Consider the following 144,179-nt stretch of genomic DNA (forward strand, 5'->3'; position numbering starts at 1 on the left):
TATCATATTACATAATATTTGATATAAACAGAAATATTGATATGCAAGATGGTATTTGAATAAAATGTAGTAAATACATCAAACCTTGAACATTGGGAAGAGAAATGTTCTAGGCAGAGGCACGGAGATAAAAATAAATACTCCTGATTCCTTGTAGATCAGATGAATACAAATTATTTTTGATATTATATTAAACCATTCTTTCACAGATATGATCTCATCTAATAGTCTCATTTACAAATGAGACTGTTATACCTAATTAGTAAAGTGTATGATTGGGGCTTGGCATACTGTCTGCTATATGGTAAAAGCTCAATAAATATTGCAAGTTCTTTTTTTTTCATTATTGTTTTTATTTTGATGATGTGATGATTACTGCATTTCAAGGCCAAGGCTATTTTATTGACTGCAACCTATTAAAATGTAAGAGAGTAATAAAAAAAAGAGAATAATATTAATTAATTCAGACTATATCTCTACATAGAGCTGGAAAAATATTATAAAAAATATATTTTGCAGTTAAATTGAGTATCTTTCATATAGATAAGCTAGATCACATATATTTAATGAAGCAATATAACTAGCATTATTCACTAGTAGTTCTGTTACCAAATACAATCTTAAGTAATTTAATGAATTCCAGTGTCATCAGTCTGGTGACATTTTAAAATTTAAATTCCAATACACTTTGATTACAGAGTCCAAAATTATCTTTGCTACTAAAAAATAACATTTTATATCATAAGAGCACGTCTGTGATAAACATTGAAACGTGTATTATTGAAAAGGAGTTATTCTTAGCATTTTCTCCTACGTGATCTACCCTTTCTTATTTCTTCTCTTTTCTCTTAACATTATTTCCTTTTTAAATTATCGTTAGACTATATTATGTTCTCTCGCATTACTTTTTGCAATTAGTTAAGATAGTTCTATTAATGGCTGTAGATTACAGACTAAATTTATCTAAGTATTTATGAGTGCTTACTAACTATACATGGTTTGTGTTTTATAAATGGTCTCATACCACAATTAGTTTTATGATCCAGTGAGACAAATTGCTAAATATATTTTCTAATTACAAAATAATAATTTATCTCATTCGTTTTTTAAATATTTCACTTTGGAGAAACCCCTTTGAGTTACTAACAAGTGTATATGGTGAAATAAGGTCGTCAACAACAACAACAACAACAACTGCTAAGCTTATTTTTTCCTTTACCCATTAAGTACTTCATAGTTATTATATCTCATAACTTAACCCTTATGATAACATGATTAGCTATTTTATTCCTATTTTGCAGATAAAAATACTGAGGGCATGAAAAAGTAAGTACTTAACTGAGTTACAGTGCTACTAGGTACACTACTTTAGATTTGTATCTGTAGTCCATCTGCAACCCAAGCCCAAGCATTTACACTCAGGTTCACTATCAGTGATATTCATAACTATTCATAAGATATTCATAACTCTTAGGATCAGAAATACTGGCACACAGGCACATACTTTTCCAAGCATTCTAGGAATGATTTACTTTCTAAACTTTTTTCAAAATGGCTTTTTATTTTTATTTTTCCTATGGTGTCTGGTAATTTCTTAAGTATTAATTTATTAAGTGTACTTTAGTGGTATAATGGATGCATCTGCAATGCTAATTGTAGAGAGAATTACTCTTCAAGTAATTACTGCATAACTTTTCCTCTAAGGAAATCAAAATAATATACTTTGGTCTTAGGTTAATTTTTATCTCAAACATCGATTGAGTTAGCTTGACAACACATGTAATTTTATGTTTACGTTTTTAAAATTAGTTAAAATATAAACTAATAAAATGTTCTCTAGCATGGAGAAGATAATAAAACATATTTTGAAATTACTTACATAGATTATATTCAAAATCTTATGTCGTTTATTTATGTTTCTTTCTAATTTAAATTATAAATTGTATGTGAGGACAGCGGCAGCCTGTTTGAAGTGATCACTACCATGATGTCAGCTGCAGTGGGGAACAGGGACAGACCAAGGGTCATCAGGTGCAGATACTGAGGTGGGCAATCCCTGGAGCCCACCCCTGGGAGCATCCCCGGAGTTCGCCACCATGGGAACCCACCCCCGGCAGCCACCATGATGGGGCCAGACCTAGCTGCCTGCGGCAGGACAGCAACATGATCAGGCATGGAGGAGTAGGCAAAGAGGGGCCCTGAGGTTTAGCTGGGCCCAAGGTGGTGCCACACTTGCACACGGAGTGTGGGGACTGGGCCCAAGTTGTGGGCTGTGCTTCAGGGGCCCCTGAAGGAAGGAAGTGGGAAGGAAGTGGGAGCGGCACCCAGAGCAAAACGTACATCACCACAGAGCTGTATGCTACCCCCATAGAGCCAGCCACTACCAGCAGAGCCAGACTCCACATGTTGGAGCAGCTTAGCACTGGGCCCAGGCATGATGTGTTGGACTTAGAGCCCTTGCCCCAGCATATGAGGAGGTGCAGCTGGTGCTGCATGCTCCACAGAACCAGTGGGAGCCAGCAACAAGTAGGAGCCCCACCCTCTCAGAGTTGGCAGGGCGGAAGCTCCCTGGGGAAAGCTGCAGCTGCCCTGCCAGGCTGCGGACCCAGGCATCTCTGCACTCTTGGGGCCCAGGGAAGACCCCCTTGCCCCACAGGTTCAGAAGTGCCTGCTCCTCCTGCTGCCTGGCTTCTCCCCACTGTCAGCTCCCTCTCTGGTCTTGAAACAAGGTTGAAGCCAAGCCCAGGTGCTGTTGCAACCCTGCCAGGTGTGCACATGCTCAGGGAAGCCATGACATGCCAGCTCCCTGCTGCCTCAGGCCCCTGCAGATTTTAGGCACCAAGAAGCACAAGAGGGAGGCCGAGGAGGAGGGACTCAGGGCAGCTTGGTCCTGATCTGCAGGTGCCCCTGGGCACAAACAGCTTGAGTGCCATAAACAGCAGTGGGAGGCAGACAAGATCCTGGACAGAAAGGGGCAGGTCCCCTGTGAAGCTGCGCCTCCAAGCTGGGGAGGGCCTGAAGCCTGGAAGCCAGGCTGGAAGGGAAACTTGTAGTGCTCTTCCCTGGGCCTGCCCATGGCCACCCATGACTGCCAATGGACCAATCAGCATTCACTTCCTCCACTCTGAGGCCCATAAAAGCCCCAGACTCAGCCAGACTTAAAGAGAGGATGGTATGATCAGCTGCAGAAAGGAGTTGCCTTCTCTCATGAGAGCCAAGGAGACAATGGGATAATCAGCTGCCTAGGGGAGCTGCCATTTCTGCTGAGATCTGAATACTCATTGTGGTACCCTGGCTGTGGAGAGGAGGTACCCACTGCAGGCCTCCTCTGAGATGTTTTATCATTCAATAAAGTTCCTATTCATCTTGCAAACACATCCCTTGCTCACCAAGTTGTGGATGACAAGAGGAGAGACGAGAGGAGGAGAAAAAAAGCCACAGCCCTTTCGGAATCCCAGACCTAGGAGCTCCCCTACCCAGGGCTGTGACACTCTCTTTAGGGCTGTACAATTCCTGGCATCACTAAGCTTCCAGGCACCACCACATTCCCTGAAGACAGCCATAGAAGTTGCTTATGGCCCAGTGCAGCCTTGCAGGGAGCCAGTGCCTATGCTGGCACCTAAAGGTGCCTGTCCCACGGCAGCTGGTGTGTCCAGCTGTGCACAGTTGCCAGACCCCATGCTCACTCACAACCCCTCACCACTCTGCCTGGTTCACCCTTGGCAGAGATGGGATGCAGGCTGGTACCTCAAGCCAAGTGTAGCCTCCAGGCTAAGTGTGCTGAACAAGCCCAGTGGGCCAGATCAAAATTAAGGTAAAGGCACCACTGGACACAGAGGTGCTGACACTACACCCCAAGAATCTAGCTGGAGACACTACACACCAAGGATCTTGTAACATTTGTACATTGTTGTAGTTAGACTTCTTGTTTTCAGAGAGCCATTTGTAAACAGTATGTATATGTATTTATTACTTCTGAGTTTGCTCAAATTGAATATATTGTTTTTGTAGTTCAAGTATATTTTTTAAGTGCTTTAAAAGTATTTCTCATCATTTGGGAGAATATATAATATGCCTAAGTAAAGAGGACTAATGGCTTCTTATTCTGAGAATTCGTTAATAATTTTTAAAATGTTTCTTTTGGAGCATACGAAAATTAGGAAATTGAGAAAAGCACAGAGATAACTCCGAAGCACAACTTGGTTCTTGAAGGCAGCCCAATAGTAGACTTCTTACTGAACAGGAAGTAATGCTAGCTTTCCATCCAGATGTGCATTAATTGGGGAGATACGGTAAGTATGGCTTGGTGGAGAAATAAGTAAGTTTCAATGCAATGACTTCTAAACATTTGGTTATTTTGTGATTATCACTCAGGGAAAATGCTCTCTGTAGTTTTTTATGAGAATGCATGTTTAAGCTTTTACTTATCTAACCAGTTTTTGGGGGTTTCTTAAGCATTTTTCAATCAGGTATAATAAAGTTGATTCCCACAAGCAGTTTCAATCTTTGCCCAGAGAATGACTAATATTTTTAGTCTCTATCACTTACCGCATGACTTAGATACAATTATAGCTATCCACTTCAAGAAAAATTATAACCAGATTGGTTTCAACACTGTTCTGGAACTGATTGTATACTATGGATACAGTCCGAACATTGTTAAGTAGTTCAAGCCAAAAGTGTAAATGGGGTACTTTTTTGACTGATGTTTCTACTACTCATAAAGCTAATAAAAGTATTGAAAGAAACTACTAGTGGCCCCAAAACACTGCAAACTCAGAAATAGAGCATAGTATTAAGATAGTAAGATAAAGGAAGATGCATCTTTCTTACTCTTACTGGCTATCACTGGCTCGGACAATCATAACTACAAGGAGTTTTCTACTACAGTTTTTACCAGCCTATCATTAACCACAGCCCTTCACAAACACTGCTCCTGATTCACTCTTAAAACCCATTATCTACATTTATTTAAATATTTCCGTAGCTATTTTTGAAAAGCTACTGGTCCAGAAACATAGATGATAGGAGAAGATATTCCACCCTGGTACTGCAATAATCAAAATCAAGTTTATATAAGTTGCAGTAGACACAGAAAGAATGCTAGTAAGAGTGCACACTCCAATAATAATTTTTATATACTACATAAGTTCAGAAATTTTTAAAACTCAGCTGAGATAATGGAAGAGACTACATAAATATATTTGCAATAAAAAATTATATGAGGATCTGTACACATTGGTCTTCCTTACAGAACAATTATAAAAAAGAGATCTGCCAAAATCTTACTTAGTTGACAGTTATCAAGGACCAAAGCAATCTCTTTGGATAAAAAAAAATTTCTGAATCTTTAATTCAGTCAAGGTATATTAAGTAGAAAAAAATAAACTGAAATGTACATTAGGAAATGTTAATATCAAAAATAAAAGGAATAGTGTCTAGAATATCTGGAAATGATAATACATTTAAAACTAAAGATATAGATAATTATTTTACCAATATATTTAGTATATTCTTTCTCTTTTAAATATACCTTAAGAATTTCCATTGCCCTGCTTTTAGATGTTTTTACAGGTCTTTAAGAATTTTGTTCTGGTATTGAAAGTCATTTTCTCTTCGTACGTATAGGACTTCAGGTTGCTAGTATGCTCTCCGTTGATTGAAAAGAAAATGCAACACTAGTGTGACTCTCTAGTTATTGAAAAGTAGCAATACTTTTTTGAGTTTAATGGGATAGGTTTTGTAGATATTGTATTTTTTCTCTCAGAATAATTATATGATGTTTTCAAAGTGTGTCCTTTGCAAATTTACTATAATGGATGTATAAATAAATATTTTATTACCAAATTTGTTAATTCAATAAATATGAATTGGGTATTTTAATGTGCTATTCTGGGCACTAGGCAAACATTAATAAATAAAAATTACAAAAAGTAATTCATCTTATGTAATTTATATTTAAGGTGGAGCAGTGGGTGCAGACAATTAACAGAATATAAAATGAAAGTCTATTTATGTGAATTTGGAAGTAATAATTACTTTGATATGTGGGAAAAAATGAAGCAACAAAGAAAATGGAATGAGAATTGTCTATTCATGTCCTTGGCCTACTTTTTGATAGGATTGTTTATTTGTTTCTCTTACTAATTTGAGTTCCTTGTAGATTCTGGATATTAGTCCTTTGTTGATTGCATAGATTGTGAAGATTTTCTCCCACTCTGTGGGTTCTCTGTTTAATCTGCTGACTGTTCCTTTTGTTGTGCAGAAGTGCTTTAGTTTAATTAAGTCCCACCCATTCATCTTTGTTTTCATTGCATTTGCTTCTTGGTTCTTAGTCATGAAGTCTTTGCCTAAGCCAATGTCTAGAAGGGTTTTTTCAATTTTATCTTCTAGAATCTTTATGGTTTTAGGTCTTTGATTTAAGTCTTTCATCCATTTTGAGTTGATTTTTTGTATAAGGTGAGAGATGAGGATACAGTTTCATTGTTCTACATGTGGCTTACCAATTATCCCAGGACCATTTGTCGAATAGGGTGCTCTTTCCCCACTTTATGTTTTTGTTTCTTTATCAAAGATCAGTTGGGTGTAAGTATTTGGCTTTATTTCTGGCTTATCTATTCTGTTCCATTGGTCAATGTGCCTATTTTTTATACCTGTACCATGCTGTTTTGGTGACTATGGCCTTATAGTCACTTTGAAGTTGAACAATGTGATGCCTTCAGATTTGTTCTTTTTGCTTAGTCTTGCTTTGACTATGCAGGGTCTTTTCTGATTCCATAGGAATTTTAGAATTGCTTTTTCTAGTTCTGTGGAGAATGATGGAGGTATTTTATTTTTTTCTTTGAGGCGGAGTCTCGCTCTGTCACCCAGGCTGGAGTGCAGTGGCGCAATCTCGACTCACTGCAAGCTCTGCCTCCCAAGTTCACACCATTCTCCTGCCTCAGCATCCTGAGTAGCTGGGACTACAGGTGCCCGCCACCACGCCTGGCTAATTTTTTGTATTTTTAGTAGAGATCGGGTTTCACTGTGTTAGCCAGGATGGTCTCGATCTCTTGATCTCGTGATCCGCCCGCCTCAGCCTCCCAAAGTGCTGGGATTACAGGCGTGAGCCACTGCGCCTGGCCTGATGGTGGTATTTTGATGGGAACTGCATGGAATTTGTAGATTGTTTTTGGCAGTGTGGTCATTTTCACAGTATTGATTCTACCCATCCATAAGAGTGGGATGTGTTTCCATTTGTTTCTGTCATCTATGATTTCTTTTATCAGTGTTTTGTGGTTTTCCTTGCAGAGGTCTTTTATCTCCTTGGTTAGGTATATTCCAAAGCATTTCGTTTTATTTTTTGCATGTATTGCAAAGGGGTTGACTTCTTGATTTGATTCTCAGCTTGGTTGTTCTTGGTGTATAGCAGAGCTACTGATTTGTGTACATTAATTTTGTATCCTGAAATTTTGCTGAATTCATTTATCAGTTCTAGGAGCTTTTTGGAGGGGTCTTTAGCATTTTCTAGGTATATGATAATATCATTAGCAAAGAGCGATACTTTGATTTCCTTTTTACCAATTTGGATGCCCTTTATTTCTTTCTCTTACCTGATTGCTCTGGCTAGGACTTCTAGTACTATGTTGAATACAAGTGGTGAGACAGAGCATCCTTGAGTCATTCCAGTTCTCAGAAAGAATGCTTTCAACTTTTCTCTTTCAGTATTATGTTGGCTGTGGTTTTGTCATAGATGGCCTTTATTACATTGAGGTATGTCCCATGTATGCCGATTTTGCTAAGGGTTTTAATCATAAAATGTTGCTGGATTTTGTCAAATGTTTTTCTGCATCTATTGAAATGATTTTATGATGTTTGCTTTTAATTCTGTTTATGTGGTGTATCACGTTTATTGACTCGCATCTTTTAAACTATCCCTGTATCCTTGGTATGAAACCCATTTGATCATGGTGAATTATCTTTTTGATATGCTGTTGGATTCAGTTAGCTAGTATTTTGTTAAGAATTTTGCATTTATGTTCATGAGGGATATAATGCTCTACATCACTAATGATCAGGCAAATGGAAATCAAAACCACAATGTGATACCATCTTACTCCTGCAACAATGGCCATAATAAAAAAAAAAAAAAAGATGTTGGTGTGGATGTGGTGAAAAGGGAACACTTCTACATTGCTGTGGAAATGTAAACAAGTACAAGCACTATGGAAAACAGTGTGGAGGTTTCTTAAGGAACTAAAACCATTTGATCCAACAATCCCACTACTGGGTGTATACCTAGAAGAAAAGAAGTAATTATATGAAAAAAATATTGGCACACACATGTTTATAGCAGCACAATTTGCAATTGCAAATATATGGAACTAGCCCAACAGCCCATCAATCAACAAGAAGATAAATTTATATATATAAATAAATTTTATAAATTTTATATATATAAATAAGATAAAGAAATATATATGTAATGTATATATATATTTTTTTTCAAATGGAAATCATGAGTATACAATTGCATATAAGTATTTGACATTTGATAGAACTATCTAGCCTGGAGGCATTTATATATATTTATATATATTTATATATATGTATATATGGAATAGTACTCAGCCATAAAAAGAAATGAATTAATGGCCTTTGCAGCAACTTGGATAAAACTGGAGAAAGGTAGAAATAGTGAAAAGTCATAGGATTCTGCACTTTTGAAGGTACAAGTAATGGAATTTCTTGAAGTATTTGATTGTGGGGTGTAAAGGGAAAAGAAAAAATTATGAAGATTTTAAGTTTTTTAGTATAAACAACTGGGAACACTGAATTGCCAACAGCTAAAACAGATGACTTTCAGATACTTTTAGATATTCAAATGGAAATCATGAGTAGTCAGTTGCATATACATATTCGAAGTCTGATAGAAAAAACTATCTAGCCTGGAGACATTTTTAAATCACATATAGACTAAAATTGACACTGGAAAGATGCAGGATTTATATATACTAACACATATTTAGAAGCAATATATGCACCATATTTCTGCCCATTTTTACTCTTCCATATGTTGCTGATTCTCTGTGGTTTTTCTATTATTTCTCTACCAAAGAGGTTTGTCATTGTCTACTTTTATTCTATATATTTTTTTTAATTTGAGAGTACATATTATGGAATAGCAAAGGCTTTACCTCTTATTATCTCTTTACTTTCAGATTCACTTTAACTAGAAATTTTTTTTAAGTCTTTGGTCAGATTCTTGAGGCAGAATACAAATAAGCTTAAAAGAAATTGTTTTCCAGTCAAGCCTTCAGATGAGAATGCAGTCCAGCTGACACTTTAATTTCAGCCTTATCAGAGCCTGAGAAAAGAACTCTATTCAGCCACATTCTGAACGCTGACCCACATAAACTTGGACATAATAAATATGTATATTATAAGCTGTAAAGTCTGTGGTAATTTGTTTTGCAACAATAAATAATTCAAGAGCCATTTTTAATAAAATAATAAAAAACAGAAAACAAAGTTAGATAAAAATAATTCATTACCATTTAATACAAACAATTGGTATTTAGGAGTGGTGTATTTCTATAAAGATACCTGAAAATGAGTTAACAACTTTGTAACTGGGTAACTAGCAGAGAGTGTGGAGGGTTCAGAAGAAGATGAGAAGATGCGAGAGAGTTTGGAACTTCCTAGAGACTTGTTGAATAGTTGTGAACCAAATGATGATAGTGATATGGACAGTGAAGACCAGGCTGAGAAGATCTCAGATGGAGATGAGGAAGTAATTGAGAACTGGAGCAAAGGTCACTTTTTTTTCACCTTGCACGTAGAGCTGGTTGGATAGTGCCCCAGCCCTAGGGATCTGTGGAACTTTGAACTTGAGATTGATGATTTAAGGTATCTGCCTGAAGAAATTTCTAAGCAGTAAAGTCTTCAAAATATTGTCTAGCTGCATCTAACAACATATGCTCATAAGCATGAGCAAAGAAATGATCTGAAACTGGAATGTATATTTAAAAGAGAAGCAGATGTAAATGTTTGGAAAATTTGCAGCCTGGCCATGTGGTAGAAAAGAAAAGCCTATTTTATGGGGAGGAATTAGAGCAGGCTATAGAAATTTGCACAAGTAAAAAAAGAGCAAAATGCTAATAGTCAAGACAATGGGTAAAAGGCCTCAAAGTATTTAGGAGACCTTTGCAGCAGCATTCTTCATGGCAGACTCTTCTCACAGACACAGATGCCTAGGAGGCTAGAATGCTTTCATGAGTTGGGCCCAGGAACCCGCTGCCCTGCACAGCCTCAGGACACTGTTCCCTGCATCTCAACTACTCTGTCCCCAGTTGTGGCTCAAGAACCCCAAACACAGCTTGGGTCTCTGCTTCAGAAGGTGCAAGCTATGAGCCTTGGCAGCCTCCATGTGTTGTTAAGCCTGCTGGTACACAATGTGCAAGAATTGAGGTTTAGGAACCTCCACCCATTTCAGAGATGTATGAAAAAGCCTCAATGTCCAGGCGGAAGCCTGCTGCAGAGACAGAGCCCTTTTGGAGAACCACTACAAGGGCAGTGCAGAGAAGAAATGTAGAGTTGGAGCCCCCACACTGAGTCGCCACTGGGATACTGCCTAGTAAAGCTGTGAGAAGAGGGTCACTGTCCTCCAGATCCCAGGATGTAGATCCACCAACAGCTTGCACCATGTCCCTGGAAAAGCCACAGGCACTCAGCACAAGCCCTTGAAACAGCCTGAGGAGCTGAACCCTGCAAAACCACAGTGGTGGAGCTGCCAAGGCCTTGGGAGCCGAGCCCTCACACCAGTTTTCCCTGGATATGAGACATGGAATCAAAAGAGATTATTTCAGAGCTTTAATGTTTAATGACCGCCCATCTGGGTTTTGAATTTTCACGTGGCCTATTGCCTCATTCTTTTAGCTGATTTCTCCCTTTTGGAGTGGGAGTATTTACCAATGCTTTTCTACCAATTGTATCTTGGTAGTAACTAACTTATATTTGATTTTAAAGACTCATAGGTAGAAGGGACTTGCCTTTGACTCAAATGAGACTTTGGACTTGAGTTAATGCTAGAATGAGTTAAGATGCTGGGGGACTGTTGGGAAGGTTGTATTTTGCAATGTGAGAAAAACATAAAATTTGGGAGTGGCCAGGGGTGAAATGATATAGTTTGGATCTATTTCCCCCCTAAATTTTATGTTCAATTGTATCCCTAATGTTGGAGGCAGGACCTAGTGGAAGGTAATTGGATCATGGGGGCAGTTTCTCATGGTTCCACACCATCCTCCTTGGTGCTGTCATACAGTGAGTTCTCGTGAGATTTGGTTGTTTAAAGGTGTGTGGCACTTCCTCTCTCTTCCTCCTGCTTTGGCCCTGTGAGGTGCTCACTCCCCCTTTGCCTTTCGCCATGATCATAAGTTTTCTAAGGCCTCCTGAGGGGCCAAGGAGATGCTAGCATCATGCTTCCTGTATACCCTGTGGAACTATGAACCAATTAAATCTCTTTTCTTTGTAAATTACCCAGTATCAGGTATTTCATTATAGCAATGCAAGAATATACTAATACATTGATAAAGTCAATGAACATTTAAATAAAATAAGTAAAACATGGAGCAAACTCAAATACAATCAGAAATTAAAAAGAAGACATTAACACTGATACAACAGAAATAATATGATCATAAAAGACTTACAAAAAATTTTACAACAACAAATTGAATAACCTAGAAGACAGAGATAAATTCCTTGATATATATAACTTACCAAGGCTGAATTATAAAGAAATAGAAAATCTTAACCAACTCATAGTGAGTAAAGGGATTAAAATAATAATAAAAATTATGCCATCAAGGAAAAGCACAAGTCTTGATGACTTCACTGATGAATTTAAACATTAAAAAATAACTAATACCAATTCTTCTTAAACTCTTTCAGAAAATTAAAAAGAACATAATTATTTCAAACTCATTTTACAAGGCCAGAATCACTCTGATTCCAAGCCAGACAAGGACACTACAAAAAAAGAAAATAACAAGCCTATGTCCCAGATAAGCATACATGCAGAAATCCTTGAAAGAATACTAACAGATCAAATCCAACAGTACATTAAAAAGATGATTTAATATGATCAAGTGGGTTTTCTTTAAGGGATGCAAGAACAGTTCAACATACGTAAATCAATAAGCAAGATATATCACATAAACAGAATGAAAGACAAAAATCATATTTCAATAAATAAAGATTTGACACAACTCAATATCTTTTTATAAAATCTCTCAACACATTAGAGATAGAAAGTATGTACTTCAGCACATTAAAGATCAGGTATAACAAGTGCACAGCTCACATAATCAATGAGAAAAAGTTGACAGCTTTTCCTCTAAGATTAGAAACAAGACAAGGGGCCCACAATTATCACTTCTATTCAGTATAGTCCTGAATATTCAAGCCAAATAAATTAGACTAGAAAAAAACATTCAAATTAAAAAGGAAAAAGTTAAATTGTCCCTATGTGCAGATGACATGATCTTATATATAAAGTATTTTAGCAACTCCACCTAAGAAAATCATTAGAAAAAATAAGCAAATGTAGTAATGTTGCATGATACAAAAATCCACATTCAAAATTAGTAGCATTTCTATACACTATATAGTGAGCCATCTGAAAAAGAAATTAAGAAAATACCCCCATTTAAAATAGCTGTAAAAGATAAAATACCTAGGAATAAATTTAACCAACAAGTAAAGATCTCTACATTGAAAACCATAAGACAGTGGTGAAAGAAATTAAAGAAGACACAGATGAATAAAAAGACATATTTATAAGTATGAATAATTAGATTTGTTAAAATGTTCATACCACTCAAGCTGATCTATAGAAGAAACATAATCCCTATTAAAATAACAATGACATTTTTCACAAAAAAAGAGAAAAAATTCTAAAGTCTGTATGAAACTACTGAAAACTCTGGATAATAATCAAAGCAATTTTGAGAGGAAAGAAGAAACCTGGAGGCATCACATTACTTGACTTCAAAATATATGACAAAGTCATAGTAACCAAAACAGCATAACACTGCCATAAAACCAGACACATAGACCAAAGGAACAGAAAAGAGTTCTCAGAAATAAATCTACACATTTACAGTCAGTTGATCTTTGACAAAGTCTGCAAGAAACTACAACGGGAAAAGGACAGTCTCTTTAATAAATGATGTTGGGAAAATGGATGGATATCTATGTGCAGATGAATAAGATTAAACACTTATCTTACATCATAGACAAAAATCATCTCAAAACAGTTACAAGAGTTAAATGTAAGACTCAACACTATGAAACTCCTAGAAGAAGAAACTAGAAGACAAAATAAGCAAATTCTTCAGGTCATTGGTTTATATAATGATTTATTGGATATGACCCCAAAAGCAGAGTTAACAAAAGCAAAAGTAGACAAATGATATTATATTAGCAAAATTTTCCACACAGTAAAGCAGACAATCAACTGGACGAAAACACAACTTATAAAACGTGGAAATATTTTCAAACCTTACATCTGATAAGGAGTTCATATCCAAAATATATAAGAAATACAAATAATGAAATAGCAGGAAAACAACCCAATTTAAAAACAAGCAAAGGACGTAAATACCATTTTTTTCAAAAAAAGACATATATATGGCCAGTAGGCATATAAAAAATATTCAACATCACTAATCATCAGAAAAATGCTAATTAAAACCACAATGAGATATCACCTTACACCTATTGGAATTTCTATTATCAAAAAGATGAAAGATAGTAAGTGTTAGCAAGGATGTGGCGAAAACCAAACCCTCACAGACTGTTGGTGGGAATGTAAATTAATGCAACCTTTATGGAAAACAGTATCGAAGTTTCACAAGAAAATTAAAATAGAACTACCATATGATCCAGCAATCCCACTACAGGATATGTACAGTAGTTTTAAACATGAAATCTATATTTCCAAAAAAAAATTTGCACTCCTATGCTTATTGCAGCATTATTCACAGTAGTTGAGATATGGAATCAACTTAAGGGCCCATGAAGGGATGAATGGATTTAAAAAATGTGATATATATATACAATGGAATACTGTCCAGCTTTAAAAAAGAAGGGAGTCCAGTCACATATGACTATATAGATGAATCTGCAAGACATTATGTTAAATGAAATAAGCCAGGCACAGAAAGACAAATACTGCCTTATCTCAATTATAGGTGTAATCCAAAAAAATAGAGTTCACAGATGGACAGATTAGAATGGTTGCCACCAGGAGGTGGGGTGGCTGCTGGGAGGGGGGATTGCATTGGGGAGATGTTACTCAAAGGGTACAAAATTTAAGTTTGATAGGAAGAATAAGTTCAAGAGATTTGATGTACAACATGGTTATACTACATAGTTAACAATATATTGTATTACTGAAAAATGCTAAGAGAGTGGACTTAAAGTATTATTACTACAAAAATGATGACCATGTGAAATAGTTCATGTATAAATCATTTAAAATAATGTGTGGTACATAGTAAATATGCAATTTTATCTCTCAATTTCAGAAACCCTCTTCCCTTTATGTTTTTGGCAATATTCCCTTTGATGACATCTTCATATGAGGGTAGTTGGATAATATTAATTTTCTATTCAGTTGATTAAAAATAATTTAATCTTTACTATCATTAATCATATATTTAATATCCTTACTAATATATAATGTTCATTTCAAATTTGTAACTTGTTAAGAGTGATGTTATGTAAGGTTTTAGAATCAAATTTGGAATGCAATTATTAGTTTGTTTTATATAACTTCGTTAGACTTTAGGGTGTTTCAAATTTACTGGTGCCGTGACTAATTTGAAATTGAATTCACAACCATCATCAACAAGTTTGTCAGTATTCTGTGTCAAATTATCAAGAAATAAATATTTCCAGTGGGTTCATAGAGTTTATTTATTTTCATTAAAATGATTTTAAATCATCATCTATTCAAATGTACCTCTTTAACTTAATCATTTCTAACCTTTCAAAAACTGTCTTTAAAAAATTATTTGTCTAATAATAACTCTTCTGGTGTGTACGGCTAGCAAGAGGAGAAAGAGATAAAGAGGAATGTGCACACCCCTCTAATTTCAGCTACTAAGCTTCAAATGAAACTGACAGTTACATACTTTGGTCAAAATTTATGATGGAGACATTCTTAACTCTAAGGGAAATTGAGAAACAGTATTTTATTCTAGACTGAATAACTACTATTTAGTTAAAAACTGCAACTTGTATTGCTTAAGGAAACAGGGATATTAGAAAATATTATTAAGAAAATGGTATCTGCTACAACATACATATTTGCCTATTTTCTGAGAAGAGAATCCATATTTTATGAGATTTTTGGTATTAACTGGGATTTATTTGCAGATGAATTTAGACAATTAAAGCAGAAATAGGTTTATTTCAAGGTATTATTTAGCTAATGTAATTTTTAATGCATGTGGAGTCATGTAGTCAATCAAAAGTTTTGTAGCCAGGAGAAATGTCCAATCATTCCATAATACTGTTCCAGGAGAAATCCCTCTTGACACCCCTATAGCCACAGATCCCACAATCTTTGCCAAGCTACTGCAGAGAAAATCAAATGACTACATGAGTATCTCTGCCAGAAGAGCCATTAAGCCTCACTCATCCTTTACATCATTCTTCTTAATTCTGAGAAGGTAGATTGGCTTAAAGTTCCCTATCCAATCAGTTGCAAGGGATGCTGGAAAATGTAGTTTTGGGTTACAGCCTAAGAAAATGAGAATTCACAGTGGAGAAAGGAAACAAAAATGGCAAAGGCATGTTTAAAATATTTTGTGTGTACAAGCAACATGTCTCATTTTCCAAGGTATCCGTGAATCACTAAAATTTTTTTAATGTACTGCACTGTTTATTTGAAGACAGACATAAAATGATAATTTGACAAATTCATATATATTTTAAGAGAAATAAAAATTCATGTGTCCCAATGATATAAACTAAGAGCAAGAATTATTTGCAACAAACTAGATACTCAAATTGTTTATATTCTCAAATTGCCTATCTCCTTTTCAAATAAATAAAAATATTAAATTAACATAATAGGTAAAAATAATTGATGTATTAATTATACATTTATAGGCATAGACATTCAAATGCAAAAAATAAATAAATAAATATTTTATTTTAAATCTTAAATCTTAAAATCTATACTCCCTATCACATTAAAAAATATGATGAGTGGTTTGATCATTTATTTTATTATAAAATAAAAATAGATACATTAAAGTGAGAAAAACTTACCAGATTTAGACTTAAAATATCTGTATTCAAATGTTCTTTTCCCTAATTTCTTACTTTTAACGTTTCAGAGGCTTAGTTATGTGACTAAGAAAATATGGATAACGAAAACTATCTCATAAGTTTAAAAATGTAATTGAAGTAACACATGAATCAGTTTATGAACAAAGGCGAATTGTGACAAAATAGAAAGAAAAGAATCATTTGTATCACTGACACATGAGACTTGGATTTCTAGTAAGCAAAAGAAAAAGCTATCAGGCATAGGAAATAATGTCCTTGAATCAAAACGAATTATAATTATTGATTTTTTAAAATTGATTATCTTCAATATTCTGACTTGAAGAGTAAGGCGTTGGTCTGAATAGCATTAGATATAATGAGAGTACTAAGCACACACACACAAAATATACTCTTTTCATATTTGAGGAGTTTCCATTGTATTATTATTATTTTTTTTTTGTTGTTTGCATTCATGGGTGTATTTAGGCAAATTTCCCTGATTCTTCATAGCATCGCTAGCAAATGAACCCTTTCCCTACCTGGTCCCGCGGTAGCAACTACGATGATCTTATGTGGGATAATAGACTCAGAGAAAACATCTCTAGGTGAAAATAAATAATAAATAAAAGATCATCATTCACTTGGCTATAACAATAAAAATGCTAGTCCTAAAGTATACAGTAATAAGGAAATACACAGATTCACTGATATTCTTATTAGTCCTGCTCTGGTGTATTACTTTCTTATGGCTGAGGTAACAAAGTACCACAATCTGGGTGGCTAATAAAAACCTAGTGTTTTTTTTTCTCACAGTTCTGGAGGCTACAAGTCTGGAAATCAAGATGTTAGTAGGATCATGCTCTCTGAGACACTGGGAAGAATTCTTTCTTGCCTTTTCCCAGTTACTGTGGGTTGTCATCAATCCTTGTGGGTTGTCATCCTTGACATTCTTTGGTTTGTAGCTGTATCATCTCTGCCTCCATCACCAGTTACAGAGTTCTCCCTATGTGTCTCTGTCCTTTTCTTAAAAGGACACTAGTCATATCCTAATGATGTCATCTTAACTTGATTACATCTGCAAAGACTCTGTTTCCAGAGATCACATTCTGAGGTACTACGGGTTAGAAATCAAAATACCGTTTGCAGGGACAAAATGCAACTCATAATATTTGCATCCTTGAAAAATGTATATGTATTTATATTAATTATACATTTTGTTTATATTAAATATATGTAATATGTATTATATAAGTATATATAATATATATTTATATATGTATATATAATACATATCTATATATATGTAAATATATATTATATATTTACATGTACAAACCAATGGGTACATTATGAGTTGTACTGTGTCCCTGCAAAAGATATGTATATATAAAAAACAAGCCAACATGTGTATTACACACACACATACACACCCATTGGTTTGTATAAATATATAATATATATTTATATGTAAATATATAATATATATTTATATGTAAATATATAATATATATTTAATATATTTATATGTAAATATATAATATATATTTAATATATTTATATGTAAATATATAATATATATTTAATATATTTATATGTAAATATATAATATATATTTAATATATTTATATGTAAATATATAATATATATTTAATATATTTATATGTAAATATATAATATATATTTAATATATTTATATGTAAATATATAATATATATTTAATATATTTATATGTAAATATATAATATATATTTATATGTAAATATATAATATATACTTAATATATTTTTACATGTAAATATATAATATATATTTATATAAACTATTTATATATACATACATATATAATAAACTGTCTTTAAAAATTATTTGTTTAATAATAACTCTTCTCATCATGTTCAGCTAGCACGAGGAGAAAGAGATAAAGAGGAATGTGCACACCCCTCTAATTACAGCTGCTAAGTTTCAAATGAAACTGACATTTATATACATACATATATACATATATATAATGTATATGTAAATATATTTTATATATATATAAAGTTTTCAAGGATTCAAAAATTATGAGTTGTACTGTGTCCCTGCAAAAGATATGTATATATAAAAAACAAGCCAACATGTGTATTACACACACACATACACACCCATTGGTTTGTTTTTTATGTCCCTTATTTTTGTGTGCAATTTAATTTTTAGTTAATCCTGGGGGATGCAATGGATTCCTTATAAGGTTTCTAGGTTACTGGTGAACAGTGAGAAAGTGAACATTTCAAGACTCAGAAGGCCCATATCCTAGTCCCAATTTCACCACAAATAAACTATAATGCTGGGCCAATGTAAGGATGTCTAATGTCTACTGTGAGGATAGCATAAGATAGTACACTTCACTGCAATTTCAAATGTATGACTTTTTCTTTGGAAGCTAAGACCTCCTTACAGGATAATAGGAAGGAGATGGCAAGGGTTACTTGTTTGTTTCATACACCAAAAAACAAAACTGAGTTGATGGGAAACATAAGAGCTAAATCACTTTAACAAGATAAAGGCTTTTTTAAAAAACAGAGGTGTTTGTCAGAGTAGTAATAGGAAGGGTCAATTTGTATGTCACAAATTAGAATAAAGGGAATAGAGGCTGCTCACATGTTTAGACAAGGTTTTGGGCACCAAAGAAATGTCATATGTTGATAAGATTTGTCCTGAATGGTATTGCCTAGGTTTTTTTCTAGGGTTTTCATGGTTTTAGGTCTGATGTTTAAGTCTTTAATTCATCTTGAATTAATTTTTGTATAAGGTGTAAGGAAGTGTTCCAGTTTCAGCTTTCTACATATGGCTAACCAGTTTTTCCAGCACCAAATAGGGAATCCTTTCCCCATTTCTTGTTTTTCTCAGGTTTGTCAAAGATCAGATAGTTGTAGATATGCAGCATTATTTCTGAGGGCTCTGTTCTGTTCCATTGGTCTATATCTCTGTTTTGGTACCAGTACCATGCTGTTTTGGTTACTGTAGCATTGTAGTATAATTTGAAATCAGGTAGCGTGATGCCTCCAGCTTTGTTCTTTTGGCTTAGGATTGACTTGGTAATGCGGGCTCTTTTTTTGTTCCATATGAACTTTAAAGTAGTTTTTTCCAATTCTGTGAAGAAAATCATTGGTAGCTTGATGGAAATGGCATTGAATCTATAAATTACCTTGGGCAGTATGGCCATTTTCATGATATTGATTCTTCCTACCCATGAGTGTGGAATGTTCTTCCATTTGTTCGTATCCTCTTTTATTTCCTTGAGCAGTGGTTTGTAGTTCTCCTTGAAGAGGTCCTTCACATCCCTTGTAAGTTGGATTCCTAGGTATTTTATTCTCTTTGAAGCAATTGTGAATGGGAGTTCACTCATGATTTGGCTCTCTGTTTGTCTGTTATTGGTGTATAAGAATGCTTGTGATTTTTCCACATTGATTTTGTATCCTGAGACTTTGCTGAAGTTGCCTATCAGCTTAAGGAGATTTTGGGCTGAGACGATGGGGTTTTCTAGATATACAATCATGTCAACTGCAAACAGGGAAAATTTGACTTCCTCTTTTCCTTAAAAAAAAAGAAATCTCAAAAAACTGGATATCAAAGGAACATACCTCAACATAACAAAAGTCCTATATGAAAGATCAACAGCTAGTATCACATTGAATGGGGAGAAAATTGAATCAAAAGAAATGTGCAACATCTCCAAGAAATGCAGAATTACATAAAATGGCCAAACTTAAAAATAATTGGTGTTCCTGAGAGAGAAGAGAAAGCAAATAGTTTGGAAAATTTATTTTAGGAAATAAAGAAAACTTCCCTGGCCTTGCTAGAGTTTTAGATAGCCAAATACAAGAAGCTCAAAAAACTCCTGGGAGATTCATTGCAAAAAGTTCATCACCAAAGCATATAGTCATTAGGCTATCTAACAGCAACATTAAGGAAAGCATTCTAAGAACAAATGAGACAAAACCATTAGGCAAACTATAAATGAAAACCTATCAGACTAACAGCAGACTTTTTAGCAGAAACCTTACAAGCCAGAAGGAACTGGGGATCTATCTTTAGCCTCCTTAGACAAATAACTGTCAGTCAAAATTTTTGTATTTAGTAAAATTAACTTTCATAAATGAAGGGGAAATTAAGTCATTTTCAGACAAACACATGTGAAGGAATTTATTACTACCAGAGTAGCCATATAAGAAATGTTAAAATGAGTCATAAATCTTGAAGCAAAAGTCCTATATGCACCAGAATAGAATCTCTTTAACGCATAAAACGCACAGGACCTATGAAATAGTAACACAATATTAAAAAATGAAGTTAACTAGGTAACAATTAACATGATGACTAGAATAGTACTTCACATTTCAGTATTAATTTTAAATGTGAATGGCTTAAATGCTTCACTTAAAAGATACAGTTTGGAAAAATGGATTAAAAAAAATCAGATACCAAGTATCTGTTGTGTTCAAGAGACTGACCTAACACATAAGTATTCATATAAATTTAAGATAAAGGGGTAGAAAGATATTTCATACAAATTAAAACCAAAAGCAAGTAGGAGTAACTATTCTCATATCAAATAAAAAGGACTTTAAAGCAACAACAGTAAAAAAGTCAAAGAAGGTTATTGTATAATGATAAAATAATCAATCTAACAAGAATATATTAATTAAATTCTAAACTTACATGCACCTAACACAGGAGTTCCCAGATTCATAAAACAGTTACGCCTTTACTCAAGAAATAAGACACCAAGACAATAATACTGGGAAAATTCAATACTCCATTAACAGTACTAGACAGGTCATCCAGACAGAAAGTCAACAAAGAAACAATGAACTTAAACTACACTCGAGAACAAATGGACCTAATAGACATTTACAGAACATTCAACCCAAGAACTGCAGAAAATTCATTCTTCTCATCAGCACATGAAACATTCTCCAAGATATACCATATCATAGGCCACAAGACAAGTCTCTATAAATTAAAAAAATAAAAAACATGTCAAGTGTCTTCTCACATCACAGTGGACTAAAACTAAAAATCAACTCCAAAAGAAACCCCTAAAACTATATAAATACATGGAAATTAAACAGTATGCTTCTGAATGATTTTGGGATAGCAATGAAATCAATATGTATATTGAAATATTATTTGAAATGAATAATAACAGTGACACAATTTATCAAAACTTCTGGATACAGCAAGAGCATTGCTAAGAGGGAATTTTATAGTGTTATATACCTACATCAAAAATTTGAAAGATCACAAATTAACAACCTAATATCATACCTCGAGAATCACAAAAACAAGAACAAATTGAAGCCAAAGTTACCAGAATAAAAGAAATAAGAAAGATTACAGCAGAACTAAATGAAATTGAAACAAAAAATGCAAGAAAAGTTGGTTATTTGAAAACATAAATGAAATTGACAGAACATTAGCTAGATTAACCAAGAAAAGAGAGAAGATTCAAATATGCTTAATTAGAAACGTTACAACTGACACTAGAGAAGTATAAAAGATCATTCAAGACTACTATAAACACTTTTATGCACACAATCTAGAAAACCTAGGAAATGGATAAATACTTGGTAACATCAACCCTCCAAGATTAAATAAGGAAGAAATTGAAACCCTGAACTGACCAGTAACAAACAGCGAGGTTCAATCAGTAATTTTAAAATTGCCAATAACAAAAAAGCCTAGGGCTAGATGGAGTCACAGCTGAATTCTACCAGACGTTCAAAGATGAATTGGTACCAATCCTACTGAAATTCTTCCAAAATATTGAGAAAGAGGGAATCCTCTCTGAATTGTTCTATGAAGCCAGTAACATCCTGATACCAAAACAAGGAAAGGCCATAACAAAAGAAATTAAAAAAAACCTACAGACAAATATTCCTGATAAACTTAGATGCGAAAGTCCTCAACAAAATACTAGCTAACCAAATCCAACAGCATATCAATAAAGTAATCCACCATGATTAAGTGGGTTTCATCTTAGGGATGCAGGGATGATTTAACATATGCAAGTCATAAATGTGATACACCTATAAACAGAATTAAAAACTAAAACCATATGATCATTTCGATAGATGCAGAAAATGCATTCAATAAAATCCAGCATCATTTAATGACAAAAACCCTCAACAAACTAGTCATAGAAGGAACTTACCTCAAAATATGAAAAACCCTCAACCAACATCATACTGAATGGAAAGAGTTGAAAGCATTGCCCCTGAGAACTGGAACAAGACAAGGATGCACAGAATGGGAGAAATGCATTCAACAAAGGGCTAGTATAAAGAATCTACAAGGAATTCAGACAAATCTGCAAGAAAAAAAATAATAATCCCATCAAAAAGTTGGAGAATGACATGAATAGACATTTCCCAAAAGATGTACAAATGGCCAATAAATATGTTTTAAAAGTTCACCATTATTAATCATCAGGGAAATGCAAATCAAAACCACAATGAGATACCACCTTACTCCTGTAGGAATGTCCATTATTAAAAGGTAAAAACAAAATAGATGTTTTTGTGGATGTGGTGAAAGGAGAATGCTTACACACTGCTGGAGGGAATGTAAATTAGTACAACTTCTATGGAAAACAGTATGGCAATTCCTTAAAAAACTAAAAGTAGACCTACCATTTGATTCAGCAATCCCACTACTGGGTATCTACCCAAAATAAAAGGAGTTATATGAAAAAGACACATGCACGTGTATGTTTATTGCAGCCCAGTTCACAATTGCAAAGATTGGAACTAATCTGAAAACCCATAAACCAATAAGTGGATTTTTAAAATGTGATATATATGCACTACACAATGCTTCTCATCCATAAACAGGAATGAAATAATGTATTTTTCAGCAACTTGGATGGAGCTGGAGGCTATTATTTCAAGTGAAGTAACTCAGGAACGGAAAATCAAACATCATATGTTCTCACTTAGAGAGTTAAACTATAAATATGCAAAGGCACACAGAGTAATATAATGGATTTTGGAAGCTCACAATGGGTAGGGTGGAATGTGGGATAAAAAACTACATTTTGGGTACAACATGTACCCAAATGAGTGATGGATGCCTTAAAATCTCAGAATTTGCCACCATATAATTCATTCATGTAACCAAAAACCACTTGTACCCCAAAAGCTATTGAAATTAAAAAATAATAATAAAAAGGAAATGTGGTGCATGTACACAATGGATTACTATTTATCCAGTTAAAAAACAATGAGATCCTGTCATTTGTAACAACATTGATAGAACTGGAGGTAATTATGTTAAGTGAAATAAGCCAGGCACAGAAACACAAACTATGCATGTTCTCACTTATTTGTGGGACCTAAAAATTAAAACACTTGAACTCACAAAGATTGAGAGTAGAACAATGGTTACTAGAGGCTGGGAAGGGTAGTGGGGAGAGAGGGATATGGGGATGGCTCATGGGTACAAAAATATAGTTAGATAGAGTAAATAAGATCTAGTATTTGAAATTACAACAGGGTAAGTACAGCCAACAATAATTTGTTGTTCATTTTAAAAATAACTAAAAGTATATAATTGGATTGTTTGTAATACAAAGAAAGAATAAATGCTTGAGGTGAAGGATACCCCATTTACTCTAATGTGGTTATCACATATTGTATGTCTGTATCTAAATATCTCGTGTGTTCCATCAATATATATACCTTCTATGTACCCACAAAAATTAAAGATTAAAAATTAAAAAAATAGATTCTCTGAAAACATATGCTTCATTAAAGTCATTGTAAAGCTAGATGCAGTACATTTTTTGCAAGTTTGTGCATTTAACTTACAATTAATATCAAGACTATTGTATTATATCAGCGTTGTTTTGATTGTAACTGACAGCAATTCCTACCCAAACTAGCTAAAAACAAAAACAAAAAAGTACTATAATGAATTTTGTATAATGACACTGTATTAGTCAGAGTTCTCTAGAGGGACAGAACTAATGGAATATATAAAGGGGAGTTTATTAAGTATTAACTCACTTGATCACAAGGTCCCACAATAGGCCATCTGCAGTCTAAGGAGCAAGGAGAGCCAGTTTGAGCTCCAAAACTGAAGAACCTGGAGTCCGATGTTCGAGGGCAGGAAGCATACAGCATGGGAGAAAGATGGAGGCTGGGAGACTAGGCCAGTCTCTCTTTCCACATTTTTCTGCTTGCTTATATTCTAGACACGCTGGCAGCTGTTTAGATTGTGCCCACCCAGATTAAGGGTGGGTCTGCCTTTCGCAGCCCACTGACTCAAATGTTAATTTCCTTTGGAAAGACCCTCACAGACACACCCAGGATCAATACTTTGTATTCTTCAATCCTATCAAGTTGACACTCAGTATTAACCATCACAAGTCCACCCCTTGTCAAACTTGAACCCATACACATGTCCTGAGATCATACATAATCTTCAAATAAAGACAATAAAGCCAATAATAAGGTCATAATTGTGCCTAACATAATACAACTATGCTTCCTACAACCAGAAATGCACCAATTACCCACCCAAATACGACTACATAAAGTTAACAATACTTAGACGTTGATGTGAAGTCAATAAATCTTATGTCACATGTTAAAGGAGAAAGCAAATAAAATGAAGATATTTTCTTAGTACAAGTCTATATGTGCACAAATATGTTTTAAACAAAACAAGAAGGAAATATTCATAACAATTACAGTCCTCATTTCTGCAGCTGATCATGTGGTCATAACGGGTATTGATGACTACATTCTTCTACTATCCATTCTATATTCCCTTTGCCTTCAGCAAGCACCTCAGCAGGTAGTGGATCTCTTCCTGGTGGAGTGACCCAAACCTTCATTCCTGAAGCGTCTGGGTCATGTGCAGTCCTGCCTGGATTGGGCTGTTTTAGTTTCCCACTGACCTTAATCACAGGGCATGGTAATACTAAGAGATGCCCTAATGGATCTTCTGTATTCCATGCATACTCTTTCTTACCTCCGTTGTGGAGTACTAGACTAATTTCATCTTGACAGTCCCAGCCAATCACCCAAGCTAACACTGTAACTCCCTTCTTAGCCTGTTGACTTAAAGGTAGGAGGAGCCCAAAGTATCCAGATGACAATCTTAACTTCCAGTTTAATGGAATCGTTGTTGTGTCTCCTGGTAGCAGCATTCCTCCCTCTGGAATTAGACCTCTAGGCACGCAGTACGTAATGTTGTGGGAACAGAAAGCAAAAAATTATTACTAGTGGATCACTAGGGGTAATGGTGAGTGGTGCCACTTCCATTTCTACACCTTGATTTCTTGACCCGTGAATCCTGGCTACAGGAGAAACACTACCCATATATTGGACACTGATTCAGAGCATACACCACCTTCTGGAGAACTTTGCCCCAGCCCTGCAAAGTATTGTCACCTAGTTAGCATTGTACTTGTGGCTTCAAAAGGCCATTCTACCTTTCTATCAATCCAGCTGCTTCAAGATGATAAGGAACATAGTAAGACCAGTGAATTCCATGAGCATGAGGCCACTGCTATACTTCTTTAGCTGTAAAGTGAGTGTCTTGGTCAGAGACAATGCTGTGTGGAATACCATGACGGTGGATAAGGCATTCTGTGATTCCACAGATGGTAGCATTGGCAAAAGCATTGTGCGCAGGATAGGCAAACCCATATCCGGAGTCAGTATCTATTCTAGTGAGGACAAACATCTGCCCTTTCTATGATGGAAGAGGTCCAATATAATCAACCTGCCACCAGGTAGGTGGCAGATCACCCTGAGGAATGGTGCCATATCGAGGGCTCAATGTTGGTCTCTGCTGATGGCAAATTGGGCACTCAGCAGTGGCCGTAGCCAGGTCAGCCTTGGTGGTGGAAGTCCATGTTGCTAAGCCAATGTGTAACCTCCATCCCTGCTACAATGTTCACTTTGTTCATAGGCCCATTGGGCAATGATAGGGATGGCTGGGGACAGAGGCTGAGGGGTATCCACAGAACGAGTTATCCTATTCACTTGATTATTAAAATCCTCTTCTGCTGAGGTCACCCTTTGGTGAGCACTCACATGGGATACAAATATCTTCACAGTTTTTGACCACTCAGAGAGGTCCATCCACATACCTCTTACCCAAATTTCTTTGTCACCAATTTTCCGATCATGCTTCTTTCCAGTCCCTGACCATCCAGCCAAAGCATTGGCTACAGGCCATGAATCAGTATATAATCGCATATCTGGCCATTTTTCCTTCCATGTGAAGTGTAAAACTAAGTGCACTGCTGGAAGTTCTGCCCAGTGGGAAGATTTCCCCCTAGCACAGTCCTCCTTCAGGGATGTCCTAGAAAGGAGCTGTAATGCTGTGGCTGTCCACTTTCGAATGGTGCCTGCATGTTGTGTGGGACCATCTGTGAACCAGGCTTAGTCTCTCTTCTTCTGTCAGTTGATAATAAGGAACTCCCCATAAGGCTGGTGCAGGCTGGGGGAGAGGTACAGGGTGGCAGGAGTGAAGACCATGGGTATTTGAGTCACTTCCTCATGTAACTTACGTGTGCTTTTAGGACCTGCTTGAGCCCAAACACGTATAGACACTTCTATTTGATAATGGAATGCTGCTGTGCATGACTCACTTTATGACTAGATGGGTCAGACAGCACCCAGTTCATGATAGGCAGTGCAGATCACATGGTGACTTGATGACCCTTAGTCAAAAGTTCAGTTTCCACCAAAGCCCAGTAACAGCTGTCTCTCAAAAAGAGAGTAGTTATATGCAGAAGATGGCAGGGCCTTGCTCTAAAATCCTTGAGGTCTCCCCTATGATTCACCTATGGGGGCCTGCCAAAGGCTCCATATAGTATCCCTATCTGCCACTGACACTTCAAGCACGATTGGATCTGCTGGGTCATATGGCCCAAGTGGCAGAGCAGCTTGCACAGCAGCCTGGACCTGTTGCAGAGTCTTCTCCTGTTCTGTACCCCATTCAAAACTGGCAGCCTTTTGGGTCACTCGATAAATGGGCTGGAGTAAGACACCCAGGATCAATACTTTGTATTCTTCAATCCAATCAAGTTGACACTCAGTATTAACCATCACAGATACGTTCCAGTTTTAATCTGAAATGTGAATACAAGGTAGAAAAAAAATCCTAGCAGGACCCAGATTTGCAGCACCTCTGTTCAACTTGATTTTCTTCTCATTTTGGATTTTTCTAACCTCATGGCTGAAGAATGAGTGCTACAAGTTCTAAAAATTTGTCTTTTCTGAGTCCCATCTAACAGAAAATGCAAAGCATCTTTTCCAGTCACTTCACAAGGCTTGAGATATATTGTTTACCACAATGCAGAACAATGGCTTGGATAATCTGATGCACTGCTCCAGTGGTCTTGAGTGTGGAACCTCAATAGCACAAACTAGGCTGAGAGTATAATTTAGCTGATTTCCAAATAATAATCAAAAACTTGCTGGAGGTAAGCAGAGTAATGCCAGGCAGCCAAATCAGCACACTCTGGAAGGACTGCAGAGGCAGAATACTGACTTGGTTTGCACTTTTTCTCCAAAAGGATCATTTGTTTTCTCTCATACTGAATAACTTTGAACTAAAGACAAACACAGTGAGTACCTGTTGCCAAAAAATAGATAAATTTAATGGATTATCCAATAAGGTATTGAGGGTTCATATTTGTGTATTTGTTTTGCTTTTTCTCAGTCACCACGAAACCTAACCAGAGATAAAATGAAAATACGTAATAAAAAGTTACTTTAAAGATGTCTTTTCTAATAAAATTTTTTATTCATTTCTTATTCAAATTAACATTAAAATAACTTTGGTACTACATGTGTATTATGTGTGCCTATATACGTATACATACACACACACATATGTATACTACATCTATATACTTGCAAATCTCTATATCTATATGTCTATATTGTATATACAGTATGTATATATAGTGCATATGCATATATAAAAGTAGATATAGTACATATACCTACTTATTATATCCAAATGTCTACATCTTCATATATCTAAATATAAACAAAATTAAATAGTTATGTCAATTTTTGATGCCATTTATCATATCTATTTTTATTATGCTCCTGAACATCCAATATATTCATAATACATGAGAGCAGCTTTGATTTAATGTAAGGTTTCTGAACAGTGGATTTTACTTTTTGTTATAGCAAATTGTCTTTAGTGATTTTAGATGATGATATCATTAGAAAATTTTTTTTTAATATTTGAAATAACTCAGACAAAAAATTTTGGTTAATAAATTTGTATATGGGTATAATACATTGTGTATATACATATGTGTATGTGTGCATGTGTGTGTGTATATACCAAGGATTACATATGAAAGAATTCAGGAATCAGAAAATGTATTTTTCTATGTGCTACAAAACCTGGTTTGTTTCTAAAATTTTTGCAAGATAGACATCTGACCTTAACCAACCCACATAATCCCTCTGGATCAGTTTCTTCTTACCAAATGTAAATTGCAGCATATATTTGTTCACAAAATATTTATTGAACATCTATTATGTGTCAGGTACTGTTGTAGGTTCTGAAGTCATAGCAGTGAACAAAACTGACAAAGAGGACCCTGCTGGCACAGAATATATATTCTTGTGAAAAAGAGACAATAAATAAGAAAGAGTAAAATCCCTTAAAAAAAGACTGTGATGAGTGCTAACGTTTTTAGAGAAACTATGGAATGAGAGTAGAAAGTGATATAGTAGCAGGTTGATCAGTAAAATAGGGTAAGTGGTGAAGGGCCTGAAGTTGTTTCTTAGGAATGTCAAATTCTATTCTGGAGAACACATTCTAGGCCTTAAACATTCTGTCTGAATTTTTCAAGTAAATAATTGTATATGTGACTGAATATCAATTAAAACAGGCAAAGTAATATTTACCGTGTTTAATAAATTCATTTCTCAACTGGAAAAAAGTAATCTTTCTCAGAGGACTCCTTATTATTCAAGTTACCACAGCCCAAACCCTCCAATTATTTAGAATATTATATGCTTCAAATAAATTAACCAAATTATTTTCTAAAAATCTTTGTTTAAATGTGTATATGTATATATTATATTTTATATTTATTATACACATACTAGTATATATGAAAAGCAATTAATATTTTATTTTCAGTTCTTCCAATATTTGGAACTAAAGAGAAAATTTGCTTTTGTAGCAAGTCACTGTTGAAAATGATATATGTGGCTAAAAGTTTTAATCCTCTCATATTTTCTTTTAATTTTCAGGCTCTCAAATTAATGCCAATAAAAAATTCTTCAATTAACAGTCTGTGGGAACAAATTCCTTCACACAATTCCTATCATTGAAGGATTATTTAACCTTCACATAACCCCTTTAACAGAATTACTAACACTGAGATCTTCAATAAGAAAATATAATTCAGAGTGAAAAGAATGAATAAAATTGTGGTAGGTGACACTGGAAACAGATTTGAAATGACAATGTGTGTTGTGAAATTATTATTTCTCCTGTCACATCTTTATTTCCTAAAGCAACCTAGAGTTTTCAGTTTATTCATAATTCTTATTTATTTTGACTTAGAAACACTAACAATGAATTTAATTAAATTAATTGTGACTCAAGCATTATTGCTGCATTTCAAAAAAATAACATAAAATAAATATTTAAACTGTTGTGACCTTCACTTGCATGTACCAAAATATGAGCAACTATTTATCAGATAATTCTTATATTTAGGAATATCTAAATACTTTCTATTAAGGTATATTATATAATTGTTATATTTAAGCATTAAGATTTATAGAAATATTTCAGGAAATATAGCCATCTTTCTAGCAATAAAAGCATTTCATAAACCCATGCAGACTGTCATCCCAAGACTGAATAGGTAAACAGGTCCAAATTATATCATCAGAGTCAGCAATTAAGAATTTTAGGTTGCTACATCCTTATTACTTCTCTAGTTTAATTCGATTACAACAATATAATTAATAAGCACAGAGGCACATATACAACCTTGTTTGTCTGATCTATTCTAGTTGGCACCCTTACTTGGGGAAAAGTCACAGAAGCCCATGTCAAAATAAGATGGAAACTCCTAGTGTCTTGGTCGAGACTTCCTGGAATTGGAGAAATTGTAGCTGACAATTATTTAAATTGCCCTTCCTCTTTCAACCACAATCATTTTTTGCACCAATAATGTTTAGGGGTCCTACCTTCAGTTATTCAAGATAAAATTTATAATTTTTAGTATATCATTCAGAGACCTTCATTATTGTTTATTGGTTCATTTTTTTCATGCTCATTTCTAGCTACTCCTCTATAAAAACCTTGAATAAAAGCCACTCCAGTATGTCTGATTTCAGAAGAAATATTTTCTCTTACTTTTGTGCTTTTATTCATCTTCCTGGAAAGTTGTTTCTTCTATACGTGGCTAACTCCCAATCATTCTCCAAAACTTATCTCAGGCATTACCTTTTCTGAAATATTATTTTCCATGCGACACTGTGGATTAGAAGTTTTTCAATGCATCCCCACCATAGCATTATGTATTTCCTCCCATATTAACAGTTGCATTCTGTCATAATTGATAATATAGAATTAATGGGGCATAGATAATATATATTTGGAAAAGTAGATTTTGGGAGGTCAGGCTGACCTGGATTCAACACTATCCTTAAGTGTTGAACAAATTAATGAATCATATTTACTCTTGTTTTTCTCTTCTGTAAAATGAGGGCTAAAAGTTTATGCAATAAAAGAAAGTTTTGACAATAAATTATCTATTAATTCATATATATATACATATATATACACATCTGAATAAATAAATGAATAAAAGAAGAGAGAGAAACATAGAGACAAAGAGAGGAAGAAAATCTGAGAATAGAAAATGGTGTGATTTATACAGCATAGGATTTTACCATCTAACCATAAAAAGAAAGTGAAGAAAAATATTTTTTTCTAAATTTGGAAATTTAAGACTTAAGAAATAAAGAGAATAGGAAAAATAATAATTCAAGACAACGTAGCTAAATTATTGGAATAAATGAGCAAGGCTCATGAAATGTTCTTTTCAAAGAGATTTTTTAAGTTTATAAATTTCAGACAATAGTAAATTCTGGATAGAGCCATAAGAGTAGTTTACTTAAATGAAGTAAAAACAGTTCTCCAGCTATGAAAATTTGTATACTTCAAAAATATAATATGTATATAATTATATAACATACATGTTTAAAGATATTGTTAATAAAACTTCTATAACTATTGAGTTCATATTACACTATTTTATAAAAGTGTATCAAAATTTATTCTATCACGTGGGTAACGTTTAGCTCATTTCCAGTTCCACTATTGTAAATCATCCATTATATACATATGTGTGTGTCTATAAATGTTTATTTATAATGTTTTATCTGTATTGTGCATTATTTCTCCTGAAAAAAAAATTCTAGAAATGTAATTTTAAAAATTATGACAAAGATTCATGTACAAATTGTCAAATATCTTTACAGATAGGGTTAGGCCATATACAAATGCAATCTCACTGGTATAGGATAGAAGACTTCCATGCATTACACTTTTCCCATCATTAATTCATATTACTTTTGGACAACTTACAGTAATTTGAACAACATATTAATTACTTTCTTATAGATTGTTATTCTTATATAATACAAGTTTTTTAATAACTAAATATATGTCTTTTAAATGTTTCCTTGAATGTCAAGTGCATTTTTGGTCCATCTAAATTGCTTAATTTTCCAGTGATAGTCATTTGAAACTATTTTTCAGGAGCCCCAATTATTCTTATTTTAAATCACATTCCTCTTTAATTCATAACAAAGACTCCTCTCCATCATTTTAACTATCATTTCTCACTGTCTATTCAAATAAAGTCAACCCAAATATCAGTCTTTAAAATCACTGATAAAATCTTCATCCTCAACTCATGTCTTTCTTCCTTTAAAGTACTTACTGGATTACAGTTTGGGTTTTGTTTCATTCATTCATTCATTCATTCATTCATTCATCTATGCATTCATTCATATAATTCAAAAATCAAAATATTTGAGAATACATATGTAATGAGCAGAATTGTACCATTTTGAAATTCGTATGTTGAAGGCCTAATTCACAATGTGCTGGATTTGGAGATAAGGACTTTAAGAAAGTAATTAAGGTTAAATAATGTCATAAAAGTGGGCCTCTAAATCTTATAGGACTAGTGTCTTTACAAGAAGAGTTAGAGACACTGAAGATCTCTTATTTCTCTGCACATGCTCACAAAAGAAAGGTCATGTGAGGACACAGTGAGAAGGTGGCCATTTGCAAACTGAAGACAGAGTCCTCACCAGAAACTAACCCTACTACCATCTTGATCTTGAAATTCCAGCCTCCAGAACTGTGAGAAAATAAATTTCTCTTTTTTAATCTACTCTGTGGTATTTTGCTTTGGCAGTCTTAGAAAACTAACGCAACGTGCAATATAAACTCTCCACACTCCACCTTCTAGTCCCCTAATTCATTTACATAGAGGCAGCAATTTTATTAATTTTAGAGTTCTTCTAGAAATATTTGTTGCATGTATAAGTAAACACACACACATTCATATCTTTTCATTTATTTTTTATAAATGATACAACACACTACCTATACTGCCATTCACATTGTTTTTTATTAAACTGTATTAATTAGCCACCATTTATAACTGTAAAAAAAAAAAGGAGATTTCTCATTAATTTTTTTTTTGAGACTGAGTTTTGCTCTGTCACCCAGGCTGGAGTGCAGTGGCATAATCTCAGCTCACTGCAAGCTCTGCCTCCTGGGTTCATGCCATTCTCCTGCCTCAACCTCCCGAGATTTCTCATTAATTTTTAAGTGGCTTATGAAGTCATCAAAATTTATTTAGCCATTCCTCCAATAATAAAATTTTATTTTCAGTATTTTGCTACTAAAAATTTGTTAGACTGCAAAAATTGTATATGTATCATTTCCTACTTTGCAAATATATCTGTAGTATAAACTTCTAAAAGGAGAATTGTTTTATCAAGGATTTTAGTACTCACAATTTTTATAGAAATTGCTAGTCTTCTATATGGGATTGTCTTAATTTACACTTCCTCCAGAAATATGCAAAAATTTCTGTTATCACAAACACTTTCTGTTACTAAACTTTTAGATATTTGAGAACATATGTGAAATGTAATAATTTGTATGGTATTTATTTATATTTTTATTACTCTTAGTAAGTTTGAACATTTCTGTTCAAGAGATGGAAATAAAATTGTTGGCTGGGCTTTTCTTCCTTTTCATATTTTAATATGCTATTCAATATTTTCCTGCATAAAACATTGTCAAAAAATTCATCTATCTTTCATTTTCTTACAAATAATATGACCTTTGTGGTTTGCTTGCTCATTTGTTTTTTATGTCTAGCTATTTTAGCAGATTAGTTTCAATTGTATTTGCTTTAAGTTTATTGTAGAATGCCCTTTTGATACAAACTTTCAAATGTTTTAATTCTTTACAAAAAAAAGTCAAATATTTTGAAATGTAGTTTTTAGGTTGCTAGTATTTGGGCTGTTTCACTCTGTTTTCTTATATATATAATGTGTGTATATATATATATTTCTTATATATACATGTAGACCTTTGGTATACATGAATTGGCTTTTGCTTACCTAACTTCTCTATTTTTTCTCATTTCTTATTATAACTTTTATTCCTTTTTAAAAAAGTTTCATTCTTTCACCTTCTAGCATCTTATGTCATTTTTCTTGATCTTTTAAAAAAATATTTTATTTCTCATTTATTCTTCATTTCTGGAATGTTTCCTTTTACTATTTTATAAATATTTCTTGAAGTCTCATGTCTATTTTCTGAGTTTTTATATTTCTGACTTTGTTGTGTTTTTATATTTTTATCTGTTTTTACTTTAAAGATAATTTTAATATATGTGGTCATGACTTTCTGACATCTTTTCATTGTCTGTACAGATGTCATTCTGTTTTTATACTTTGAAAAAAATACTTCTGAATGGAATTCTTGATCTCAATTATTTTCTGTTACTCATTATTAAGCTAGGTTTATTTTCTTGACCTTTTAAATAAGATAAATTGGCCAGGGAAGCTTTTATAGTTTCATTTCTCCAGAAATTTCTGTTGTTTTTGTAAAGTGATTAAAAAAAAAAAAAACTCCTATTTTCTGACATCTCCCAACTTTGTTACATATTCACCTCTTATGTGGTCTTGTTCCTTTGTCCCTATTGCATCTGTCCTGATTAGTTAGGAAAATATCAGTAGCAGTTTCTCCTTAGTGTGAGACTCTTTCATGGTTCAGCTAGTTAATTTTCAAAGTTCTTTTTTTTTTTTTTTTTTTTTTTGGTAGACGGAGTCTCGCTCTCGCTCTGTCACCCAGGCTGGAGTGCAGTGGCGCGATCTCGGCTCACTGCAAGTTCCGCCTCCCGGGTTCACGCCATTCTCCTGCCTCAGCCTCCCGAGTAGCTGGGACTACAGGCGCCCGCCACCACGCCGGGCTAATTTTTTTTTTTTTTTTTAGTACAGACGGGGTTTCACCGTGTTATCCAGGATGGTCTGGATCTCCTGACCTCGTGATCCGCCCACCTCAGCCTCCCAAAGTGCTGGGATTACAGGCATGAGCCACCGTGCCTGGCCAATTTTCAAAGTTCTTAAAGCCCAAATGATCCCAAATCTTCAAGCATGATTCCGGATCACCAGTACTTTCCCAAAATTTAAGTGTAGATTGCTTCTCAGTTAAATTGTCTGTTTTCAAACTGCCCTAGTGTACATCCTAGTGAATATCTGTATGATATTTGGGGCAGGATGCTACTCTTTGTATCCCCTCCAACATGTCTTCACTTCTGTGATGATTTAATTTTTATAACTTTTTTTTTTGTTTTCCTTCCTCAGATTTCAGTATATCCTCTTGTCTTTGCATTTCTTTCCTAACTTTGTGTATTTCTACAATGTGGATTTGTTTCTCAACTACAATCATCTTGTTATGTTTTTATAAAATTTATAGAAAAATATTTAGTTTTGGTTTTCATTGTTTTCCCTTGGAATTTTTTTCTTGTGAATGTTTTTTGTTTATGATTTGCTTTTCCTTTGCTCTGACAGCATAGTTGTAGATACAGTCATATTTCCTGAAGAAAGTAGGTTTTTCTGTTTCTAAAGACTCTGATTCCCTTTATAAGCAATGCCATCATAGTAGAGAATTCGCTGTTTAATAACAGGCTGCCCTCTATTTCTATGTTAGGGCTTCACAGTGAAGAAAAACAGAACTCATGTTTTAACCTCATGCTTGCTGGGTGCACTTACCAACAGCTTCATTAAATTTCTAGATTCTTGCAAAAGGTTTATTTTTGCAGTCTTCATGTCAACTGTAATTGTTCTCTTTACTGTCCTCACAACAGAATAAAATACATCAAGGAGAGCTTGCCAGGGGCTATGTTAAATGAGAAGATTTTTGATAATTATTCTGTAAACCATGTTTTTGGGAAAGTTGTGTGCCAGTGAAACAAATATTCATTTAGTGCTTGTTTGTACCTAGATAAAGATACAGACTAACATCGAATGTAATGGTGAACAGCAAAGAAAAAGTTTTAACATTCAAGGATTTTATATTAATGGGAGAAGAGATATATAAAGAAATAAACAGTTAACTAAGTTGCACTTCAGAAAGCTACTTAGAGAAAAATTAAGCATGGTAAGTGTGATAGGGAAGCCCTGGAGATTGGTTAGGATTGCTGTTTTATATAGGGAAAGCAAGAAAAACCTCAGTAGTAGATTAAAAGTTGAGCAGCGACTGGAAAGAAGCAGAGGTAGCCATGGAAACAACTGTTGAGGGCCTACATCTTAGGAGTCTAAATGTACATGGAACTCAAGAGCTTGATTCTACTCTACCTTTAAGGTATGTTTATGTGTGTTCTGTCCTAGAATTTTATAAACTTAGTATTCTTAACCCTTTTTTTACTTTATAATTTAATTGATCCTTTAGTTATAGGTTTCATGTTTTTCTACTCTTACATTATTTTAATACTAGATTTAGAGTGATACTTTTTTTCCAGTTACAATATGATTTTCTGTATTACTGACTATGGAAACTTTCTGATACATTGTCAGAGAGTTTCCAAAATATTATTTAAACAAATTTGTGATAATTATGTATTCTCTGTTATAGGTTGAATTGTGTCCCTTAAAAAGAGATGTTGAAGTCCCAATCCCCAGTACCTGAGAAATGGGTCAGATTTAGAAATAGGATTGTTGCTAATGTAGTCAGTTACAATGAGGTCATTAGGGTGGGTCCTAATTCAATGTGACTGTTGTCTTTATTAAAGGGGTAAATTTGGAGACAGAGACAGACATGAATAGAGGGAAGACAATGTGAAGACATACAGGGAGAAGGTGACCATGTGACAGGAGTGGTGTTCCTACAAGCCAAGGATTGCCAATAAACCACCAAAAGCAAGAAAATTCAGGGCAAGATACTCCTCCAGAGGCTTTAAAGAAAGCATGGCCCTGCCAATACCTTGATTTTGGATTTCTAGCCTCCACAGCTGTGAAAGAATAAATGCATGTTGTCTTAAGCCACCTAGTTTTTGATATTTTCTTATGACCTTTCCCTAGGAAATTAGTATATCCTTGTATGTCTTGCATTTTCTTTATGCCTCACTGAGCTATGCCAACATAGAAATAGAAAAATGCAATTTTTAAAAATTTTTATTGCCATCAGCTTACCAAATCCCTCCTCCTTTTATTTTACTTACTTCACAGCTTTGGAAAGGTCCCTGCTTCCTCTGAGTCTTCTACAGATACAGCAAGAACCCATTGGACGAGGTGACCCATGGCTTTCTCCTATAACTGGAGTATCTTCTGGCCAGGCCCATGGAGGAATACTCCCTAATAACCAAATTCTGAGGCATTCATTCATTATCTTTAAAGCAGTGCTTCCCAAACTGTAACATGTATGTTAATATAAATTACCTATTGATCTTGTTAAAATGCATAGTCTAATTGAGTATTCTGATTGAATATTTTATATTTCTAATAAGTTACCTAACAATGCTGATGCTCGTGTTCCAAGGACTGCATATTGAGACACAAAACTCTAAAACTTGACCCATAACTCAAGTCATAAACCCAAGTATCATTCTTAACTTCCTCAGCCAAAACTACTTCCAGGTTAAGCAGCAGTTTTCTGCATTTTTGAAAAATGGTACTTCTCTAGATGTTGAAACTTGAAAAAGATATTCTATTGGTGAATAAATTAAAAATAGATGCCCCACTTGGTTGGATATTTTAGGAGACAACACAGCTTCTGTTGGAATATATAGTTCTAACAGGACTCAAGGACTGGCAAATTAAACAAGAGCTGCATTTCAGTCTCCACTTTCCTTTTACTCAAATGTCTTTAAAAGGCACAACCTGCAAAAAGTGAGGCCTATCCCTTCTCCACCTTCCTGCTCATCAAGAGCAATCAAGTTATGTCAAGTATAATTCAAATATTCTCTTTAATCTATCTTCTTTTTCCTCCTTGACTCATTCAGACATTAATCGCATGTAATCTAATTACTTATCTTCAATCACTTACCCCAGAAAAATATTTTCTTTATTGCAACCATATTTACCCTTCTAAAACATAACTCTACTTATCTTCTTCCTCTCCTTAAAAATGTATGAAGAGTACACACCGTTATTAGTCCATTCTCACGCTACTGTGAAGAAGTTCCCAAGACTGGGTAATTTATAAAAAGGAAAGAGGTTTAATTGACTCACAGTTCAGCATGGCTGGGGAGTTCTCAGGAAACTTCTAATCATGGCAGAAGGCACCTCTTCACAGGGTGACAGGAGAATGAGTGCCAGAGAGGAAATCCCAGACACCTATAAAACCATCAGATCTCATGAGATTCTCTTACTATCATGAGAACAGCATGCGGGAAATAGTCCTCATGATCCAATTACTTTCCAGTGGGTCCCTCCCAGGACTTGTGGGGATTATGGGAACTACAATTCAAGATGAGATTTAGGTGGGGACACAACCAAACGATATCAACACCTTCAAGATGATAACCTACAAATCCCTCAGCATGACATAGAAGAGGTTTTAAGGTACTACCCTAACTATGACTTAAGGTTGACTGTACTTCTTTGGTTTCTATTTCCCTATATCTCACCCGTGTATTTGCCTAGAGTTTCTGGCCACTATTGTGGTATACCAGGTGCGGTGGAACTTAAAATTATCAAGCCCAGACTAGGTTGGCAAACAAAACAAGCATACTATAGTCCAATGGAGAGAATTATAATATCAAGAGGCTTTGCTACAAGTGAAAGCTTGCATGTAATAATAGAACTTAATACTAACCTTCAATGTAGTTATTCATTAGATTTTGTTAAAGTCTTAACACAGTTCACAAGTAAAAACAAACAAACAAAAACATGTTTATCTATGATACTGTAAAAGATAGTGTCTGTGACTCATTAAAATGGGTAATGTCTTCCTGGGCACAGAGCCAGACTCCATTTCTTACTCTCACTTCTACATAAGTATAGCCATATATCTAAGTTCTAAATGATGTGTGCTACATTGTTACAACAATGCCTCCTAGTGAATTATATCTCTGTACATCTCCATTGCTTTACAAGGTGACTTCACAACTCTTCATATCAAAAGATGGAGTTCATTTCCAACCTCTTTTAATTCAGACTGGCCTTGGGACTTCTTTTGAGCAACAAAATATGGCAGGAATAATGTTGTGATCTCTGAGGTAGGTCTTACGCATCTTGCAGCTTCTGTTTGCATCCTCCACCGTCCACTTGCATTTTAGTCTTTCATTTTAGGCTTCTCCAAAGCATAGGCATTGCTTTTCTATGCCTATGCTTTGGAGAAGCCTAAAATGAAAGACTACTTGACCAGGTCCCAACTGATCCATCAGCTGAATGCAGCCAATGACTTAGCCAAAACAAGACTAGCAGAAGATCAACTCAATCAAATCATGAAATTGTGTGTATCAGGGGAAACATTGTAGTTGTTTTGGGACATGGAGTGTTGGAGTGATCCTTTACACAGAAATAGATATAGAAAGTGACATTTCCAAAAATAATTGTACCATTTCCAGAACTGACCCAAAATACTCTCTTCCTTTTCTCATTAGCTGGAATGGAGATGATTCCCAAAAAACCTTAGAAGGCATTACTGAAGATAGAAAAACCTCCCAGAGCCTGATTTCTGAATGATTGTCCATTTGGCATAGTCACCAGGTAAGTTCAGAACTGCAAGAAATAAAAAGTATATTTTAGTCATTTTACATTTTGAGTTTTAGTACAGAATTTCACTTACACTAAGTAATATACAAGCAGTAATACCATTAATATAGTATTTGGCATTTGTTTAGCTAATGTCTAGTTTCAGAAGCGTTTTATTTAAAAACAAATAGCTTTTGTGAAAAATTATTGGTTATTTATATATAATTATATTTGCAATATAAATTAATTTTTTTCACACAAAAACATTTTGGTAAAATAGAGAAAAATTCAGGATAGGGAAGCATTTACCTATAATTCCAATACTTGCATGTTTTATTTCTTGCATGTGTGCATTTTTTACTAAATTTATACTTTAAGCTAACATATTATATACAATTTCTATACTAATTCATAACTTTTTAAAATGGTTGCATCACACTCCATCTAGTGGATACAGCATAACATTTCTTATGCCTTTTTATTAATAATTTAAGTTCCAAATACTCAGTGTTGTAATTCTATAATGAGCATTTTTGTAAACATAGCTTTTTCTTTTTTATGTCACTCCTTTATTTGCCACTCTTAAACTCAACATTTTATTACTTATGTTGAGTTATTCAAATTATTTAGTGCACTTAATTCACTTCACAAATTATTTGCTTTAAGTTTATGTTATGGTTATTTAAAAGACAATAATATTAATATAATATTGAATTCTTTATCAAACACCACAGTTTCCCCTCAATTTTCAAGCTTAATCACTATATAGAATGTGAAATAATGATGATTATTTCTTTCTCCCCCCAAAATGTTTAGGCTGTTATTTCCCAAAAAATGGCTTAATACTTTGTACGTCTTTTTTTCTATATGATTAATGATAGTTATTTTCCAAAAACCAAGAACCAAGAACACTTTTGTTCTACTGAACCATGTTCTCCATATTATATTACCCCGAAGAGACAATGATTTCATGTAACGCAATAAGATAACCATACCTACTACCCTATCATTGACTTCTTCACATCTTCTTCTGTTTATCTCTACTTGAATATATTGCTGACACCTGAAATGTAAAATTTTAAAACAACATAAATTACATTATCTGTCAACACATACTTTCTCCAATGTTTCTATTACTTTTAAAATGTTGTCAACATCCTCAAGCTTACCCAGAGCTTTCCCCTGCTATTCAGACTCCTGTATTTTTCATTAGCTGGCCCATAGGCTCCTGAAAAATAATATATGTCCAAAATGAAACCAATCATTTTACTTTTGCATGTACTTCGATTTCTGATTTTTCCCTCTCTGTGAGTCGTAGTATCAATCCAAGTCATTCAAACCAAAAACCAGAGTCATACTCATGCTACCAAAACCCTTCTTATCTGATCACTCTTTTTATTTGGTTTTGTTCATTTTTGCTTGTTAACATTTTTATTGACATATAAACTTTATGCAGAAAGTACAGAAATATTAAACGGCTTTATGAATTTTTTACCAGCCAAATACATGTTTATAAGCAGGAGCAATTTAAGGAGAAGAACATTGCTAATATATGAGAACTCTGTTAATGCCTACTTTCAGTAACTAAACTCCATAGAAGTTTAACCATGATACTAATTTTCTTTTTTTTTTTAATTATACTTGAAGTTCTGGGATACATGTGCAGCATGTGCAGGTTTGTTACATAAGTATATACATATGCCATGATGGTTTGCTGCACTTATCAACCTGCCATCTACATTAGGTATTTCACCTAATGCTATCCCTCCCCAAGCCCTCCACCCGCTAACAGGCCCTGGTGTGTAATGTTCCCCTCCCTGTGTCCATGTGTTCTCATTGTTCAACTCCGACTTATGAGTGAAAACATGCAGTGTTTGGTTTTCTATTCCTGTGTAGTTTGCTGAAAATGATGGTTTCTAGCTCCATCCGTGTTCCTGCAAAGGACACGAACTCATCCTTTTCTATGGCCGCGTAGTATTCCATGATGTATATGTGCCACATTTTCATTATCCAGTCTATCATTAATGGGCATTTGGGTTGGTTCCAAGTCTTTGCTATTGTGAATAGTGCTGCAGTAAACATATTTATGTATGTGTCTTTATAGTAGAATGATTTATAATCCTTTGGATGTATACCCAGTAATGAGATTGCTGGATCAAATGGTATTTCTGGTTCAAGATCCTTGAGAAATCTCCGCACTGTCTTCCACAATGGTGGAACTAATTTACACTCCAACTAACAGAGTAAAAGCATTCCTATTTCTCCACATCCTCTCCAGCATCTGTTGTCTCCTGGCTTTTTAATGATTGCCATTCTAACTGGCAAGAGATGGTATCGCATTTCAGTTTTGATTTGCATTTCTCTAATGACCAGTAAAGATCAGCTTTTTTTTTTTTTTCATGTTTCTTGGCCACATAAATGTCTTCTTTTGAGAAGTGTCTGTTCATATCCTTCACCCACTTCTTGATGGAGTTATTTGTTTTTTTCTTGTAAATTTAATTTCCTTGTAAATTCTGGATATTAACCCTTTATGAGATAGATAGATTGCAAAAATTTTCTCCCATTCTGTAGGTTGCCTGTTCACTCTGATGGTAGTTTCTTTTGCTGTGCAGAAGCCATTTAGTTTAGTTAGATCCCGTTTGTCAGTTTTGATTTTTTGTTGCCATTGATCTTGGTGTTTTAGTCATGAAGTCTTTGCCCATGTCTATGTCCTAAATGGTATTGCCTAGGTTTTCTTCCAGGGATTTTATGGCTTTAGGTCTTACATTTAAGACTTTAATCCATTTTGCGTTAGTTTTTGTATAAGGTGTAAGAAAGGGTGCAGTTTCAGTTTTCTGCATATGGTTAGCCAGTTTTCCCAACACCATTTATTAAATAGGGAATCCTTTCTCCATTGCTTGTTTTTGTCAGATTTGTCAAAGATCAGATGGTTATAGATGTGTGGTGTTATTTCTGAGGTCTCTGTTCTGTTCCCTGGTATGTATGTATGTATGTATATATATATATATATATATATATATATATATATATATATATACACACACACACACACACACACACACACATATATGATGTGTGTGTATATATATGTGTGTGTGTGTGTGTGTGTGTGTGTGTGTGTGTGTGTGTGTGTGTTTTGGTACCAGTACCATGCTATTTTAGTTACTGTAGCCTTGTTATATAGTTTGAAGTCAGGTAGCGTGATGCCTCCAGCTTTGTTCTTTTTGCCTAGAATTGTCTTTGCTACACAGGCTCTTCTATTAGTTCCGTATGAAATTTAAAGTAGTTTTTTCTAATTCAGTGAAGAAAGTCAATGGTAGCTTGATGGGGATAGCATTGAATCTATAAATTACTTTGGGCAGTATGGCCATCTTCACAATATTAATTCTTCTTATCCATGAGCATGGAATGTTTTTCCATTTGTTTGTGTCTTCTCTTATTTCCTTGAGCAGTGGCTTATGATTCTCCTTGAAGAGATCCTTCACATCCCTTGTAAGTTGTATTCCTAGGTATTTTATTCTCTTTGTAGCAATTGTGAATGAGAGCTCACTCATGATTTGGCTCTCTATTATTGGTGCATAGGAATGCTTGTGATTGTTGCACATTGATTTTGTATCCTGAGAGTTTGCTGAAGTTGCTTATCAGCTTAAGGAGATTTGGGGCTAAGACGATGGGGTTTTCTAAATATACAATCATGTCATCTGCAAACAGAGACAATTTGACTTCCTCTCTTCCTATTGAATACCCTTTATTTCTTTCTCTTGCCTGATTTCCCTGGCCAGGACTTCCAATACTCTGTTGAATAGGAGTGGTGAGAGACAGCATCCTTGTCTTGTGCTGGTTTTCAAAGAGAATGCTTCCATCTTTTGCCCATTCCATATGATATTGGCTGTGGGTTTATCATAAATACCTCTTATTATTTTGAGATATGTTCCGTCAATGCCTGTTTATGAGTTTTATTTTACTGAGTGTTTTTGCATGAAGTGGTGTTGAATTTTATCAAAGGCCTTTTCTGCATCTATTGAGACAATCATGTGGTTTTTGTCATTGGTTCTGTTTACATGATGAATTATGTTTATTGATTTGTGTATGTTGATCCAGCCTTGTATCCTAGGGATGAAGCTGACTTGATTGTGGTGGATAAGCTGATGTGCTACTGGATTCAGTTTGCCAGCATTTTATTGAGGATTTTCACAACAATGTTCATCAGCAATATTGGCCTGAAATTTTGTTGTTTTGTTTTGTCTCTGCCAGGTTTTGGTATCAGGATGATGCTCGCATCATAAAATGAGTTAGGGAGAAGTCCCCCTTTTTCTATTGTTTGGAATAGTTTCAGAAGGAATGGTACCAGCTCCTCTTTTTACCTCTGGTAGAATTTGGCTGTGAATCCATCTAGTCCTGGACTTTTTTTTGGTTGGTAGGCTATTAATTACTGTCTCAATTTCAGAACTTGTTATTGGTCTATTCAGGGATTCGACTTCTTCCTGGTTTAGTCTTGGGGGGGCGTATGTGTCCAGGAATTTATCAATTTCTTCTAGATTTTCTAGTTTATTTGCAAAGAAATGTTTATAGTATTCTCTGATGGTAGTTTGTATTTCTGTGGGATCAGTGGTGATATCGCCTTTATCATTTTTTAATGTGTCTTTTTGATTCTTCTCTCTTTTCTTCTTTATTAGTCTGGCTAGTGTTCTATCTATTTTGTTAATATTTTCAAAAAAAAACAAGCTCCTGGATTTATTGATTTTTTAAGGGTTTTTTTGTGTCTCTATCTCCTTCAATTCTGCCCTGATCTTAGTTATTTACTGTCTTCTGCTAGCTTTTGAATTTGTTTGCTGTTGCTTCTATGGTTCTTTTAACTGTGATGTAATGGTGTCAATTTCAGATCCTTCCTGCTTTCTCATGGGGGCATTTAGAGCTAAAAATTTCCCTCTAAACACTGCTTTAGCTATCTCCCAGAGATTCTGGTACGTTGTGTCTTTGTTCTCTTTGGTTTCAAAGAACTTATTTATTTCTGCCTTAATTTCATTATTTACCCAGTAGTCATTCAGGGGCGGGTTGTTCAGTTTCCATGTAGTTCTGGGTTTTTGAGAGAATTTCTTAATCCTGAGTTCTAATTTGATTGCACTGTGGTCTGAGAGACTGTTTGTTATGATTTCCGTTCTTCTGCATTTGCTGACGAGTGTTTTACTTTCAGTTATATAGTCAATTTTAGAATAAGTGTGATGTGGTGCTGAGAAGAATGTATATTTTGTTGATTTGGGGTGGAGAGTTCTTAGATTCTATTAGGTCTGCTTGGTCCAGAGCTGAGTTCAAGTCCTGAATATCCTTGTAAATTTTCTGTCTCATTGATCTGTCTAATATTGACAGTGGGGTGTTAAAGTCTCCCGCTATTATTGTGTGGAAGTCTAAGTCTCTTTGTAGGGCTCTAAAAACTTGCTTTATGAATCTGGGTGCTCCTGTATTGGGTGCATATATATTTAGGATAGTTAGCTCTTCTTGTTGTATTGATGCCTTTACCATTATGTAATGCCCTTCTTTGTCTTTTTTTTAAATTTTTGTTGTTTTAAAGTCTGTTTTATCAGAGACTAGGATTGCAACCCCCTTTTTTTTTTTTTTGGTTTCCATTTTAAATTTTCTTCCATCACTTCGTTTAGAGCCTGTATGTGTCTTTGCATGTGAGATGGGTCTCCTGAATACAGCACACCAATGGGTCTTGACTCTTTATCCAATTTGCCAGTCTGTGTCTTTTAATTGAGGCATTTAGCCCATTTATATTTAAGGTTAATATTGTTATGTGTGATTTTGATCCTGTCATTATGATCCTAACAGGTTATTTTGCCTGTTAGTTGATGCAATTTCTTCATAGTGTCTACGGTCTTTACATTTTGGTATGTTTTTGCAGTGGCTGGTACTGGTTTTTCCTTTCCATATTTAGTGCTTTCTTCAGGAGCTCTTGTAAGACAGGCCTGGTGGTGATGAAGTCCCTCAGCATTTACTTGACTGTAAAGGATTTTATTTCTCCTTCACTTAAGAGGCTTAGTTTGACTGGATATGAAATTCTGGGTTGAAAATTATTTTCTTTAAGAATGTTGAATTTTGGCCCTCACTGTCTTCTGGCTTGTAGGATTTCTGCAGAGAGATCCGCTGTCAGTCTGATGGTCTTCCCTTTGTGGGTAACCCAACCTTTCTCTCTGGCTACCCTTAACATTTTTTCCTTCATTTCAACTGTGGTGAATCTGATTATTATGTGTCTTGAGATTGCTCTTCTCAAGGAGTATCTTTTTGGTGTTTTCTGTATTTCCTGAATTTGAATGTTGGCCTGTCCTGCTAGGTTGGGGAATTCATCCTGGATGATATCCTGAATTGTGTTTTCCAACTTGGTCCCATTCTTCCTGTCACTTTCAGGTATGCCAATCACACATATGTTTGGTCTTTTCACATAGTGCCATATTTCTTGGAGACTTTGTTCGTACCTTTTATTTTTTTTTCTCTAATCTTGTCTTCATGCCTCATTTCATTAAGTTGATCTTCAGTCTCCGATATCCTTTCTTCCACTTGATTGATTCAGCTATTGATACTTATGCATGCATTATGAAGTTCTCATGCTGTGTTTTTCAGCTCCATCTGGTCATTTGTGTTCTTCTTTAAACTGGTTATTCTAGTTAAACGTTCCTGTAACCTTTTATCAAGGCTCTTTGCTTCCTTGCATTGGCTTAGAACATGCTCCTTTAGCTTGGAGGAGTTTGTTATTACCCACCTTCTGAAGTCTACTTCTGTCAATTTGTCAAACTTATTCTCTGTCCAGTTTTGTTCCCTTGCTAGTGAGGAGTTGTGATCCTTTGGAGGAGAAGAGGCATTCTGGTTTTTGGAATTTTCAACCTTTTTGCATTGGTTTTTCCTCATCTTCATGAATTTATCTACCTTTGGTCTTTGATGTTGGTGACCCTCGGATGGGGTTTTTGCATGGATGTCCTTTTTGTTGATGTTGATGCTATTGCTTTCTGTTTGCTAATTTTCCTTCTAACAGGCCCCTCTTCTGCAGGTCTGCTGGAGTTTGCTGGAGGTCCACTCCAGAACCTATTTGCCTGTGTATCACCAGTAGAGGCTGCAGAATAGCAAAGATTGCTACCTGCTCCTTCCTCTGGAAGTTTTGTCCCAGAGGGGCACCTGTCAGATGCCAGCTGGAGCTCTCCTGTATGAGGTGACTGTCAACCCTTGCTGGGAGGTGTCTCCTAGTCAGGAAGCACGGGGGTCAGAGACCCACTTGAGGAGGCAGTCTGTCCCTTAGCAGAGCTTGAATGAAGTGCTGGGAGATCTGCTGCTCTCTTCAGAGCTGGCAGGCAGGAATGTTTAACTCTATTGAAGCTACGCCTACAGCCACCCCTTCCCCCAAGTGTTCTGTCCCAGGGAGAATGGAGTTTTATCTATAAGCCCCTGACTGGGGCTGCTGCCTTTCTTTCAGCAATGCCCTGCCCAGAGACATGGAATCTAGAGAAGCAGTCTGGCTATAGTGGATTTGTGGTGCTACAGTGGGCTCCACCCAGTCTGACCTTCCTAGTGGTTTTGCTTACACTGTGAGGGGAAAACCAACTACTGAAGCCTCAGTAATGGCAGATGCCCCTCCCCTCCCAAGCTCAAGCATCCTAAGTCGACTTCAGACTGCTGTGCTGGCAGTGAGAATTTCAAGCCAGTAGATCTTAGCTTGCTGGGCTATGTAGGGGTGGGATCCACTGAGCTAGACTATTTGGTTCCCTCCTGGCTTCAGCCCCCTTTCCATGGGAGTGAATGGTTCTGTCTCACTGGTGTTCCAGGTGCCACTGGGGTACAAAACAAACTCCTGCAGCTATCTCGGTGTCTGCCCAAATGGCCACCAGTTTTGTGCTTGGAATCCAGGGCCCTGTTGGTGTAGGCACCCGAGGGAATCTCATGGTCTGTGGGTTGCAAGGACCATGGGAAAAGAGCAGTACCATGATACTAATTTTCAACATCATAGATTGATTTCTGCTGTTTTTTAAATTATATAAATTATACAATATATTATTTACCCTTTTATATTTATATTCTTTCATTTGTGTTGACTTTAGTCCCAGTTCTTTCATTGTTGTCACTATATTCTATTCAATGTATGCAACAAATTTATTGTCAATAAAATGGATAATAGATCTTTGTCTTTTGGAGGGGTTTATTTTAATAGAGTTTCTGTGCATGTACCTGTACATGATTTATTGTGCATTTATGTAGATATATGCTGAAAAGAGAAATAAAATTGCAGACTAATGGAATATAAATATGTATAAATATACAGATGTATCTATCTATCGAGAGATGATTGATAGATAGATAGATAGATTCTGCTCTATTTGATACTAAAATGGTTTACAGAATTGTTGACATAAACTTGCATTTCCAGCATTAGTATATAAGCAAGGGTTGCAGTTACTTTACATATTTTCAAACATTTTATATTGTTTGTCTTTTTTTTTCTACTTTTGCCATTCCTGTGCGTGTATAGTGGTTTTAGATTATGGATTTAATTTAAATTTTCAAATGAAACTCAGTAACTTTTCATTTGAATATCCTTTTTTATGAAATACCAATATTTTCAAAGGATTCTCTTTCTCATGCTTATTAGAATTTCATTACATATTATGGATATGAGTCATGTATTGAATATATATAAAAAAATTTTTTCCCACATCATGGTTTTTTAAATGTCTTAATGCTGTATGTTATATATAATCCAATTTATGTTTTTATCTCCTTTGTGATTACTGCTGTTAGTATTCAGTTTGAGAAATCTCTGTATACCTCACAGCCATTAAGTTGATTTTTTTATTTTCTTCTAAAACTTATTATTTTACCTTACTTAATTAGCTCAAAATTCACCTGAAAAATAGTGTTTTTCATTGTTTAACTTAGGGTCAAGTGTATTTTCTTTTCACATATTGACACAAAATTGAGCCTCTGTAACATACGCAGAAGACTATCTTTTCTCTACTGTTCCTCTTTTTAATAAAACACATGACATAAAATTTGTAATTCTGTTTTGAGTTTCCTCTTCTGTTCCACCAGTCAATTTATCTTTCATTATGCTGATACCATAGCATCTTTTTTTTATAGTAACTCTTGATAAGATAGCTAGAGTTCAAGAGCTTTGTTGATCTTCAATATCAGCTTGGTTGCTATCAGCCCTTTACATTTTTATTAAAAAATTAAATAAACCTCTTATTGTCTATGAAAAACCTGGCTGAGATTTTGCTAGGGGTGTACTAAATCTGTAGAATAATTTGGAGAAAATTGACATCATTATAATCTTGAGTGTTCCAACCCATGAACATTTTGTATTTCTTCATTTATTTAAATATTTCATTTTATTATTTTTATTATTTTTTTACCTTTAACATAGAGGTTGTATGGGTTGTATGATATATTTACTCATAGATATTTGATTTTTTTTGACCATGGTACTTTTTTTTTTTTTTTGTATTTTCTGGTGGCCAGGTACAGTGGTGTATTCCTGTCATCTCAGCTAGTTGTGAGGCTGAGGTGGGAGGACTGCATAAGCACAGGACTTTAAGGCCAACCTGGGCAACATAGCAAAACACTGTGTCTAAAATTTTTATTTTCTATTTGTTCATTGCTGGTGTTTAAAAGCTGGAAGCAATCTTTGTATATTGACCTTGTATTAACAACTTTATTAAATTCATATGTTCCATATTACAAATCTCAGAAGATATGTTTAAATTTAACCCATCTGCATGATAAATTATGTAGATTTTCTGTACTTAATAGATTGAAGAAGATCTCTTACCAGTTTGCTAAATGCTGTTGTAATTATTATTTGCTAAATTTTACTATATGCTTTTCCTGTATTTTTTCTGAATAGTTTAATTTTTGAATGTTAAACCATTAGATTCTTTTTTTTTTTGTCTTAAGTCTGTTCATGATACTAAAACAAAATAACTTAAACTGACCATTTAATAGGAACAGAAATGTATTCCTTACAATTCTGGAGAATGGGAAGACCAAGATCAAGCTGCTGTCAGTTTCAGTGTATGATGAGGGCTGCCCTCTACCCAACTGGTACTTTCTCTTTGTGTGTGTGTGTGTGTGTGTGTTTTGATATTTTCTTTTCTTAACTTTTATTTCAGGTTCTAAGTTACATGTGAAGGTTTGTTCCATAGGTAAACTCATGTTACAGCTGTTTGTTGTACAGATTATTTTATTACCCAGGTATTAAGCCCAGTAGCTAATAGTTACCTTTTCCGCTCCTCTCCCTGCTCCCATCCAACCTCAAGAAGACCTCAGTGTCTCTTATTTTCTTCTTTGTGTTCATGAATTCTCATCATTTAGCTCCCACTTACAAGTGAAAACATGTGGTATTTGGTTTTCTGTTCTTGTTTTACTTTGCTAAGGAGAATAGCCTCCAGCTCCATCCATGTTCATGTAAAAGACATGACCTCATTTTTTAATAACTGTATAGTGTTTCATGGTGTATATGTACCACATTTTCTTTATCCAGTCACTGATGGGCATTTAGGTTGATTTCATGTTTTTGCTATTGTGAATAGTGCTGCAACAAACATTTGTGTGATTAAGTCTTTATGGTAGAATCACTTATATTCCTTTGAGTATATACCCAATAATGGGGTTGCTGGGTTGAATGGTAGTTCTGCTTTTAGCTCTTTGAGGAATTGCCATACTGCTTTCTACAATAGTTGAACTAATTTACACTCCCACTAAGAGTGTATTGTTTTCTTTTCTCCACAACCTTGCCAGTATCTGTTAGTTTTTGACTTTTTAGTAATAAGCATTCTGAGTGGTGTGAGACGGTATTTCCTTCTGGTTTTGATTATACTCTAATGATCAGTGATGTTGAGCTTTTTTTCCTATGCTTATTGGCCACATGTACTTCTTCTTCTGAAAATTGTCTTTCCATGTCCTTTGACTTGCTTTGTAATGGTGTTGTTTGTTTTTCTCTTATAAATTTGTTTAAGTTCCTAACAGATGCAGGACAGTAGACCTTCGCTAGATGCATAGTTTGCAAACCTCCCATTCTGTAGGTTATCTGTTTACTCTGTTGATAGTTTCTTTTGCAGTGAAGAATCTCAAATTTAATTAGATCCCATGTGTCAATTTTTGCTTTTGTTGCTTTTGGTGTCTTTGACATGAAATCTTTGCCCATTCCTATTTCCAGGATGGCATTGCCTAGGTTATCTTCCACGGTTTTTATAGTTTTTGGTGTTTTACTTAGGTTAATCAATGTTGTATTAATTTTTGTATACAGTGTAAGGAAAGGGTCCAGTTGTAATCTTCTGAATATGACTAGCCAGTTATCCCAGAACAATTTATTCAAGAGGGAGTCTTTTCCCCATTGCTTTATCAGCTTTGTTGAAGTTCACATGGTTATAGGCATGAGGCCTTATTTCTGGTCTCTCTATTATGTTCCTTTATGTGCCTGTTTTTGTACTGGAACCATGTTGTTTTGGTTACTATAACCTTGTGGTATAGTTTGAAGTTGGGTAATATGATGCCTCCAGCTTTGTTCTTATTGCTTAGGATTGCTTTGGCTATTCAGATCTTTTTGGGTTCCATATTAATTTTAAAATAGTTTTTTCTAGATCTGTGAATAATGTCATTGATAGTTTGATGGAAATAGCATTGAATCTGTAAATTGCTTTGGATAGTATGGCCATTTTAATGCTTGATTCTTCCTATTTATAAGCATGGGATTTTTGTTTGTGTCTTCTCTGATTCTCTTGAGCAGTGGTTAATAGTTCCCCTTGAAGAGGTCCTTCACTTTCCTTGTTAGTTGTATTCCTAAGTATTTTATTCTTTTTTGGCAACTGTGAATGGGACTGCCTTCCTGATTTGGCTCTTGGCTTAGCTGTTGTTGCTGTATAAGAATTCTAGTGATTTTTGTACATTGATTTTGTATCCTAAAACTTTGTTGAAATTTTTATCAGCTGAAGGAGGATTTGGGCCAAAACTATACGGTTTTCTAGATACAGGATTGTGTCTGAAAACAGAGATAGTTTGACTTCCTCTCCTACTATTTGGATGTCCTTTATTTCTTTCTCTTGCCTGATTGCCCTGAATAGGACTTCCAATACTATGCTGAATAGGAGTGGTGAGAGAGGACATGTTTGTCTTATGTTGTTTATCAAGGGGAATGCTTCCAGCTTTTGCCCATGTAGTATGATGTTGGCTGTGTTTTTTTTTTTTTTAATAGATGGCTCTTATTTTGAGGTATGTTCCTTCAATACCTAGTTTGCTGAGAGTTTTTCATATGAAGCAGTGTTGAATTTCATCAAAAGCCTTTTCTGCATCTATTGAGATAATCATGTGGTTTTTGTCTGTAGTCCTGCTTATGTGATGAATCACATTTATTGATTTGCACATGTTGAACCAACCTTGTATCCCAGAGATGATGCCTACTTGATCGTGGTGGATTAGCTTTTTGATATTCTGTTGGATTTGGTTTACGAATGTTTGGTTGAAAATTTTACATCAGTGTTCATCAAGTATATTGGCCTAAAGTTTTCTTTTATTGCTGTGTCTCTGCTAGGTTTTGGTATCAAGATGATGCTGGTCTCATAGAATGAGTAGAGGAGAAGTCCCTCCTCCTCAATTTTTTGGAATAATTTTAGTAGGAATGACACCAGCTCTTCTTTGTACATACGGTATAATTCAGCTGTTAATCCATCAGGTTTTGGGCTTTTTTTCTTTGGTAGGTTATTTATAACTGATTCAATTTTGGAGCTCATTACTGGTCTGTTCAGGGAATCAATTTCTTCCTGGTTCAGTTTTGGGAAGGTATATGTTTCCAGCAATTTATCAGTCTCTTCTAGGTGTTCTAGTTTATGTGCATGTTTGTGTGCATAGAGGTGTTCATAGTAGTTTATGATGGTTTTTTTTTATTCCTTCAGGATCAGTGGTAACATTCCCTTTGTCATTTCTAATTGTGTTTATTTGTATCTTCTCTCTTTTCTTTACTAGTCTGGATAGTGGCCTATTTTATTAATGTTTTCAAAGCTAACTCCTGAATTCTTTGATCTTTTGAATGGTTTATCTTGTCTTGACTTCCTTCAGCTCAGCTCTGATTTTTGTTATTTCTTGTCTTCTGCTAGCTTTGGGGTTGATTTGGTCTTGCTTCAATTAATTCTTTCAGTTGCAATGCTAAGTTGTTAAACTGAGATTTTTCTAACTTTTGATGTGGACAGTTAGTGTTATGAATTTCCCTCTTAACACTGCCTTAGCTGTGTCCCAGAGATTCTGGTATGTTGTAATTTTGTTCTCATTATTTTCAAAGAACATTTTTATTTCTGCCTTTATTTCATTATTTACTCAAAAGTCGTTCAGAAGAATGTTGTTTAGTTTCCATCTAATTGCATGATTTTGAGCAATTTTCTTAGTCTTGACTTCTATTTTTATCTCATTGTGGCCTAAGGTTGTGTTTGGTATTATTTTGGTTCCGTTACATTTGCTAAGGATTTTTTATGTCCAAGTACATGGTTGATTTTAAAGTATGTGCCATGTGATGATGAGAAGAATGTCCATTCTGTTGTTTTTGTGTGGAGAGCTCTGCAGAGGTCTATCAGATCCATTTGGTCCATTGTTGAGTTCAGGTCCTGAATATCTTTGTTAATTTTCTGCCTTGATAATCTGTCTAATCCTGTCAGTGAAGTATTGCAGTGTCACGCTATTATTATGTGGGAGTCTATTTCTCCTTGTACATCTCTAAGAACTTGCTTTATGAATCTGGGTGATCTTCTGTTGGGAGCATATATATTTAGGATAGTTAGGTCTTGTTGAATTGAGCCATTTACCAATATGTGATGCCCTTTGTCTTTTTTGATTTTTGCTGGTTTGAAGTTTGTTTTGTCTAAAATTAAGTAAGCAACCCTGCTTTTTTTCTGGTTTCCATTTGCTTGGTTGATTTTCCTCCATCACTTTATTTTTTGCCTATGGGTGTCATTACATGTGAGATGGGTCTCTTGAAGACAGCATACCATTGGGTGTTACTTTTTCATTCAGCTTGCCACTCTGTGCCTCTTAGGTGGGGCATTTACCACATTTACATTCAAGGTTAGTATTAATATGTGGATTTGATCCTGTTGTTGTACTGTTAGCTAGTTATTGTGTTGCCCTGTTTGGTTGGTTGCTGTCTGCTGACCCTGGTCTCTGTGTTTAAGCGTGTTTTTGTATTAGCTGATAGTGGTCTTTTCTTTCTATATTTATTGCTCCTTTCAAAATCTTTTGTAAGGCAAGTCTAGTGGTAATGAAGTCCATCACCATTTCCTTATCTGAAAAGGATCTTTTTTCTTCTTCACTTAGGATGCTTAGTTTGACTGGATATGATATTCTTGGTTGAAGATTTTTGTTTTCTTTAAGAATGTTGAATATAGCCCCTGAATCTCTTCTGGGTATAGGATTTCAGCTGAAAGGTCCTCTGATAGCCTGATGGGCTTCCTTTGTAGATGACCTGCCTTTTCCTCTAGCTGCCTTTAACATTCTTTCTTTAATGTTGACCTTGGAAAATCCAATAATTATGTGTCTTGAGGATGATCTTTTCGTGTAGTCAAGTAGCCAGACTGTTTTCCGCAGGGGTCCCTGCCTTTACTCCTTCTCACTGGGCAGCTCCTCCCTAACTGTGTTTCCAGCACAGTCTCCCTATTCCCACCTTAATTCTCTGGCCAGTAGCAGCCCTACATTTCTCTGGGATGAAGCTCCCAGAGGTAACAGAGACACTTGCCATTTTTCCTGTTGCTACAACTCCTACCTCCACTCCCCTAAGGCTGGGAAAGAGTGAACAACCTAGGAGTATCATGGGCCTCCAGGACACTGAAACTCACTCATGCAAAAGTGGCCAGACTGTTTACCACATGGATCTCTAACCCTGCTATTCCTCACTGGGCAGGGCTTCTCAACCAGGGCCCCCAGCACAGCTGCCCTGACATTGCCTAAACACATCAGTTGGTGATAGCTTTGAATTTCTCTAGGGAGGAATCCCTAAAGACAACCCACAGCCCTCTGCCCTTGTAGCTGCAACTGTACGACCTTACTGTCCTTGGCCTAGGGAAGAAACAAAGAGCCCGGTTGCTTCACTGGCAACTCTAGCATGCCACAGCCACCATACAGAAGGGAGTGCAGTCTCTCTTCCCTGTGAGATCCCACCCATTACTTTTCACCAAGCTTGGCCCCTGTCTTGGGCCTGTAGCACAGCCACCTCACCCCTTGCTGAACATTTCCATTGACAGAAGCACTGTGATTCTCTGAGGTGGGGCTCCCGGAAATAATTGACAGCCCTTCTGCCATGCCACTGCAGTAATACTGCCTTTGCTGCCCTCAGACTGGGAAAGGAACAAACATCCTGAGTGCTTTACTTTAACCTCCAACATGCTGCAACCACTCTAAGGTGAAGAGACCAATATTTGTTTGCTGCTAGCCCTCTTCCCCTAATACTTGTCACCAGGGAGGGTCATTGAGCATGAGCCTGCAAGGCAGCTACCCCACCTGTTGGTGACCATTCCAACTGGCAGTGGCTCTGCATTTCTCTGGGATGGAATCCCAAGAAACAAGTGAAAGACCCTCCGCTACTGCCATTGCCATGTTCCTCACCCCTTCTGTGCCCAAGTTGGGAGACAACAAAAACCCTGAGTTCTCTCAGAGCTGCATTGCACAGCCTGGGAGTATGAAGCAGAGATCTTCAGCTAGCATTCAAGTGGGAGAGAAACCCACATCCTCATAACACTGAAAGTGAGCACAACTGCAAATACAAGCAAGTATACAGGAGCAACGTGGCTGAGCAAGATCCCACCTACCAGCCATTACACTTAAGGGCCAGGTACTGTATTGCAGCCAAACTAATATACCCCCCTGTGAAACCAATTACAAGAATTCAGCCACAAATAAAGACCCTCACACAACTTCCATCCTGTAAAAACATCCAGGAATGAAGCCAAATGACTATAATCAAATTACACAACAGTTAAGGGAACATCAGCTTACCCAGGTGAGAAAGAATTAGTGCAAGAACTCTGGCAACTCTAAGGGCCAGGGTGTCTTCTTACCTCCAAATGATGACACTAGATCCCCAGTAATAGTTCTTAGCCAGAAAAAAAAAAAATGGCTGAAATGACAGACAGAATTCAGAATCTGGAGGGCAACAAAGATCATTGAATTTCGGGAGAAAGTTGAAACCTATTCCAAGGAATTTAAGGAATCCAGTAAAATGCCTTAAGAGTTGAAAGACAAAATAGCCCTTCTAAGAATGCACGAAACCAAGCTGATGGAGCTGAAAAAACTCACCAGAATAATTTTATTATACAATCACAAATATTAACAGCAGATTAGAAGAAAGAATCTCAGAGCTCAAAGACCAGCTGTTCAAATTAGCTCAGGCAGACAAAAATTTTAAAAAGGATTTTAACGACTGAGCAAAACCTCTGAAAACTATGGGATTATGTAAAGAGATCAAATCAAAGAATTATTGACATATATGAAGAAGAAAGCAAGCAACTTCAAAAACATATTTGAGGATAACTTCCATAAGGACTGTCCCAACCTTGCTAGAGAGATAGACATGCAAATTCAGAAAATGTAGAGAACTCACACGAGATATTATATGAGAAACCATTCCCAAGATACATAGTAATCACATTCTTCAAGGCCAATGTAAAAGAAAAAATATTAAATGCATCGAGAAAGTAGGAAAAGGTTACCTACAGAGGGAATCCCCATCAGGCTAACAGCAGACCTTTCAGCAGAAACCCTACAAGCTGAAAGAGATTGGGGGCCCATATTCAGCAACCTTAAAGAAAAAAAATTCCAACCAAGAATTTCACATCCAGCCAAACAAAGCTTCATAAACAAATGAGAAATAAGATCCTTTTCAGACAAGCAAACACTAAGGGAATTTGTTATTACTAGGTGTGCCTTAGCATTGGCCCTTGAAGAGTGCTACATATGGAAATGAAAAACTGCTACAGGCTACCACAAAAAGGCACTGAAATCGATAGGCTATTGACACTATAAGCAAATACACAATCAAGTCTGCGTAACAACCAGCTAACAACACAATGTCAGAACCAAATTCACACATATCAGCATGAACCTTGAACTTAGGTTAAATGCCCTGTGTAAAAGGCACCAAATGGCAAGTTGTACAAAGAAGCAAGACCTAATTCTAGGCTGTCTTCAAAAGACCCAACAAGAAATTTAATCCTTCAACAGACCAATAACAAGTTCCAAAATTGTTTCAGTAATAGAAAGCCAACCAACCAAAAAAAGTTCAGGATCAGATAGATATACAGATGAATTCTACCAGATGTATAAAGAAGAGCTGGTACCGTTACTACTGAAACTATTGCAAAAAATTGAGGAGGAAGGATTTCTCTGTAACTCATTTTATGAGGTCAGTATCATCATACAAAAACCTGGCAGAGATAAAAGAAAAATAAAAAACTTCAGGCCAATATTCTTCATGAACATAGATGCAAAAATTTTCAACAAAATACTAGCAAACAGAATCTAGATGTGCATCAAAAAATAAATCCACTATGATCAAGTAGGCGTTATTCCTGGAATGCAAGGTCAGTTCAACACATGGAAATCAATAAATATGATTCATCAATAAACAGAAATAAAAAAATCACGATTATCTCAATAGATGCAGAATAAAAAAATCTCTCAATAAAATGCAACATGTCTTCATGTTAAAAACCCTCAACAAACTAAGTATCAAAGGTATGTACCTGAAGAGTGATCACATCCACAGCCAACATTATACTGAAGAGACAAATGCTGGAACCATTCCCCTTGAGAACCAGAACAAAACAAGGATATTCATCCACTCCCACGACTCCTATTTCACATATTAATGAAAGCCCTAGCATGAGCAATCAGGCTAAAGAAAGCAATAAAAGACATCCAAATAGGAAGAGAGGAAGTTAAACTAATATTAAGAAAATAAAACAATGTATCATTATTATTAATAATTGAGACAACTGAACATTTATGATATTTTAAATATTATACTTTTTATTTTGTCTCTTTATTGTTCATTGCTTTCTTTAGTCCTTTGATGTGTATCTGAATACCCCAAAACTTAGTTACTTAAAACAATGATTTCTATTTCTCATGATTTTGCAAGTTTCCAAGGCAGTTTCTGCTGTGGTTTCAGCTGGGTTCACTCATGCTGCTTCATTTAACAGAAGACAATTCTGTGCTGGAGCTGACTCTTAGCAACACGGAGAGCTGATGGTTGCAGAAGTTCTGTAAACCAGATACCATCACATTAATGGATTGAAATTTACCATGATTGATGTCTTTAGACAGAAAATGCCAAATGCTACAAATTAGGCATTTTTCTTCCCATAGAGCCGCATTGTTAAATATTTATCAGCACACCACCTATTGGAGGACTGGCTGAACTAAAAGTTTCAAGATGACTTCACTAGATGTTTTCACCAATTTCTGTCAGCTGGTGTTGGCAATTGTCTGAGGAACCTCAGCTTTCATCCATGATACGTCTGATTATTTAAAAGTGTGTGGTTCCTCCCCCCTTACTGTTGTTATTATCTTCTGCTTGCTCCTGCTTTTGCCGTGTGACATGCCTGCTCCCCCTTCACCTTCCACCGTGATTGTAAGCTTTCTGAGGCCACCCTAGAGGCTTCCTGTAAAGCCTTCAGCCAATTAAACCTCTTTTCTGTATAAATTACTCAGTCTTCAGTATTTCTTTACATCAGTGCAAGTATGGCCTAAAACAGTCCACATGACCACTCACACTAAAGAAGTCTGAGCTGACTTCTTTACCTCGCAGTTTCAGTGCAACACTCTAAGAGGAACAGAAGTAGAAGTTGCTATCTGTCTTAACAAGTCACATAACATTACTTCAATCACATTCCATTGGTTACTTATGTAGCCTCTCTGATGCCTAGTTTCCTTTATCTATAAAGTTAATGTAGCTTACTAATAGCTTTTATAATAAGAGTTAAGTAATAAAACCCTTATGAAACACTTATGACAGTAACTTGTACATTAAAAATATTCATAAATGTCAATTACTATTATTATTTTATACTTTACATCCTTAATATGTCTCATATCGGTCACATTTTTCACCTCATTACCACTGTCTTTGTAAAAGATGCCCTACTTAATTCCTTGACAGTACCTAGTCTATGGTAATTCGGTCTTAGCACTCATAACTGTAAAGAAATAGTTGTTCATTTACCAGATTCCCACTTTTAGACTATAAACCATGGGAGGCTTAAACTCTGGAAAAATCACTCCATTCAATAAATATTTTTTGTATTAGTTTTAACACTATGAGAATGCTTAACCTGTTACCTTTTTCCCCATTTTCCCACGTTAATCCTTTCCCTGTTTTCCCTGAAAATACACACTGGCAGCACTTGCAGCTGCAGCATTTACCCTGAGATAAGTGTACCACAAAATATCTCACTTTTATTATTTTTGGATTGCTCTCGAATATTGACTTTAGAAACAAAAGACATCATTCTATTTACAGCATTCTGTTTTTTAGTAGTGGTATTTCTGTTTGCAAAATATAGTAATTCTCAATTGATGAAAATGTCAAATCCTATAAAACAGCATTTCTATATGTGATATTAACACCATTCTTGAGCAGTTGTTACCCAAAGATTCATTTGAATCCAATTTTCCAAAAAATCAGAATCCATTAGACAATTCTGATGATTCAAACAATTCTGATGTTAGTTCTGTTTAGAAATAACACCAATAACAGTTTTTATATTTTATTTTCACATTGAAAATTGGTCAGATTTGCTTTAGCTTCATAGAGCATGTTTATGTAAAATTAAATGCGCACAGGCAGCAAGCTGCACGTTTTTTCTAAATAGGAAAAGAGTTCAGTTTTAATTTTTATCATATTGATACAGATATGACAATACATTCTTGGAGAAAAAATTAAGAACAGTATTAAATAAATAATTGAATGGTAAAATAATTAAAATACCTTGAGTGATAAATATACAGTATTGGTCATTTAAAATACTGTAGCCAATAAACAAGTGTCAGAATGTGAGAGAAAGTATTTTACAGTAGTTGGGTAACAGACTCTTGATACAGGTTGACTGTAATCAGATGTCAGCTCAACAGCTTTTGCTGTGACTTTGGTAATATACTTGAACTTTTTGTGTTTTAGTTTTCTCCTGTGTAAAATTAAGATAAGAATATTTGTATCTTAGACCATTATCGTAAGCATTTAATAAGTTAGTGTATGTAAAGTAATAAAATACTAATTGTCACATAGTAACTTCCATTTAAATTTTCTTTGTTATGTATCATATTTTCTGACACTCTGTCCTCAGAAATCTTTGTTCTAAAAATATCGTAAATACTACAGATTCAATTAAATTAGAAAATGTACCATGCCACACTTGAAGAAAGTTGAGTATAATGCAAGTATTCTATAGTTTTCCTTTTTTGAAAAATGAATCACTACAATATATTTTAATGACATTTTCACTTTAAATATAGAATAATTACCTATATCTGTTATGCTGTTTTTTTCTGTATTAGTATCTGACAAATATTAACATATATGGTTTGCCTCACGTAAACATGTGGTGTGCATAAAAAAACTATAAAAGTAAGAAAAATTAAATCATATCCTATAATCTCTTGCATTTATTGAATGTCTCTGAAGAACTCTGGCATACTAGCTCTTATGTAACTAAATTATTTCTTGTGCTTAATCTTGCTATTTCCACTGCTTGTCAATTATCTTTTCTATTTTAATCCATTTAACATCTCTTAGCTTTTCTTTTGTTTTTCTTTTTCAAATTTACCTATTACAACATTAACTTAGCTTTCAACAGAATAGCTTGTTATTGACCACCATATAACACTAAAACTTGTTTTAGTAACTACTTTGTACCTAAACATTTTTAATACAGTAATTTCCCTAAGCTCCACTTTTACTTTAGACTGCCTCCAGCTACATTTTCATCTCCATATTAGGTTATTCTTGCATCCCTTTAAAGAAATACCTGAGGCTGGGTAATTTATAAAGAAAAAGGCTTAATTTACTCACAGTTCTTCAGGCAATACAGGAAGCATGATGCTGGCATCTGCTTGGCTTCCAGGGAGATGTCAGGCAACTTACAATTATAATGAAAGCAAATGCAAGTGAGGTGTCTCACATGGTGAGAGCAGAAGCACGGGTCGGGGGAGGTGCCACACACTGTTAAACAACCAGATCTCATGAGAACTCAACATCACTGAGGACACCTCCAAGTGGCATGCTCTTAAATCATGAGAACTTCCCCCATGATCCAATCACCTCCCACCCAACCCCACCTTTAACACTGGAGGGTACAATTGAACATAAATTTTTGGTGGGCACACACAGCTGAACCACATCCTTCTTCCCCTTGCTCCTTCCACATCTCATGTCCTTTCACATTGCAAAATACAATCATGTCTTTCTAGCAATCTCCCCCAAAGCCTTAACTCATTACAGCAATAACTCAAAAGTCCGAAGTCCAAAGTCTCATCTGAGACAATGCTACTCTCTTAAGCTTATAAAGTCAAAATTCTTTTAAAAAAATCTAGTTACTTCCAAGATACAGTGGGAGTATAGGCATTGGGTAAATACTCTCATTCCAAAGGGGAGAAATCAGCCAAAAGGAACAAGCTACAGGCTCACGCAAGTCCAAAATCCAGCTGGGCAGTCATTAAATCCTAAAGCTACAATATAATCACCTTTGACTTCATGTCCCAAATCCAGGGCACACCAATGCAAGAGGTAGGCTCCCAAAGGCTTGGGCAGCTCTAGTCCTGTGATTTTTCAGGGTTCAGCCACCACAGCTGCTCTCCCAGGCTGGCATTGAGTGTCTGTGGCTTTTCCAGGCACAGGATGTATGTTAGTCCACTCTTGCTTTTCTATAAAGAATTATCTGAGACTTGGTCATTTATAAGGAAAGAGGCTTTATTAGATTGTGGTTCTGTAGGCTGTTCAGAAAGCATGGTGGCATCAGCTTCTGGGGAGGCCTCAGAGTACTTAAAATCATAGCAAAATGTGAAGAGGAAGCAGACACATCTGTCTGGAGCCGCAGGAAAAGAGAGAGGGAGGAGGTGCTACACAGTTTTAAAGAAAGACCTCATGGGAATTTTATCACAAAAACAGCACTAGGGGGATGGTACTAAATCATTCATGAGAAACTGCCCCTGTGATCCAATCACCTCCCACCAGGCCCCACCTCCAACACTGGGGATTATAACTGAACATTAGATTTGGATGGGGACACAGATTCAAACCATATCAATCTTCTTCTACTGCACTTCCATCTAATCTTAAATCTACTATTTTGCCTCATACATGTTTCCTTGACTTTTAAAGACAGTACTTGAAATTTGTTTCTTTGACTTTTATGGATGCTGGTTAAAATTTACTTCTGTGTAGTATATGTTGTTTCAACAGATGATATTATTTATTTTTTGTATGTATGTCTTACTTCCTCTGTGCCACAAAAAGTCACCTTGTTCCTTTTTCTTAATTTTTTTTTTGCATCTATATTTTTCTCTTTACCATTAAAGAATTGGGAGTTCTCTTTTAGTCTGATATTTCAGAAATAAATACTTCAGAAATAAGGTTTTTTTTAAGAATTTTCTATTTTGAACTGGTATGTGTTTACAGACCATTTTTAGGGCCAACTATAAAACTTGTTAACAATGTAATCACTGAGCTGGTTATTTGTCTATAGGCACTTAGCTCTGCTCTAACCTTTTGTGATTTCCCTTCCCTGCAGGAAGCTGGAAGCCTAAAAACTTTATTTCCACTGATCCTTTACCATCTTGATTATTTAGCTTCTGCCATGGGGAAGTAATAATGAATTGGAAGGTGGGAGTAAGAAAGGAGTCCTTTATTCTCTGCATATTGTGGTGCCTCTGGAAGGGGGCCGATGGAGACTGAAATATCTCTGATGGTTTCAGTGTTTCTGAATGTACACTGACTGAGCTCTTCCAGTGCAATCAGAAGTAGCCCATGTATTCCACAATGTACTCATCATTCCTACCATTATAATCAAGCAAAATAGCCCATTTCAGCCTCACATACTTGCCTTTAATTTAATCCAGTTGATGTACAGTTTTGCATTTGCTGACATGAAACAGAAATAGCCCATTATTCACTGGCAAAAAAGTCACAACTTTCAGATGACAAATAGATTAACAAACTCACATTCCAATCCTTGAAAGCCTATTTCTGAGTTTGCTTCTTTAACAAATACCAAAGCAGCCAAAGTTTAGTTGGGAAATGAAAGCCTCTCTGGTGATATCAAACAGACAGGAATAGAAATAAATAAATTGATGGCAGAGAGTTCTAGAGAGTTAAAGGAAGGGGTTTTCTGGAGAAGTGACTGGAGATTATGAAGGGGATGGTGAGCAGCCATTGGAGAGTGTTACGGTCACTTGCCTTAGTCCATAAGGTCACACTTACCTCCAACAAGCTGAGGGTGATGTCACTGCCTTTTCTTCTGTTGCTATTGCTGCTTCATATGAACTAAGCTTGCCCTCTCTGCTCCAGATGCTGTTGACACAACCACTGACTCTGCTGAAGCCACTGTAACAGTCTCTGTGTAGGCAACACATGAAGCAGCAAAAATGGCTTTTTCCTTCCTCTTGCCAGTGCACTCATTGTAAAAGCTGTCTCCTGGTAAACTGCCCTGAAAGTCTGTCCTTTGGAGTTAACAAAAATATACTTTGCAGGCTTTTAGTCCCTTAGAAATATAGAGGAAAGCATGGAATGACAATAGGAACTAAGAGACAAAAATAAATAAATAAATATTATGCAGAGAAGAGTTTGCATGATTTAGCACTTTGACAATCCTGGTAGGCAAAATTCATCTTTGCATAGATTATCCTATTTGGGACAAATGTACTGAATTAACTTCTAAACCCAGTGTTAATATGCCTCTTTCCAGAGAAGGAAGAGCCTTGATTCTTAAGATCATTTGTTGACTAAAATAATCATTAAGACAGCAAAGAACTTTACTGCCAAGTAAAAACTTTCTCTGGGGCTACTACTATCTCCACCAAAAGCTGCGTATATTAAGTACAACTACACAGTCATCTGAATTCTCAGGTCCTATCCAGATTATTAAACATTTCCTGCGTCAAAGAAGACTCTCAAAAACTGCTCCCTGCTACTACAGGCTTTCTGTTGGGAACAGGAAGATGTCACTACTAGACCTGTACACTACTACAGGCTTTCTGTCAGGAAATCTTGAGTAATGACATTACCATTGCTATGACATCTGCTAATCTGTAGTAACGAAAGGCGTTCTAGTTAAAATACTTGTTTGGAATCTCACGGCCTGTCCCTGTCAGCCGTTTTCCTGTCAAGGCAATTCATGGGATATAGGCTCTCTTCTGGTTTATTTGGGAGGAAAGACATGTTCTTATTTCAAAGGAAAGTTTTGAGATGTAGGCTGGTGGGTCCTTTAATTTCAATCTATTTCTGCTGTGTGTAGTAGAAAACACAGAAGTCTGAACTAAGATGGTTCTTTTGCCTTGCTTTCAATTCTAATGAACAGTTTTCCCAGTTTTATATTTCCTGTGCCATTCAGGTGGAAAAAAAAGATACATCAGTTTTCTATTGCTGCTCTAACAAATTACCACAAACTTAGTTGCTTAAGTGATACAAATGTATTCGTCTGACATTTCTGTGGGTTGGAGGGCCAAGGGATTCACTGAACTAAAATCAAAGTGTCTGAAGAACTGTATTCCTTTCAGGAAGTTTTAGAGGAGAATCTATTTTCTTGTCAGCTGCTAGAATCTGCCCTCACTTTCTGGTTCATGGGTCTTTTGCCCCATCTTCAAAGATGCCAAATGCAGGTCAGCTCCTCCTATCACATCACTTTTACTCCTCTCTCTCTCTCTCTATCTCACCATACCTGAGAAGGTTTCCATGCTTTTAAGGACTCACGTGATTATATTGGCCCACCACAATAATCTCCTCTCAAGGTCCAGGATGCCAATCAGATTTGTAAAGTCTCTTTGGCCACAGAAGATACCATATTCACAAATCTCAGGAATTAGGGCATGGATATTTTGGGGGAGCCATTATTCTGCCTATTACAAAAGAGTATTATTTCTTAATCCTACTATCTTTTCCTCTTTCCTTCCTTTCTTCCTTTCTTCTGTCCTTCCTTCTAGAATGACATTTTCACTACAACTTCCTAATATATTGCAAAGAATTTGAGTATAAAAATCTGTCTTAATTTTGTATAACCCCAGGACCTAGCACAGTGTCTTGGCAGTGAAATATAGTGAAAATAACGATCCCTAATTTATCTTAAAATATCTTTCTTACACCTACTCAGGGCTGGCGATTGTGCAATGTAGTAAAGACAGAAAAGTAAGCAAAGTAGAAATGTTTGTGGATCTTGGGGAATAGAGATAGTAAACACATACTTTTAAGTGTCAGAGTGCAAGAGAGCGAGCACCACCTAACTGCTAAATAGCCTCTCTAATTTTCTCCTTCACAAAATAAAAATAACCCAATAATATCTACCTTCAGTTTTTTTGCGTGAAGAATAAAGAGGCTAAAATATCACAAAATACTTTACAAACTATAATGTCCTGTATTGACCAAACAAAAAAAGTGTTATCACTTGTGAAAGCACCAAATGTTACTTCAATTGTTGAATTAAATTTTCACTAAAACTCAAGAGACTGCCATGCTAGTCTGTAATGGGCAAATATTTTAAATTTATACCAAAATGGAAGCACTGCCTTTACTGCAATCTTTTGATTTAGTCTTTAAATAATAGTCATTAATCTCCTCTATGCTGATGTGATTTAGAAGGCAGTGTGTTCATTTTTCCCACCTAGCATTTAGATTAATGCCATTCTGGCATTTCTTTGTGCAGGGTAATTCAAGGGACAGCCATACCGCAGAGATGGTTATTTTATATTGCTCTGTCCAGATTACTTTATCTACTTGTAGGTACTAGAGTCCAATCATTCCTGCTTAGAAAAATTGAGGAAGGGGCAAGATTTATTTTCTCAAGTATTTTTCTAAGAATCTAATACACATACATAAAACACTGCACTAAATGTTGGTAATACGAATATACATACAATCATGTCCCTCCTCTTAACTTGTTCACTGTTTACTATAAAATATATAAAGTAAACTGATTGTCCTAAAGAATGTGAAGAGTCCTATGAAAACAACAGTAAGTCTATTTTATGTATAATAGGTTTTCAAGATTTTGTAATTTCTTCCAACACCCTGGAAAATTAGTGCAATTTTCATGCCCAATAGAAAATCTTGAAAAAAAAAAATGGCACCATTTCCTCTTCCCTGGGCAACAGATCTGAAAAAAAAAAAAAAAAAAGTACATGGGAAGTTTTGCATCCCTCTCTTTCACCTGCTAGAAGAGACTCACAGGACTCAGAAGGAAAACAGCAATAAGAAAAGAAAATTTGAGCAGGGAAGAAGTAAGGTAAGGATGTGAAGAAAAAAGAGACCCAGCAATCGTTCTCAATCGAATAGCAATTTCAGTTTCTATTGCAGGTCCTTATGAAAAGCAATGAATTTTAGTATTTAGGAGTCCATTTCTGTTCGTTCTAGGTCAACTTTTTTAAGAGAGGGAGAATTCTTGCATTCATTTTCCAATTTAACTTACAGATTTTATAATGACATCTGAAAAGTGTTAATAATTATTAGAAAGATTAACCTCTTTTTTTTAACTTAAACATTGGTTTTCTCTACTGGACACTTATGCTTTTATTAAATATTTCTAAATATAATTCTCCCTGGCTATTTTGAGAATATTGTTTAAGTAACATTGAAATTTAACTAGAATTCCTAAAAGTATGCTAATGCTTTTCTTCAAGCAGTTCCAATTCCAAATGGAGTGCAGAAAACGTTAGGTGGTAATGGGAGGTGAAGGGATAGTCCACGAGTGATCACACCACACATGTTTTAACTGTCAAAGTCTATAGCTCGCCAAACTGAAATACTCATGAAATTCTTCTGTAAAGTATCAAGTACCATACTAACATTGCAGCTCTTTTTCAGTCCTAACTAAAATGCAATAGATTAAAGACAGACTACATACACTTAAGTGACATTTTTAATGCAGAAAGTTTGCCTGTTTTGACTATTTTTACCAACCAAGGTTGATACTTTGAGCCACTTTAGATCTTGGCTTTGCATTGATGATATGTAAGTGATACAAATCCTTTCACTGTAAGAAAATTTTAATTATTTCTAATTAAATATATTAAATGTATTTATATTTATTATATTGTACTTACTTCTATAATGAGATCACTAACTTTTCTTGTTTTCTGAGAAAATATTGAAACTTCAGCTTTAAATTTTTGCTTGATAATCTTAGACAAGTTCCTTAACTTCTCTTCTTTTCAGTCTCCAATCTGAAAAATAGAATCCAGTATATCCATTTCACAGGGTGATAGAAAATGTATAGAACATTAAAGATTGCCTGGCATAGTATATTTATCTACTTCTAAAAATCATCACAAGGCACCTCATTAATTTATATCTGTATAATGGAAAATTTACAGAGTTATTGCTTTGTAGATATTTTAAATTATTTTATCTTAAACTTGTCTTAATTCTTATGAAAGAATAAATTTTACTTGATGTTTAGTAATTACATTACTAGACTAAAAAACAAAAGCCATAATATTTCAATAGACCACAGCTGGCGTAGGTCTACACCATCACAGAACTACACGCATTTAGGGTTAATTATTTTCATCTTCTGTTAGCTTCTGTCAGGATCTCTAATAACAGGTTATTCTACTACTCTTTCACTAGAAAAAATAAACTGGAAAGGACACAAAATAGAGTAAAAACAATTCTGGTTTGTATTTAGATGACCAGTTTAGGATCACTCCTTTATAGTTATTAGATCTATGGCACTGAGCAATCATTATCCTTATGTCTTTTTTCAGGGATTTTTCAACAGTCTGTTGAGGAAGCCAAAGGACCTTCCTAGTCATTTATCATGCATTGATGTTACTTTCATCTGTGAACATATGGACTCGGTTACTTTCATTAGAAAAACAAAATTGCAGTGTTTAAACTGTTGTATTCCTACAAGACAATTTCTTACAAAGGAATGAACACATACAAAATATTTTTCAGTCTTTATGTCTTAAAGTATAACATGAGAATGTATTTTATGCATTATTCTTAATATGCATGGTAGAGAATAGAAGCAGCTCTGTTTTTCAGTGCCCTAAATAAGAAAGAAAAAGTTAAAATTATATTTTAATTTCTTTACATATAAGCATATTGGGCAACAAAAGGGAAGGCAGCCCAACCTCAGGACAAGAAACATTGACAGGTTTTTGTACATGAAATGAGATTGATGGACAATTTTGTCTGCCACTTTTAAGACAAAAAAAAAATTTTAATCTTAAAAATTATTAAATTTTGTCCAGACATTTGAAATAATTCAGATAGAACCTTCACCACCAGAAAGTTAAGAAACCAGTGTTTGTAATATTTCTTGAAAAATATTATCTGGATAAAAATGGAAGGACTTTGTATTCTCTTTGAAGCTCATGAATTTAAATTTCACATATTTCATTTACTGACTTAAAATTAATTTATTAACTACTTTGTGGCCTGGAAAGAAGACAGACATTTCCCATGATTTGGGTAAAAAATTTCCTAAAACATGAAATGTGCGATGATAAAATATTAACTGAAAAATACTTAAGTAGAATCAAATAAATGTTTCACAAGTTTCAATGTTATATATGAACAAAATTATCCTTAAAAATCCTGCAAGTCACCCTGAAACCGATTTTGAACATTTTGTATATCCATACAATTATTATTTTGTATGTACAATCTGTCTTTATATATGTATAAATGTATTATTTGCATGAGTTAATTTTATACATATTACATTTTATACCCACACAGCCTCATGAGTCTATTGTTATTAGTTTCATTTAATCAATAAGGCTAAGCTGCAATGGCAACTGGACCAAGGTTACCAAGTAGAAAGTTGCAGAATCAGTCTATTAAATAAATAATTACTAAGGGGGAAAAAATCCATATCTTTATAATCCACACTGGGCAAATCAAATGTTACTGATTTAATTTAAAATATCTAAGTCAGTATTACAACAGTGAATGAAACATTCTCTCTCTCTCTCTTTCCATGCCCTAAAAAGACAAAAATACAAATTATATTCACCTCAAAGAAATTTTTTTTAAAAAAATGCCTTGCTTTAAGGGATTAAAAACAAAGAATAATAAAATCTCATTGAATAATGGAAGGTATGGAATACAGCTATCATATACCCAGAAGTAAGGGTGCCTCCTTTCTCTAAACAAGAGAATCTAGAAGCCCTTATTTTTATATTTGATTGGCCAATGCTAAAAGACTTAGTTCCGAGGTTCTCAAAGTGTGGTCCGGGAACCAGCACATCAGCATCACCTGGAAACTCATTAGAAATGTCAGTACTCTGGCTCCTCCCCAAACCTACTGAATCAAAAACTCTGAGCGTAGGGCCCACTAGTCTGGTTTAACAAGCCATTCAGGTGAGTTTTATATACTAAAGTGTTTGAGAACCTTTGGCTTACTGAGACTATGTGTTTTATTTTCTCCCCTCAGGTGTGGATGAAACGAGGCTTCACCCCTGAGTCTGCAACCTTAGACAAGTTTCTCCACAATGCTACTCTGAGATCAAGATCTCAACTGTACATCCTGGAGACAACACAACAACACAAGGGAATAAAATCTTATACAACTGTCAGAGGTATTGTGGAGTTCAAATTAGATGATATACAATGACACCAAGGAAAATACATTGTGAAATTTGACGAGATTCTGAACTCAAAAAGAGATGCTGCTCTATTCATTTCAAAACAACTCATAATAAAAGTGTTCCGCCGGGCGCGGTCGCTTATGCCTGTAATTCCAACACTTTGGGAGGCCGAGGCGGGCGGATCACGAGGTCAGGAGACCGAGACCATCCTGGCTAACGCGGTAAAACCCCGTCTCTACTAAAAAAATACAAAAAAATTAGTGGGGCGTGGTGGCAGGAGCCTGTAGTCCCAGCTGAGGCTGAGGCAGGAGAATGGCGTGAACCCGGGAGGCGGAGCTTGCAGTGAGCCGAGATCGCGCCACTGCACTCCAGCCTGGTCGACAGGGCGAGACTCCGTCTCAAAAAAAAAAAAAAAAAAAAAAAACAGTTTTCCAACTTAGCGTTTCCGGCATTAACTAATCACACCTCAATCTCACTTTTATTTTTGCTCTTCTTGTTTTTTTCAACTGGCACCTGGAGCAGGTCAGTCACATTCCTCATTTTTCAGGGACACCTTCGATGCCAGATTCTTTTTGCCTTCCGGTAAGATTTTTTTTTTAGTATCTTGGCCATTTAGGGGGAGGGAGGATAAGAAATAAAGGGACAGTATTAGAGCGTTAATAAATTGTTTTTTGTAAATACGTTTTAGGATGTTCACATGTAGTGCTTCTTCAAGATTTCTAAAAGTATCTACGTTATGGCTTCACTCTATCATTGTAAGCCTTACTAGGATTCCTGAATTTTGACATATATTTATTTTTTCTTCTGACTCAAGCTTTGAATGACAAGAATACTGTCATGTTTTCTATATTTTCCACAAGATAGATAGAATAAAATACCCATCAACTCTCTTTACACATAGACTTTTTAATAAATTGTTTAAACTATTCACATCTCCAATGGCTAATTTGGGATGATACAGAAATGCACATGTTTTTAAATATATATCAAGAGCATATTAAACAATTCCACAGCACAGATGAATAATATTGTTACCAGTGAAATTCATGCTGTATCCTAAAACAAATAGCCAATATTTGACATAATAAAGCAAATATCCTTTTACCTTTACTATCAGTTTGGGGGCTGTTAAATTATTGGGGAAGTGGCAGGTAAAATTTTCTTTTTATCTTTTCTGAAAATAAAATAATTTGGTAATGTTCCAGGTCAGTATACAAAGAGTTTTCTAATTTATGTATAAATTTTTAAAATAAAGTATAATAGAGCAAAAAGCTCACTAGCATTTAGAACTGTCCTGATAACAGAATGACAGGGCCTGGGCTTGAATTTTGTGTAAAAAGATTGTAGGTGCCAAATCATCTCCATTTCTCATATCATGATTAATTCTCCAGAGAATTATAGCAGGTACACAAATTAGAAGAGCTCTTTGAATCTTACTTTCAAATTTGAAAAAGAAAATGTGTATTGTTTTGCAACATAGCTTTTGAATTAATGTTTTTAATTTATATTATTATTCTGACCTAATATTTAGGTATTATATATTTGAAATAAAAAGAGAGGCCACCATCATATTAAGCATGACATGAAGTACCTGGCATATTCTGAGTTATGTGTACAGGTAATTAGTTCTAACTCAAGGTAATGTTCTCATAAATAGGGAACAAATATTACCAAATTCATTAATTAGTCATGCTTATACTTCTGTCATTTGGAATAATGTGTTTGCTTGAACTAAGGTTTCCTATTTATTAGAGTCATTAATGACTGTCAGTAAGATACAGTGCTCTAACATTTCACCAATATTTGAGAAACGCACAGGTATTGCATTTTTTTAACAGGGGACTAGTCTCATTTTATATCTGTATGGAATGACAACCACAGTATTAAATTCCCTTGGCCTATTTCTGCTACTTTCCTTTATTTCATTCATCCTACTGTTTCCTTTATTTCATTCATCCTCTACCATTTTTATTCTTATAACACGTATATCATTGTATCATAATTACTTGTTTGCATTTCTGCCTTCCTCCACTAAAGCACATGAATCATTCTGCTTCTCATAAGCATCCTCATTTATTGTTTAATGAATTTAAACATTCACTTATACACATATATTTCAATAAAACTTTCAAATAAACTATTTTAACTAAATTAAAATATTTTAGCTGTTAATATACGTATGCAATCATTCTTCTGTGAATATATGCAACATACATTACTTTGCATTATATATCTAAACACAAACACAAGGACTATTGTATTAGTCCTTTTTCATGCTACTGATATAGACATACCCAAGACTGGGTAATTTATAAAGAAAAAGAGGTTTAAAGGAATCACAGTTCCATGTGGCTGGGGAGGCCTCACAATCATGTTGGAAGGTGAAAGGCACATCTTACATGGCAGCAGCCAAGAGAGAATGAAAGCCAACTGAAAAGGGAACAAGAATAAAAATATATATCCATGCTAATGGGAGGTTGCTTATAAGACAATGTCTGACATATATGATTTATTACAAGTTATTGATTCCAATATTTTTAAAAATCTACCACAACACATTATCAACAAAATAAAATCACACAAAATCCTGTTAAATATTTTGTTATGATATTTTATGCAACTTTTTAAAGCATATATTATTTCACCTAACTAAAATGTATATGAATAATATTTCTACATTTTCATAATGAACTAAGGCAGCATTTCCCAAAGAGTGTTTCAGAAAATACGTCTTTAGAGATGTTCTTTTTTTTTTTATTATACTTTAAGTTTTAGGGTACATAAAAATGAATTAATGTTATATAGATTAAAAATAAGCATATGAAAATGTTCTCAACAACATAAGTCATCAGGGAATTGCAAATTAAAACAACGAGATACCACTACGTACATATTAGAATGAATATAATAAAAAAAAACTAAATTCAAATTGCTGACAAAGATGCAGAACAAGAATTCTCACTCATGCTGGTGAGAATATAAAATGGCACAGCCACTTTGGAAGACCACTTGGCTATTTCATACAAAAACAACACTTTTCCTATACAACGTAGCGATCATGCTACTAGATATTCATCCAGCCAAATTGGGAATGTATGACCACATAAAAACCTATATGTTAATGTTTATAGTGACTTTATTCATAGTCAGCAAAAATGGGAAACAATCAAAATGTCTTTCCATAGATGAACAGGTAAACTTGACACATTCATATAATGGAATATTATTCAGCAATTTAAAAAATGAGCTCTCAAGCCATGAAAAGGCATGAATAACTTTTTTTTTTTTTTTTTTTTTACTTAAAGTTCTGGGATACATGTGCAGAACGTGCATGTTTGTTACATAGGTATATGTGTGCCATGGTGGTTTGCTACACATATTAACCCATAACCTAGGTTTTAACCCACACATGCATTAGCTATTTATCCTTATGTTCTCCCTCCCCTAACCACCCCCACAGACAGGCCAGAGTGTGTGTTGTTTCCCTCCCTGCATCCATGTGTTCTCATTGTTCAACACCCACTTATGAGTGAGAAAATGCAGTGTTTGGCTTTCTGTTCCTGTGTTAGTTTGCTGAGGGTGATGGCTTCCAGCTTCATTCAAGTCCCTGCAAAGGACATGATCTCATTCCTTTTATGGTTGCATAGTATTCCATGGTGTATATGTACCACATTTTCTTTATCTAGTCTGTCACTGATGGTCATTTGAGTTAGTTCCATGTCTTTGCTATTGTGAATAGTGCTGCTATAAACATACATCTGTATATATCTTTATAATAGAATGATTTTTATTCTTTTGGGTATATTACCCAGTAATGAGATTGCTGGGTCAAATGGTATTTCTGGTTCTAGATCATTGAGGAATTGCCACACTGTCTTCCACAATGGTTGAACTAATTTACTTTCCCACCAACAGTGTAAAAGCTTTACTATTTCTCCACAGCCATGCGAGCAGCTGTCCTTTATTGACTTTTTAATAATCACCATTCTGACTGACATGAGATGGTACCTCATTGTGATTTTAATTTGCATTTCTCTTAAAGATCAGTTAAGCTTTTTTCAGCCACATAAATGTCTTCTTTTGAGAAATGTCTGTTCAAGCCCTTTGCCCACTTTTTGATAGTGTTGTTTGTTTTTTTCTTGTAAATTTGTTTAAGTTCCTTGTAAATTCTGGATATTAGATCTTTGGCAAATGGGTAGAATGCAAAAATTTTCTCCCAATCTGTAGGTTGCCTGTTCACCCTGATGATAGTGTTTTGTTGTTGTTGTTGTTTGTTTTTTGTTGTTTGTTTCTGTGCAGAAGCTCTTTAGTATAATTAGATCCCATTTGTCAATTTTAGCTTTTGTTGCAATTGCTTTTGATAATTTCATCATAAAATATTTGCCCATGCCTATGTCCAGAATGGTACTGCCTAGTTTTGCTTCTAGGGTTTTTATGGTTTTGGATTTCACATTTACGTCTTTAATCCATCTTGAGTTAATTTTGTATAAGGTATAAAGAAAGGGTCCAGTTTCAGTTTTCTGCATATGGCTAGCCAGTTTTCCCAGCACCATTTATTAAATAGGGAATCATTTCCCCATTGCTTGTTTCTGTCAGGTTTGTCAAAGATCAGATGCTTGTAGATGTGTAGTCTTATTTCTGACGTCTCTGTTCTGTTCCATTGGTCTATATGTCTCTTTTGGTACAAGTACCATGCTGTTTTGGTTACTGTAGCCTTGTAGGATGGTTTGAAGCCAGGTAGCGTAATATCTCCAGCTTTGTTCTTTTTGCTTAGGATTATGTCAGCTATGCAGGCTCTTTTTTGTTTCCATATGAATTTGAAAGTATGTTTTTCTAATTCTATGAAGAATGTTGGTGGTAGTTTAATGGGAATAGGACTGAATCTATAAATTACTTTGGGCAGTATGTCCATTTCACAATATTGATTCTTTCTATCTGTGAGGATGGAATGTTTCTTCATTTGTTTGTGTCCTCTCTTATTTCCTTAAGGAATGGTTTGTAGTTCTACTTTAAGAAGTCCTTAACATCCCTTGTTAAGCTGTATTCCTAGGCATTTTATTCTCTTTGTAGCAACTGTGAATGGGAGTTCATTCATTATTTGGTTCTTTGCTCGTCTATTGTTGGTGTATAGGAAGGCTCATGATTTTGGCACATTGATTTTGTATCCTAAGACTATGCTGAAGTTGCTTATCAGCTTAAGGAGATTTTGGGCTGAGACGATGGGGCTTTCTAAATATACAATCATGTTATCTGCAAACGGTGACAATTTGACTTCCTCCTTTCCTATTTGAATACCTTTATTTCTTTCTCTTACCTGATTGCCCTGGCCAGAACTTCCAATATTATGTTGAACAGCAGTGCTGAGAGACGACATCTTTGTCTTGTGCCAGTTTTCAAAAGGAATGCTTCCAGCTTTTGCCCATTCGGTATGATATTGGCTGTGGGTTTGTCATAAATACCTCTAATTGTTTTGAGATATGTGCCATCAATACTTAGTTTATTGAGAGTTTTTAACATAAAGGGATGTTGAATTTTATTGAAGGCATTTTCTGCATCTATGGAGATAATCATGTGGTTTTTGTCATTGGTTCTGTTTATGTGATAGATTACATTTATTGATTTGCATAGGTTGAACCAGCCTTGCATCCCAGATATGAAGCTGACTTATATCATGGTGGATAACCTTTCTGATGTGTTGCTATATTTGGTTTCCCAGTATTTTATTGAGGACTTTAGCATTGATGTTCATTAGGGATATTGGCCTGATGTTTTCTTTTTTTGTTGTGTCTCTACCAGGTTTTGGTATCAGGATGATGCTGGCCTCATAAAATGAGTTAGAGAGGAGTCCCTCCCTTTAAATTGTTTAGATTATTTTTTGAAGGAATGGTACCAGCTCCTCTTTGTACTTCTAGTAGAATTTGGCTGTGAATCATCTGGTCCTGGGCTTTTCTTTGGTTGGTAGGTTATTTATCACTGCCTCAATTTCAGAGCTTGTTATTGTTCTATTCAAGGATTTGACTTTTTTCTTGTTTATTCCTGGGAGGGTGTATGTGTTCAGGAATTTATTCATTTCTTCTAAATTTCTAGTTTATTTGCAAGAGGTGTTTACAATATTCTCTGATGGTAGTTTGTATTTCTGTGGGGTCAGTGATAATATCCCCTTTATTATTTTTGATTCTATTTGATTCTTCTCTCTTTGTCTAGCTAGAGGTCTATTTTATTATTTTTTCAAAAAAAATCAGCTCCTGGATTCATTAATTTTTTTGGAGGACTTTTCATGTCTCAATCTCCTTCAGTTCCGTTCTGATCTTAGTTATTTCTCATTTTAATTTCCAAAACATCATTTTGACAAGGTGAGAACTATTTTCTAGGCTTCACTGCCCACTAAGAACGAAAGAGAACTAGATAACCCACCATATTCACCAACAGTAACATTCTCCTCAGTTGATTTCTGGTTGTTTCTTCTACTTTTCTTTTTCACCTTTTATTTTAGGTTCAGGGTTATATGTGCAGGGTATATATATGTTACATGGGTAAATTATGTGTCATGAGAATTTGGTGTACAGATTATTCCATCATCCAGGGAATGAGTATACTACCTAATAGGTAGTTTTTTAATCCTCACCCTGCTACCTCCCTCCACCTTCAAATAGACCCTGGTATCTATTATTTCCTTCTTTGTATCTATGTGTATTCAATGTTTAGCTTCAACTTATAAGACAGAACATATGGTATTTGATTTTCTTTTCTTGCGTTAATTTGCTTAGGATAATGGCCTCCAATTCCATACATGTTCTGCAAAAAACACATTATTATTCTTTTATGATTGTATGCTATTCCATGGTGTTTATGTACCATAATTTCTTTATCCAGTCTACCATTGATGGGCATTTAGGTTGGTATTATGTATTTTTGCTATTGTGAATAGTACTATAATGAATATAAGCATGCATTTGTCTTTATGGTATAACAATTTATATTCCTTTGGCTATATATCCAATAATAGGATGGCTGGGTTGAACGGTAATTCTGTTTAAGGTTCTTTGAGAAATCTCCAGATGGTTTTCCACAGTCTCTGAACTAATTTACATTCTCACTAGCAGGGTATAAGTATTCCTGACTCTCTGCATCCTCACCAGCCTCTGTTATTTTTTGACTTTTTAATAATAGCCATTCTGACTGGCATGAGATGCTTTTGATTTCTATTTCTCTAATGATTAGTGATGTTGAGCACTTTTGATATGCTTGTTGGTAATGCACATGTCTTTTTTTGAGAAGTGTCTGTTCACATCCCTTGCCTATTTTTAATGAGGTTGTTTGATTTTGTTTGCTTATTTAAGTTTTTTCTATATTGTAAATATTAAATCTTTGCTGGGTGCAAAGTTTGCAAATATTTTATTTTATTCTATAGTTTGTCTGTTTATCTGTCAATAGTGTTTTTTGCTATACAGAAGGTCTTTAGTTTAATTAGGTCCTACTTGTCAATATTTGTTGTTGTCATTATCGCAATTGCTTTAGGGATCTTTGCCATGAAATCTTTGCCAGGGCCTATGTCCAGAATGGTATTTCCTAGCTTTTCTTCTAGGATTTTTATAGTTTTAGGCTTTATATTTAAGTCTTTAATCTATCTTGAGTTGATTTTTGTATATGGTAAAATGTAGGGGTCCAGTTTTAATCTTTGGCATATGTAGCTAGCCAGTTATCCTAGCACCCTTTATTGAATGGAGAGTTCTTTCTTCATTGCTTGACATTGTCTACTTAGTCAAAGTTCATAGGGTTGTAAGCGTGCAGCTTTATTTCTGCTCTTCTGTCATCAAGAGCTCTACCAGTGATCTTCATCAGGAACACTTGGTTCAGTGTTTTAGAATCACTTGACAGTGATTCTAAAATAACACAAGATAATGCTAAGCTACAGAAACCACATGTATATATACATTGTGACGTAAATTACACACCTTACCTTTATTGCCGAAGTAGTTTGCTTCAGTTATCTATTTTAGGTAATCTGAGCAAAATTACAATGTGAAATGTAAAATAACAAATAGAAAAAATAGCTTTGCAGCACTTAAATTAATGAGCATTATGAAAATAAATAATTGTATTGAGTGATATAACAGTCTCAGACATTTTATATTTCTGATTCAGCTTAATATTTATCACAAATGACTTAAGGAAATTGCTGTGACCTCCAATGTAGAAAAAAGAAAACTGAGGCCCAGATAAGTTTTCACTTGTAGTAAAATTAAATCTTTTGTATTTAAACATAAGAAAGTTTCATTGCTTAATCAGTAAAAATATACACATCTAATGATTTCAGTTATTTAATATAGCCACACCTAAAATTATATTCAATCAATGTGAAATTTATAAGTAAATGTACTCTTTTATTTGACCTAGAGTGTTTATGCCATCTATTATGTTAACAACTTTAAATTATCCAATTAAATTGTAATATTAAGTGCTTAGTGGTATACAAAATAATAAAGGCAATTTCTTCTTTATTGTGTGGGCATTCTAGTGGAAATTTGTTTATGTTTCACAATGTTTGCATAGGCAATAATGCCGCTTTGCAAATTATGAGCTTGTGTTTTAAATGAGAACATTATTTTAATTATAGAATATCTTACATGGAATATAAAGGCTAGCAATGTAATTTTATTTTAATGATCTCGATTTAAAGAAATGCAGCTATCATTTTCTTAATGCTAGTAGGAGCATCATTGTGCTTCCTAACACAAAAGCATTCACATTTGAATTCAAAAGCATTTTTAAAAATTTTCTGCTTCTTTCCCTGTAGACAAAAGAAAACTATTGGAGCGGTAGTAAGAGAGATCAAACCCAACACTTTACAGAGAATGAACAATTATCTGTCTCATTTGACCAATCCCTCAAATTTAGCTTTGTACATGGTCATAAAAATCAAGAGTCTACTCAATTTCAGTGAGAGGCTAAACCTTTCTGTCTACCAGAGTAAGATCCTGTTCTAGTTTTCACAATAGCTAAAATTACACCACTGGAAATGCTTTGAAAAAAGTAAAATCATCTCTTTTATAAATGACATGCTTTTGCAATGTTGTACAGTATTTTCACTAGCATTTTGACTTAAATGAACTTAATATATTACTTTGTGCTCTTACACAAGTGACTTAGATCAATATGAAGTTGCCTTGAGCACAAGGGAAGTGGAAATGGAGAGAAAGAAAAGGTCTGCACTGGATGAGATTCTTTTTCACTGACTGAAATCAAAATTGGAATACCTTAAGCAAAAAGGGAAATGACTTACAAAGGTAATGAGGTGTCTCATAAACTACCAGGAAATCAATATAGCTGGGCCTTAGGATTTAATACCAAGCCCAGTTCCCCATCTTCCACATTTCCTATTCTCTAGGCATTTGTTTTATGCTCTCTGAAGACCCACAATGTGGTTCACATGGCAGAAAACTTGACAGCAGAGAGCATCTAGTTTAATATCTTATATAAATAGTTTAAACAGCTTCAGCTTCCAGAAAGACTACAAGATTTTATCTCTATCTCAAGGCTTATATTTTTAGGAGATCACTGTGGCTTCATCTTGAGTATAGAACCTAACTGTGATCAGTTGCACATATATTTAGTTCTAGTGCAAGACTCATGCGTTCTTCCAGTCGTGAGGATTATAGAATCACAGAATATAAGATCTAGGTTTATGTAAGGTCCTATAATCCAGTCCTTTCATTTTACTTATAAACAAACTGAAGTTTAGAAAGCAAAGTCAACTTTTTCAAGAGAAGCAGCAGAGACACTGCTTATGCCCCAGTGTCATCAAGAGCTAAACTTATTCTGGGTACATATATAAATTGTCAGAACACAATGGATACTATATTCTTTCAGTGACCACCGCTCCCCCCAAAATTATTTATCTTAATTTACATAAATTTCAAAACTAATTCAAGTCCAACGGCGCATAAAGGAGAAAAAAATTCAAAATTAATAAACACATAAATTTTAAACTATATAAAATATAAAAGAAAAAAGGCAAAATTCCCTATTAATACACTTCTCTCCCAGAGGCAATCAGTGCTAATAATATCCACTTTGCAATCCCTAATTATGTTCTATACATCATTTGTGTGTATGTGTACACATCTGTGTGAGCTCACTTATGTAAATATGTATCAATACAATTTTCAGCATAAATTGCCTTAAATGGATAAATGATCATGAGACTCGCTGTTCTTACTTAACATCTTTACATTCATTGCATATATGTTTACTTTTTTAACAGCTACATGACATTGCAATAGTATCTACCTACTATAATTTATTAACTGTCTATTTACTGAGAGATATTTAGGTTGCCTCCAAAATTTTATATGATAAACAATAACGAAGACTGGTAGCACCTCTGTGCTCCCTGGGACCGAGCTCTGTCCCAGGTGAAAGGCCCTCTGCCATTGCCTCTTTCAAAATCCCTTCACCTGGTGCCCCCACTTGTAGCAGGAAGGCCCACAGCTCTACAGCTGCTACTCCTATTGTGCTCAGGATTAGGAGCAAGAAAAAACTCTAAGGACGAACTCAGGCCTCCAGTACAGCACAGCTGCCTTATGGAAAAGCAGCCAGACTGTTTTTCAGGCAGTTTCCTGCCCCTGTTACTCTTCACTGAGCAGGGCCTCTCAACCTGGCCCCCCAGCACAGCCTCCCTGCCCCAAACTGAACACTTTAGTTGGTGACAGGCCTGTGTTTCTGTGGGGAGAAAATCCCAGAGACAACCCCTCTCTTTACAGTCCATCTCCTATTACAGCTCCAGTGGTACCACCCTTATGGTCCTAGGCCTAAGGAAGAAAGAAAAAGGGCCTGATTGTGTGGCTGGCATCTTCAGCATGCTGCAAGCACCATACAGAGATGAGCCCAGCCTCTCTTCTCTGTGAACCTCCACCCTCTACTGCTCAAAATGGAGGGCCCCTGGCTCAGGATCACAAAGCAGATGCCCCACCCCCAACTCCAACTGATCATTCCCACTGGTGGTGGCTCTGTTTCCCTGGAGTGCAGCTCCCAGTGGCAACTGATAGCCTCTCTGCCATTGCCACCACAGTTGTTTTTCCCTTGTTGTCCTCATATTGGGAAATAAGCAGCGTAGGGCTTTATTTGTGCCTCGAGCATGCCAAAGTTGCCATATGGAGAGGAGCCCAATCTCTCTTCTCTGTGAGCCCCTGACACCCTGCTGGTGGCGCATGCCTGTAACCCCAGCTACTTGGGAGATTGAGGCAGGAGAATCGCTCGAACCCAGGAGGCGGAAGTTGCAGTGAATTGAGATCATGCCATTGCCCTCCAGCCTGGGCAACAAGAGCGAAATTCTGTCTAAAAAAAAAAAAAATCCAGAAACTAACCCAAATGACTACACTCAAATAACACCACAGTAATAGGAACACCAGCCCACACAGATGAGAAAGAACCAGGGCAAGAACTCTCACAACTCATGAAGACAGAGTGTCTTCTTACCTCCAAATGGCTGCACTAGTTCCTAGGCAATGGCTCTTAACTAGACCCAAATGGCCAAAATGACAGAAATAGAATTCAGAATATAGATAGGAATGAAGATCATTGACGTTCAGAAGAAAGTCAAAACCTAGTCCAAGAAATCTGAGTACAATAAAATGATACAGGAGATGAAAGATAAAATGGCCATATTAAGAAAGAAACAAACTAATCCGATAGAGCTGAAAAACTAACTTCAGGAATTTCATAATACAATCGCAAATATTAACAGTAGAATTGACCAAGCTGGGAAAAGAATCTCAGAGCTTAAAGACCGGTTCTCTGAAATAACTCAATCAGACAAAAATAATTATAAAAAAAAAGAGGAACAAAACCTCTGAGAAATATGGAATTATGTAAAGAGACCAAATCTGTGACTCATTGGTGTTCCCGAAAGACAGAAAGAGAAAGCAAGCAACTTGGAAAACATATTTGAGGCTATCATTCAAGAAAATTGGCCAACTTCACTAGAGAGGCCAACGTGCAAATTCAGGAAATGCAGAGAACTTCTGCAAGATACTGTACACATAGGCATCAGATTCTCCAAGATCAAGATAAAAGAAAAATGTTAAAGACAGCTAGAGAGAAGGGACAAGTCGCTTACAAAGGTAACTGTCCCAGGCTAACAACAGAAGTTTCACGAGAAACTCTACAAGCCAGAAGAGATTAGGGGCCTATATTTAGCATCCTTAAAGAAAATAAATTCCAACCCAAAATTTCACATCCACCCAAACTAAGCTTCGTAAGTGAAGAAGAAATAGGATCCTTTTAAGACAAGCAACTGCTAAGGGAATTTGTTACCACCAGACCTGCCTTACAAGAGGTCCTTAAGGAGGTGCTAAAAATGAAAAGGAAAGATCATTATCTACCACCACAAAAACACACTTAACCCTTTTCTTATTTATAAAAAAAGGTGCCAGCTCACTGCCAGCTCTCATTTAATTTTACATAAACACATTCTTTGAGGCTGAAGCAAATATAACTAATTTTCAATGTGAAAATAAAATACAAAAACTGTTCTTAGATAAACATAACTATATCAGAATTGTCTTAATCATCAGAATCATCTATTTTGGAAAAATCAAATTCATCAACTAAATCTTCAGCCAATAACTGTTCAAAAATGATGTTAACACATGTAGGAATGCTACGTTTTCTAGGATTTGACATTTTCAGTGATTGAGAATTACTATATTTTGTAAATGAAAATGCTACTAAAAACAGAAGGCTATAAATAAAATGTCTTTTGTTTCCAAAGTTGATATATTAGAGTGATAAAATAATAATAATAAAAGCAAGATATTTTGTGGCAAAATTATCTCTGGGTAAACACTGCAGCCATAAGTGCTGCCAGCAAGTATTCTCAGGGAAAATGTGAAAAGGGTTGAGTACATAGACCATTAACATTACAATGCAACTACACAATCAAGCTGACATTAATAACCAGCTAACAGCACAATGATAGGATCAAAGCCATACATATCAATATTAACCTTGAATGTAAATAGCCTAATTGCCCCCAATTCAAGGGCACAGAGTGTCAAGATGAAAGAAGCAAGACCCAACAGTATGCTATCCTCAAAAGACCCATCTCACATGCAAAGACACCCATAGGCTCAAAATAAAGGGATTAAAAAATCTATCAAGCAAATGGAAAGCTGAAAGTAGCATGTCTTAATGTCTGTCTAATTTCAGACATTACAGTGTTTAAACCAATAGTAATCAAAAAAGACAAGGCCATTACAGAATGGTAAAGTGTTTAATTCAACAAGAAGACTTAACTATCCTAAATATATATGAACCCAACACAGGAGCACCCAGATTCATAAAGCAAGTTCTTAGAGACCTACAAAGAGACAGATAACCACACAATAACAGTGGGAAAGTTCAACACCTTACTAATAGTATTAGATAGACCATTGAGTCAGAAAGCTGACAGATATTTGGAACCTGAATTCAACATTTGACCAAATGAACCTAACAGACATCTACAGAACTCTTCACCCAAAACCAGTAGAATATGTGTTCTTCTCATTTGTGCATGACATATACTCTAAAATTAACTACATAGTTATAAAACTATTCTCAGCAAATTTTTAAAAAGAAAATCATATTAAAAACATTCAGATCATAGCACAATGAACATATACATTAATACTAAGAAAATTGCTCAAAACTACAAAATTACATGGAAATTAAACAACTTGCTCCTGAAAGACTTTTGGTTAAATAATAAAATTAATGCAGAAATCAAGAAATTCTTTGAAACTAATAAGAATAAACATACAACATACCAGAATCTCTGGGACACATCCAAAGCAGTGTTAAGAGGCAAATGTATAGTACTAAATGCTCACATCAAAAATTAGAAAGACTTCAAATTAACAACATAACATCACACCTAGAGGAACTTGAAACACAAGAGCAAGCAAACCCAAAAGCCAGCAGAACAAAGGGAATCATCTAAATCCAAGTTGAACTGAAGGAAATTGAGGTGCAAGAAATCATACAAAAGATCAATGAATCCAGGGATTGCTACTTTGAAGGAATAAATAAGATAGACATACCACTAGCTAGACTAACAAAGAAAAATAAGAATATCCAAATAAAAATCAGAAATGATGACAGGGGCATTACCACTGACCACAGAGAAATGTAAAAAGCACTCAGAGATCATTATAAACAACTCTATACACAAAAACTGGAAAACATAGAGGAAATAGACAAATCCCTGGAAACATACAACCTCCAAAGATTAAAGCAGGAAGAAATTGAATCTCTGAAGGGACCAATGATGAATTCCAAAATTGAATTATTAAAAAAAAGTCTGCCAATCAGAAAAAGTCCAGGAACTGATGACTTCACAGTCAAATTATAGCAGGTGTATAAAGAAAACCTGGTATCATTCCTACTGAAACTATTCCAAAAAATTGATGAGAAAGAATTTCTCCCTAACTCATTCTATGAGTTCAGCATCATCCTGATACCAAAACCTGGCAAAGACAAAACAAATAAAGAAAACTTCAGGCCAATATCTTTGATTAACATAGATGCAAAAATTATCAACAAAATACTATTAAACAAAATCTATCAGCATATTAAAATGAACCCACAGGATCAAGTAGTCTTTATCCCTTGGAAGCAAGGTTAATTCAACATATTTAAATCAATAAACGTTATTCATCACATAAATATAACTAAATAAAACCACATATGATCATCTCAATAGACACAGAAAGGCTTTCAATAAAATTCAACATCCCTTCATGTGAAAAACTCTCAACAGACAGGGCATCAAAGGAACATGGCTCATAACAATAAAAGCCATCTATGTCAAGCACACAGCACACATCCTACTGAATGGACAAAATCTGGAAGCATTCTCCCTGAGAACCAGAACAAAATAAGGATGCCCTCTCTCACCACTCCTATACAACGTAGTACTTGAATTTCTAGCCAGAGCAATTGGGTAAGAAAAAGAAATAAAACTCATCCAAATAGGAAGAGAGGAAGTCAAATTATCTCTGCTTGTAGATTACATGATTCGATAGTAGAAAAACCCATTATCTCTTCTCAAAAGTTCCTAGATCTAAAAAAACAACCAGCCAAGTTTTGGGATACAAAATCAATGTAAAAAATAGTAGCATTTCTATAAAACAATGTCAAAGCAGATAGTCAAGTCACGAACATAATCCCTCTCACAGTAGCCACAAAATAAATAGAATACCTAGGAATACAGCTAACCAGAGAGGTGAATATTCTCTAAAATGGGAATTACAAAACACTGCTCAAATAACTCAGATATGACACAAACAAATGGAAAAAAATTCATGCTCAGGAATAAAAATAATCAATATTGTTAAAATGGCCATACTGCTCAAAGCACTTTACAGATTCAATGCTATTCCTATCAAACTACCAATGACATGCTTCACACAATTATAAACTTTAAAAAAATTTGTGTGGAACAAAAAAGAGCCTGAATAGCTAAAACAATCCTAGACAAAGAAAACAAATCTAGAGGCATCACACTACCCAACTTCAAACTATACTACAAGGCTAAACTAACTTAAGCAGTATGGTACTGATATTAAAAAAAAAACAAACAGATATGTAGACCAATAGAACAGAATAGAGAGCCCAGAAATACAGCTACACACAACCATCTGATCTCTGATCTTTGACAAAGTCAACGAAAAGAAGAAATGAAGAAAGGATTCCATATTTAGTAAATGGTGCTGGGATAACTGTATATCCATATGCAGTAAATTGAAACTAGACCCTTTCCTTATACCATTTGCAACAATCAACTAAAGATGGATGAAAGACTTAAATGTAAAACCAAAAACTATAAAAATCTTAAAAGAAAACCTAGGAAATACCATTCTGGACATAGGCCCTGACAAAGATTTTATGGTGAAGACTCCAAAAGTGAGTGTAACAAAATCAAAAATTGACAAATGGGACCTAATTAAACTAAATACCTGCACAGCAAAAGACCCTATCAATAGAGTAAACAGACAACCTACAGAATGAGAGAAAATGTTTGCAAACTATGCATCACACAAAGGTCTAATATCCAGAATCTATAAAGAAATTAAATAAATAAGCAAAAAACAACTCAGTAAGTGGGTACAATAAATGAACAGACATTTTTCAAAAGAAGACATACACGTGGCAAACAGGTATATTTTTAAATGTTCAGCATCACTAATCACTAGAGAAATGCATTTCAAAACCGCAATGAGATACCACTCCACATCAATCAGAAAGACTATCAATAAAAAATGAAAATAAAAATATATTGGTGAGGTTGCAGAGAAAGGAAACTCTAATAGGCAGCTTTTGGCAGTGTAAGTTAAATCAACCACTGTGGAAAGCTGTCTGGAGATTTCTTAAAAAACCTTAAACAGAATTACCATTCAACCCAGCTATCCCATTATTAGGTAAATACCCAAAGGAATATAAATTGATCTATTATAAGTACACATGCATGCCTATGTTCATCATATCACTATTCACAATAGCAAAAATATGGACTCGACCTAAATGCCCATAAATATTAGACTGGCAAACAAGGGATAGTATATATACACCATGGAATAGTACACAGTACACAGCCATAAAAAATAGTAACTGTGTTCTTTGCAGCAACATGGATGAAGCTGTAGGTCAGTTTTCTTTTTTTCTTTTTTTTTTCTTTTGAGACAGAGTCTCTCTCTGTCACCCAGACTGGAGTGCAGTGGCGTGATATCAGCTCACTGCAAGCTCCACCTCCTGGGTTCATGCCATTCTCCTGCCTCAGCCTCCCGAGTAGCTGGGACTACAGGCGCCCACCACCACGCCCAGCTAATTTTTTTTTGTATTTTTAGTAGAGACAGGGTTTCACCGTGTTAGCCAGGATGATCTCAATCTCCTGACCTCGTGATCCACCCGCCTCGGCCTCCCGAAGTGCTGGGGTTACAAACATGAGCCACCGTGCCCGGCCAGCTGTAGGTCATTTTTCTAAGCAAACTGATGTAGAAACAAAAAACCAAATACCTCATGTTCTCTCTTATGAGTGGGATCTAAACATTGATTACACATGTTCAAATATTTCGATCCTTGTAAGTGGGATCTAAACATTGAGGGTGTAGAGTAGTGGGAGGGAGAGCATCAAAATACTACCTACCAGTTACTATGCTTATTACCAGGGTGATGTAATAATCTGTACACCATGCCTCTGTGATACATAATTTACCTATGTAACAAACCTGGACATGTATCCTTGAACTGAAAATAAACCCTAAAAATAATAATAAATGATAAAAATAATATTGAAACAAATATTTATCTGTATACAGTAGTCATCAGATAAATAATATGAAAATTTCAAGTTAAAAAAACATTTTAAAGGAAAACTATATAAATTTAGATTTCCACCAAGACTTATCAGAATGTATATTTATCAATCTACTTCCTTTTTGTTTACCATCCATCAAGTATTTCATTTTTTTATTTCAATTTTTTATTTTTGTACTTCAATAGGTTTTTGGGGAACAGATGGTGTTTGGTTACATGAACAAGTTCTTTAGTGGTAATTTCTCAGATTTTGGTGCACCCATCACTCGAGCATTGTGCATTGTACCCTATGTGTAGTCTTTGATCCCTCACCACCCTCCACCTTTTCCTCCAAGTTCTGAAAGTCCAATGTATTATTCTTAAGCCTTTGTATCCTCATAGCTTAGCTCACACATATGAGTAAGAACAAAAGTTGTTTGGTTTTCCATTTCTGAGTTATTTCACTTAGAATAACAGTCTCCAATTTAATCCAAGTTCTTTTTATGACTAACTAGTATTCCATTATATATATAGATTATATATATGCCATCCCTGCATCCCTGGTATGAAACAAACTTGATCATGGTGTATTATCTTTTTGATATATAATCTATACTATATATACACACACACACATACACACACACACACACACATACACATATATACATACCACGTTTTCTTTATCCACTCATCAATTGATGGGCATTTGGGTTGGTTCCATATTTTGCAATTGCAAATTGTGCTGCTGTAAACATGCATGTGCAAGTGTCTCTTTTGCATAATGAGTTCCATTTTTCTGGGTAGATACCTAGTAATGAGAGTGCTGGATCAAACGGTAGATCTACTTTTAGTTCTTTTAGTTCTTTAAGGAATCTCCACACTGATTTCCATAGTGGTTTTACTAGTTTACATTCCCACAAACAGTGTAAAAGTGTTCCCTTTTCACCACATCCACGACAACATCTATTTTTTTATTATTTATTTTATTATGGCAATTCTTCCAGGAGTGAGGTAGCATCACATTGTGGTTTTGATTTGCATTGCCCTGATAACGAGTGATGTTGAGCATTTTTCCGTATGCTTGTTGGCCGTTTGTATATCTTCTTTTTGAAATTGTTCATTCATGTCTTTAGCCCACTTTTTGATGGGATCATTTATTTTTTCTTGCTGATTTGTTTAAGTTCATTGTAGATTCTGGATATTAGCCCTTTGTTGAATGTGTAGATTGTGAAGATTTTTCTCACACTTTGTGGGTTGTCTGTTACCCCTGCTGATTATTTCTTTTGCTGTGCAGGAGCTTTTTAGTCACATCTATTTATCTTTGTATTTGTTTCACTTGCTTTTGGGTTCTTGGTCATGAAGTCTTTGCCTAAGCCAATGTCTAGAAGGGTTTTTCTGATGTTATCTTCTAAAATCTTTATGATTTCACATTTTAGGTTTAAGTCCTTGATTCAGCTTGAGTTGATTTTTGTATAAGGTGAGAGATGAGGATCCAGTTTCATTGTTCTACATGTGGCTTACCAATTATCCCAGGACCATTTGTTGAATAGGGTGTCCTTTCCCCACTTTATGTTTTGGTTTGTTTCGTCAAAGATCAGTTGGCTGTAAGTATTTGGCTTTATTTCTATTATTTACTATTGGTCTATATGCATATTTTTATACCAGTACCATGCTGTTTTGGTGACTATGGCCTTATAGTATAGTTTGAAGTCAGATAATGTGATGCCTCCAGATTTGTTCTTTTTGCTTAGTCTTGCTTTGACTATGCAGGCTCTTTTTTGATTCCATATTAATTTTAGGATTGCTTTTTCTAGTTCTGTGAAGAATGATGGTGGTATTTTGATGGGGATTGCATTGGATTTGTAGATTGCTTTTGGCAGTATGATCATTTTCACAATATTGATTCTATCCATCCATGAGTATGGGAACATGTTTCCATTTGTTTGTGTCATCTATGATTTCTTTCAGCATTGTTTTGTAGTTTTTCTTATAGAGTTATTTCACATCCTTGGTTAGGTATATTTCTAAGTATTTTATTTTTATGTGTGGCTATTGTGAAAGCAGTTGATTCGTTGATATGATTCTGAGCTTGATCATTGTTGGTGTATAACAGAGCTACTGATTTGTGTAAATTAACTTTGTATCCTGAAACCTTGCTGAATTTATTTACTAGTTTTAGGAGCTTTGAGGATGAGTTGTTAAGGTTTTCTAGATATACGATTATATCATCAGCAAACAGCAATCATTTGACTTCCTCTTTACCAGTTTGGATGCCTGCCCTTCATTTATTTGTCTTGTCTAATTGCTCTGGCAATGTCTTCCAGTACTATGTTGAATAGAAGTGGTGAAAGTGGGCATCCTTGTCTTTTTCCAGTTCTCAGAGCAAATGCTTTCAACTTTTCCCTGTTCAGTATGTTGGCTGTGGGTTTGTCATAGATGACTTTTATTACTTTAAGTTAGGTCCCTTCTATGCCAATTTTGCTGAGGGTTTTAACATAAAAGGATGCTGAATTTTGTCACATACTCTTTCCACATCTATTGAGATGATGATGTGATTTTTGCTTTTAATTCTGTTTATGTGATGTATAACATTTATTGACTTACATATGTTAAGCCATCTCTGCATCCCTGGTATGAAACAAACTTGATCATGGCATATTATCTTTTTGATATGCTATTGGATTTGGTTTGCTAGTATTTTGTTGAGGATTTTTGCATCTATATTCATGAAGGATATTGGTCTGTAGCTTTCTATTTCGTTATACCCTTCCCTGGTTTTGGTACTAGGATGATACTGGCTTCATAGAATGATTTAGAGACAATTCCCTCTTTCTCTGTCTTTTGGAATAGTGTCAATAGTATTAGTACCAATAATTCTTTGAATGTCTGATATAATTTAGCTGTGAGTCCATCTGTTCCTGGACTTTTTTGTTGGCAATTTTTTTATTACCATGTCAATCTTGCTTCTTGTTATTGGTCTGTTCAGAGATTCTATATCATCCTGGTTTAATCTAGGAGGGTTGCATATTTCTAGGAATTTATCCATCTTCTCTAGGGTATTTCTGTGGTATCAGTTGTAATATCTCCTGTTTTGTTTCTAATTGATCTTATTTGAATCTTCTCTCTTCTTTTATTGGCTATTCTTGCTAATGGTCTATCAATTTTATTTATCCTTTTAAATAATCAGCTTTTTGTTTTATTTACCTTTTGTATTTTTTTCTTTCAATTTTATTTAGTTCTGCTCTGATCTTCATCCTTTCTTTTTGTCTGTTGGGTTTGGGTTTGGATTGTTCTTGTTTCTCCATTTCTGTGAGGTGTGATGTTAGATTATCTATTTGTGATCTTTCAAACTTTTTGATGTAGGCAGTTAAAGATATGAACTTTCCTCTTAGTACCACTTTTGCTGTATTCCAGAGGTTTTGATAGGTTGTGTCACTATTATCATTCGGATTAAAGAATTTTTTGTATTCCAACTTAATTTCATTGTTGACCCAGTAATCATTCAGGAGCACGTTATTTATGTTTTATTTATTTGCCTGGTTTTGAGAGTTCCTGTTGGAGTTGATTTCCAATTTTATTCCACTGTCGTCTGAGAGAGTACTTGATATAATTTTGATTTTCTTAAATTTACTGAGTCTTTTTTTTTGCCTATGATATGGTCTGTCTTGGAAAATGTTCCATGTGCTGATAATAGAATGTATATTCTGCAGTTGTTGGGTAGAGTGTTCTGTAAAGATCTGTTAAGCCCATTTGTTGTAGAGTTAGGTTTAACTCCATTGTTTCCTTGTTGACTTTCTGTCTTGATAACCTCTCTAGTGCTGTCAGTGGAGTATTAAAATCTCCCACTACTATTGTCTATCTCAATTCTTAGGTCTAGTAGTAATTGTTTTATAACTTTGGGAGTTCCAATGTTCAGTGCATATATATCTAGAATTGTGATATTTTCCTATTGGGACGGTTCCTTTTATCATTATATAATGTCCCTCTTTGTCTTTTTTAACTGCTGTTGCTTTAAAGTTGGTTTTGTCTGATATAAGAATAGCTACCCCTGCTCACTTTTGAAGTCCATTTGCGTGGAAAATCTTTTTTCACCCCTTTACCTTAAGTTTATGTGAGTCTTTATGTGTTAGGTGAGTCTCCTGAAGACAAGAGAAACTTGCTTGGTGAATTTTTATTCATCTGACATTCTGTATCTTTTAAGTGGAGCATTTAGGCAATTTACACTCAATGTTAGTATTGAGATGTGAGATACTATTACATTCATCATGCTTTTTTATTGCCTGAATACCTCGTTGTTGTTGTTATTGTTGTTTTTAATTTTGTTATTGTTATATAGGTCCTGTGAGATTTATGCTTTAAGGAGGTTCTATTTTGGTGTAATTCTAGGATTTGTTTCAAGATTTAGAGCTCCTTTAGCAGTTCTTATAGTGCTGGATTGGTAGTGGCAAATTATCTCAGCATTTGTTTGTCTGGAAAAGACTATATTTTCTTCATTTGTGAAGCTCAGTTTCACTGGATACAAAATTCTTGGTTGATAATTGTTTTGTTTAAGGGGGCCAAAAATAGGATGCTAATCCCTTCGAGGTTGTAGGATTTCTGCTAAGAAATCTACAGAATTCCTGTGGTAGTTCTTGGAGCAAAAGTTTATGATACGAGTCTCCACACACTGCTCTGTCCAAATGGGAGCTGCAAGCTAGTCCTGCCTCCTGTCTGCCCTCTTAATACCATCCTCAATATACTTCCTAACACTAGCTGCAATTAATATTTCTATTGTTTTACCACATTAACATGGCATTTTATCTGTTTTCATTTGCATTTTTTTCAAATACAAGTAAAATAGAAAATTTCTCACTACTCTGTCGGTGTTCCCAAGACCACCCTGTGTGGTTCTTATTACTGTGTCAGGAGGCATTAAGATGTGTTAGAAGGACTCGTGGAACTCAGAAAAGTTTTTAGACTCTCGATTATGGTTTATTACAACAAAAGAATACAGATTGAAATCAGCAAATTTAAAAGGTGTATAGGGCAGAGTCCCAAGCTTCAGTTGTCTTATAGGTTTTCCTACATAGGTTACCTGATGCTTTTACCTCACAATTCTTAAGATTCTTTCCTTTGTCATGACTTTAGATAACCTGATGACTATTTGATTAGGTGATGGTCTTTTTGCAATGAATTCTCCTGGTGTTCTTTGAGCTTCTTGTATTTGGATGTGTAGATCTCTGGCAAGGCTGGGAAAGTTTTCCCCAACTATTCCCGCAGATATGTTTTTCAAACTTTTAGATTTCTCTTTTTCCTTGGGAATACCAATTCTTCTTAGGCTTGGACATTTAACATAGTCCAAAACCTCTTGGAGTCTTTGTTCATTTTTTAAAATTATATTTTCTTTGTCTTTTATGGATTGGATTAATTTGAAGGCCTTGCCTTTGAGCTCTGAAGTTCTTTCTTCTGCTTGTTTGCTGAGACTTTCCAATGCATTTTACATTTCTTTGAGTGTGTCCTTCATTTCAAGAAGGTGTGGTTGTTTTTTATTTATGCTATTTCACTGAAAAATTTTCCTTTCATATCCTGTATCATGTTTTTGATTTATTTAAGTTAAACTTTACCTTTCTCTGGTGCCTCCTGGTTAGCTTAATAATCAACTTCTCAATTCTTTTTCTGGGAATTTGGAGATTTCATCTCAGTTTGGATCCACTTCTGGTGAGCTAGTATGATCTTTTGGGGGTGTTAAAGAACCTTGTTTTGTCATATTACAAGAATTGTCTTTCTGGTTTCTTCTCATTTGGATAGAATATGTCAGAGGGAAGATCTGGAATTCAACGGCTGCTATTCAGATTCTTTTGTCTCGTGGGGTGATCCCTTGATGTGGTGTTCTTCCCCCTCCCCTAGGAATGGGGCTTTCTGAGTGCCAAACTGTATTGATTGTTTTTGCTCTTCTGTGTCTAGCCACCTAGAAGAGCTACTGGGCCCTGGGTTGGTACTGGGGAGTGTCTGCAAGGAGTCCTGTGATGTAATCCATCTTCAGGTCTTGCAGCCACGGATACCAGCATTGCTCTGGTGGTAGTAGCAGGGAGTGAAGTGAAGTCTGTGAGGTAGCAGGGAGTGAAGCGGAGTCTGTGGAGTTGTGTTTTTGTTTAGCGTCTTGGTTTTGTGTTCATTGGCCTCCAGCCAGGGGGTGGCACTTTCAAGAGCACATCAGCTGTGGTCCTACAGGGAGGATGCAAACTTGCCCTAAGGACACCTGGTTAACTGTTCAATTTTCTCAGGCAGTGGGCAGGGCCACAGAGCTCCAAAGAGATTATGACCTTTCTCTTCCACTACCATGGCTGGTAGAGAAAGACCACCAGGTGGGGGCAGGGATAGGTGTGTCCGAGCTCAGCCTCTCCTTGGTCAGGGCTTGCTGTGGTTGCTTTGGCGGATGGGGTGTGGTTCCCAGTCCAGTGGAATTATATTGCCAAGGGGATTATAGCTGCCTCTGCTGAGTCATACAAGTCACCAGGGAACTGAGGGAGATCTTGCAGTCACAGGCTTCACCCTGCTCCCACTCAACTCACAGTCCTAAAGGCCAGTCTCACTCTCACCATGCCCCACAAACAGCAATGAGTCTATTTCCAGGCAGCCGGTGACCAGGGCTGAGAACTTGCCCCAGACCGTGAGTCTCCCCATTGAGAAAGCAAGCAGACTCATAGTATTATGGCCTCTCAGGGAGCTTGTAGTGGTGATCCAGTTCCTTCAAAGGGTCTGTGAATTCCCTCGGCTTTCCTCTTATCTTCCTGTCGTGGTTCTTGGAGCAAAAGTTTATGATACGAGTCTCCACACACTGCTCTGTCCAAGTGGGAGCTGCAAGCTAGTCCTGCCTCCTGTCTGCCATCTCAATTCCATCCTCAATATACTTCCTAACACTGACTACAATTAATATTTCTATTGTTTTACCACAATAACATGGCATTTCATCTGTTTTCATTTGCATTTTTTCAAATACAAGTAAAATAGAAAATTTCTCACTACTCTGTCAGGTGTTCCCAAGACCACCCTGTGTGACTCTTATTACTGTGTCAGGAGTCATTAAGTTGTGTTAGAAGGACTCAGAACTCAGAAAAGTTTTTAGATTCTCAATTACGGTTTATCACAACAAAAGAATACACATTGAAATCAGCAAAGTTAAAAGATGTATAGGGCAGAGTCCAGGAGATACTAGGCCCAAGCTTCAGTTATCTTCTTCTAGTAAAGTTGTGTGAACAGCATTTAATTCTTTTACCAATGATGTGTGTCAATACATATGGAATATTTCCTAACAGAGAAGCTCACTTGAGCTTCATTCTCCAGGGTTTTTTTGTTTTGTTTTTTTTTTTTTTTGCAAACTGCCCACATAGGCATAGAGCAATCACATGGTTGGCTTTATTCTGTCTCCAACCCCTCCAGAAGTCAAACTGATGCATTATGACCCAAATACTCTCTCAAGTTTCATTGTTAGCATAAGTTATCTGCTATGGCCAAAGGAACTTAGACATATGAATACAGTCTTACCTGGAAGAATAGTCCAAAGACGTAGAGATTTTCTCCCAGGAGCCAATGAGGAGAGAACTTTTTTTCGAAATGTGTGGGATTTGAATATCCCAGACCTGTTGAGTTAACTCTTTCCTGAACAAGCCACCTCCCTGGTCCTGGACCTGACCAGATGACAAAACTTGATTTAGCTTTATCTTAAAATTGAAACATTTTTCTATAATTTATTAAAATACTCCTTAACCTAGTATTTTTTGCTGTATCTATCAACCAAAAAAAAAACACTGAAAATATATAAACATAAAAAGTTAAGTGATTCAAACTGATAAAGGTTATAGTTGGAAAGTAATTGAACCTATAAATCTTATGCTTTTCCCTGCCTAAAAGCTGCCTATATTAATGAGCTTTGGGAATTTTTTATGCTTGAAAAAATGCCCCTCCAGTTGGCATGAATCTACGTTTTGATCTCCCCAACAAAGACGTGTGCCAGAGACCTCAGAACGCAAGCTGTGGACCAAAGCAGCTGTGGGCACTGGCAGCTAATGCAGTGGGAAGATTATGGAAATTCTGATCCAACAGGGTTCTTGCTCTGCCCAGCATGCACCTGGGGTATCCTAAACCCAGAGGAAATAGCAGTGCCAAGACCCATTAAGATCATGCAGCAGCTGGGGAATCAGGCCATCAGGCCAGTGACTTCCACTGGGGACCCCAGGCTGACCAGGTTTAGATGGTTATATAGGCCAGAGTCTGTGCAAGAGCACTCTACTAAGGGGAAAAGATGAGAATGAATTCTAGCCTGAATCCCACTTGCCAAATCTTAAGTTCTGGCATATGGTGTGCTATCTGTTTGGAGGAACGTTCATCTTTTTCTGATATTCACAAAGTTACTATGTGCTAATGATGGCACATCCCAGTAAATGTGGCATCTTCTTAGTCTTCTTCAAGTTAACTAGGAGAGTAAGATCATCTCCCTCTTCTTCATAGCATCATTGTTGAAGACACCAGAGGTTGAAACCAAACTACACGTGTGAACTAGAAAGTAAACTAATGCTAAATTGATGCTAAAAGCAGTAGCAGAATTTTGGTATTTGCCCTCAGTGAAATCATCATTGCACGCAATACTTTTGAATATCTGCTAATGTCCTAATGCCCATGAGCACATTAAGAAAGGGCCAAAAAATTATCAGGATTCTGAGGAAATGTCACATTTACTGCCAAATTAACAAAGGTCTTAGTGTAAACATAAAGAAGTCAGTTTGTGTTGCAAAAGGTTTGGAATCTAATCCAATATTCATGAATTTATTGGTGGAGTTCTGTCAATGTGGGATGAAATATTAACAATGTTCAAAAGTAGCAAATCATTTTGTGTATCCCTTTTGTTGTCTTTTAAAGTGGTCATTATGTTGATATTAGATACTAATTTCTATAGATATGTAAAACTTTCTGATCATACTTATCCTGCCCCATGCACAATAATTATTTTTCCTTTTAGCAGCTTATTTCCACAAGGACTAAGTCTTGCATTTCATTTTGTTTTCTTCAAAGACAATTAAACTACTTCGAAACTCATGCTAGCAGGAATATTTTTGAAGCCCAATTATATTATAGTTATTTTAATTTTGGTGATCTTATGACATAAATTTATGATTTTGTGATATAGCATAAAACATTTTCTGCATTATTTTACATTTTGAATGATTTCAATCGCATCACAGGTTTTGTTAAACTTTAAAATTAAATTTACCTATATTCTCATTTAATAATTATCAAGAAAAATTGTACGGTTCTGTAAGTAACTTATAACCTACTTAAAATATTTGAAGTGATTTACAAGTTACAGCAAATGCCAAGTAGAGTAATTATGGTGAAAATATAGAAAAAAATACTACAATGTGCCAAGGACTGTGCTGAGTGTTTTCCATTTTCTGTATTCTTTAATTCTCATAATAATATTGTGCTTTGAACATTATTATCTCCATTTTACAGAGTGGAAACTAGGGCTCAAGGAATTTAAACGATGCATTCAGGATCATGTGACCAGAATGTGCTGGAAACAAGGCCCACATGCAGTTCTCTAACTCTAATGCCTACTCCCTGAGCCACTGCATTATGCTGCCTCAGAAACCATCGTAAAACAGCATTTTTAAATCCCTTTACCCATAACATAGCATTTGTATATTCTTTTACTATGATTTGAAATTTTAAACTACAATTAGTTTCCTGATTAATGTAAAATAAAAATTAGCATTTCTCAAATCATAGTCCATAGGCCACCTACAACAAAATTGTCTAAAATCATAGTCCATAAGTCACCCACAACAAAATTATCTAAAATTATCAAAAGTCGAGCGACTAGGGTTCTACTGCAGAGGTACTAAATATATTTCTCCATTTCTTGTGGGAGAGTGGAGTTAGGGAGAAAGAGTGTGGAGAGTAGGTATGTGACTTTTTAAAAAGCTTCTCCAGATGACTTTTTTAGATGCCAAATTCTGAGAAACACTGTTTGTTTGTAAATGATAGTCTAACAGAGAACCCTGAAGAAATGCCACTGCCATGTATCTTTTCAATAAAATTCAGCAAGGACTGCATGCAACAACAGTACTTCTAATTTTGTCAGGTTCTATATTTCTATGTTGATATATTCCAATCCCATATCATCACAAATTGTTAAAGGTTATCAACATTGTGACTTTGATTTTACTGTGTGCTATTTATTTCTTGCTAGTATGAGAGTAATATCTAATCTTTTTACACTATTTCTCTTTTCTCTTAAAATGTTTTGTGAATAAATAGTTCCACTGAAATTCTTCAAGTTTATTTATGCTATCTCTGAAAATATTCACATTTATTTCTTATCTCTTTTCCTCAGAATATTAGTCATGAATAATTCTGCATTTTAATTTTTTCATTTAGCCACTGACTTAATCTAAAATGGATTTTATATCACATAGCCTTAAGAATCATCATTATTATTGAGATTATAGGCCTCCTTAAAAAGAATTAAGTGAACACTAGTAAGCCATAATAATATTTCATTATTGTTAGCAGAGTATTAGTATAAATAACTGAATATCACAGGGTAAAGTAATAGGTAATATTTTTAGCTGTATGTTTTCAAACACACACACATACATACACATATTTACACAGAAAGTCAAAGTCAAAATATTGGTTACAGAATCCTGATCAGATTTGTGTTGCATCACTGACTATGCAGAAACAGCCACTCAGCATCCAGCTTCACAACTTTCCCTACAGAAAAGCAAGCATCATGCCCTACTTGCTATTTTAATACCCACGGGGAAACACAATCTAATCAGGCTTAGGCAGCTTTGGCCAAGTTATCCAAAATGAGGGCATAACATTAATTCATAATTCAGTGAAGGTGTATCTGTAGGGGGCAGACATAACACAATCCATTACTTTGCTTTGTGATGATCCAGTTTGATATAATGCTAGAATTTGGATCTAAGAAAATTAAAAAGCAGTGAGTCCTTCTCCCTCGTTTCTCAAATATCAGATGCTTTAGGTAAACTGTTGATAAATTCCAGCTTACCTCAAATTCTGATTTAATTTTTCGAGTCTTTATGCTGTAGTATTTATATTTTCGAAACAATGTGCATAGATATTAAATAATAGTGTAGACTATAGGTATATTGAGATAACTTAGTAGTCAGCCTGTTTGAGACTAAGCATGCTCAGAAAGTTGTATCTGAAGGTTTATTAAACCTGGTGAGGTTATTGATAATGTAATAATAGAACCACAAACATAAATTCAAAAAGGTTAGCATTTCTGAATCTTTATACTTGATTTCATAGCTTGATACATCGCTGTACATTTACTCTGATCTGTGTCCAAGAATACCTTCAGTGTTCAAAGAAATATTATTATTTTCCACTGTTAAATTATTTAACAGTTCAAAGAAATATTATAATTTTCCACATGTCATTAGCCCATAGAACATTTCTTCCTGGAGAAAGCCTCCAAGGAGGAGAGAAACAACCTGAGTAATATGAAGAGGTTCCAAAATAAGAGCTTAGCAAACTGGAGTTCAAAGACTTTACTGTGGCTTCTCCTATAACACAGAGTTCAAAGTAGCCATACCTGGGACTCAGGAACATAATTTTTTGACTATGTTCCTCCTCCTTGAATCTTTCTTCCTCTAGTATAGCATGGCTACATCCTCTCTCCTATGTGACGATTTTCTCCTGTCTTTCAAATCTAGTACTGGGATGTCTTTGATCATCTCAAGTGTGATGTAGTATCACTTACCCTTTCTGTGCTGCAGTCTGTTTATTGGGTTTACTCTTCTTAGTATCTCTTGTCTTGTCCTCCAAATTCCATCTTTTTTGTCTGAAACAAATCTCACATTAAGCTCTTTGTTCAAGGCAACTGGCAGATTTTACAAAACCTGAAGTTCATGCAATTAGCAAAGAAACAGTAGACTATGCAGGGTAAATGTGGACTACTACTCCTAATATAAGAAGGTCTAAGAACCCTGTAGGTCATTATCAAACTGCCAGGTTTCAACAAAATAATCAATAATTGCCAAATAAAAACACATTGAACCAAAAATGCGAGTGAGAGGGAAGCAGATTAGAGATCCCTGTCTTTAAAGTAATAAACATTAGAGAGAATTAACTGATTGATGAACTATTAACATCTTTCATTCATTTAAATACTGTTAAGTAAGAACTTGGTGAAGGGTGACAGAGAAAAAATGTGGGTCTTGTAGATTGGTTAATTTGCTTGTTTAAAACTTCAGCGTATCCAAGAAAATCAGTTTGACTTTAACAAAGGTGAAAAAGTATCAGAAGATACTCTTCAGCTAAACAGTAGCAATTAAGAAACTTTCTTCACAGGAAGTGAAACAAAAAAGAATCATTAGTTTTAGATATAGTGTTTCTATTTTTATGAGATTAATGGATACCCAGTTTATTTTCTTGTCTTAAAATTTCTTTTGAAAATGAGCTAAAAATCAACCCAATTATTTTTGACGGTCCTGATATAAGAACAAATACACAGAGTTGTTTGATCTTGGTTTCTAGGGAGCTGGGATCAAAATCGTACCCACCCCTTAGCAAACCATATTCTTTCTTGGACAAATCAATAAACTTATGTCATTGTTTGTGAAAAAGGAATGAAGATAATATGTTTTAATTTAATGGGAAGGGATATAGCATAATATCTGTATATAATTGGAAGCTCAGTAAATAGCTTTTGAAACTGGTCATATAATCTGTTGAGGCATTCCCTTCAAGTCCTAGCTTGGTTTTACATGGAATAAAACAAAAATATTTCTTTTATTTTAAATAATCTTGCCATATTATTCTTCACCTTGAGTAAGCATCTAAAGAGATTGAAGAACCACCGCAGATGATGTTTGACAATAAGTTACATTATGGATCATGCTATGGTTACAGTAGGATAATTTTTAATTTACAGAGATTATATATACAGTAATGTCTTTGTTTCATTAAATAATTCTGATAAAGCTGCATAGATCTAAATATGAGGGTATTATCTCAGTTGTGATTGTCAATAGTTTTATTATTACCTCTTTCTTTTCTCCACAAATTAGAAAAACCTCAAGAATAGTGCACAAAAGTGCAGATGCCACACTGTGTTTAAACCTTGGCCCTGCTGCATAATTGCTGTGGGACTTTTTGCCTTCACCAACTTCTCTGTGTTTTCACAGATAATGATAGTATATTCCTCAAAAGACTGATGAAATGATTTAACTTTACTAATGATTAACACATATTCAAAAACATTCCTGGCCTGGCATATTAGCACAGAAATATTAGATATATAAATTGAGCATTATTACATTTCACAGTCAATATTTGTTTCAGTTAACCATTTTAAAAAATATCTTCAAACTCTACCTTCTTTCACCTCTGATCTTCGATTTGGGATAATTTCCCTTAAAGACTTTCAAATCTTTAAATAGAATATATTACGGGTAAACTCTCTGGGTTTATTTTTTTTGGCTAAAAACTAACTTTACCTTCCTTTATAATATGCAATGCTTCTGGATGCAGAACTAAAGTTTATATTTTCTGACAACATAAATGATATTATCCTAAGGTCTCAGGGCTTCTATTTTTACTGTTAAGAAGTTCATTGTCAATCTAATTGCTTTACTTTGGAGATTCTCTCTTTTTATCTTCTCCACCCACCCCTATTATACACATACAATCACTTTTTCTTTCTTAAATTCTTTTGTTTTAATTTTTAGGTTTCAGTACCATGCATCTAGGTGTGAATTATGTAACTAACGTACTTTGATGTTTACTCTGCTTGGAGCCCAGTGAGTTTCCAAGGTTTGAAGATCAATGGCTTTTACCAACTCTTGAAAATCAATAGCCATGGTCTCTTCAAGTCCTGAACTCTCATTTTTTTTTCTTTCGTTTTGTTTTCTCTTGCTAGAAAGTTTGGTAGTTTTTGTTTTCCAAGTATCTTAGCTTTTTAAAATATTTTCTATTTTTTAGTTATTTAAACTTTAGTCAGAATAATTTCTTTAGACATTTCTTCCACATCACTATTTTTCTATTGCACTATATATAATCTGCCACCTAACCTTTTTAAGTTATAAATTCTTACTAGTGAAGAAAGTAGTTTTTAATGAACACATAATAATTGTACATATTTATGAGGCACAATGTAATGCTTTAATATGTGTGCATATTTTGCAATGATCAAATTAGAATAATCAGCATATCCATCATCTTAAAGAGTTATAATTTCTTTGTGATTAGAACACACAAAACCCTCTCTTTTAGCTATTTTTTTATATATCATACCTAATTTTTGGTTGTAGTTACACTACTGTGCCATAGGACACTAGAAATTATTTTTCCTTTCTGATTGTAACTTTGTATCCATTGACCATCCTCTTTTCATCTTCGTCTCCCTCCTACTTTCCCCAGTCTCTGATAACCACTGATTTATTCACTACTTCTGTGAGACAATTTTTTTTAGATTTCACATGAGAACATACTCCGCTTGTGTTTCTGTGTCTGGCTTATCTCACTTAACATCCTCAAGATTCATCGATGTTATTGCAAATGACAGGATTACAGTCTTCCTCATGGCTAAATAGAATTCCATTTTGTGTATATATATCACATTTTATTTATCCATTTAACCATTGTTGAATATATAGATTGATTCCATAACTTTCTCTGTGAATTGGGCTGCAATAAACATGGGAGTGAAAATATCTCTTTGACATACTCATTTCATTTCCTTCAGATACATACTCAGCAGTGGAATTGTTAAATCATATGACAGTTCTATTTTTAATTTTTCAGAAAACTTTATACTGTTTTCCATCATGGCTGTACTAATTTACAGTCCCACCAACAGTGGTAATGATCTCCTTTCCTCTACATCTTCACCCAAACTTGTTACCTTTTGTCTTTTTGATAATAGCTATTCTAAGTGGAGTCAGGTGATATCTCATTGTGGTTTTGATTTGTATTACTGTTATGATTAGTGATCTTGACCACTTTTTCATAAAGGTCTTTAGTCTGTGTTTTAAGCACATTACTTTTTGTTGTTGATTTGTTTGAGCTCCTTATATATTACAGATATTAAAACTTTTTCAAATGTATATAGCATATAAATGTTTCATCTATTCTGTAGATCACCTCTTCACTCTGTTGATTGTTTTCTTCTTTGTGCAGAAGTTTTTCAGTTCGATGTAATCTCATTTGTCTGTTACTGCTTTTGTTGCCTATATTTTTGAGGTCTTATCCAAAAGATCTTGGCCAGTCCAATGTTATAAACCATTTTCCTTATGTTTTCTTCTAGTAGGTCCATAGCTTTGGCTTTTACATTTAAGCTTTTAATTCATTTTGGGTTGATTTTTGTATCTGGTAAAAGATAGGGGTACAGTTTCATTTTTCCACTTGTGGATATCCAGTTAACCCAGGACCATTTATTAAAGAGACTATTCTTTCCCCAGTGTGTGTTCTTAGAACCTTTTTTGAAATCAGTTGGCCACTATTGTGTAGACTTATTTCTGGGCTCTCTCTTGTGTTCCATTAGTGTCTGCTTTTATGCCAATACAAGGTTGTTTTTGGTTATTACAGATTTGTAGTATGTTCTGAAGTCAGGTAATGTGATGTCTCCAGTTTTTTTTTATTATTTTTCAAAATGTCTTTGACTATTTGGTTATTTTGTTATTCTATATAAATTTTAGAATATTTGTTCTATTTCTGGGGAAAATGTCATTGGTATTTTAATAGAGAATGCATTGAATCTTTAGACTAATTCAGGTACTATGAACATTTGTAGAATATTAAAGCTTCTAATCCATGAACATGGGATATATTTTCATTTATTGTTTCCTCTTCAATGTATTTCATCAATGATTTATTGTTTTAGTGTAGAGATCTTTCACCTCCTTCATTAAATTTATTTTTGAGCATGTTATATATTTTGTAGGTATTGTAAATTAGATTGTTTACTTGATTTCCTTTTCAGATATTTTACTATTACCATATAAAACCACTGTGATTTTTCTATGCTGATTTCATATTCTGCATCTTTATTGGATTCATATGTCATTTTTAACAGAGTTCCCGTGATTTTTTTCCTTCTATATATAGACCATGTCATCTGCAAATAGAAACAATTTGAGTTCCTCCTTTCCAATTCGGATGCCTTTTATTTTTTTCTCTTGCCTAATTTCTCTGGCCAGAACTTCCAGAGCTTTGTTGAATACAAGTGAGAAAATGGGGCATCATTAAATTGTTTCAGTTCCTAGAAAAAAAAAAAAAAGGTTTTAACTTTTTTCTTTTTCCTCAGGACATTAGATGTGGTACTTGTTTTGTGTTGCCTGTACGGTGTTGAAGTACATACCTTCTATACCTAATTTGTTGAGAGTTTTCATTAGAATAAATGTTAGGTGTTTGGTAGAATTTATCGGTGAAGCCATCAAGTCCTATGCTTTTCTTTTGATGGGAGTTGTTCTTTATCTATTTAGTACTTATTCAACTTTCCCATTTTTGATGATTTAGGCTTTCTATTTCTTCACAAGTCATTTTTGGTAGGTTGGATATGTCCAGGAATTTATCCATTTCTTCAAGATTATCCAATTTTTTCACATATAATTTTTCATAATAGTCTTTAATGATCCTTTGTGTTTCTGTGGTATTGGCTGTATTGTCTCCTTTTTCATTTTTTACTTTTTTGAGTTATCTCTCTCTTTAGCTAGTCTAGCTTAAGATTTGTCAATTTTGTTTACTTTTATAAAATAAACTTTATTGATACTTTACATTTTGTTATTTTGTTATGCTCTTATATTTATATTCCTTCTACTATTTTTGATTTCAGTTTGATCTCGTTTTTCTGGTTCCTTGACATGCAGTGTTAGGTTGTTTATTAGAGATCTTTCTACTTTCTTGATGTAGGCGTTTATTGCTGTAAACTTTCCTCTTAGAACTTCTTTGCTGCATTCAAAAAGTTTTGTTCTGCTGTGTTTCAAATTTTTTTTTAATTTCTCAGCAAATATTTAAGTTTCTCTTAATTTCTTCTTGACCCATTAGCTATTTAGGAGCATGTTGTTTAGTTTTCAGGTATTTGAAAGTTTCCAAAGTTCCTCTTCTTATTGATTTCTAGTTTTATACCATTGTGATCCTAAAATGTACTTGATATGATTTCTGGGTTTTTAAATTCATGAAGATTTGTTTTTTTGTCACAATAAGTAATTTGTCCTAGAAAATGTACAATATGCAGTTGAAAAGAATATGTATTCTTCAGTTGCTGGATAAGATATTCTGTAAATGTTTGGCAAGTCCTTTTGCTCTAGAGTGTAGTGTATATTCAATATTTCTTTGTTGCTTTTCTTTATGGATAATCCATTGTTGAAAATTGAGGTGTTGAAGTCCCCTACTGTTTTTGTAAAGTCTGTCTCTCCTTTTATACTTAATAATACCTTCTGTATGTATTTGGATGCTTTCTTAGGGACATATACATTCATAATTGTTATATCCTCATGGTGAATTGGATTTTTATTATTATATAATGACCTTTTTTGTCACTTTTTACAGTTTTTGGCACAAAGTTTATTTTATCTGGTGTAAGTATAGCTACTCTTGATTGCTTTTGGTTTTCATTTTCATGGAATATCTTTCTTAAACCCTTCATTTCTTATCTATGTACATCTTTACAGGTGAAGTGAATCTCTTGTAGCCAACAAATATTTAAGTCTTTTTTAAAAATTCATTTAGCCACTCTGTTTGTTTAGTCTATTTACATTCAAGGTTATTATTGATAGGTGAGGGCTTATTCCTGCCATTTTGTTAATTGACTTTCTGATTGTTTTGTAGATCCTTTGTTTCTTTCTTCCTCTCTTGTTGTTTAGCTTTGTGGTGTGATGCTTTTCTGTGGTGCTAAGCTTTGTTTTATTTGTTTTTGTCTTTGGGTACTTGTTGAAGCTCCTTTTATTGTGGTTTTTATGGGAATAACATTAAAATTTTGTAGTTATAATAGACTAAGCTAATAACTTTAATCAAACAAAAATATTCTCGAGTTTTACTCTTCCTCTCACAATTTAAATTATATTGATTTAATTGACATCTTCGTATATTGTGCATTCCTCACCAACTAATTATAGCTGTAGTTATTTCTTACCATTTTTACTTTTAACTATTACACTACAGATTTGAAAGTTTTACTTAGCACCATTACAGTATTGAAGTATTCACAGTTTGATTACAAGTTTACCCCTACAAGTGAGTTTTATACCTTCATCTGTTTTAATGATTGTATTACTATTAGATTGCTTTCAGTAGTAGCACTCCCCTAAGCATTTCTTCCGAGGCCAGTCTAGTGGTGATGAATTTCCTTAGCTTTTACTTGGAAAATATTTTATTCCTCCTTCAATTCTGAAGAATAGTATTGTTGGGTATAGAATTTTTGTTATTGAGTTTTTCTTTTTTTTTTTTCTTTTCCTCTTATCACTTTGAATTTATCACCCTATTCTTTCCTGACAGTTTGGTTATAACATGCCTAAAAGAGGACCTTTTAGCATTGAGTCTATTTGGGGACATGTGAGTTTCCTGAATCTGAATGTTTGTCTGTCTCTTAAGATTTGGCATTTTAAAATTTTTATTTATTTATTTATTTATTTATTTATTTATTTATTTATTTATTTTTGAGACAGAGTCTCGCTCTGTCACCAGGCTGGAGTGCAGTGATGCAATCTCGGCTCACTGCAACCTCCGACTCCCTGATTCAAGCGATTCTCCTGCCTCAGCCTCCGGAGTAGCTTGGATTACAGATACGCGCCACCACGCTTAGCTAATTTTTTGTATTTTTAATAGAGATGGGGTTTCACCGTGTTAGCCAGGATGGTCTCAATCTCTTGACCTCATGATCTGCCCACCTTGTCCTCCCAAAGAAGTGCTGGGATTACAGGCATAAGCCACTGCACTCGGCCACATTTTTTGTTATTATTTTGACAGATAGGTTTTCTGTGCCTTCATCTTCAGTCTCTCCTCCCTTTGGGATTCCCACAATGTTATGATTTTGTGTGTGTGTGTGTGTGCAATGGCATCCCATAAGTCCCATAAACCTCTTTCAATTTTTTTATTATTATTTATTTTTTTCCTTCTGACTGGGTTATCTCAAAATACCTACCTTCAGGTTTAAATATATATATTTTTGTATTCTGCTCATTCTAGTCTGTTGTTAAAACCCTCAATTTTATTTCTATTTAATTTGCTGAATTCTCCAGTTCCAAATTTCTGTTTTGGTTTGTTTTTGTAATATCTACCTTTTCACTGAATTTCTCATTCAGCATAAATTGTTTTTCTGACTTTATTGAATTATATATTTGTTTTCTGTTATATCTTATGGAATTTTCTTAAGATCATTATTTTGAATTTATTTTCAGGCATCTTATACATTTTCTTTTCTTTGGGGTCTGTTACTGGATAATTATTAAGTTCCTTTGGAGGTGTCATGTTTCTTTGCTTTTTCATGTTTCTTGTGTCTCTTTATAGATATCTGTGCATCTGGTGGAAGAGTCACTTCTTCTAATTTTATGAAGTAGCTTTCATAGGAAAAGGCTTATTCCTGTAGATGGGTTCCAGGATGTTAGTTGGGTGAAGCGGATTGGGCTTTGGTTCTGGATGGATGTAGTAGTGTAGTCTCTGTGCAGTTTCTTCAGCTGTAATCCATATCAGCAATTTTTCAGAGTGTTTAAGTAGATGAGGCTGTATGAGTTTGTGGCAGTAGTGCTGCTGCTTTGTCAGGAACAAGCTTGTTGGGCTGACTCTCAGGTTGGTAGCACATTTCTGCACATGGTAAGTCAGCAGGTTCATGGACTCGCTTGGCTAGAGTGAGGTTGTTGGTTTTTTTTTTTTTTCAGGTCAGTAGCATAAACACAGGCTGTCAGCAGGTCTGGCTCACTGGGACTGAGTTCACCACAATGTTTTGCTGGTTGAGATCATGGACACACAATGAGTGGTTCAGTGGCTCAAGGACGGGCCTGCTAGGTGTAAGTCCACCAGGCTGTTTCTTTCGCTGGGGATGTTGGGCGGGCTTGCTGGGGGAGTTTCTACCAGGTTATTTCTCCCTCCAGGGACATGAGTGTGCTGTGGTTCAGCTAGCTTGCGGGTGAACTCAGTGGGAAAGTTCTGTCAGGCTATTTCTCAGGCCAGGGACATAGGCATATGGCATTGTGCTTAGGAGCTATGCAAGTCACAGCTGTTTTGGGGCTCAGGCTCCAAGCGGCTAGTGTCATGCCTTGTGGCCACCTGTGTTAGTAAGGTAAAATGAAGGTGGAGTTTAAAGATGGACAGAGGCAGTGGCTACTGGCCCACAGAGCAGAGTGTGCTCCAGCAGCAACTCCGGTTTCAAGATGGTGCCATGCTGTATTAGCTTGCGTCGTAAGAGTGGAGAGTGCACAGCATGAGCTCCTACCCTGGAGCAATGCCACCGTGTGAATTCCAGGCAGTTCCCCAAACTGCATTTAGGGACTTTAAGGGCCGCATAATTCTCCTGTAGCAAGAACTGCCAAGTGCCTACAGTGGTAATTGAGGATATTGGGGGCCTCCTGCCTACTTTTTTCCTGCAAAGGAAAGTCCTTTCAGGCTCCAGGTTGATCCTGGCAAGGGAGATAGTGGAGAAGAGTCAGGGTGCTTTGCTCTTCTCTCTATGCTGTCATTCTGGGTTTGTGTGTTCCACAGGTTTTACTACTCACTTGCTGCACTCCAGCTCTCTCCTTCAAACTCTCTACTCAAACTTGTCTATTTGTTGCTTTGGTTCTTTTCATTTGTTTAGCAGGTCACCTGCAGATACTTCGATCCTCCTTCTTTAGGTCCAAAGTAAATATAAAAAATTCATTTTCTAATAATTTTTTTCAATGAGGTTTTAAAATCCTGTAGGTACTCTTAATTCAGAAAAAAAAATCCCTAGGTGGATCAGATTGTAATTTCAAATTATTATGGATAATATTCATCTATTCAGTACCTTATGTTATATATTAAATAGTTAAATGATGAGGTCTACATTTTAATGTAGGGACTTTTTACTATACTTCACCTTTGATGAGTCCTAGAGTTTATGATCTGTTATCCATGAAGCCATCAGAGTGGATCCCGAGAAGTGAAGTGGATCTCTAGTACAGGACAATGAAGTTGAACTCAGAAAATGGAAGAAGATTCCAGGAAAAAAAGTAGATTTTGGAGATCACTTTCCTCATTTTCATTCACTTACCTACTTTCCCAACAAATGTGTCTCTGCAGATTCCTTATTACCATAACAGTTCAGCAATGCCTTTTTATGTTTCACTTAACACATTTATTTCTTCTCATTGGGGAAGATCATTCCCGGTATCTAGTCAGCCATATTGAAAAAGACATTAGCTGATATTTATTTATTTATAAGAAAAATGTCACTTGAAACTCTCCTTCATCCCAGGATTTCTGTCTGTCTAAAAACTGTTTCTGTCCTACCTTAGAATGTAGTTCTAAAGGTTAATAGTGTAGTTTTATTTTGGAGTGGCCAACTTAATTGACATGGCCAGGGAGATCTCTGAAGAACTAAGAAAGGGCAAAATCATTTTATTATTTATGTTAGTGGAGGCACGTATAGACTATTCTCCCAACTATTTCCTATTTATATTTCTACCTCCTCATCCATATAAAATAAAAATCATAAAATTAAAATTTAAAAGAAGTAATTAAATGATGTACAAGTTACCACCATGAACTGAGGTAAAAAGGCTAGAGTTTATTAGGATAAACACAAGTAAATAAAACTGATACTTTGGCCATTGTTTGGGAAGGGAGCTGGTTGTGATTTCACAAAAAATCAAGGCTAGTATTTCTAAGGCTGCATGAACAGGAAGCCATAAACTCAAACTTTGGTGAAAAAAAAATTCTTTAAGTCTTGGTACCTAAAGAAACTTTAATCAGTACATGTTGGTTCAATTGGATTTTGAGCATGATTAAAAAACAGACACTCTGGGCCCTATTCATATTCCAGAGCTCATTGTGTTTTCCATTTGATTTAATCTGATGAGAGACTATGCTTGGCCAGCTGCAAACAGCATGTTAAGAATTATTTTCAACTTAGTTGATAAGGTACATTTTGGGGGTGGGGAAAAGAGATACTTAGGCTGAGCTTACATGAGATTTATCACCTGCTAAGCTCCACGGTATAAAATAACACCCTGAGCAAAACACTGACTTTTTTTTTCTTCACCAATTTTATGCCTATCATCCCTCACAAACATTTAAAACTCACCTCATTCAAGTAATCCTATATTTGGTCTTTTCTTTTTCTTCTAGATTCATTGTAGAAAAATAGAGTATTATTCAGTTTTCTTTTCTTTTTCTTTTCTTTTCTTTTTTTTCCCCTGAGATGGAGTCTTTCTCTGTCTCCCAGGCTGGAGTGCAGTGGCATGATCTTGGATCACTGCAACCTCTGCCTCCCGGGTTGAAGCAATTCTCCTGCCTCAGCCACCTGAGTAGCTGGGATTACAGGCACCTGCCACCACGCCTGGCTAATTCTTGTATTCTTAGTGGAAACAGGATTTCTCCATGTTGACCAGGCTGGTCTCGAACTCTTGACTTCAGGTGATCCCCCCGCCTCGGCCTCCCAAATTGTTGGGATTACAGGTGTGAGCCACCACGCCCAGCCCTATTCAGTTTCCAGTCATGTCTTCTCAGACAGTCTTCATATGTTTATGGTCTTAGCTCTAACTTAACTTTAACTTTTCTGAAAATAGACAAAAAATAATTATGCATGTCTTGTCTATCTATTTATGATGTCTGATATCATGCATTCCATAAATGTTGTTGACCAATAACATAAATATGACTCAAATTCATATCTTGTTTTTATTACATCAATGTTTAAATGTCCATATAAAACTTTAAAAATTAACATAATGTAGATAATTAAGGTTGGAAAGTGCATCTTCCAAAGCACATTATACTTTCCAAGTAAACCCTTAGACATGTAAATTCTAATTAAAATGAGAAAAAACTGTTTCTTCAAGGCTTTGAAATTTTTAATTAATCTTTGTATTTAAAAACTATTAATAATCACTTTATGCAATTATTTTTAACAGTATTTTCAAATTAGGCAATTAAAATAATTTAATGAACCAATTTAAATTATGTTTAGCATAAGTGGTCTAAAGTAATGTCTAAAACAATGTTATTATGCATAGTGATAAATTAATAATCATAAATATTTCTAAAATCTGTTATGTGTGGGAAATTATAAACAGACCTGGAGCAAAGGCTGTGGGATATAGAGGGATGATAAAGCTAGATAGATGGGGCAGTTGATTGATGAAGATCTATGCATGCAATGAATTCCTAAGATGTTTCAGCAGCTTGTGTTCATTGATGGCCTCTTATATGTTAGAAATTTTACTAATGTAAATATGCAAGAGATGTAGGCTTAAATATTAAGAAAGGGAATATCTTGGTCCACAGGCTGCTACAACAAACTACTATAAGCTGAGTATCTTATAAATAACAAAATTTACTTATCATAGTTTTGGAGGCTGAGAAATCCAAAAATAAGGCAAATTTGGTATCAAGTTTTGGTACCTGTTTTCTTGTTCATAGGTAGTACCTTCTCACTGTGTCTCATATGATGCAAGGAGCTAGCTAGCTCTCTGCAGTCTCTTTTATAAGAGCTCTAATCCCAATCATGAGGACTTTGCCCTCATGACAGGACCTCCCAAAAGCCCCTACTTTCTAATAACATCACTTTAGTGGTTAGGATTGTAACATATTAATTTGGGGAGCCTTAATATTTATACCACAGCATGAAATGACTTAATTAGTTTTAAAATATTTATCTAGAAACCATTTTAAGAATTATTTAAAAGTAATTGTGGAATAGAGAAAGATTGACATTAGATAAAAGTAATTAGCCTATTATAATATTTTTATTTAAAGGATAAATTAGTCAGTAGCTGATAGAATTGTATAAGTGCCTTAGGTTTAAAAAGCATTCCAGAAATAGAATGGATAGTGCTGGTTGACTGATTTCAGATGGGCAAAATGATTAGACTAAGATTGATTTCTTAGTGCTAACAGCAAGAATTATGACACAATAACATATTTTTTCAACCTACCAAAAAGAAGTTGACAAGCTTCCAATACATAAAAGGAGTAGACTGTTGATGAGTTGTGATAGATTTGAAGTTTTCTATTTTTTATCAATAAAATTCTATTTTTCAAGTAAAACCTAGTGGGTAAAATAGATAAAACAGTATTTTATTAAAATAATTTTCTTATATGCATTCAAATTTGCTTAAAAAACAAGAATTTACATTTTTTACTAAGAAACCTGTCAAATACTAAAATGAAAATTCATTAGCTATAATTGAGAGATGACCAGATACAATAAAGCAAAGTATCAGCAAACTTAAATGTTGGCCAATAGTATTTTCTCAAGTCAAAATTAAAAAAAAACAAAAAATAAATAATAAAAAAAGCAGATCCTAGATTACCTCTGGGATTGTATTAAGCTTCCTGATATATGTATAACTGGAGTCCTAGAAGAAAATGAAAATAAGAAAAGGGCAGTCAAAATACAAACAATACAGTAGTCAAAGTTTTTCATACTGTAAATAGATAGATAATATTCGCAGATTTTGGAAACTCACCAGAATACAAGCAAGATAAATAGAGAGGAAACCATTCCTAAGAGAAGAGAAAAACCAAACTGCTAAACCATAAAGCTATGGAGACAATGTTAAAATTAGCCAGAGAAAAAAGATACATAATACACAGGAAAACAGCTATAGAGGGTAGAACTGAAGATAGTAGGACATCTTTAGTGTTCAAAAAATAAGAAATAAAAACACAGAATTTTTATCTTTAAAAAGTGTTTTGTTCAAAAGTAAAGAAACTTCCTGATAAATAAAAACAATGAACATGTGCTGCTCAAGAAAAATACTAGAAAATATGTGATAGATATTCAAATATAAAGAAAAAAAGTTATAACATGCAAACACCACACCTAAGAAAGCTGATGTAGCTATGCTAATATGAGGAAGGCAGACCTTAAGGTGAGTTGTATTGCCAGAGTTAAAAATGGGTAATTTCATAATGATAAAAAATGCAATTCATCATGAAGAAATCAATTCTAAATTTTTATACACCTAATAATAGAAGCTTAGAATACAAAAAACCAAAAGGAACAAAAATAAAAGGGAGAAATAGACAAATATATAATTATAGTTAAAAATGTTAACACTCCACGTCAGTAATTTATAAAATGAGTGTCCTCAATTCAGTAAATGTTTAAAAGACTTGAAAATCACTATGAACCAACTTAATTAATATTTATTAAACATTTCACCCAACAACTACAGAATAAACATTTTTTTCAAGTTCATAGGGAGTGTTCACAAAGCCAAGCTCCATGCTGGGGCGTAAAATAAGTCACAATAAATGTCATGTGATTAAATCATATAGAGCACGTTTTCCAACCACAAAAATATTTAATTACAAATATAAAGAAATGCATGTAAATAAATTCCAAATGCTTAAAATTGTTATAAAAGTAATAATACACTTAAAAAATAGTACTTATGAGTCAAGAAAGACATCACAAAGGAAATTTTTAATATTGTTTAAATAAAATAATAAAAATGCAATATAACATAATTTGTTATATTTCATATATATTATATATTATAAATATACATATATTAAATATACATATATATTAAAAATATGTAGCTGTTATAGAAATTAAATTTATAATTTAAAATACCCTTACACAGATAATTTCAGGCCCAGTTTTCCCCAATGAAAAATGATATCAAACAAACAAATAAGGAACAAAGGAATATTCCTCATTTGATTTTTTTGAAGCCATTATAATTCTGATTCCAAAATCTGAAACAATATTACAAGAAAATTACAAACTGATATAATTCATAAACTTAGGTGCAAAAAAATAGAAAACCCCAAAATGTTAGCATGTCAAATATGACAATATATTTACAACACTAAAAGTTTAAGACACTAAGTAGCAGCAAGTTTTTTTCCAGGAATGAAAACTTGGTTTAACATTCAAAAATCAATTTAATCGGACATCAAGTAATACAGGTTGGATGTCCCCTCCAAATCTCATTTTGAGATGTAATCCCCAGTGTTGGAAGTGGGGCCTGGTGGAAGATGTTTGGATAACAGGGATAGATTCTTCACTTCTCACAATAGTGAGATAGTGAGTTCTTGCAAGATCTGGTTGTTTAAGAATGTGTTGCACCTCCTCCCACCATTGCTCCTGCTCTTGCCATGTGAAATACCTGCTTCTGTTTCACCTTCTGTCATGAGTAAAAGCTCCCTGAGTCCTGCCCAGAAGCCAAGTAGATGCCAGTGCTGAGAGGTGATGGCGTGCTGGCAGTCCTCACAGCCCTCCCTCGCTCTCGGCGCCTCCTCTGCCTGGGCTCCCACTTTGGCGGCACTTGAAGAGCCCTTCAGCCCGCCGCTGCACTGTGGGAGCCCCTTTCTGGGCTGGCCAAGGCCGGAGCCGGCTCCCTCAGCTTGTAGGGAGGTGTGGAAGGAGAGGCGCGAGCGGGAACCGGGGCTGCGCGGGGCGCTTGAGGGCCAGCTGGAGTTCCGGGTGGGCGTGGGCTTGGCGGGCCCCGCACTCGTAGCGGCCGGCCGGCTCTGCCGGCCCCGGGCAATGAGGGGCTTAGCACCCGGGCCAGCGGCTGCGGAGGGTGTACTGGGTCCCGCAGCAGTGCCGGTCCACCGGCGCTGCGCTGGATTTCTCACTGGGCCTTAGCTGCCTTCCCGCGGGGCAGGGCTCAGGACTTGCAGCCTGCCATGCCTGAGCTTCCCACCCCCTCCACGGGCTCCTGTGTGCCCGAGCCTCCCCGATGAGCGCCGCCCACTGCTCCACAGCGCCCAGTCCCATCGACCACCCAAGGGCTGAGGAGTGCGGGTGCACAGTGCGGGACTGGCAGGCAGCTCCACCTGCAGCCCCGGTGCGGGATCCACTGGGTGAAGCCAGCTGGGCTCCCGAGTCTGGTGGGGACTTGGAGAACCTTTGTGTCTAGCTCAGGGATTGTAAACGCACCAATCAGCGCCCTGTCAAAACAGACCACTCGGCTCTACCAATCAGCAGGATGTGGGTGAGGCCAGATAAGAGAATAAAAGCAGGCTGTCGGAGCCAGCAGTGGCAACTCGCTGGGGTCGCCTTCCACGCTGTGGAAGCTTTGTTCTTTCGCCCTTTGCAATAAATCTTGCTACTGCTCACTCTTTGGGTCCACACTGCTTTTATGAGCTGTAACACTCACCACGAAGGTCTGCAGCTTCACTCCTGAAGCCAGCAAGACCGCGAACCCACCAGGAGGAAGGAACAACTCCAGACGCGCCACCTTAAGAGCTATAACACTCACCGCGAAGGTCCGCGGCTTCATTCTTGAAGTCAGTGAGACCAAGAACCCACCAATTCCGGACACACTGCCATGTCTATAGCATCATGAACCAGTTAAACCTCTTTTCTTTATAAGTTACCCACTCTCAGGTATTCCCTTACAGCAATGCAAGAACGGCTAATACAGAAAATTGGTACCAGGAGGGGAGCATTACTATAAAAAGGCCTGAAATAGTGGAAGCAGCTTTGCAACTGGATAACCAGCAAAGGTTGGAAGAGTTTGGAGGGCTCAGAAAAAGACATAAAAATGAGAGGAAGTTTGGCCCTTCTTAAAGAATGGTTAAGTGGTTGTGAACAAAACGCTGATAGTAGTAGATAAAGTGAAGTCCACCCTGATGAAATCTCAGAGGGAAATGAGAAAGTTATTGAGAACTAGAGCAGAAGTCACCCATGTTATGCTTTAAAAAAGAGCTTCCGTGCATTGTGTTCATGTCCTGGAGATCTGAGAAAGTTTAAACTTAAAAGTGATGACCTAGAGTATATGGCAGAAAAGTTTTCTAAGCATCAGAGCATTCAAGATGTGGCCTGGCTGCTTCTTAGAGCCTGCACTCAGATACAAGAGCAAAAAAAAGATGACTTATAGTTGGAATTTATATTTGAAAGGGAAGCAGAGTGTAAAAGTTTGGAAAATGTGCAGCTTGGCCATGTGGCAGAGAAAGAAAAAGCATTATCAGAAGAGGAATTCAAGCAGGCTGTGGAGCAACCACTTATTAGTGAGACTGGCATGATTAAAAAGAGCCAGGTACTGATAGCCCAAACAATGGGAAAAAGGCCTTGAAGGCATTTCAGAGATCTTTGTGGCAGCCCCTCCCATCGCAGGCTTTAAGGCTGAAAAGGAAAGAATGGTTTCCTGGACCAGGCATAGGACCTCTCTGCTCTGCCCAGCATCAAGACACTCCTCCTTGTGTCCTGGCCACTCCAGCTCTAGGCACAGCTCAAAGGGCTCTAGGTTTAGCTCGGGCCACAACTGCAGAGGCTGCAGTCTGTAAGCCTTGACAACTTCTACATGGTGTTAAGCCTGTAGGGGCAGAGTTCAAGTGTGAAAGAGGCTTGGCAGCCTCTGCCTAGATTTCAGAGGATGTATCAGAAAGTCTGGGTTCCCAGATAGAAGTTTTCTTCAAGGGCAGAGCCCTCACAGAAAACCTCTACAAGGGCAGTACAGAGGGTAAGAACGGGTTTGGGGGTCCCACAGAGAACCCTTACTGAGCACTGCCCAGTAGAAATCTGGGAATTGAGCCACTGTTCTCCAGACCACAGAATGGTAGATTCACAGGCAGCTTGTACACTGCACCTGGAAAAGATGCAGGTGCTCGACACCAATCCGTGAAAGCAGCCATAGGGTCTGTACCCTGCAAAGACACACTGACAGAGCTTCCCAAGGTCTTTGGAGCCCACCCCTTGCAGCAGTGTGCCTTGGATGTGGGATATGGAATCAAAGGAGGTTATTCTGGAGCTTTAAGATTTAATGACTGTCAGATGAGTAGATTGCAAAAATAGGTGGGAATGGAACAATGAGAACACATGGACACAGGAAGGGGAACATCACACACTGGGGCCTGTTGTGTGGTGGAGGGAGGGGGGAGGGATAGCATTAGGAGATATACCTAATGTTAAATGACGAGTTAATGGGTGCAGCACACCAACATGGCACATGTATACATATGTAACACACCTGCACATTGTGCACATGTACCCTAAAACTTAAATTATAATAAAAATTAATTTTTCAAATTTATCTATAAATTCAAGGCCACCACAGTTGAAATCACAATTTTTTTTTGTTGTTGTTTTGTTTTCATTTGGCTTTTTAGAGGCATTTTCAATTCTATTCTAAGAATTCTATGAAAACAAAAATTTCTAAAACATCTGCTCTAAAAAAGGTGGAGCAAAACTTCCTAACCCTTAAGTGGCGTGGGTTACACATAGTGACATTCATTCAAAGTGTACTCCCTGAAATTAAAACTCTCAAAATCTGGGTACAGGAGAAACATAATATAATAAAAGCCATATATGGAAAACTCAAAGCTAGTATCATACTAAATGGGGGAAAATTAAAAGCCTTTCCCCTAAAATCTGGAACATAATAAGGATGCCCACTGTCACTTCTGTTATTCAGCATAGTACTGGAAGTCCTACTTGAATAATCAGACAACAGAAAAATACAAAGAGCATCCAAATTAAAAAATAAGAAGTCAAATTGTCCATATTTGCCGATGACATAATCTTATATTTGGAAAAAAAACTAAAGATTCCACAAGAAAACTTTTAGATCTGCTAAGCAAATTCAGTAAAGTTGAAGAATACAATATCAGCATACAAAAATCAGTAGCATTTCTGTATGCCAACAGCCAACAAACTGAAAAAGAAATAAAAATTAAGCTTATTAACAGTAGCCCAAATAAAATTAGTAACAAGGAATTAACTAAAGAAGTGAAAGATATCTGAATAAAAACTGCAAAACAATGATGAAATAAATTGAAGAAGACACAAAAATGGAAAAATATTCCATGTTTATGGATTGAAAGAAGGAATATTGTTAAGATGTCCATATTATCCAGTGCAATCTACAGATTCAATGTAATCCCTATCAAAATACCAATGACATTCTTTATGGAAATAGAAAAAAATCTAAAATTTATATGGAACCACAAAAAAAAAAACTCAGAATAGACAAAGATACTCTAAGCAAAAAGAACAAAATTGTAAGAACCACTGTACCTGATGTCAAATGATACTACAGAGCTATAGTAACCAAAACAGCATGTTACTGGCATAGAAGCAGACACATAGACCACTGGAACAGAATAGATAACCAGAAAACAAGTCCACAAACCTACAGTGAACTCATTTTCAACAAGGTGCCAAGAATATTCACTGGAGAAAGAACAATCTCTTCAATAAATGGTGCTAGGAATACTGGATATTCATAACCAGAAGACCCATATGTTTCACCATATACTAGACCCATATGTTTCACCATATACAAAAATCAAATCAAAATGGATTACAGACTTTAATCTAAGACAACAACTGGATGAAACTGGAGTTAATTATATTAAGTAAAACAAGCCAGGCACAAAAACACAAGCATCACATGTTCTCACTTATTTGTGGGATCTAAAAATCAAAACAGTTGATCCTATAGAGATAGAAAATAGAACAATGATTACCAGAGGCTGGGAAGGGGAAAGAAGGGAGGGTGGGGGTGGTGTGGAGATGGATAATAGGTACAAAAAATGGAATAAATGAATGAATAAGGCCTAGTATTTGATTGCACAGGAGGGTGACTATAGTCATTAATTATTTAATTGTACATTTTAAAATAACTAAAAGTATAACTGGATTGTTTGTAACACAAAACATAAATGCTTGATGGGATAGATACCCCGTTCTCCATGATGTGCTTATTTCGCATTACAAGCCTGTATCAAAATGTCTTATGCACCCCATAAATATAGAAAGCTACTATGTACCCACAAAAGTTAAATATTTAAAAAAACAAAGAACACTGTATTGAAAGATAGAAAAAAATGGGTAAATTTAAAGTGGAAAAACCTGATAATTATTACCTCATCCAGTTAATCAAGGTTAGCATTAATTATGATGTCATGCAGATAGCATGGGTTTTTGATAAAATGTGATGAGAATGGCACTTCACCTTTCTGTCCTTCATATATATAAAATATATGTTTTTTAGGATTCTGACAAGTGTGTACATATTTTATATGATTACATCTTCAAAATCTACATCCCAAATAAAGAACATTAAATATATATGTGTATATTCTAAGAATGAGAAAACATCCTATACACTCAGTTGAGAGACATTTTATAAACTAGTTGGCCAGCAGTCTAAAAACTGAAAATTTTCCAAAACATGAGAAGTCAAGAAAACTATCACAGTCTACAAGAGGCTAAAGGGACATAACAAATAGATGTTATGTAACATCATGAACATTATCCTGAAACATGACAAAGCAATTAGATACATCTAAGGAAATTTGAATAAAGTATGAACCGTAGTTAAAAATGTAGGTATCAATGTTAGTACATTAGTTGTGATAAATGTACTGCACTTATGTACCATGTAAACAAAAAATTGGGGAGTGAGTATATGGGAACTCTCTATTCCTCTGTGCAACTTTCCTGTAAATCTAAAACTATTGTAAAATTAAAATGTTTCTTTTTAAAAAGCTTTGAATAGTCATAACAATATTCAAAGAGGAAAAGCACTATGCGTGATTTCAGGGTTTACTCTAAAGGTACATTAATCACATTGGTGTGGTATTGGCATAAGGATAGATACATACATCAATGGAACAAATAGAGAGTACAGAAATACATCCACACAGATATAGTCAATTAATTTTTGACAATCATGCCAAAGTAATTGAATAGGTAAGATATAGTATTTTAAATTACAGTGCTGAAACAAATTGCTATCCACATATAAAATAAACATTATTTCAATGCCTACCTGTAACATTTAGAACAATTAATTCAATATGGATTGTAGAATCAGATGTATAAACTAAAATTATAAAGCTTCTGCAAGTAAACATAAGAGAACTTCTTTATAAACTTTGGGTGGAGACATGTTTCTTACAATTCAAAGCATATTAAACATAAAACAAAAAGTGGATAAATATGACATCTTATAATCTTTTATTTAAAACATACTCTTAAAATAGAAAGTCATCTGCCTACTGGAATTAAATACTCACAATGTTAGTCTGACAAAGAATTTATTTCTAGATTATATACTAACTCCGACAAATCAATAATAAAATGACAGACTTCAATTTAAAAACTGCACAAAATTCTGTAATATACCTGTTGTAAATGAAAATAGAGAAATGGCTACTGAGTTCATGAAATTATGCTGCACATAGCTAGTTATAAGAAAAATGCAAACTAATTAATTGGGCATAGTGGCATGTACCTGCAATCATCTCAGCTACTCAGGAGGTGAGACAGGAGGATCACTTGAGCCCAGGAGTTCGAAGCTGCAGTGAGCTCTAATTGTACAGCTGTACTCCAGCCTACGCAACAGAATGAGGCCCTGTTTCAAAAATCTCAAAAATGAAAAAAAATAGAACATGACAATGTCAAGTGCTGCTGAAGATGTAAAACAACAAAAAAATATGTTGCTTGGAACTGTCCTATAGAGTCAAATATATACCAACAATAAACCCAGAAATTCTAGTTGGAGGTATTTACCCAAGAGGAATGAAAACACACAAATATGTGTACATAAGTGATCAGAGCAAGTTTATTCAGAATGGTAAACAAAATAACAAAAATGGTTATTAAAGGGGAATAAATATTAAAAAGTTATTCTCATAAAATGGAAATCATATTTAGCAATTAAAAATAAGCAGCTACTAATACATTATTTTGAGAGAAAGAAGCAAGAAAAAAGTTGTGCATACCTTCTTCTGTTTATATAATTTCCTACTAAGCAATAGCGATAGGAAAATAGTTGTTATCGTGGAGAATAGATGGGGTTGGCTAGACAGGAACATGAGTACTTTTTGGGACAATTGTAATAATCTTTGTCTTATTTGGGATGCAGATTTTGAAACTGTAATTATGTAATCATATAAAATGTGTACATATTTGTCAAAATCCTAAAAAACATATACTTAAAAATGCCTGCATGTCATTGTACATACACAACAACCAATTAAAAATACTAAAATTAATTTTAAATGTTCTTCTTAATTGGCTTTTACTTACATTTATTTAATTATAGATTGTGTTGAATATTTTAACTACATATGCTAGTTTATCAGTGAATATTATGTTATTATACTTTGTGCTTATATATATTTTTATTTTTTATTTCTATGATGTCTTAATAGAGATAATAACTTACCATTTATTTAACATTACTACACATATTTTACAACGTTATTTTAACTTTTTAATATATTAAATCTTTATATTTATTTTATTGTAATTTATTTTTTTTTTGTAAGCATAGAAAGGCTTTTTCCATTAGAGGTTGGATAAATATTATTTTCTAGTTCTTCCAGCATTTTTTAGATTAAACTTGTTAGTTCCTTTGTAATTTACTTTTTTGTCTGTTGAAATAAAGAATATCAATTATTTTTTCTGATTTCTAGTTGATTATGGCTTTTTTTCTGTTGATGTATAAAGCATCTTGAATAAAATAAAGTATATTTCTGGGCTATTTTAATTATCTCTCTGGTGTAATAAAATACCACATATTTTAGCTTTTATAACGTATTTATATAAGAAAGAGTAATTCTCTCATTACTCATCTTTGGTCAGAATTTACGTCTATGGTCCATTCTATTCTCTTGGAATAACTTTAAAGTCTATATACCAAGGTAAATAAATGACATTGTAAAATTCATTAAAATTGTATTAAGTCTGTACATTAATTGAATTTCTGACATCTTACTCTATTTTTGTTCCAATTAAGGAAAATGAGAGTTTCCTCCACTAATTTTTTCCCTTTATGTAATTTAAGAACATTTTACTTTTCCATTTATATCTCTGATTTAGACTAGTTTTATGTATTGTAATTATATTATTACATTTGAGTGAAAATATTTTCATTTTAACTTAACTAGCTTTTAATGTTACATAGGAAGTATTTGTGTCCAAATACTATAATAGTGCCTCATATGAAGAGTAATGTTGATTTCTTGATATAGAGTCACAGTTTTTATTAACTTGTTATTTTATTACATTCTAAATCAGGATACATTTTCTATGATACTTGCTTTGAAAGGATAATTAATTGAAGATTCTTCAAAGCTTAGTATATGATGTTTTGACATTAGATTCCCATATTTCATTTAATGGTTTATGATACAATTATATTTTAGGACGTGGAGTCCTAATAATTATATTTTAGAAATATAAAGAGAACTCAAAAATTTGGTTTTAGTTTAGTTTATCCCCAAGTCCTATTTATATGACTGTAGAAAGCATAGTGAACAGTTTAGAGAATGCTAAGAACTGGAAAGATATATTATAAGAACAGCAAAGCTTTTAAAGGGTTTCTAAATAGCACACAGATGGTATTATAGTAACCAAAATACTAGAACATAGTCAATGACATCTCAGAGCCCACCAGTGATAAGATGGTAGTCAAGATAGGGATCATTTTTCACTGACAGCCTTTTCCTGAGAGCCTGCCAGTACAATGATGATCAGAAGAGGAAAGAAGAGGGGAAATAACCAGTGTGACTTGTTGAAAAAAAAAAAATGGTCCTATAGCCTTCCAAATCTCTTTCCATCCAACTTTATTCCAAACCTGATGTTTTATCCTGGACTGAAAACAGAGAAATTCTCTCTAATTTTCCTGAAAATCTTTGGACTTGTAGACTGGGGGTTCAGCCCCAGACCCAAGCCTCATAATTTTGTCAGCTGGGAGGAGAGAAAACTGAGCATCTGTCTGTTGAAGTGAAAGTTGTCAGGTCATGAGATCTGCCTGGAAACAAACGTATATTAAAGGAAAAGCCCAGCAAAGGCATATGAAAACCACAAAGCCACCTATGGTAATCAAAGTCATTACTCATTATAAATAAATAGAGAAAGAAAATCAAAGAATTGGTTGGTTTTAAAAAGGAAAAAAAATGTTATTCAAAATAGAAGAATAGGCCAGGCACGGTGGCTCATGCCTGTAATCCCAGGACTTTGGGAGGCCAAGGTGGGCAGATCACAAGGTCAAGAGATCGAGACCATCCTGGACAACATAGTGAAACTCCGTCTCTACTAAAAATACAAAAAAATTAGCCAGGCATAGTGGTGGGCACCTGTAGTCCCAGCTACTCAGGAGGCTGAGGCAGGAGAATCGTTTGAACCCCGGAGGCGGAGGTTGCAGTGAGCCAAGATCGCACCACTGCACTTCAGCCTGCTGACAGAGCAAGACTCTGTCTCAAAGGAAAAAACAAAACAAAACAAAACAAAAAGCAGAAGAATAATTATTGACAATTAAAATATGATGACTTCACTTTTAAAAGTGAAGTAGAACAGTGATAAAATTGAGGAACCTAAGGAAAATAAGATAGATAAGAAAGCTAAGAGATTAAGGATTCATTCAGAATGGCGAGTATCAATCAGAAAGTACTTCTGATTGAAATTACTTTTAGAATGAAAAAATGTGGGAAATAGATGAAAGATATCAATAGGTATTAAAAGATTTTGCTCTTGTTGCCCAGGCTGAAGTGCAATGGTGTGATCTCGGCTCACCGCAATCTCTGCCCAGGCGATTCTCCTGCCTCAGCCTCCGGAGTTGCCGGGATTACAGGCACCTGTCAGTAAGCCTGGCTAAATTTTTGTGTCTTTAGTAGAGACGGGGTTTCGCCATGTTGGCCAGGCTGGTCTTGGATTCCTGACCTTGTGATCCACCCGCCTCAGCCTCCCAAAGTGCTGGGATTACAGGCGTGAACCACGGCGCCTGGCCTAAAAGATTTTTTTTTTTCAAAATGGAGAGTAAAAACAAATCTTCACACTGAAAAGACTTGATGAGTAATAAGAAAGAGATGCAGAGCTAGAAATACCTAATGTATGACACACTATAAAGAATTTTTTTTAAAATCTAAAAATATTCAGAGAAAATGTACAAAGCTTGTAAGTAAAGTTGAATACTAGAAGTTCCCAAAGAAGGAGAACAATTTGTTTCTACAACTTTATGTCCTATTAGATTCAAGTGAAAGAAAGAAATAAGGCATTTTAGTTACAACACCATTCAAAAAGTCGCCCCCACACTCCACCATGCATCTTTTTTGAAAAAAAAAAAAATTTGGATATACTTTAGTAAAACACAGACTAAATTCCGGAGGAAAACATTGAATCCCAGAGACAGGCTATTAACGTCATAAGACAAAATTTAGAAAGCAATCATTCTGAAAGTTATTGCTATAGAGCTGGCCTAAAAAGTAAATACTTAACCAAAATATAAATAAGAAGTTGAATTATTCTAGTAAATAATAAAAATGCACTTATTTCTTCCTTCATTAAAAGAGCATTAATTCTTGAGGAAAAAAAGGTTTAAAACTAGAAAAAGTGTAGTCTAAATATAAAGCATCTTGTAGTGGAAATTTGAGTATTTGAAAGAGGAAATTTGAAAGAAGGAGGAAATAGATATGCATATATATATATATGGCATGAGGACCTAGGGAATGTTACAAATTCTAAAATACCCTTTCACTCAAAATACATAGAAATACTGGGGGGGAAATCCCAATTCATGCTTAACTGAACTCAGAAAAAAGGGAAAAAATCCACTCAGACCAATACATTAAGAGGAAACTGCTAACCAGAGTAATAAGATGACATTGAAACCTCAAGGTCCATCAGAAAAGATGCAGAAACCTCTGATTTAAATGCAAGAATTTTAACAAGAATACCTGACAAGAGAAAAGGCCTTGGCCTCCCTGAGGAGATACTAACTGCAGAGAACTGGATAATGAGAACTCAGCCCTGTAAAAATTTGAAGAAAGTGTTCTGAGAAGAGGGAGCAGTATAAAATCCCCAAAGTAGAAGGGCCTTGGGGCAGTAAGGCTGTGGTCTAGTGAGCAAGAAAGAATGTAGTAGAAGTAGAGATGAAAGGTTTAGACACAATCCATGTATGTAAGGCTATAATTGTGATAAATAGCTTTGATTTGAAACTAAGCTCAATGGAAAGCCATTAGAGGGTTTCAGGAAGGAGTGATGAAATCAGATTTAAAATAAAAATTGGATGTTGCTCTGGGTGAATAAAATAGATAATGCATAAGTGCTTAATCCAGTTCCCATCATAGAATAAGCACTACATAATAGATAACTGATTATTCAACAGAAGCAAATATGTAAATGGTCAATTTGTTTCTTAATTATTTTCACTAGTTATATCATTTCTGCCAGTAGTACCACAAACTTTTCATATTTCCCTTTCATTTCTACAAATATATCTTAGGGCTAAAATCAAAGCTGATCTGAAAGTTTTTGGTGGATAATAGTGATAATTTTGGCTTAAGGAACTAAGGAATTGTCTAGGTCTTCACAGGGTTCCAAGAAAGAAGAGGTTACTACATTGCCTAAAGCAAAGAGATTAGTGATTCCAGAAAAGAACTGCTACATTACCTAAAAGACAGCATCTAAGGCTGTTGTGCCCATTAAATGCAGATTAATGGCATGAGGCTAGCAGAAAGGAGGGGAGACAAAAAGAGAACTAAGGCCTATTGATTTTTTTCCAAGATTGTAAATTGAATACAATATGAGAGATGAAGAGTTCTAAATCGTCCATGTTTACTTATGCAGCATCTCTTCACATTCAATAGAATATCACTTTGATTACTTTAACCAATGCAAAAAAAAAAAAATGTCAAGTGGTAGCATCTTTAATTTCCTTCTTCACAACCAGAATTTGTTTTGTTTAGAGGCAAGTCTAGTTATCTCTGCTTGGAGTCAATTCTTCTGGCTTTCTTCTTGATCATTTACAGAATGAAGATTTGCTCTAAGAAAAATAAGCATGTTTCTTGTTTGATGTTTTGCTTTTGTTTAGCATCTTAGTCTTTTTCTCATCTAAAGTTTTGCTGTATCCAAGTGTGGTTAGATTAATATAAGTGATTATTTTAAGATTATACTATAATATGGAAAGTATTATAAATTGCTTTGTTTTTGAAATTCAAAATTGTTATAGTAGACAGCAACCTGCTATTTCCAGGTGAGTTTTAATAGTAAAGCATCACATAAAAAGCACACTTTAGAATCAATAAAAGATATTTCTGTTTCTAATTTGACAAATGAAATTTTAGTTATGATGCTGAAATTCCATTATCACCATCATTTAAACATACTTAATGTGGACATGCTGGGCACATGCTGCTAGCATAAACACATTTGGCTCATATGTAAGATTTAATTTCATCTCTAGTTTGGAAACAGAATTCCAGGCACAAAGCCTCAAATTGCAGTGACAGGTTCTATGGAACACTCCTATGTATGGCTCCACAGAGTGATGAAAAGAGGTGGTCCTGTGATAGGTAGATAGATAGGCATGAGCAGGGCAGGAGAGGACTCTTCCCGCAACACACTAGAAATGTCAGGTGATGGTTTGGCAATTATCACATTGCCTCTCTAAAAGTGATAAATTGGCAGCCTGCACCAGGGAGAGGCCATTTCCTGATGGTCCACACCTGTTAACATTAAAGTGTTAATTAAAGGCAGACACCAGGGAGAGACAACTTCCTACACATGTACATTGTATTGTATATATAATGGAATATATATATAAAGGGTAGTTCATTAAGTGTTAACTCACATGATCACAAGGTCCCACAGTAGGCCGTCGGCAGGCTAAGGAGCAAGGAGAGCCAGTCCAAGTTCCAAAACTGAAGAAGTTGGAGTCCGATGTGCAAGGGCAGGAAGCATTAGCATGGAAGAAAGTTGTAGGTTGGGAAGCTAGGTCAGTCTCTGTTCACATTTTTCTGCTTGCTTATATTCTTGCTGCACTGATGTTAATCTCCTTTGGCAACACCTTCACAGACACACCCAGGATCAATACTTTGTGTCCTTCGTTCCAATCAAGTTGACACTAACTATTAACCATCACAAGTCTACCCCTTGTCAAACCTGAACCCGTACGAGATAATACATGATCTTCAAATAAAGACAATAAAAAGGTCATAATTACACTTTACATAATACAGCTATCCTTCATACAACTGGAAACACACCACTGGATCCAATCAGCATAATGTCATCAATGTAATGGACCAGTGTGATAACTTGCAGAAGTGAAAAGCGATCAAGGTCTCTCCAAATAAGATTATGAAACAAAGCTGGGGAGTTGATATTGCCCTGCAGTAGGACAGTAAAGGTATATTGCTGGCCTTGCCAGCTGAAGGCAAATTGCTTCTGGTGGGCCTTGTAGACATGAGTGGAGAAAAAGGCATTTGCCAAGTCAATGGCTGCATACCAGGTACCAGGAGATGTGTTAATTTGCTTAAATAATGAATCCACATCTGGTACAGCAGCTGCAATTAGAGTCACCACTTGGTTAAGCTTATGATAATCCACTATTATTCTCCAAGATCCATCTGTCTTCTGCACAGGCCAAATGGAAGAATTGAACAGCGATGTGGTGGGAATCACCTCCTCTGAGTCTTTCAAGTCTTTGATGATGGCACTAATCTCTGCAATCCCTCCAGGGATGTGATATTGTTTTTGATTTATCATTTTTCTAGGTGGAGGCAGCTCTAACGGCTTCCATTTGGCCTTTCCCAGCATAATAGCCCTCTCCCTACCAGTCAGAAAGCCAGTGTGGGGTTTCTGCCAGCTGCTTAGTGTGTCTATGCCAATTATGCATTCTGGTAGTGGGGAAATGACCATATGTTCCTTCCACCATTATCCCACACCCTTAATATCCATTCCCATGTCTGTTCTCCAGATTTCTGTTTATATAAATTAGAAAACTCAAGCAGTTCTTTTCAAGTGTAGTGCACATCCTCTTGGGTTACACTCTCAATCTCACCTCTAGGGGCCTGCCAGGACTTTAGTCTAGTTATAGGTCTAGAGGCAAACAGGGGTGTTGGGGGTGGCTCCTGAAAAAAATCAACATTATCTTGCCTGGCAACTGCCTCAGAGGAGGCCATCAATTTGCCTCAGGAAGCACAGGGTTTATCATCTCCTCAGACAACGGTGGAAAGGCTGATGGCAGCATGGGTTGGGGAGGGGATTTTGCCAGTACTAGGGATGCAGAAGCTGTTCCTTCTAGCAAAAAAGGTTCATCAGAGTTTACAAACTCAGTGTCCCCAGCTTCATCAGGGTCCTCCCACACATCCCCATTCCAAGTTACAGGGTCCCATTCTTTTTCAATCAATGTCCTCACTTTAACAGTACACACCTGGCAAGGCTGTGCATGTAACTTTTGTTGCAGCTCAGCTCTCACATAATAAGAGCTTGTGTCTGTTCTTCCACAATTTCAGCTGTCTACAGGAGATAAGACTCTCATTCAGGGCAATCTTAGCAGATTTGAGGCTCAGTATCTGCTTCTGAAGCTGGCAGATAGATAGAATCCTTGAGTTCATCATTTTCTTTTACCATGTTGTCCACTGAGCCTAGGAGCAACAAACTAACTTCATTATGTTCCATGGTTCTGCATATATGGTCGAAGGTATTGTGTATATTGTCACTAAACTCTTTGCCTCTCATGAGCGATGAAACAGGAGTGTCAAATGCATTTATTTTGCATAACTCTCTAAATAGTGCATGCCAAGGACTATCAGTGTTCTCCATACTATTAGAAGTAGAATCCTTAGCATATTGGGGTCTAATCATATTAAGCAGTCAACTCCATAAACCCCAAAGCCAACAAAATAACTCCATCCTTAATATTCTGTTCCTCTAGACCCATTCCTGGTGCCAAAATCTGTATTAGTCAGGGTTCTCTAGAGGGACAGAACTAATGGAATATATATACATAGAGAGAGAATATATATATATATAGAGAGAGAGAGAGAGAATATATATATTTTTATTATATATATGTATATATATACAATATATTTATGGGAGTTTATTAAGTATTAACTCACACAAGGTCCCACAATAGGATATCTTCAGGCTGAGGAGCAAAGAGAGCCAGTCTGAATTCCAAAACTGAAGAACTTAGTCCAATATTCGAGGGCAGGAAGCATCCAGCATGGAAGAAAGATGTAGGCTAGGAGGCTAAGCCAGTCTCTCTTTTCACACTTTTCTGCCTGCTTATATTCTAGCCGGGCTGGTAGCTGATTAGATTGTGCCCACCCAGATTAAGGGTGGGACTTTCTTTCCCAGCCCACTGACTCAAATGTTAATCTCTTTTGAAAACACCCTCACAGACACACCCAAGATCAACACTTTGCATCCTTCAATCCAATCAAGTTGACACTCAGTATTAACCATCACACATATTAAGCGACAAAAATGGCAAAGGATGATCTGGGGACGCTCCACTGGAAAAAGGAAGAAAGCCTTAGATGGTCATGTCTATAACTCTCTAAACACACTGCTGTGCTCAATTACCAAGGCCAAGGAGAGCACTGCACATATGGAAAGCCCACCCAAAGGGAAGAATCATGGGAAAGAGGTGAGACTATAAAGTCCTAGGATCAAGATTAAATGCCCCATCTTTTTCTCTCTTTGACCTTCAGACTCCCACTTGCATCTCTTCCAAGGGTCCTTTCCTTTCTTTACTGTTCTAAGTCTTTTTAAGAAACATCCACTCCTGCTCTGGAACTTGCCTTGATCTCTTTTTCTGCTTTATGTGCCTCAGTCTAATTCTTTCTTCTGAGGAGGCAAGGGCTGAAGTTGCTGCACGGTTACAACGCAGCCCGTAACTCAGGGTAACCAGGATCTCTTTCACATGTAACAGTTCTAGCAGCAAAATTCCGTTCCATTGTCTACATCTATGCTTAAGACAATACAAATATTTTTAAAATTGTCTTAAATATTAAGACCATTAAGGGTTTTCATAAATAAAAAATTTTACAGTGATTCTTTTAAAAGGACGGTTTGAATACTATTATTATTTACAATTTTGCAAGGAAAATAAAATCACCAAGGCTTAGTGAAGTGCATGCCCATGTAAGGACAGTAGAATATTGAGTTAGAATTCAGGTTCTATTGAAAATAGAAAGCAGGGCTGGGTGCGGTGGCTCATGCCTCTAATTCCAGCACTTTGGGAGGCTGAGATGGGTTGATCACTTGACCCAGTATTTGGAGAGCAGCCTGGGCAACATGGTATAACCCCATCTGTACCAAAAATACAAAAATTAGCCAGGCATGGTGGCACATGCCTGTTGTCTCAGCTACCCAGGGAACTTGAGTTCAGGAGGTCAAGGCTGCAGTGAGCCATGATTGCACCATTGCACTCAAGCCTGGGTGACAGAACAAGAACTTGTCTTCAAAAAACAAAACAAAACAAAACAAAACAAAACAAAAAAGCAGCACCAGAAGTTACCTATAATTATTAAGTAAACAAACAGTCTCTTACATATATATCAAAGTATAATTTCAGTCATATAACCTTTCAGGAAAGTACTAATAGTCCATTAAATTAAAATTAGTATATAGAATTTTCCACCTCTAGTCTAGTACCTAGTCTGGCCAATTTCATTTCAAGAAGGCCTAGAATGTACTTTTCTGCCCATAAGCTTAAATACATTTTATTTATTAGTAACCATTTTAACTATTATCTACATGTCTCTGAAATAAATGTCACTTAGAATAATAAATATTATACACACATATATACACAAATTAATTCTGGTTTCTAAAGAAATATCTTAATATTTGGTCCAAAAATTTTAATCTCATCCATGATAATATTGATGCTGCTCTTCTCTCAGCAATATAATATATTTTATGTTACATAAAACTTACTGGCAAATAAATTTTTAAAAATTGAGAATGGGATGGAAACAACTATAAGTAAGTATATATTGTGTTTGTTTTTGTTGCATTTGGTTTCTTAAAACAAATTCTCCATTGATATCCTCAGAACCCTCTTTTTTTTTTCTTACAGAGATTGTCAGAAATTGTAAAGGGGCTTGATTTTAATCTACCTGTAACCTAACAAGTTAAGTTACCAATGTTTCATGGAAGAAACTGGCAGAAAAAAATAAGAGCGCAGGGTCAGAAACAAAGGACTTTATTTTTCATGGCACAGTAAGCAGCATGAGCCTCAATGTATTTCCAACATTTTCACTCAAGTTCTCAGGAACAGCAAATAGGTCCAGATAGATGCCTGGGCTCTCAGTGAGTTGCATTACAGGAAAAGAATCCAGAGTTTAGGAGACCCCAAATTTTGAAACTGGGCAGTAACATGCCTCTTTCTGTGCTCCAGAAAAGACATTGTTTTTGTTATACTGGACAATAAGCATTCATAATATTTGCTTTGGCATGAGACATATCTTTGTCTCTCAAACCGTGAGCACACCTGTCTTTCCCTCTAAAAGGAGATATAATTTTTTCTTCCAAGACTGTTCACCATACAAAAATCCTTGAAAAAATAGCCCAGAACAAACAGAATAATAATGCCTTGCTCACAATGCATGCAGAAATGTGAGAGATCTATGTTACCAAACATTTATCTACTTTATATTTGCTGACAAATGTTCAACAATATCTATTTGAAAAATTCTGTCAGTTGTACTTCAGAGACCAAGAATCATAGAGATTAAAAATAATTGAAATAATTAATTGAGATCTATATAGCAAAATCAAGCTTTAGTTTAAATTCTGATGGTATTGAGCCAAAACTTTAGCAGATTTACAATATCATTTATTTAGTTAGAAATGTAAGGTTCCCTGATTTTCTAGTAAAGTTCTTATGATCATAAAGGGGCTTGTGAGAAAACCAAGATATGCTGGTCTTGCATTCTTATAGTGACAATAATGTACAATAGAAAATAAGACTCCAATGCTCATTTATCATTTATGATGACAGATTGAGAGCAGCTGCAAGCACAAAGCTGACAATTCTGCCTAGGATGATATACAACACAAACCAGAATGATCCTAAGATGCATTAACTTTATAATAATATACAGTGACCATTACAGATCTCATATGCAAGATGTTTGTGATAATATATGAGGAAAAGGGGTGATTCAAAAAAAATAGTATATTGTATGTTGACTTAAGACCACAGGATATTACACTTATAGCATAGGAGACTGCCGATTGTGAATTTCTTGGAGAAACATAAATCTTTAATTTCTTATAAATATATGCAAATGGGGCCAGGCACAGTGACTCATGGCTGTACTCCCAGCACTCTGGGAGGCCAGGGAGGGTGGATTACTTGAGACCAGAAGTTCAAGACCAATTCAGGTAATATGGAAAAACCCTGTCTCTGAAAAAAAAAAAAATTAGTCTGGCAGTGGCACGTACCTATAGTCCCAGCTACTGGGAAGGCTAGGTGGAGGATCACCTAAGCCCAGGTGGTTGAGGCTGCAGGGAGTGTGATAATGGCACTGCACTGCAGCCTGGTTGACAGAGTGAGATTCTGTCTCAAACAGAAATAAATAAATAAAACTAAATAAATAAATATATGCAAACACCTCCATTACTTGGCAAACATTGTGTAATAATGACAGCCCAAGATCAAAACAAGGATATAATATAAATAAAAAGAAAGAATGTCTTAAATGCAACCAATACTTTTTCCTATTCATTAACTCACAGATGCTTGGACCTTATATACACAGTACACAGATCATAAGAAACTCTGGCTAACAAAGCTACTTGTAAACCCAAAAACAGTAGATGTAACAGGAATCTATTCTGCTTCTAGAGTGAGATGATTTCAAATTGTGCCTCTCATCTGATGTAATTTCATTTGTTCTTAAACATATTTTTAATGAAAATCATAGAATAATTTATTTTTAAATCTTAAAGATAATCTAGCTTATTATCTTTAATAAATTAGACTCAGAGAACAGATATGTGGTTAAGAAAAACATTAATTGAGTACTACTACAAAGACTATGTTAGGAACTTTATACACATTATCATATTTAGTTATTCCAAGATGCTTGAGAAAAAAAGCAATCTTATCGCATTTTCTCAGAAGGAAACTAAAGACATGATGTTTCAATCCACGTTCACGTTGAAATGAAGATTTTAACAGTATTAACATTATAGTAATGTACTCACTTGTTACCATAAATATTTCTTAAACCAAGATCTTACTGAGACAAGAGAGTTCCCTTGACCCCTTCATGGGACTTGCGAAGGGGTGGCTGTCTTACTCAGCCTGCAACTTTCAAACCCCTTGTGGGAATGGGAGCATTCAGGTGAGTGGGTTCAGAGGCTGGGATAAGTGCTTCTGGGCAGCAGCGGGAGTAGAACTCTGTGTGGTTTCATGGCAACATCTAGGGGTTGCCCAGAATCCCCAGAATCCTGGAGGAGCCATCTTTTAGCTTTGCTGTCTGTGGACAGCTTAAGTGTTAAACAGCTCGTGGAGTGTCAGTGTGACAGCCTCTTGTACCCGCACCCAGGTCCTCGTCTGGCATCTAGGAAGAATGAGGCCATGCAAACAAATTGGAGGGTAGTGAATGCAGAGGATTTTTTTGAGTAGTGGAAGTGACTCTCAGCAGGATGGAGAGATGAAAAGGAAATGGAGTGGGAAGGTGTTCTTCTCCAGGAGTTCAGCTGTCCCCAGCCAAACTCCTCTTAGACCATTCCTGTATGAACCACTCTCTTACTGTAGTCTCCTATATCCAGCTGCTGCTTCTCCTCTCAATGTTCAGGTGCTTCTTCTCTTCCCTCCTTCTTTGCCATGCCACTCCAATGCTCCACCACTCTGCCCATGGAAACTGGGTTTTTTATGGGTACAGGATGAGGGGTGGGATGGTCTATGGTGATTTTGGAAAAAGTAATATTCAGGCAGAAAAACAGGAATGTATGCTCTCACTTAGGGTCAGGGGTCCAGGCTTGAGGGTGGAGCCATTGCCAGGTACCTTGTCCTTTTCTACCTACTATTTCCCTACCTCCTCTCTGTATCATTTCCCCATCTGAAAAGGCACATCTAACTGCCATTAGAATATGGACAACAACCAATCTTAGCTACTTTCTGCTAACTGGGGGCACTGTTTTTGAGAAAATGGCAATCAGATTCCTTGCACAGGTCTACCTAAGGGTCCCCAGCAAAAGGGAGCCATCATCTGAGGCTCCAGTTGCCTGACCATTTGGCATTTGATGGTCTCTATATGAGAGAGCAAAAATAAATAAATAAATAAATAAATAAAAGTTTTACAAGGTTAAGTGTGCGTGAGTTAAACATGTGTATTATACAAGGACAGAATCTAGTGCCAAATTGTAGAAATAAGAAAGAAAATATAGCAATTATTCTGAAAACAGTATTGTGCCTCGTGGTATAGAACAGAATGAAGATAAGAACAGAAAGCATAGGCAAGACTATAAAAAGGATATCCATGGAAGGTTAATTATTAACACTTATCTTTTGTAATCTTTAGCTTGAGGTCCCCGTGATGGTTAATACTGAGTGTCAACTTGATTGGATTAAAGGATGCAAGTGTTGATCCTGGGTGTGTCTGTGAGGGTGTTACCAAAGGAGATTAACATTTGAGTCAGTGGGCTGGGGAAGGCCAATTGGGTGGGCACAATCTAGTCAGCCACCAGTGAATATAAAGCAGGCTGAAAAATGTGAAGAGATGAGACGGGCCTAGGGCCTAACCTTGCAGCCCACATATTTCTCCTGTGCTGAATGCTTCCTGCCCTCAAATATCACACTCAGTTTTGGGACTCAGACTGGCTTTTATTGCTCCTCAGCTTGCAGACAGCCTATTGTGGGATCTTGCGATCATGTAAGTTAATACTTAATAAACTCCCATACACACACACACACACACACACACACACACACACACACACATATCCTATTAGTTCTGTCCCTCTAAGAGAACCCTGATTACATACAGTCCCTCTGCCACCATGCCTGGCTGATTTTTGTATTTTTAGTAGAGACACAGTTTCACCATGTTGGCCAGGCTGGTCTTGAACTCCTGACCTTGTGATCCACCCGCCTCAGCCTCCCAAAGTGCTGAGATTACAGGCGTGAGCCACCGCACCCGGCCAAGGAGATTATTTTTAAGGCAAGTCTTCCAAGCATTAATGACCTGTTAAACAGTTTGTGTCAGGTTTTTAGCTGAGAACAGTCTCTGGGGCAGTTGACAGGTTTTATCCCTACCTAGGTGAAAGGCCTAATGAAGCCTTTTAAGAACTTTCCATTGGCCAGTAGCCAGCAGATGAAGCTTGCCATCCTGATTGTAGTCGTCCTGAGGACTGAAAGATGTATCCCCAAGAGGTAGCCCATTCTATTTCCACAGGGGAATATTGAGGTTTTATTTATCTGATGGGACCCTCCAAGATCAGTGGGGCTTCAAGTGGGTCAGAAATTTGGGCCTCTCTCACTGCTGATTTAGCTACTTGGTCTGCCTGCCTATTTTCCTCAGCTATTTCATCCATCTCTTTTTGGTGGCCTTTACAATGTATTACTGCCACTTCCTGTGGGAGGAAAACTGAGGATAATAGTTTATTAATTTCCTGATGGTATTTAATGGGAGACCCATTAGCCATGAGGAAGTTTGTCTCTTTCCAGATAGTGGCATGGGCATAGAGGACTAGCAAAGCATACTTAGAATCAGTATAAATGCTGTTTTTCCTTTGCTTAATTTGAGCACCCTCGTGAGGGTAGTTAGTTCAGCTACTTTAGCACTTGTGCCCAGGGAGAGATGTGCTGTGTTAGTCCATTTTTCATGCTGCTGATAAAGACATACCCGAGACTGGGAAGAAAAAGATGTTTAATTGGACTTACAGTTCCACATGGCTGGGGAGGCCTCAGAATCATGGCAGGAGGTGAAAGGCACTAATTACATGGTGGCAGCAAGAAAAATGAGGAAAATGAGGAAAAATGAGGAAGAAAAGCAGAAACTCCTGATAAGCCCATCAGATCTTGTGAGACTTATTCACTATCATGAGAATAGCATGGGAAAGACAAGCCCCCATGATTCAGTTACCTCTCCCTGGATCCCTCCCACAACACATGGGAATTCTGGGAGATACAATTCAAGTTGAGAGTTTGGTGAGGACACAGCCAAACCATATCATATGCTTTCAACAATATCATTCAGGGCAACTATTGCATATCTCACTTTATGGGTCCCTAGTTTAATAAAAGAACTTCCATCCATAAAGACAATCCAGTCTGGGTTCTCTAAGGGGGTTTCTTTGAGGTCCTCCCTAGCCTCATAGGTTTTTACTACTATTTATTCACAGTCATGTTCAAGATCCCTGGCTTCCCCTGGGAGGAAGGTGGCTGGATTTAAGGAGACACAGATTGTTAACTGGACTGCAGGTCTCTCTAATAGCAGAGCTTGATACCTGATATCTGTTAACCAGAGAATCCCTGTAGAAGACAGTAGTTCTGCCACATTATACAGGGGTATAAATGGTTAAGTTACTCACCATGGTTAACTTAGTAGCCTCTGGTACAGCAAGGCTACTGCTGCAACTGCCCGGACACAGGCAGGCTACCCTTTGCCTACCAAATCAAGCTCCTTACTTAGGTAGCCTACAGGCTTCTGAGAAGGACTCTGGGCCTGTGTTAAAAATCCCAGTGCCCTTCTCTTTATTTCTGACATGTAAAGGTTAAACATTTTCTCTATGGGGAGACTAAAGGCCTGTGTTAGAACTTCCAGTGCTACTCCCTTTCTTTCTGACACATAAAGATTAAACGTTTTCTCTAAGGGGAGACTAAAGGCTGGTGCTTTAAGCAAGGCTTGTTTTAGTTGGCCAAAGACTTTTCTAGCCTCTGGTTTCCAAATTAGAGAGTAAATTTTAGCTGTCCTAGTCTCCTTTATTGGGTTATATAAGGGATGAGCTATTTCACCATACTAAGGAATCCATAGTATGCAGAATGCTATAATGCCTAAGAATCCCCTCAGTTGCCTTGAGGGTTTTGGGGAGGGAAAAGGAAGAGATGGGCTTAATCTTTTCTTTGCCCATCACCCTGGTCCCCTCTGACAAGACCAGGCCCAGGTACTTCACTGAAGTCTGATGAAGCTTAGCTTTATATTTTGAAACCTTATATCCTCTGTTAGCCAGAAAATTAAGAACCTTCTGCCCTCTTGAGAGATTTCCTTAGTTGGGGCACACAGGAAAATGTCATCTACATACTATAATACAATAACACAAGGATAAAGGAACCTGGAGAGGTCTCTTGACAATGCCTGCCTAAAGAAGTGGGGTCTGTTTTGGAATCCCTGAGTTAACACTGTCCAGTTTAACTGGGTGGTTTTGTTAGAGGGACCCTCAAATGCAAACAAATACTGGGAGTTATGGTGTAATGATATGGATAAGGAGGCATCTTTTAAGTCCAGGACTGTGAACCATTTGGTTACCTCTGGTATTTGAGCTAGCAGAGTATACGGATTTAGAAACACCAGGTGTATTGGAACCACAGCCTCATTAACAAGGTGGAGGTCCTGAACTAGGCTCCATTTCCTTTTGGGTTTTTGTACCCCCCAATATTGGGGTATTACAAGGACTGTTGCAGGGTTTAAGGAGGCCCTGCATCTTCAAGTTATCAATCAATGATGGCTTCTAGTCCTTTCTTAACCTCTGATTTCAGGGGATATTGTTTCTGGTTAGAAAAGGATATGGGATCCTTAAGGTGGATCCAGATCATTGTGGTGGTTGTGGCTTAGTCAATCTTCTCTTCCCTTGAATTGCCCATACTTCCGGGTTAATATAGGTCTCCACTAGGGGAAGACAAAGAGTTTGCCCTTGGACTATCAGGATGGTGGTCCCCATATGGGCCAGAATATCCCTGCTCAACAGAGGAGTTGGGCTTTCAGGAATAATTAGAAATGAATGGATGAACAAAAGGTCTCCCCACCTACAACTAATGCGTTGGGGAAAATATCAGGTTAAAAGCCTTCCTGAGATTCCCCTCACAGTTGTGCTAAGGGAGGAGAGGGGGCCTGGATGGAGAGGACAACCAAGAGACAAGCCCCAGTGTCCAAAAGAAGGTTCACTTTCCTCTCTTTGATTTCCAGAATTACTCAGGCCTTCTGGATGGTAGTGGTGGTCTGGACCACCAGAGCTGGGGAGAGGAGCCCCAGGATCCAACAGTTCTGCTGCTGGACCATTTGGGAGATTTGTTCTGGAGCCAGTTACCAGCATTCTGAGGGACAGTCTATCCTCCAGTGATCCCCACTGTGGATTAAACAGGGTCAAGGTTGCTTCCTCCTGCTGCCTGGGAAATACTTAAAATGCCCTGGCTACCCTCATCTGTAGCAATTAGCAGGTGCACCTTGGGAATTCTGGGGTTTGTGGGCTTGCCTAGTGGCCATCAAAGCCTCTGTCTCTTTCCTGTGCATCCTCTCTCTCTCCTGGGCCTCCCTATCTCTATTATAAAAGATCTAGGTGGCCACTTTCAGAAGGTTCTCTAAAGTAATATCTGGTCCCAGGGCCTGTTTCTGCAGCTCCCTCCTGATATCAGGGCTGCCTAAGTAATAAATTTATCCTTTAGGGTCAGTTGTCCCTTGACTGAATCGGGAAATAGAGAGGCATGCTTTACCAAGGCCTGGAAGATAGTGGGATTCTCATCTAATCCCTGGTCTATAATGGATAGCTTGGTATATTTGAGAGGCTTGGTCATAGTCCTGCATAGGCCTTCTATTATGCACTCCTGAAAGTGTCTCCCTTTCCATTCTCTCATCTTGTCACTGGGATCCCATCCAGGGTTATGCATTGGCACTGATTCTGCTCCAGGTGGATACAGTTCAGTCCTTTCCTTGATGCTATATGTGATGCAAAGCTCACCCCCAAATCTCTGTGCTTTCAGAGCAGCCTGCTTCTCAGAGTTCCCCAGGGTCTGATTCAAAAGTAACATAATGTTTTTCCCAGATAGTTCAAATACTTGGGTTAAATTCTGGAAAGCCTCTATCTATCTGACAGGGTCATCTGAAAACTTGCCAAGATCTCCCTTAATTTCACTTAAGTTCTGTAGAGAGAAGTGAACCTGGACCTTACTGGGGCCAAATTCACCAGGCATCTTTTGGAGGGCAAGAGTGAGACTGGGGCTTGTCTAGAATGAGGATTTCTAGGAGAGGGCAAGCATGAGAATGAAGCTGGATAGGAAGGATGGAGTGGACACAGAGGAACAGGGCTGGAGGGAGCTGGCTCTCCTGCTGGGTGTGCCTCTGGGATTAGTTTCTTTAGTTTCCTGGGATTTTCCCTTGCAACCTCTCCTGAAATGGCAAACAGGAGGGCTGGATCAATCCTACACTATTGGCAAAGGTCTGGATTATCCTTCAAGGTAAAGAAAGTCAGCACATATGGGGCCTCAGACCACTTGTCCTCATGTTTACAGAAAAGGTCCAACTGCAGGATGGTATTGAAATGAAAGGTTCTTTCCTGAGGCCGAGACAGTCCTTCCTGTAAATCATAATTTGGTCAAGCCTTGGTGCAGAGGTCTATGAGGTGTTTTTCCTCCAGAGTGTGAAGGTCAAAGCAGTCCCAGTGATTCACAATACACTCCAGAGGATCATAAGCTGCGGGTGGTGAAGATAGCTGGTTGGCCATTCTGAAAGGGAAATAGGCGTCCCTCATTCCCCTTCCTTCTTTCAGTGATAACTCATGGTATGATGAAGATATAGTTGGCATTCCCCTTTCTTTTTTATCTTTTTATCCCTAAGTGCTGTTGACCTTGGCAGGTGCCATCTATGAGTGCCAATGCGGCTTGCACCCATGAAGCAGGGAGGGCCTAGAGAGTAGGAATTATCCACACTAACCTATGCCTCCATACACCCTACTGTTGACAACTTTTCAGTTCCCTGGGCCTCATCTATGCCACGGAGCATGGCATCCTTCCATGAAACGGAGATTTAATTGGCAGGAATTGGTCCTGTACATTTACACTATGCCTATTGATTGTCTGGTTTTGGATCCCTTATATCTGTTTTTTGTTTGTTTGTTTTTGTTGTTGTTGTTTTATGGTTTTTTTTTTCCCTAGAGCTTCAACTCAAAGTTTAGAATTGAGTTTGGGACAACATGTTGTCCCAGGGGTGCACAGATTCATTTAGATTAAGTCCCAGATGGGCCTTGCCAAGGGAAGAATCTATTGCTCTGTTGCTCTGTGGAAATAGGTTTCTTTAATCACTGTATCCCTCCCCAACTTCAAACCCAGGGGAGTAAAAGCTCTGTGAGCATGTGGTGGGAGGGAGCAGTGAGCAGGAGACACTGGTCAACTGGCTGCATCCGGGGCCCTGGCCTCCGTGATTGCCCTGGGGCTCAGGCAGTGTGTGCAGCTTACTCCTGCCCCACTTGGCCATTGGGTGCAGTGCATATGTGTGGCGAACATACCCAAAGGCCCTAGAAAGAGGGGGAGGGGGCAGAGAGGGGAACCGCTCTGTGCCTGCCCATCTCATGCACATGCCTGCAGTCACTGGGGTGAGGTTCAGGGACACACTTCTAGGAACAAATGGAAATCACATTGTTCTGAATTGCACCACTGATGGCTGGGCCAGACGTACATTCTGCCTAGTATCATTGCCTCAGTCTGCAGCAAAAACTTTATCATTATACAAGAAGAGATGGGAGCCATTTTGAACCATGAAAAAAGAAAGATACCATAGGAAAATCTAGGGTTTTGCCCAACGCCTTGACAGGCAGTCAGGGACCAACCAGGTTCAGCCTTGGGGCCTTCTGGCAACACCAAGGAGTGGTGTGGACCAGATGCCATCAGTTGTCCCAGGACTTTTTCCTGGTCCCACATGATGGATAATCCTCTGTGAAGGGAAACAGAGTCAACTTTCCTTTCAGCCAAAAGAAAGAGGGATATGGTAGGGTGTTGGAAAAGAGAAGATCTGACAGTTCCACATTTTAACTCACCCTTCTGATGTAACCTGGAGGAGCCCCCAGATGAGATGAGAGTGTTCCCTTAACGCTTTCATGGGACATGTGAAGGGGTGGCTCACTTACTCAGACTGCAACTCTCAAACCCCTTGCAGGAGGGAGAGCATGCAGGTGAGTGGGTGCAGAGGCTGGGATGACTGCTTCTGGGCACCGGCAGGAGTAGAACTACACAAGGCCCCATGGCAGCCTCTAGGGGTTGCACATGACCCCCAGAGCTCCAGAGGCCGTATGTTACAGTGGGATCATTTAGCTTTACTGTCCTGGATTGCTTAAGTGTTAAACAGCTCAGTGGAGGTCAGGTTCCAGGAGGAATGAGGCCATGCCCACAAATTGGAGGTTGGTGAATGCGGAGGATTTTATTAAGCAGTGAAAATGGCTCTCAGAGAGATGGGGAGCTGGAAAGGGGATGGAGTGGAAAGGTGGTCTTCCCCTGGAGTTTGGCCATCTCCGGCTGAACTCCTCTCTGACTGTAGTCTCCCATGTCCAGCTGCTTCTCCTCTCAACATTCATACACTTCTTCACTTCTCACCTTCTCTGTTGCACTGCTCTGCTGCTCTGACGCTCTGCCTGGGGAAACTGGGGATTTTAATGGGTACGGGAGTGGGGACAAGGTGGGCCAGGGTGGTTTTGGAAAGGGCAACATTCAGGCAGGAAAATAGGAATGTATGTTCTCACTTCCAGCCGTGGGTCCAGGCTTGAGGGTGGAGCCCTCTCCAGAGACCCTGACCTTTTCTAACTAGTATTTCTTTGCCTCCTGTCTATATCATTCTTGTGATGCAAACTAACTTTTACAAATTTACAAAATAGACGATTAGTTCAAACATAGCAGACATATTCTGTCTCTTATATGTTGTTTGAATTAATCACCCCATATGAATCTATAATGGTACCACTCTAGCTACCACTCTTTTTCTCTTCTTACATTCAAAGTCAGAATTCCTAAAAGAGTAATCCCTAATCACTGCATCCACTTCTTTATATATTTTTCATTGATTCTCTAACCTATTATAGCCTGATTTCAGCTTCTTTCTCCAAAAGCAGTAAATGTCTATTAATTACATTGATGATCATTTATTTAACACTCCTGATCACATAACCCTAAAAATCTATAAATTACCGCCCTCTGTAATGGATATTGTGCTGTATGCCTCCAAATTTATTTCACCCACATCTCCATTAAATAGAACTTGTTTGGTTGGAGAAATGATTCATGCTCCAGATATAGTCCCTATTAAATCTGAGACAACCAAGGAATCACCCCCAGTAATACTGTGGCATAATAAGAACATATATTTGTTCTAAGCTCATTTCTGGCACACAGCTCTTAAAACCTTTGGAATCTCCAATATGATGTGTATTTTTGCATACTAATAAGATAACTGATGGCTGGGAGCCCCTGGATATCCTCAGGATAGAGCTTAGCTGCCAAGGGAACCAAGCTTATGATTAGAGGATTGGACTTTCAGCTCTGGCCCCTTACCTTTGGGGAGAATAGGCTGAAGGTTGAGTTGATCACAAATGGCCAATAATTTAATCAATCATGCCTACATAATGAAGCTTCCACAACAAACCAAAAGAACAAGGTTTGGACAGCTTTTGGGTTAGCGAAGACATTGACAGGGCACATGTGAAGAAGGTGTGGAAGCTCCAAAGTCCTTCCTCATATCTAGCCCTATGTATCTTTTCATCTGGCTGTTCTGTTGTATCATTTAAAATATCCTTTGCAATAAGTTGGCATTACTAAGTAAAGTGTTCTCTTGAGTTCTGTGAACTGAACTGCTCTAACAAATTATTGAACCTTGGGAATGGGGTCATGGGAACCTCAGGTTTGTAGCTAAGTAAGACAAAAGTTGTGGGTAGCCCTGAAACCTACTACTTGTGATTGACATTCAAAGTGGGATTCAGTCTTGTGAGAGAAATACACAGATATCAGATAGAACTGTGCTTATATATTGCGTGTTGTGCACATTTATACAGATACATAAAAAACAGATAAAACTGATCACAACAGTTTTACCTATAGATGAGACTGAGAATTGAGAGAACTTTGATGTTATATATCGTTGTGCTGTTTAAATTTTTATTACAAACATATATTGATTTTATAATTTATAAAAGATAAAGCTTTAGGCAAAAAAAAAAAAGATATCAGATCCACCCATTCTAAAACGGAAAGACTCAATACTCAGTGATAACTTTTGCCATAACTTTATCTAGACCTCATCAATGCTAGCTCAAAGATACATTAATCAATATTGATCTCATTATTTTGCATTCTGAGCTATCATTATGGACTTGGTATTTTGTAGTTTAAAATAAGACTTTAGTTCTGAAATTTTGCCTATGTCTTAATTTCAATTAAAGTTAATTAATGAATAAAAATATATACATTTCATAGGCTAAAAAACACTCAGAAAAGAATTATGGTGTTGTACAGTAATTCAGAAAATATATATAATTTTATATTTACCTGAATAAGTATTGTGAAAATTAAACTGTCAATATTACACATTGTCCAATAAATGGAGTGGCATAATGTTCCAATTCTACCTGTTATTTTTATTTTTAAATTAAATGATGTAAATTAAATTTTCAGATACAGTTTTCTTTAAATTCTCAATTTATTTATGTAAAACTATCTTGGATGAAAGAGTCCCTGTGGAAACTTACATAAATGATCGTATCTTTAGGTTGAAAGCAATATAAGGGATGATATAGTTTAGGTATTAATCCCCTCGAAATCTGATGTTGAATCATATCTCCAGTGCCTGACGTGGGGCCAACCTACTGGAAGGTGCTGGGTAATGGGGGAAGATTCCTCATGAATGGCTTGGTACTGCCCCACAGCTCTCTTAGTTCATGATAGAACTGATATTGTTAAAAATGGCCTGGCTTCTTCTTCCCTCTCTCTTGCTCTCTTTCTCTCTCACTGGCTCTCCACAGCTTTTTGCTGTGAGTAAAAGCTTTTTGAAGCCCTCACCAGAAGCAGATGCTAGAGTCATACTTCTTGTACAGCCTGCAGAACTATAAGCCAAATAAACCTCTTTTCTTTATAAATTACCTTGTCTCAGGAATTCCTTTATCGAAATACAGAACAGACTAATACAAGGGGTAAATTACAACTTTTCAATTTTATGAAATTTTGAGATTATAATTCAAATCATATTAATATTGCAGGTAAAGTTACTACATAGCCCATAGATGATCAGCAGTAATTTAATACAAAAATATAAAATTGTATTTAGTGACAATGGCCTATATTTCAGCATGAGAATAATTAAAGGAATTGAATAATGAACTTGGGATTTGGGAATACATGGACCAGGGCTGAAGTTCTAAGCTTTATCAGCTAGAAATTTCTGAGCCCATTTTTCCTCATGAGAAAGTACTTTATAGCTTGATATGTCATTGAAGGTGTTTAGTTATGTAATAGATGCTCAGTGCACAATACATGTAGTACTTATTCAGTAATTAAAGTCATGGTAGTAACAGTTTTAAAAATAATAAACATATGAAAAATGAAAATTTGGCTTACAGCTTCATGAAAAATGAGTTCTGCTTCATTCCTCCTTTTTAGCAAGATGCTTTCATCTCTTTGATAAATTTCTGGTGTTTTTACTAAGGGTATACCATTATACTTAATTGGTTTTACAAGTACTAAATAATGCCTATTAAGACATCATTTTGTTGATGGGGTAAGTTGAAATTTTAATGTGGCCTTAATCACCTTCTTCTTAGAAAGTCTTCCCAAATCCTTTAGCCTTGTTGCGGTGACACTAGATAATTAGTAGGAAAGAAGATGGGGAGGTGTATATCGATATCAATTAACCCTGGCTTTTGGTGAATTTAGTAGTTCCATAGAAAATCTAGAAAACAAGAATAACCAATTTAAAGAGCAAAATCTTTCCAAATTCCAGGGTATTTTAAATTGAATTATTAATTCATCTTATAAATAGTTACTGAGACTTATGTTTTCTTCTTAGAATTTCTGTTTAATGGGAAAGTAAAGTGTTACCTAAATAAATATAACTACAAATTTTTATAAATGCTAGAAAACAAATCTTGAAGTTCTCTGTGAGAGTTAAATGGGTGAATTCATACTTAGAGACAGAGTTCAGAAAAAGGCTTTCCAGAGTAACTTCTATTTAAGCTGAGATCTGAAGGGAGATTAGCCAGTAGAAGGGTATGGAGAGCATTCCAGATAAAGAAAATAAGCATGCAAAGTCCCTGCTGTGGGAAAGATTTTGGCTCTGGATAAATTTTGGGAAGACTAGCAAGTTAGGAGCGTGGCAAGAAAAGAGGCTGAAGATAGTGGCACAGTAAAGGACATGCAAGGATGGTAAATAGGGCATTCAGTAAAATGGAAAGCCGTTGGAGAATTTTAAGTAGAAGGAGTAATAGTATCTAATGATTTAAATTTGAAATAAATACTCTAGCTGCTCTGTGGAAAAATGGTAATAAAATGGCAAGAGTAGAGGCAGGAAACCGTTTTGGAGGCTGTAGCCATAATCTAAGCAAAA

At 35.9% G+C, this 144,179-nt stretch overlaps 2 long non-coding RNA genes across 4 annotated transcripts; one reads left to right on the top strand and one right to left on the bottom strand.

The window, feature by feature from the left end:
• Positions 1 to 36,176: 36,176 nt before the first annotated feature.
• LOC105374194 (uncharacterized) lies at positions 36,177 to 69,318 on the top strand. The gene is made up of 3 exons (NR_135545.1): positions 36,177 to 36,279; positions 39,521 to 39,626; positions 69,272 to 69,318. It is a non-coding gene; the product is annotated as an uncharacterized LOC105374194 (long non-coding RNA).
• LOC105374193 (uncharacterized) lies at positions 37,073 to 112,213 on the bottom strand. Of its 3 annotated transcripts, none has more exons than XR_924675.3 (11): positions 111,263 to 112,213; positions 110,885 to 110,997; positions 109,033 to 109,506; positions 98,539 to 98,619; positions 94,287 to 94,429; positions 66,930 to 67,049; positions 63,100 to 63,234; positions 40,781 to 40,839; positions 40,607 to 40,674; positions 39,492 to 39,638; positions 37,073 to 38,249 (listed from the first exon to the last, which is right to left on the bottom strand). It is a non-coding gene; the product is annotated as an uncharacterized LOC105374193 (long non-coding RNA). The 3 variants fall into 3 exon arrangements; XR_924674.3 differs by having other exon boundaries at positions 63,100 to 63,379; positions 111,263 to 111,689; XR_007096289.1 differs by lacking the exons at positions 37,073 to 38,249; positions 39,492 to 39,638; positions 40,607 to 40,674; positions 40,781 to 40,839 and adding an exon at positions 61,956 to 62,928 and having other exon boundaries at positions 111,263 to 111,689.
• Positions 112,214 to 144,179: the final 31,966 nt, after the last annotated feature.

This window comes from Homo sapiens, chromosome 3 (assembly GCF_000001405.40).
Source record: "Homo sapiens chromosome 3, GRCh38.p14 Primary Assembly".
Taxonomy (NCBI): domain Eukaryota; kingdom Metazoa; phylum Chordata; class Mammalia; order Primates; family Hominidae; genus Homo; species Homo sapiens.